At 36.4% G+C, this 138,251-nt stretch overlaps 4 protein-coding genes, 1 long non-coding RNA gene and 1 other non-coding gene across 14 annotated transcripts; 4 read left to right on the top strand and 2 right to left on the bottom strand.

Annotated features, from left to right (window-relative positions):
* Nucleotides 1-1,090: 1,090 nt before the first annotated feature.
* Nucleotides 1,091-8,056, bottom strand: LOC105436938 (R3H domain-containing protein 4-like). The gene is made up of 7 exons (XM_030988552.1): nt 7,873-8,056; nt 7,004-7,158; nt 6,171-6,292; nt 5,076-5,262; nt 4,402-4,487; nt 2,744-2,885; nt 1,091-1,970 (listed from the first exon to the last, which is right to left on the bottom strand). The coding sequence occupies exons 1-7, from the start codon at nt 7,923-7,925 to the stop codon at nt 1,867-1,869; spliced, it is 849 nt and encodes a 282-aa protein (XP_030844412.1). The 5' UTR covers nt 7,926-8,056; the 3' UTR covers nt 1,091-1,866.
* Nucleotides 8,057-11,801: 3,745 nt separating this feature from the next.
* TRNAA-CGC lies at nt 11,802-11,873 on the bottom strand. The gene has a single exon. It is a non-coding gene; the product is annotated as a tRNA-Ala (tRNA).
* A 547-nt stretch (nt 11,874-12,420) lies between these two features.
* On the top strand, nt 12,421-15,695 carry LOC115925166. The gene is made up of 2 exons (XR_004064573.1): nt 12,421-12,548; nt 15,118-15,695. It is a non-coding gene; the product is annotated as an uncharacterized LOC115925166 (long non-coding RNA).
* Nucleotides 15,696-36,452: 20,757 nt separating this feature from the next.
* On the top strand, nt 36,453-102,625 carry LOC115918733 (microtubule-associated serine/threonine-protein kinase 1-like). 9 transcript variants are annotated; one of them, XM_030988498.1, is made up of 19 exons: nt 36,453-36,639; nt 56,695-57,009; nt 60,459-60,484; nt 80,243-80,334; nt 81,819-81,967; nt 82,874-83,040; nt 89,447-89,558; nt 90,081-90,260; nt 92,119-92,217; nt 92,748-92,877; nt 95,003-95,085; nt 95,774-95,862; nt 96,788-96,962; nt 97,637-97,728; nt 99,085-99,165; nt 99,574-99,644; nt 100,402-100,629; nt 101,253-101,477; nt 102,289-102,625. In XM_030988498.1, exons 1-19 carry the CDS (start codon nt 36,553-36,555, stop codon nt 102,552-102,554), a joined length of 2,667 nt encoding a protein of 888 aa, XP_030844358.1. In that variant the 5' UTR covers nt 36,453-36,552; the 3' UTR covers nt 102,555-102,625. The 9 variants fall into 9 exon arrangements, with proteins under 9 accessions (XP_030844358.1, XP_030844351.1, XP_030844381.1 ...); XM_030988491.1 differs by having other exon boundaries at nt 80,240-80,334; XM_030988521.1 differs by having other exon boundaries at nt 60,456-60,484; nt 80,240-80,334; nt 95,024-95,085.
* Nucleotides 102,626-102,928: 303 nt separating this feature from the next.
* Nucleotides 102,929-114,432, top strand: LOC115925019 (microtubule-associated serine/threonine-protein kinase 2-like). The gene is made up of 5 exons (XM_030988155.1): nt 102,929-102,952; nt 103,389-103,597; nt 106,183-106,505; nt 107,329-107,543; nt 108,033-114,432. Exons 1-5 carry the CDS (start codon nt 102,929-102,931, stop codon nt 109,041-109,043), a joined length of 1,782 nt encoding a protein of 593 aa, XP_030844015.1. The 3' UTR covers nt 109,044-114,432.
* A 3,253-nt stretch (nt 114,433-117,685) lies between these two features.
* LOC574987 (WD repeat-containing protein 36) lies at nt 117,686-133,405 on the top strand. The gene is made up of 22 exons (XM_030988470.1): nt 117,686-117,919; nt 118,486-118,513; nt 119,430-119,530; nt 120,028-120,145; nt 120,615-120,747; nt 121,187-121,241; nt 121,709-121,841; nt 122,495-122,670; nt 123,631-123,751; nt 124,332-124,481; nt 124,994-125,148; nt 125,702-125,816; nt 126,549-126,714; nt 127,305-127,413; nt 127,883-127,962; nt 128,475-128,582; nt 129,043-129,140; nt 129,524-129,711; nt 130,129-130,245; nt 130,860-130,947; nt 131,833-132,020; nt 132,874-133,405. Exons 1-22 carry the CDS (start codon nt 117,767-117,769, stop codon nt 133,021-133,023), a joined length of 2,730 nt encoding a protein of 909 aa, XP_030844330.1. The 5' UTR covers nt 117,686-117,766; the 3' UTR covers nt 133,024-133,405.
* Nucleotides 133,406-138,251: the final 4,846 nt, after the last annotated feature.

Here is a 138,251-nt window from a genome sequence, read left to right as displayed (position 1 = left end):
AACCTAGCTATCTTTAAAGCACAATAAAACAGCTATACAACCGTGATGAAACATACAACATAGTCATGCTTTGAAAGAATAACATGTTGCAAGGTGCTTCTTTTATATATTTCCAATCTTCTTAGCAAAGATTGTTATTCATAAATTCCTACTTAGAACAGTAAAGACAGGTTTGCAGGTGATGTGAAGAGAATATTTGCCTAGCATGACTTAGCTACACCTAGATTTTGCTGTACATGATTGTGGTAATAAAGTTAACTATATGGCTTTGTGCATTATTATCAAGTATTTGGATAAACTGAATGGCAAAATAGGGCAGTATATTTCATAAAGGGGAATCTTTCTTATACCCCATTCACAGTGGTTTTGAAATTTGTAGCGGCGTTGTAGCGGAGCGGCGACACCGCCATAACACCGCTACAAATGCATTCACAGTAGAAAAGTTATCCCGCTGCAGCAGCGGGATAAATATCATGTACCCATTCACGCTGCAGCGGGTGATTTTTATTACCTCCGTAACAAACACGTGTATGCATGGCTCATGACCCGCGAGTGACCCCGATATGACCGGAAATACTTCAGCGATGAGGCAAGCTTGCAAAAGGTAAACATGTCAAGTTGCTTCGATCATATTACTTTTTAAAAAACTAGCATTTTTATTGCTTCCAGTCAGAATATTTTAATTTTTTGAAGTGTGAAATATTTTTATTTGGATAATTATAATATCTACATAATAATAAAATCAATTTGAATCCACTGGTTACTTTATTTCTATTTCACTTTATGTTCCCCATTGCTGGAGAAAAGAGGTCAGTGATAGGTAAGTAAACAAATCACACGTGTTTGTCGCGGTGTTATAGCGGAGAGCCTTCACACTGAGTAAACACCGCGACAGCAGCGGGACTGTCCCGCTGCTGTAGCTAGGCGAACCTAGCGATAGTTTGTCGCGGCGTTATCGCCAGGCGGTGTTATCCCGCGATAGTTTATAACGGGTCCGAGCCTTCACACTGAAGACAACACCGCGACAGCAGCGGGACAGTCCCGCTGCTGTCGCGGTGTTTGAGGCCACTGTGAATGGGGTATAAGACTTTTAAGGTCCCAACTGTATTGAGGTACTACCTAACTTATTGAGAGCTATGGTGAAATATATGTCCACAGTTTTTAGGACACACATTTCATTTATGTATCACAAACCCATGTGATGTGCTGTAAAGAAAAATGTTATGTATTGAATGTGTTACAACTAATGTTGTATTACAGCCCTAAAAGTCAAATAGCCCCTTTAAGGTACATGCAAGTAGTTTTATTAGCGATACATAGTGGCAATTAAAAGAAGCGTCCAGAACGCGAAATGGACAATTGAGAAAAATTCACAATTTCAACACGTAAAGGTAGTGCTGTATCACCAGGTTTTAGAACTGGCAAAATACCTTTACGACCATGATTAGGCTGTATAATCCCCAAATTAGCATTAAGATTTGTCTAATCACAACTTTTCTTGATTGATATCACCAAGCCCTTTGCATTCTTGATGCATCTTTTCATACCATGTTTCACTAAGCCAAATGGTTTACCCGGTACTAATTCCATTAGATGGTGTAATAATAGTTCAAGAAATTCAGAGTTTTGTGTGAGTTTGCTAAGCGAGTCAATGTTGAGGAAAGCGGTAACAAGGTTGACTTCTTCCCCTGGTAGTTCTGGGACCCGTTTCACAAAGCCTTTTCTTCAATGACAAATGAAAAAAATCAGTGACAAACCTGCTGATAACCAATCAGAAGCAAGGATTTCAGTAGCTTATAACAAAGATTGTCATTTGTCACTGATGACAATTTTTGTGAGACAGGTCCCAGCTTATGATGCTGTTAATTATCTCAGTGAGTCTAAGAAGGTAGAGAGGAGAATGGCGGGCGGATTGAACGATTCATTGTTGTTCTCAACACGAGTCTGACGTTTTCCACCGCAGTCAAAACCTACAAGGAAGACAAAAATAATATTAATTATAGACTGAAATATAGTCATGGATCATGAAATATAGTCATGGATCATGAATAGCCAAATTGAATTTTGTTCGTTTATACAACTTTTGTATCTCGGCTTTAGATTCCTTGCTTATCGCTGTTGAACAGAACAAGCTTTCATGTACGCTAAAAAAAAAAGGAGAAAATCTGACAAAAATAGAAAACTATAGAGATCCAGGGGCAAGTGCCCAGTAAGGTTCCTAGGTGGACACCCCCACAACCCCCCCCCCCCCTCATTTATTTATAATATAAAATGTACACATGTTCACCACTGATACTTTTCTTTCAACAACAAAAAATGACAGCTGCCTGAATAGTGCAGTATTGCGTTACTGAGCTATCTCCTACAATAAGCCACAGCTCATTAACTGTGAATGCACAGATTAGCATGTAAAGTCTAGAGAGGTGGAAAGAATTCACCATAGCATTGCATGTATTTTATGAGAATACCCATTAGGCCTTTAAAAAAAAAGATGTTGTATTGCCCTATGCGACAGGCCCAAAAATCTTGATATCTACGGTCTGCTTTTTTTTAAAGTTTTTTTTTTACCGTTTTAGAAAAAAGAAAAGAATTAAAGCATTCAAAACAGAGAAATATCAGCCCAAAGAGAGGGTAAAAAAAAGGAGAAGAAGATTTCTGACCGACCGACCCATGTTTTGGCACCTAAAGGGTAATACAACATTTGTTTTTTCAGGCCTTAATGTGAAAGCGAAGGGGGTCTTACTCTCTGAGCTGAGGCCTAGGTACTGACACACAGCATGGAGCAGGAGCCGATCAAAGCTGCTATGTAACGTTGAGATAAATACGGATCCAGGATCATCCGTGAACCACATCATTAGCTCCCCTTCATGCAGCTCAAGAGCTCCCTATGGAGAAAGAAATACGACAAGTATTACGATTATTATTTTCCTATTGATCTTTATATAACATACATTTTCAAAATCATCAATAGTGATCCGTCAGTTTATGACAAGTTCAGTGACCCAATCAGGATTCGATATCAAATGTCTCTCCAAGTATCTCGGTCTTGAGCCATCCGTTTCAGCATTTCAAAATACCTAACCCAATTCATTTAAGGGCTAGTTTTCAACAGATTAATATGGTTTCTCCTCTTAAAGCTACATATTCCTTTAATACTGGCAAGAATATACTGCTGTACCTGTAGGTACATATCACACTTTCATTCTTCCCAGTCAAATGTGCTATTACAAAACTTTCATTTTAAAAAAGAATAAAGATAGTAGACCAAGAAAAATTATTACAGTTCGCTTATGAAAGAACCATGATCTGTGGCCGATGCACTATTTTGTCACACTACCTAATTATTAAGTTTTCGTAACTATACTCTTTCATTTTGGTGGATGACTGTTTTGGCTTTGTTGGTCAAATAGGCTATGTCTTAGGAACAGAAGCGATTGATTCAAATCAATTGCAACTTGATGTCAATCTGAAATCTCAGCTAAAGAGAGAGAAGTTTGTAATTTTGCGATCAATAAGGATCACTACGGATCAATTGCAACTTCATGTCATTCTGAACTCTGAACTCTGAACTAAAAAGAGAAAAGTTTCTAAGTTTGAGATCAATTGCAACTTCATGTCATTCTGAACTCTGAACTAAAGAGAGAGAAGTTTGTAATTTTGCGATCAATTGGGATCATTACGGATCAATTGCAACTTGATGTCTATCTCAACTCTGAACTAAAGAGGGAGAAGTTTGTAGTTTTGCGATCAATTAGGATCATTACGGATCAATTGCAATTTGATGTCAATCTAAACTCTGATCTAAAGAGAGAGAAGTCTGTAATTTTGCGATCAATTGGTATCACTACAGATCAATTGCAATTTGATGTCAATCTAAACTCTGATCTAAAGAGAGAGAAGTTTGTAGTTTTGAGATCAATTGGGATCACTATGGACCTATTGTAACTTGATGTCAATCTAAACTCTAAACTAAAGAGGGAGAAGTTTGTAATTTTGCGATCAATTAGGATCACTATGGATCGATTGCAACATGATGTCAATCTGAACTATGAACTATTAAGAGACAGAAGTTTGTAATTTTGCGATCAATTGGGATTACTCCGATTCGATTGCAACTTTATGTCAATCTGAACTAAAGAGGGAGAAGTTTGTAATTTTGCAAACAATTGGGATCACCACGGATCAATTGTAACGTGATGTCCATCTGAACTCTGAACTAAAGAGAGAGAGAGAGAAGTTTGTAATTTTGCGCTCAATTAGGATCACCATGCATCCATTGCAACTTGATGTCAATCTGAATTTTAAACTAAAGAGGAGAAGTTTGTGATTTTGCGATCAATTGGGATCACTACGGATCAATTGCAACTTTGTTCAGTCAGGGCCTTGGTGACTGTCTATTACCTTAGGAAGATGTCTTCTTCGGAGCATAGTTTGGAGACGAGTACTGATCCTGTTGAAGCAGTCCTTAGGAGAGTGTGCTGGATGCTCTGAGAAAATTCAAGAATTACAATAACATCATAAAACTATGACCTACATTTACTTAGAAGCAGGACAAAAATCAGATAAATAATTATAAAAAAGACAAGACAACTAAAAATGTACAATTTTATGATTTTTTGAAAGACATGATTTTAATGTAACATATCATATTGGCAATAAGGATACTTGATGTTACCAAAGGACTAATGCAAAATAATGCTAGAGATAATTTTTCACGATGGAAAGACATATCATTTCACAATGTGTCCGTTTCTGTATTAGAAAATTCATGTTTAATCTGTTTAACCTACTGTATGAGTATTAATTTTGGTATGACACATTATAGCGACTACATTTAAAATTGCCTTTACCTTGTTTGTAAAATGGGGCATTACGCTCGTGCACCTTTTCTTTTGGTAAAATTTAAAGTACACCAATCAAGCAATTAAAATTTGGTATAGCACATATTTTCCTGGGGTTTAGCTTTGAGATTGGGGTGAATATCCAGATTTGTTTAAGATTAATTAACAAAATATGGTATTTCAACTCGTTCAAAAAGTGTTTTTAAAGATGGCTGCAAATGCTACCAATCTTACCACTTCTCTTGTCCTGGATATCCACAGGGGTCTCTTCTTTAGTAGGAATCTCTAGCTTGGTAAAAGCGTTTCCATTGTTATCTTGTTCCAGAGATGCTTTCTTGGCGACCTTGATCATGCCTTCCTCCACCTCCTGTAGGAATCGATCCTGCTCCTCTCCAGAACGGTTCATGAACTCGCTCCATATCTGAAACAAAACAAAGGCAAAAATAATAGCGTCATATTCATGATTATTATGAGCCGATTGCAAATTACCCAAAACGGTAATAGATCCCCCACCTTGCTCATCTGAGCCCTGTTTCACAGAACTTGTCATCAGTGACAAATGACAGGTTTTGTTATAAGCTCCTGAAATCCTTGCTTCTGCTTGGTTATCAGCAGATTTGTCACTGAGTTTTTTCATTTGTCATTAAAAAAAGGCTTTGTGAAACACCCTCCAGATCTCATCTGGCCCCCTGTATTAAAACCTGTGGGAATGAGAGAATTCAGTAGTCAACAGGGCAGCGTTTCTCGAAACCGTCATAACTACAAGTTCACCGAAATCCCATTGAAACGTGTGTTAAACTTAATACACGCGTGTCAATGGGATGTCGGTGATCTTGTACTTATGACGGTTTCGAGAAACGCTGGCCAGGTTAACAATATCAGAATGGGTTCCAGAGTTGTAAAATTTAAACCTATCCCATACTGAATTAAAAGCTTACAGTCCATGTGAATTTCAAAGCCTTCATATACCTCTAATTAGCATAAAAAACAACATACATTGTAGTTTTGAGAATACAATACATACCATCCAAAGTCTTTTAGGAATTGAAGGAAAAAAAATCACCTGAAGTATAAAATTTAGCATGACAGATGATAAAAAATGTTTGTGGGTCAAAAGGTTGACACCATATTGGTCTTAGCAACCCTTGGTCCTACATCAACACATACATGTAGTTGTAAAGGTTTAGGATCAGATTTAGAGTAGTATGCTACTTTCAGGGTCCTCCAGACAACGCATAACATGGAAAGGACTATGACAGTGTAGGATGAATGGTCCAAAAGACCATGAAGATGTAATCATCAGAGGTGATCATGAAGGAGTGAGCTTACCTCCATATTTTTCTCCTGCAGAAAAAGTTGTTCAAATGCACTTGAATGAGAGGAGATAAAATCACCGATATCCGGCTCTCCTGCCTGGAAGTCGTCATCAAGCAATGTCTTCAGAAAATTGTCTGAAAATAAAAAACAACCTTTCAGGTTAAAAGCAGGTTTTGACACAAGACCTGAGCAAAAGATCCTCTGAATTTTAGAACTTCAATTTGTCGAACTAAAGAATTTCTAAAGTTTATCCCAATTCTATAACTCTGTGGATTTCCCTGTAACGTTTGCACAAATCTCTAACAAAGTTACAGAATTTCAGACCACTGCTGTAATACAATCCCATTCAGAATTGCTTGGAGCATGGCCAATTTAAAATCTTCACATTCACTATAATCAATCTTTCATGGATATAACTTTAGTAATGAACCCCTATTTTGTTTCTAACATGATCCTTGAATTACACTTAATGAAGCTATGACTCATGGTACTAAAATTACAAGCAAAATCCAAATCCAAATAAGAAATTATTTTGTCTTTCGTTTTAGTAAATGGATTATAGTACAAAAGTAGAAAAGCCTACTTTAACCAACTTCAGGCACTATTGTACATCAAGTTTACAGGACTCTAATCTTTATTCCATATTCCATTTTGATTTTTGAATTCACTTGTACAAGCTGGAACATATCCCCCATTCCATATTTCCTAGTCCTTCACTATGTATCTTCATAGGATTTATTTGACACTTATCGTGCATTATACCAACTAACTATATACCTCCTCACACCTGGGTCTCATACACCGTTCCAAGAAAAACCACACAAAAAGCATAAATTTTGAATTACTATTATCAATCCTCCTTGCTTGTCTGATGCCCGTCTTCTTCTTGCGGCGAGGTGAATTGGAGAATGAAGTAGAGGGCAGAGTCTTCTTAGGGGAAAGTCCCTTGGGGTCTGTCTTCACGGCTGACGGCTCTAGGCTTGTCGGAGTCTCAATCAACCTGTAGGGGACGACAGATATTTATTAAGGCTTTAATAGAGAGGTTTATTTCTGGTGAAGATGATAATTTGCGAGCTTTTTTGTTCTGGGTCTCAATGTACATACGATGAAGCGCTATGCTGGGCATACATGCATTGGTTTTTCTTGGTCAGTTTGGAAGAATCTCCCCTGAAAAGGATTACGGAAAGATTTCCTTTTGCAACAGCCACCTAAAATTACACAGACATTACTGTACATGCGCCCACATCCTAACTGTTAGGGTTAGTGACAGAGTTATAATATAATAATGAAGGAATCTACTTTAACCCTATCACTATATAACCTTCAATTTGGGTAGATCTAGCTGTCGCATAAGCGAATCTTTCCAGGAATACTAATCAAATGCCCTGCTATTCGAAATCAGGTCTTTTTCATGTAGTCTAGACTCTAGATCTACACCACATAGGTTTTTGTTTCCGACGGAACCAACATTACACAAAAATAGCTGTTTTAAGCATTCCCAATTTGATGCAGGATAAAAACATTGATTATTTTGGTGTAGATCTACATCATACATAATGATATAGGCCTAAGCATAAGGCGCACAAACGGAATTCACGGAAGGCCGGTTGTTGCGCCACTGCATTGCAGTGATCAGTGACTGAGTGACGTGAGTGTGCAGGGCAGTGATTCCATTTTTCAGCATGTTCAACAGTTTTTTATATTAAAAACTTACCCTGCAGCATTTCTATTATCTTTCACATGTTCTTCATCTTTTAGTAGACCCATGATTCTTTTAGATCGTCTGTCCTGAGTTACTGTTTCGAGAATTTAAGATAACTGTGAATGAGCTGAAGCCAACACAAATCGCCAAGACGCCGGTTGTTTACGTTCGCAGTACACAATAGTACACAGGCTAAGCGGACGTATACACACAATAGCATTGGATGCAGCGGTTACGTATATGTGTATTATGGGCGCGCCTGGGGAAAAAATGGGCGCGCCTCAGGTCGCTCTGGCTGGCTGGGCATCGGGCAGGGGGCTAAATAATTGGTACCTAAATAATTGTTTACCCCATCATACCCCTACTAGCCATGATAGGTCTATGATGTTGTTGTTTAATTTAGGCAAGTAAATCATTTTTTGACCAGTGCTATTTTTGTTCTAATGTATTTTATTGAAACAATAAAAAAAAAAAAATCAAAATATTGACAAGTAGGTCTAGGCCTAAATATAAAAAGATTACTAAAAAGCAGTATAACGTAGATCAAAACCTCACGAAGAGTAAATTTCCCGCCCCCCCCCCCCCCCCCCCACTCCGAGAACGGACGGACCCCATGCGTGTTACCAAAATGTCCGGTAAAGGGGTACTTTTTGTGCGACAAAGTCCGACCCTGTAATTGTAAAAAAAAAAAAGGGGGGGGGGGTGTATAAACTTTTCACCCGGAGATTAATTTGAAAAGGGGGTGTTTTTTCTGTTTTTCTCTCATCTCTTTGGACTCCTGAGAAATGATTCCGAATTTAGGCCGGGGGTACATTGAGCATTTTTCATGATTTAGGGGGGTCTCCAAGGCAGGAAAAGCCTGCGAAAAGCCCGCAAAAGGGGGGTTCGGAAATGTGAGATGTGAGTCCTCAGATAGGGGGTGCTTTCAAAAAGAGGGAACAAGCAAATGCTTACCCTAAATAACACTGAGTGGGGGGGGGGGCGGGGTAAATTTATACCGGGAAATTTACACTAAGATGTAGGCAATTATACATGCACATAATTATGTACCTATACAACATTAGCAAAACAAAAGTGCAAGGACACTTTCTTTTTCTTTTTTGCAATTCAAGATCTTTATTATAGTCCACGTAAGTTCTGAAACCTTGAAAATATATTTACTTTGACATTTGCATAAAGCATATGAAGAAAAAATAGTCAAAAACAATTATTGCCGAATCATTATTTCTTCTACTTCTTACAAAGAAAAAATGGGGGGGGGGGTAATGATATCATGAGATTACCGATCTCTGTCTTTTTTGTTTTGCGCTATCCTTTACAAACCCACTCCGTTACAAAGTTTCTCGGGGGAAGAAAAAAAAATCCCAACGTCTCTCAAACGCGGACAGGAGGGGGGGGGGGGGGGGGGGGGGGGAGGGGGGAGGGGGGGGGCGCTCTTTGTGATATCCCAGTTCAGTGATCATACTTTGTAAGAGCTCACAGATTCGATATTCCATGGATTGCGCCCCAACATGCCCAATCCAGGGTGAAGTGCGTGAAGAAAACAATGTTTTAGGTAGAAAAAAAAAGCGAAACTTTTCTAAAGCTCAGGAGGTTTGCTCCCTCGAATATATTTTCTATAGGATCTGTAAGTTTGCACTCGTAAAAAACGGGATATCGTCAAGCGTATTTGAAGGGTCTAGATTGTGAGTTTTTCTCCATAGCTTCAATAGGCCCACATTAAGTTTCGCTCACGATCTTGTTAAAATGATGTGCCCCCAGAGTGAAAAAAAAAGAATAGGCCTACATAGGTTCAACATTCGAAGAAAAAAAATCGTAAACGTTCATGCGTAGCTATTAAATGATAGCGAAGTCTCTTGGATATAATTTAAAAGAAGACAAAAAGTATTTGATTTGTTTTAATAATTTGAGCGAAATTAACAATCGTTGAGCATATACTTTGAAAAGGTTTGTATGGTAGAATGCACACTAAACTCCTGTTTATGAAATAAAATATATATAAATCGCCCTCCTTTTAATTCAATAAAAAAAAAAAAAAAGCGAAACTTTTCTAAAGCTCAGGAGGTTTGCTCCCTCGAATATATTTTCTATAGGATCTGTAAGTTTGCACTCGTAAAAAACGGGATATCGTCAAGCGTATTTGAAGGGTCTAGATTGTGAGTTTTTCTCCATAGCTTCAATAGGCCCACATTAAGTTTCGCTCACGATCTTGTTAAAATGATGTGCCCCCAGAGTGAAAAAAAAAAGAATAGGCCTACACAGGTTCAACATTCGAAGAAAAAAAATCTTAAACGTTCATGCGTAGCTATTAAATGATAGCGAAGTCTCTTGGATATAATTTAAAAGAAGACAAAAAGTATTTGATGTGTTTTAATAATTTGAGCGAAATTAACAATCGTTGAGCATGAGCTACTTTGAAAAGGTTTGTATGGTAGAATGCACACTAAACTCCTGTTTATGAAATAAAATATATAAATTGCCCTCCTTTTAATTCAAAATAATTTTGGTAGTGGTGGTGGTGGTGGTGGGGGGGAATCTCTTCACTAAAACTTTCATGTCCTTTAGGCGTACATCAACTTGATGAAGAAAACAAAAATAGGGCCAGACGTTCAGTGTCTATGTTACTTTGACTGAAAATTTTAAAGAAATCTGAAGAAAAAAATACCCCGAACTAATGAAGCACCCCAATTTGTGATAATGTTCCTCTTGTAAATTGAGACACTAAATCGAGCATCATGGTATTTGATTTGATAGAAACCGTTAAGGATTGTCTCGGTGATCCAATACGTAAGTAAAAGCACAACATGATTAGAAATTTAAAATATTTGATTTGCAGAGATCTGGCACTGAATATGCATACGTAGTGAAGTTATCAAGTTTTTTCAGTAATTATTGTGCCACGCCTTTAGAAAACTATTACTCCTGTAATATTTCTTAGCCCCAGGGGACTCATGGGGCATCCTCTTATACTCGGGGCATTTCGGAGCGTCCATCATGCATGTCGGTGTGTCCAGTCTCGACGTCAGAAATAACTAGGGGCGGATCTAGTTTTTTGCCAATGGGGGGGGGGGGGGGGGGGGGGGTGACCCAGTGGCGGATCCAGAATTTTCCAAAAATCGTGCCGTTTCACTGTTTTACTTTTTTTCCTTCTTTTTTCTCCTACTTTTTTTCTTTCTTTCCCCCCTTTTTTTCTCACTTGGGGGGGGGGGGGGGTTAAACCGCCGAAGCCCCTAGATCCGCCCCTGATAACCATGGTAACAGTTCCGAATGGGATAGACTAAGTACCGTTTCACTATGAATTTGTAAGTAGATCAATTTCTTTGTTTTCTTTTTCAGTGACGCTCTTTGGGCGAAACTTTACAAAAGAAATATGGTTATTGGGGTGATGTCCCGTATTATGTAGAAATACTTTATCATACTCCCCAAATATAAAAGAAGGATCAGTAACTGACTCTTATGAGCTAAATTTTGCATGCCTGGTAAAAGAGGGGAAAGTAATGTAAACGAAGGTTTCAGGAAGCTCAGACAAAGAGCTAAACTAGTAAGAAAATGCTTAGAAAATGTGTTCACGGCCCAGGAGGAGTTAGAGAACAGACGTTTGAAGGGAACAAATACATGTAATAAGAGTTACTGCATGCTTTGATCGAATGGGTCAAGGGCGGCGAGAAAAACTTTATTTTTCTTTATGAAAATGCCCAATGACCGGGATAGAGAAGGAGGGGTCCACAAACAAGTATAAGTGGCAATGAATGGACCCCTCTTATTCTTGAATAGAATAGAATAGAAAGGAATTGAAGTGAGGCGGGGAAGGGTCTACATGTATGAATTTATCTTATCCTCTCTATATTTTTTTTGACATTGATTTCTTTCGTGTTATTAAAATCATTTATTATTTTTCGCAAAAATATAATAAATATAAGCAAAAATGATTGAAGAAGTTGTGGAGGTGCCGGGGATTGAACCCGGGGCCTCGCGCATGCGAAGCGCGCGCTCTACCACTGAGCTACACCCCCGATCACGACATTTATGGTGAAAAATTATTAAAATAAAAAGGATGTGCTTTTTTACCTTCGCAAAGTTGAATTATTTTTGTATTTAGCCAGTTTTAGGTCACAAACTCTATATAATTAAACATTTCATTCAATAAGTACGACAGAAGAGACTAAGAATAAGTTTAAACAGGCAATATTACTTTGTACAAATATCATTATTCCGGATACCACACTCGCTCAGGTACGGTATGCGGCATGCACAGAGAGCTAGCTAGCTCAGAGCAAGTGAATCCAACAGAGGGATCCGGGTTAACTCGGATGCTGAGGAACGTCCACTTTTTATAGGTATATATTTTTTTTTAATGGCTTGAAATAAAATAGTGAAATAAAAATTAAATATTCTAAATTGTCTATGATTAACTAATTTTGTAAATTTAATGTTTTAATGAAAATAGTAATAATATATTGAAAGCGGCAACAGTATTTGTATTTGCAGCAATTCAGTATCATCCCTATATTTGCGATGGGTCATCAAGTAAAAAAAGGTCCGGATAATATTGATCGCTTAATCTTTCAAATAATCCGAACCGTATCGAATCGACTCGTACTAGGTTCGAGAAAAGGTAGAGGGTCGGTGTGATGATGCTCATGATGTATTCAGGATGATGTAAAAATCATTTTTGTTGAAAGTTAGACGTAAGTAACTATTTGTTAGTTCCTATTCCTCTCTATTTATTTTACTAATTGAATTACGTTTGTTTTAGACTTACATATGAAATATATCGGCGTAAATGCAGGCGCGTGCCTTGCCAAAAATAGGCACAGCTGCGTGTCACAGACACAAGCACAGACAGCAGTGTAAGTTGCATAGAATAGTGCGCCACCAGTACTCTCGCTCTGGCGACAGCAACAACGTCGGGTTCGGCGCGGCGTGTGTGACCTCCATGCACTGCTCGGCAATGCTCGCTGCTAGCTACAGTTGTCTTTTCGAAAACAGTTAAAAGTTATGGGTATTCCATAACCTTATTGAATTGATGTCACCCAGTTCGCCTGCATTTGAGGTGCAATCTTAAGATCTCCTCAACTCAAGCCACAGCTACAGACACTTTTAAGCCTTAACTAAGACAGTAAGAAGATGGTTAAAGTTAGAGTGACAAGGTAAACGTGGTAAAGTTTGCGGACATATTTTTAGAACATAGATCTAGGTCTAGATCTAGAATGATAGATCTAGATCTAGTCTAGACTATTATTACAAAATTACAAAATGTGATAGGCCTATTTGATCTATGGTTTCTCATATTCAACACAAATTTATTTATTTTTTCAATTATTGTAATATTACCAAATGGACGGCAAAGTTTTTCTCTCGCCTGCATAGCAAAAAAGCGAGACATAGTCTAGGCGCCGCTTTTCCGGTGACGGCGGCGGCGTCAACATCAAAAACTTAACCTAAGGTTAAAGGGATCGTTTAACAATGTTAAATCTGAGATACACGGCCCTACGTGTTATCAGTGTCTGTGATATGGTGTAATAATATTGAAGCCCTAAAAAAATTGCGCTTCAAAATGATCAAGAAGTGCCTCAAAAAAGTAAAAATCTTTGAGTGACAGGTTTTACCATACTCGTTTTCCCCAATAGACTGTAGTGTTATGAAAACCGTCAGGCAAACGGTTTTTAAAATTTGTAATTCCAATCATAAATATCTTGATAATCAGACAGGCGATCGGCTTGTAAAAGTCGTGGGGTTCCTGACTGACCTAAAGGTTTATAATTATTGCATCATGAGCTAAATCCAGAATTTTATTTCAGAATCTGAGACAAAATTATCGGATCCCTTTAAGTTTTTGAATTTTTGATATAATTTTCAAAGTATAAGTTCTTAGTCAATGAAACTTGGACTATAGGGTTATCAAGTATCCCCAATCATGTGACTAGAATTCAGGTCACAAAGTCAAGGTCAAAGGTCAATCCAGGTCAACAGACTTGAACCATGTTGTGGCATCAACATCAAGATTTCGAATTTTTTAGCATATTTTCATTTTAGGTCAGTAGACTTGGATTTTGTTTTCACAACTTGATATGAGATATAATGAATCAATTTTTGTCATTTGTTCATATTTCATGAAAGTTATTAATCTTGGTAGAAATAATAGTAGATAATTTTTCGGATGATTCTTTGTAAATATTCACTTCAAAATGCTGATTAAGTACAGAGGATTTCAATTTTTGGGGCATGCTAATGAGCCACCATGCCTATAAATAATGTCCCATTCTCAATTTTTCATCATATCGAATTGTGTAATGTAGGCAAGACCGCCAAGAGCGTTTCCCTTGTTTTACTACAAATTGGTTCAACTAGAAAAATTATTGTCGAAGCATTTTGGAGATATCGCGATCTCCCTTTTGCAGCCAACATCAAATTCTATAGAACTTTGCAGGAATTATGAATATGTCATGTACATGTACATGTAATATGTCCTATCTGTGAAATTTAAACATTAGCAGTGTCCTAGTATTCAAATTATGCAAGAAACCCTGTTTACCTTCTAGACTTCACTGTCAGACACCAATGAGTGACTGATTGACATCTTTTTTTCTTTGGTTATAGTTGCATAACATGAGCTGAAACAGGTACATGAGCATTTGTCTACATCAATAACCCACTACTTGTAATGGCCAAAATTAAACTGATTGAATCTTTGTGCAGCACAAAACGTACGACCATTCGGTAAAAGGGTCTGAAAATCAGACTAGTATTACTTAGGTGATTGCAATCACTCGAGTCGATTTGACAACTAATGGTCGTTATTTTCCCACTAAAAGCCATTTTCAAGCACTTTCGTTCTGAGGAAAGTTCTAAATTAGTATTGTCTTTCATATGCTGTTGGAATTTAACCTTTTCATATTTTAGGCCTTCAAATGGTATATATCCGGTAGTACCTTTAAGGGAACTTCAGGCTAACTGACAATTATTAGATCTAGACGATTAGAGACCACTTTTTCTTGCCACTTCTAAAGTCGGGGTAATAATAAATGCGCCTCGGAATGGAATTTCTAGATGGACGCCGCTATAGAAATGCCTACCGGTATTATTATTATCAATATATAGGCCTACATATATATGGTCTATTGAAACTTGACAAAATGAGTTGAAAACGATCCCTTTCTTGGGGTCTTTCAAGAACATTTTCAACAATTTTAGGTTATATTATATTTGTTTACGGTAGTTGTATGAATTTTAATCCTTATCCTTTCATACACACAGGTTGGATGCTGACTGAAGTGACATTTGGTGAGATTACTTGAGAGCTGAGATCTGACTATCCCTGTGTTTCTAGACTTTGTGTAGTTTCATCATGTAGCAGTTATCTTGTTACTTTCTTCAAGAGTTGGCTCACAGTCTTCGTAGTCATACAACAGTGGGGAAAATCTCATGAAGAACAAATCCCCTTTGCCCTATTTGCACTGATATGATTGTCAAGATGGATTTTTTGATCTTGGTCTTGAAATGATGGATTTGAAGGAGGAGGAGGAGGTGGGGCTACCTGCAAGTTACCCCAGCCCTCTTACCAGCCCCACCCCTCCTAAACCTCTCGCCCCATTCCAGTTATTTTTTCACCACAATGGACTGGAGTCGTACCTCAAGTATTTCCCGAATGATTTCACCCTTGGTCATTTCCGTGCCCTGACGGAGGATGATTTGGAAGATGATTATGGAGTGCAGAAGCTGCCGGATAGGATCAAGTTGATGAGAGCTGTGCACAAGTCGAGAGAGGAGTATGATGATAGAGAGAGGGATCTGGATAGGCGGTCACATCATGGTGGAGGAGAGTCAGAAGGAGAGGTGCGTTTTTCTTCTTTTCTTATGTTTGATGTAGTATGTACATCTCAATGAAATGAATTGAAATAAAAAAATCAGTATAATAACAACATAATAATTTTCACTTTCTAATTGTAATGTGGAATTTTTAAAAATTATTCCCCCCCCCCCCATATACCTGTATTATCAAATCTGACCAACATTTGTGGTAGAGCGAAAGATAATGGTAAGTGAAATAGCTTTACCACATACACGTACATTTACAGTATGTGCAAAATTTAAAAATACAAAATACATGTACATGCATCTAGATATGAGAACATGTAATGGGCTTTTTGTAAGCTCTGTTCAATGAAAACCTGGTGACTTACAATTTCAAAACCTTTCTTGAGATTTATGTACGAGTACACTCTTACTTTGTAAACGTACACGTACACGTACATGTAGTAGCCAGTTAGCCATGTACATATGGCATAATTAATCTAAAAGGATCAGTGAGAATATTTGTATTGTTCATTAAAACTTCATTTTTTATTTATTATTCAAAGAAACAGCATACCAGCAATTTTTTTGTTCTTCATTAGAATACACTCAATACAGAAATCTTCTTTTGTTTAGTAAAGGCGTCTGTAATTTCAGCAAGTAGAGTTCTGTAAAGATAACTTCAGAAGCTTCTGACCCTACAGGGGGATGTTTCACAAAGACTAAGATCAACTTTAAGTTGGACTTAACTATGGCAGGCTGTTCATGCCACTGGTTACTTTCACAGTTGGTCTCTTAATTATGATCTTTAGATAATATTTTTTCCTTCAATAATGAACTATCAAAAAAGGTAAATTCTTTAGATTTGTGACCACGATTTGTACGTCCCTTGAGAGACAAATGCCAGTAAATATTGAGAGCAAACAGTGGCATGAACGGCCTGCCATAGTTAAGTCTAACTTAAAGTTGATCTAAGTATTTGTGAAACACTCCCCTGGAGTCATAACCTTCCCTTAACTCGTCGTCGTCATCTTGTGAACGCATCGTAAAAAACATTAGTCTGGCCATTAGCAGCATGGTTCAGTAATTGCTGTAGTTCCCTTCAGATGGCAATCGCCGATAATATGCCATTTAATGAGTATGCATATTCTGCAGATGTTATCTAATGAACCAAAGCCAGGGGTTTCACACACAATACCTCCATGCTTCAGCAAGTAAGAAAACAACAGCAGGATAAAAGTGATATTGGCATATATTGGTAGTTGGTACACGTAGCCCATTTTCAAGTGCGGAATGTTCGCTGTTGTTTCCCTCCCTTTTTAGTTTTACAGTATTATTTATAACAAATTAAAATTGTAAGGTTTATGCCTGAGGACCAAAATTTAATGTGAAAGTGTCAAAGCTGAAAAGAATCTCATACGATGTATAAACAAAGAGTAAAAGAGGGTTTTGTGCACATTCTCTTAAGTATTTTTTTTTTTTTTTTTTGCTTCATTCCAAAATCATGTGGAATCAGCGGATTTAAAAGAAAGAACAAAATTAAAACACTCGTGAAAACAAATATGTACATGTACAAGGCCGTATCCCCACATTTTTCATAACTCAAATACCGGCAGAAATGCTTGATTTAGAAAATGTTTGACTTTTGAATAAGTAATGACAGGTATTTATGTAGGTACCACAATACATGTATACATGTCCAGGAACACTGTTAAACTTGCATGTTACGTTAGGGTTTTTCTGAGTTTATGACTGACCACTGACCAGTGTGTTCATTGCAGGATACAGTATTATGATACAATGGATGTACATGTACAGTTTGTACGCACGTTGAAACTACTGATGAAGAGATTTTCTGAGTTATCGAAAATAAAACCCTCGGAGGGTACTCTGGCAGTGATGGCACCATTATTGTAAACGGCCATGGATACTCGATGGACCATACACACAGATGCATCTCGGCAACCCTGACAGTGCCACTGTTTGGCCATTAGGCCTAAAAAAAAAAAATGTTGTATTGCCCTTTGCGACCGCCCAACAATCTTGAAATCTACGGTCGGCTTTCAACATTTTTTTTTTTTTTAACGTTTTTTGAAGAGAAAAAAAATATTATAGCATTCAAAACTGAGAAATATCAGCCCAAAGAGGGAGAAAAAAGAAACAAAAAGAAGAAGATTTCTGACCGACTGGCCCATGTTTTGGCACCTAAAGGGCAATAGAATATCTTTTATTTTTAGGCATTACTGAATTGTAAATGGGTACCGTAGATTGCTGAACACATTGGCACACAGATACAGTCAAACCTGACTATAGTGACCCCTTAAGGGAAACACAAAAAATGGTCTTTGCATGTTTCAATGACAAACCATTTTCAAGGGAAACTAAAACTGTGGTCTTTTTAGGCAGGTGGTCACTAAAGCAGGTTTGACTGTATACACATTTTTATAGTACTTTCACTTGCTAAGCTGATTCTGCACATGGTGATGGGTGATGGTGTACTCTTATTACTGGCTACCGGTAATTGGAGTCGAGGGACATAATTTGTTTCTTTTTACTCACTACAAACAAAACTTGCTTTTTTTCTTCAAATAGATAAGATAAAACACAGTTGTATGCAGAATTTAATCATGATACGGTGAAGGAAGCATTTTTTGTGCTTTTTTTGTAAACTTTGTTTACTCGCTACAACTTCACAATCTAATATTTTCGCTGCAAAGAATCTTTTCTTTGTAGTATTTTAGATAAAATAAATGTGTATAATTTATACAACAGTCAAGATGGACAGATTTAATAATTTCTGGGTAGCAATGTGATTAATGTTCTTGTAGTTTTCTAAGAAATAACACAAACACGCACAAATAAAAAACATGCAAACAAATAACCAGTTTATAAGAGAAACAGAACTGACAAGATGTAAATTAAACATTCTGTTTTTGTTTGATCTGGTATAAATGATACGTTGGCTTACAATGCATGTACAGTATGATGATCAAAGTACATACATGTACGTGTACAATGTATGTAAATATTTATTTTCATATTTACATTGTGGACATGGCTGAATGGCTTCTTTTCTAAAGTAACACATACCTGTACAGTACATGTACATGCATGTTCATTCTTGTACATAGTCAACCTGCATAAATCCGTTGTGTAGGAGTAAATAAATAGAGGTTTGCAATTTTGCATTTATTTATCTTTAATTGTTTAGGAGATTTTTTTTCTCAAAAGAAGTAATGTTTTTAGTCATACATTTACATTCTCTAAAGTTTGAATTGTAATGAAAGCTGTTTTCACATACCGGTACCGTACAAATGTATGTCATAAACATGCAACTAGATATATGTTAGACTCAAATAAAAGCAGATTGTCTTCTATTTTCATGATAGTAGTGAAGAGTCACCTTCCTCTCAATTTGAAATGTGGGCCCATTTTGTTGTTTATGCTGTACAGTATATGATGCAAATCTGCCTTACAGGTGAAAATGGGTAGCACAGACCTCTCAGGCCTCACGGGAATGGATTGAAAAGGGTAGTATTTCATTTTTTATGTTCCTTTTCCATCATGGAAATTGAGCGGCTTGCCAGTACCGTGCCGATAAAAGTCTTTAGGGCCTAGTAGTGTTCCGGGATGGCTTTTAGATGTATGAAAGCTGATTACTTGTTCCAAATCATCTAAGGCGAAAAGTACATTATTTGTTGGTAAGGAAGACAACAGCTAAGTAAAGGGGGGGGGGGGTGACCTTACAGTTTAATTGGGGAGAGGGTAGGGTAGGGGGAGGGTTCGATTTGTAGGAAATGGGTTACGACTGCATAAATGTGCATTTATTTTTGTACATACATGTATAAACGAGTTACATACATGTACATGTACATACTTTGCTATTCCTAAGGTGAATAGAAGTGATAAAATCTTATTCTCTGTGATTTTTCATAAAAATTAAATTTTGTCTTTGAGGCCTCAAATACAATGTCATGAATGTACAAGTATTCATTATGCTGATCCTGTAACGGTGTAAACTTGGACAAATGAGCTCCTTAAAAAAAAAAACCTTTCATGACTTTCTTGTAAAGTCGAACAGGCCTACTGGCCAATCGCCTTTCCTGTCAGGTTTTATTTCATTGTTCTGCATGTTTTCTCCCTTTGTTCCCCCCATCCGGTGTCTATAAGAGGAAGAAAGCAAGGTGATGCAGGCTTTCTTTCTCTCAACTCTTATTGCATTTTAACGATCTTTCCCTGAGTCGTTCCCCTCTCAGGCCGTGATCGATTGAGTTGTTATGAACCCATACAAATTAGGTGTGATGTCTAGGAGGGAAAATTTATGCTGCTGCTCTTGTCCTTCAGTACAGTAGATACACTGTGGTTCTAAGGAGAGAGAGTGAGAGAAAGAGAGAGAGAGAGAGAGAGAGAGAGAGAGAGAAATTGAAAAAGAGAGAAAAAGAGAGAGAGAGAGAGAGAGAGAGAGAGAGAGAGAGAGAGAAGAGAGATTAAGAAATAAGAGTGACAAAGAAAGTGGGAGAGAGGGGAAAGTGTGGAAGGAGGAGAAAGGGGAGAGAGAGAGGAGAGAGGAAGAAAGAGAGGGAGGGGGAGATGGAAGATGAAGGGAGAGGAGGACGGAGGAGCAGGGAATGGAGCAGGGAGTGAAGAAAGAGATGATAGAGGGAAAGAGAATAAGGAGGGGGGGGGGGTATGCAAGGTTGTGGGGCAAGAGCGAATGGGGGAGGGAGAATGAGAGAGGGAGGTGGGACGATGAAAATGAGAACTAATCGGTTTATAGAACTCCTGCTTTATCATGAATTCAGTCGAGTTGTAAAATATTGGGCAAATTGAAATGATACATGCACATGTAGTACATGTACATGTATGTGGACATTAAATTTGTAGGTCTGTACAGCTGTATACTGGTATCTCTTTGATTGTACCTGTATATATTCAACTACAATACATGCCTTCAAGGAAGAGTTCACTACTTGACAATGCACACCTGCTTTCATCCTTGTTTTCTCTTCTCTCCTCTCACCTATCATTCCCACATTGAACAGTATATTTTTTCCCTTCTTAGGCCTGGCGTACACTGTATGATCTGACAGTGATCAGATTTGGAAGAAGGAAGAATTTACAGTAACATTTGATATGAACATTTTAAAATGTGAAATATCAATAGATGTATTTCAAATCGGCTCAGAATTGTAGTGATGTTAGGCTGGTCTAGTAGTGTGATTGTCTAAGAGTTGAAGACGATGTGGCTTTTATACACTAAATAAACTAAAATTCTGTAAGCATTTTTATCATTATTTAGACCTAAATCAGGAAAGGGATTTTTATTTAGATATCCATATAATACAATTGCCATCAAGTCACCGACGGGTCGTATAGTGTGCGTTTGGCCTTACATCGATGTCATGATCCTGTTACTTACATGTACATGTACCTGTAGGCCTGCATATGTACGTAAAGTTAAAAACTAAATTGTTCATGCCCTTTAACAACGTTTTGTATTTTGTTAAGAATGTGAAAAAATTATTTGTCCAAAATGTCAATTCTTAAGAATGTGACATAGAAGCTTACATGTACATCTAAAAGTATTCAATAGAGGCTGTAATTCAACTAGTCCACCTTTCAGCCAAGTATGAATAACACAAAAAACATGAATAATTTAATTGTTAACTGTTCATGTAACATGTAGAGCGTGACTGCATTTATTGCCTCTTCTTCAAAATGATTCTGTCAAAAAACATGGGCACCTCATATTAACATCATTGTATTTGATATGAATAGAAAATATTTATGTCTGAATGACATGTCAGGAACGTTTATCATATTCATTGGATTGATTTTTATTTTTGTTTATTAAGGCGCTATATAAATTCAATTATTATTTATTATTTATTATTATTATACTCCATGCATTTCTAGAACCCCCCCCCCCCTCCCTCCCCCAGGCGGAAGGGCCTGTAGACTTTAACTGTAGGTTATGAACACCCACTGTACATGTTTGTAAGGAAATCTATGAAACGATATTAGACCAAAATATCCATGAGGATTGTGGAATGTTCCCTGCTGTGTAGTACCGGTAGTCAAAATTACGATACTGGTTCCTGTAGATCTACACATGTACTACATGTACCACAATGTAAGTTTTATATTTATTTATGTTGTGTATTTACAGTACATGCATTTAAGCCTTTTTAAATCTCAGCTTTTGCCTCATTGGAGAAATACATTGTAGGCTATCCTTTTTATCTAGGGATTAACTATCATGAATATGACAATGGTCTGCTATCAAATAAAATAAAAGCAGATTTGGAAGTTGGGTTTGAAAGATGACTACTGTAGTCTTGAGTTTCAGACTCTATTCAGCATTTTTACAAGGGTTGCAGAGAAGAGACATTATCTCATCTTCAAGAACTGGCTCTAATTTGACACTTTACCAAATTCATTAAGTCTTGAGAAGAGCCTAGCTCTTTCAGTATCTGGCTGTGTCAGCTATAAACTGTACGATGTACGCTGTCAGCCTACATGTACATGTAGTCTCACAGTGCAGACACTGTTACGCACAGCGACCCAAAAGGGTTTGTTTCTGCTAAGTAATTATTACCTCCCAGACAAAATGAACCAACAGGGGCTGCTGGCTTGTCTCCAATTTGTAATTTACCAGGCTAAATTCATATTGATTGCATTCTGGCTACCCTCTGTAAGCTGTACAGCATTATATCGCACGTCTACACCCTACATGTACAGTACATGTATGATGTCTGCATTATACTAATGCATTGGCAAATTTTTTGCTTGACTTATAATTTCATGCAAATAGAATTATGCGATGTGAAATGAAGCATGCTAGTGCAATGTGTATATGCTTTATCGATCTATCCGTCGCTTTATGAATGAAAGTACCGTAGCAGTGGTAAAGTGCGTACCGGTATATATTTATTGGGGGGAGTATTAGAGGGAATTTTGAAATTATGTTCTAAACAGTCCTCCATTCAATAAGATCATAAATAGGGAATTTTTAAAAGTTATAAATGTGAAAAAAGGTAGATGACGTTTTACTGTCCTCTTTTTACTTTCTCTTTTTACTTTCTCGAAGAAAGCAATTATGTCGTGAATCCACTTTCATAAATGGTAAAAATATGAGATTTAATTCATATACATGTACATGACAATATTGCCAATGTATTTTTAAATGATTTTCTTTCGTTGAAGGAGAATCAAATTTATTTTGCATCTTAAAGACAGGGCTTCCCACTTTTTGCTGAAGGTCTATGCAGAAGAACTTTGTTGAAATCTTGAAAAGTTGGCTTTCCTGTGTCAGAATTGAGGTTGACTGGCAAAGGTTAAGAATTACATTTGTAGATAACTCTTGTAATTTTCCCACTTAAATTTGTCTATCAATTTATCTTTCTTTTAATATAAACAATTAGTAAGATCTCTGAGTGTGTACATACATGTACATGTATATGCACAGTATAGGAAAGCATCAAGTCATGATCCTATTAAAAAGCAATGGTATTATTTTCTTAAGTAATCTGATTAAGCATCATTTAAGAGGATTATTTGGAAGAGACTCTACTCAAAACATTGTCCTCTTAATACATGTAATGCTGTAAAACACCCAAACTGAAATACAATACTGTTGTACACGTACATGAACATTTAGTATGTGTACTTTTCATTTCTATATTTAATGCAACTGTTGGTTTCTAGATCTTTGTTGCACTCATCAATAATATTCATCTTTATATTCCATTCATTGACACATAAAACATTTGTTTGGCACTGCTGTCTCTTCTAATTATGATATTATTTTTCAATTTTTTGTAAAAGGCAGTATACCACATCATGTGCATGTTTACCTGATAAAATTTATATGTTTCATGTACAACATTGCAGAGGAAAGCTGATGCAAGTTTTATCATGTTGATGTAACATGCAGAGGAGCATTGATGGGCAAAAGCGATGAGTCATGTAATGCTCTTCATAAAATGTGAATGTAACTCTGGAACTACATAATGGACTGTCTGGGTGGAAAACTGCGCATGCATTATATATTATGCTTCTGAATTACTCTTTTATTGCATGGAGAGTATACCATACAGGGTACTTAGAATGTGCAACTCTGAATCGTTTAGAAACCTTTCGATAGCCAGCTGTACATGTATATGCGTACATGCAAATATTTACAATCTGTTGTATAAACCATTTTTGTTTCACTAGGTTGTTTTTTTCCTGAAGGTTGTTGATATATCAATAAGCTATTAACAATGCACTGCAAACATACATTATATTAAAAGCAGAGTGGAAAAATCATAAAAACATAACAACACCCCACCAACTGAACGTGGGTATACTTATAATACAGTAGTTGTTTACAGTGAATACACAGTCTACTTGTACTGCGGTGGCAATGAAGAGTAGAAATGATATCATTATCAAGTAATCCGAGAATGAATCAAAAGTGGTGCCACTCCCTTTTTTCTTCTCTTCTCTCTTTTCTTTTTGCAATGAAACCAAGGCAGATAAGAGGTAATACTGTAGCTCAATATTTCATGCATTATTTTACTTTTGCTAAAGCTAGTATGGGTACTTACCTCATATGTTTGTGTGTAAGGGATTCTTTATGATGAATCTGATTTAAGAATTAAAAAACAAGAATGATAATAAGCAGCCCCCCCCCAAAAAAAAGAGAAAAGATCAGAATTATTCATTTTTGCAGACATCTGGAAATGATCCAAACGAAATGCTTCCTGCAATTGAACGTGTTCATGCCTGCCATGCAAACATAATGTATACATGTACATGTATGATGTGAGTCAGATGTGATACAAGGTTAATATCTTCATTAGATCATAAGGGTATATATTGTCAAAATCCCCAAAAGGGAACTTTCTCTTCAACGACAAGCAGTCCAATCTGTAACTAATCCTTTTTGAAATTCTTATAATTTATTTTCAAAACATTAAAGCAATGAATATTTTTTTCCTTCCATTCAATTTGTGATTTGATATTTCTTTTTGCAGAACACTTACATAACTAGTAGGAGTAGAACTGAACAAGATAATAGATGAAACCTGACAAGAAAATTTGTATGAAGAAAACAACTTCTTTCCTTTCTCTTTGTCTCTTTTTGTCCTTGCTTAATAAATGAGGTTACAACTGAAAAGGAGACACATATTTTGAGACCAGGATGAAGATAGGTAGGCCCAAAGGGCCAAAGCGGAAGGGAAATTGAAATTAAAACAAAACACAAGACGCTGTCTGAATCAACATTTGCAAAGCTGAAAAATGAAGAAGAGTAAAAAATAAAATAACTGAAACAAGGTTGCCTTTTGTTATGTCTCCATCCTTATAAAAGAAGGGTGACAACATCTCGCTGCTTTCGGGCAATTCAGAGATGAAAGCGAGTAGGCTGAGTCTGTGGGGACCATGGTTTCCATGGTAGAGAGAATTCATTTGATATACATGCATGCCTGGGTAGGCATTGAGATTGGGAATTAGGAATTGTGAAGAAGGAGAGGAAAATAACTTTTGGGGCTAATCTGATGAAAGCTTTTCCTTAGGAGGTTTGGTTGGATGAGAGTAAATCCCCTTTCAGACTACCAAAATTTACTGTATGACACCTGTTTAATATATGATAAGTACTAACAAAAAATGTATAGTTTGAATGTTGTATTTAACATTATTTTATGCAGTGCAATGCATGTTTGAGATCATTTCATATAAAAACCCATGAAAAATCAGGCTTCCGTTCAAGTCTGCACTTCTAATAGCTAGACAGGGCTTATTGTGAGCCTGCACTAATAGTTAGCCAGCTTTCATGCAAATGACCTCATCAAAACCAGTTTCTTTATATGATGTACATGTACATGTACACTGTAGTTACCCAAAGGGTAATCTCCTTTCGCTATACGATGATTCTTTGTACAACGTTTCTTTATACAATTTTTTGTACATGAATGTCCTCTAGTCTGAATGGAACTATAAGCTGATTGGTGTCACTGATACAGCGCCAGTAGTCAGTATTATTATCTCTTCCGTTCTTTCTTAAACCATCTCTTAGTGTACATGTACATGTACATGTAGGCTACAGTTCATAGTAACAACAGGAGATGAGGTGCAGTGAATTTTTCATTTAAACTCATACAAAATCTGGAAATGAATCAAAGTGTTCCGTTATTTCTTTTCTTAACTACATTTATTCTATTTCATTTAATTTCAGGAACACACAAAAAAAAGGAAACTATCAAATAATGCCTTTGGATTACCAAAAGAAATCCAATTTCTTTTGAAGGAATAATACATACATGTAAATATACATAATTACATAAGATATACATAATTCTATATCAAGAAGAAAAGCAAAAGACAAATGAAGAGATCATTCATATAAAACAAGTATATGTTGGGCAGGTCATAAGAGAGTACCGTTTTTAAATAACAAAGAAGGGGGGGGGGGGGGTCTGAAATGAAATTACATCATATTAATCTATATTTGCAGGATAATTGTTTTGTTGACACATTCAAATAAATTTAACCTTCCAGCTGTTATATCATTAGTTATATTAAAGATAATGGCGCACAAGGAAGAAATAAAAAAAGAAGAACAAAATATTGATATATATACACTGTATATTGCAAATCAGTTACAATACATTGCATAAGGTATGTATGTTTGTATTGTCAGGCATAGATTTAGCTGTTCTTTAGCTTCAGATTATCATTTGCTTAGATCCAAAAGGGCATTAAGTAATATCGTTTTACATAGACTTAGAGCTCTTCTGCTGCTAAGCAAACGATGATGATGTATTAAGGCTGTCACTATCGCCATCAAGGCAGCAAAATTCTATGAATAAATTTCCAATCATTTCCGAATTGTTATTCCAATCATCTAATCAATCTTTCCTTAACTTGTCCGTTGTCGTTAAGCTTCTCCCTGGATATTATTTTCCTCTTCATCGTTTAATCTGTAATCCTTGCCCTGAATTTTGTTAAAGGTAAAACAGGAAACAAAAGAAGGCATAATAATGACTTCACCGATACCGATGTAGATAATGCATGGTGATAGATTCATTTTATTCACAGGAAGACTTGAGGATAAAGGCATATAAGTTTCAATGAAAAGAAAGAAACAAAAAACAAAAACAAGCAAACAAATAAACAAAAAGGTAATCCACAATCTTGGGATGAAATCTTATCCTGTTAAAGTAGACATGCAAGTAAGAAATCAAATGAAAATGTGTACATATATTTGTTGATTACCAATGTAAATTGCAGGGATAATGAATAAATTCATTTCTCACACTCTTTCATGTTTATTTCTAAGAAATACCAGTATCAGACTGAAGATACCTTTAATCAAATTAGGCCTTTTTGGTATTCTCAAAACTATGTTATCTACTGTAGATAAGCCATGAAAGATAAGGCTCAGAATCCCTGTTCACAGAAAAGATTAAGCATCACAAAAATATGGCTAGGAACAGTACTTAGCAATTTGTATTCTCTGTGAAATATGACTGTCATAGGTGCTGTGATTTATTAATGAAAACAATTGGAATGAAAAGGGGAAAACTAAAACCTTGCCGAGTGCTCACAGTCGATATGGCACTACAGTAGGCCTTGCTCCACTGACGTCAGTACCTCTCACAGGTGCTCACTGTGTATTGGTTAAAGCAACACATGCAAGCAGGTCTATCTATGCGCACGGAAAGGTTGTATGAGGTAAGCTGCTGCTAATTTAATTGAATTGATACAATGATATGGAAAGCCAGTGTCCAGCCCTTACCTATTTAGAGGTACTTCATTTGTTTTGATGTTGTATTAATATTATATATTTAAGTCTGCAAAAAGACTCTTTTAATTAGGAAAGTGCATAAAGTGGATATACTTCCAAAAACAAAATTATAAAATTGATATTTCATTTATTGACCAAATGTTGTTATTTTTGATAGGATGTACAATAATACTAAATTAAATTTATGATAGGATAACCTAAAATGCACAAGTATATGGACTTGCTGAGAAATCTTGGTGCTTTTTTAAACACCATATTGAAAACAAAACAAATAAACAAAAGATGAAAACAAACTCTAAGTACTTAGTTTTTATATAAGATACTTGTGACAATAGAATGATTTCAGTCCATATACACAATCTAGATATTTCCTTTAAAATACTTGGAACACACCTGTATACAGTCATTATCATAATATTTCTTGTTGAAACCCTATGGAGATAGTGAGAAGGCCTTCCTGTTAGCCCCTGGTCAAAGCAGCCATCCATCCATCTTGGATTGAGAGCAACATGTGCATATATGACAGCTAAAGGTCATTTGAATCATCGGCCAAACAATACAATACTAGCTGTAGAAACAACAACACCATCAAAAACATTGTCCTGGAGGCTCTCTGCTTAGTATTAATGGCGATATTATTATGTTTCGAACAGTTTAGTTTAGATTGTATGGACAGTTGTGGGTCAAAAGCGATGTATTTGCTAAAGCAGAGAAATTAAGTCATGTGTACTTGACCAGAACTTGTTTATCAATGCCATTTGCATTGAACCTTCATTTTGAGAATTTACTCTTATAATTCATTGTGAATTGAGCTACTCGTAAACATGTACATACATGTACAACTTTACAGTTGAAAACTAAATTATTCATACCCTTGTAAATTTGATGTTTTTGTGTTTTCGTAACTTTCAAGATCTTTGTTTTGCTTTAAAATAGCATCCAAACATGCAGTAGCATGATACATGTAGCAACATAACTACATTGTCTAAATACATAACAATAATAATCTTTGCCCTCATTTGATATAAATGTGCAATGTCACATCAAGATTGTACGGCACATTCTGATTGATGTCAGGTCTATGTAAATTGATTCAGATCTTGTGATAATAACCTAATTGGTATTTTTAAATTCTAAATGAGATTAACATTAAGATTATGATGAAGTGATACTTGGTATTTAAAAAATCTAAATGAGATTAACATTATTTTATTTACTCAGAGTTACTAATGATATTATGTTGTTAAAATTCTGGAGAGAGATTTGTGTGTTTTGTTTTGTAAAGCGCCTTGAGTAAGTTAATAGATAAGTGCGCTTTATAATATATTATTATTATTAAGATTATGATGAAGTGAAACTTTATTTGTATATACAATTCTATTTATCCTTTCATCATCTATTCATTTATCGGGGGGGGGGGGGGGGGGGGGGGGGGGGGGGGTGTCACTGTTGCCCTTTGTGTATTGTGTATTGTGAGGTATGCATGTAACTTTAGTAGTAAAAAGTTGAAATATCTTGGCCTCATACCTGAATCTAATCTGTCATTCTGAATGTTCTGTCTTGGGTTAGATTTCTGAAATATATATTTTTCATTGAGCCCGTCTTTAATATCCTCCACTGAATATCACTTTACATCAAGTACGTGATGAGAACCGAGCTAGAATGATGGATGCTGTCTCCTTCCTTTCCCATTTTCTCTTCAAAAGCATCTCTACATATTGACCCATAACCATGGCAACCCTGACAGGGACATCTCATTGGAATTCTCCCTCCCTCCTTACTTACTAACTTTGTAAGTTCTCCTTCGTGTGAATAAATCAGCAATATGTATGCAATGCGGTAGTAATCTAAGCGAGGGGATAGGATGTTCGGTGCAATTTGTAATGTAAGTGCCGTTTGACCGAGGTTGCGTAGGTAGGACAACGCAGATTACATGCTGAATCGCATCATGGGAAATGGTGTGATGGTTTGAGCGGGGTCTTTGTTTACGGAAGAAAGGTTTAGCTCAGTTATGCAAAACTGCATTGGCGTCTTTTTTTTCTTTCTTGGGTAATGGAACTTCTGGAAGTCTCTTGTTGTGTCAAATGCTATTAAGGGTATCATATCCAAGGTACACAGCAGAAATAAAGTGTATGTTTACATGTTGCTAACAAGTTTGATCAGGGGAAATTTCATTCCATTCTTTATTCAATCATTATTGTATTTAAGCTGATGTTCTTTCTTAGTTGGTCTTTTAAAGGAAATTTGAAGTAGATAAGTTGAGAATGCCATGTTAATAATAATGTTCATGTACATGTTTAATGTTTATGTACATGTACTGAACATGTACTTTGAACACAATTTAGATTCATTTTGGACTTTGATGTTAGAAAAAATGATGGAAGGGTTGAAGCTTTTTATTAAACCTAATGTGCAATATAAAATTTGAAGATAAGCACAACTATTTTTGTGTGTAAAAGATTCTTCTTGAAACTTTTGTTTTTGATACTAAAATATTGTCAAGATACATGTGGCAATTGCAAAATGAAAAAAGCAATAACAAAAATGAAATAATGGTACTAAAAAAAAACAATACAAATTAAAATTTAAAAGGACAGTACATGTACAGGTTTTATAGATCGACACATTCTTTTTCTATATTATATACTTTAGCACTAAATTAATGCCTTTCTGGATCTGAGTGGACAATGTAAAATCATTGTATGAAATGTATTGCTGTTGGTAAATAAATCAAATCAATTGCTATTGTGCACTGCATCATGGGGCACTGCAATTTCACAGAGGTTTGTACAAATCTATGCATGTACACAACTGTCTGTTAACTTAATACATGCCTGTTCCTCATAGCAATTTACAGAAGGATTTTAACTTGTTTCAAAGTGTTATGAGCAGGCCTGATAATAACTCAATTTAAACCACTTTTTTTATTTATTTATTTTCTCCAGATTTTTATATTTTTTCCTGATTTATTCCTGATTTATTCCAGATTTTGTTTTTGTGTGTCCCTATTTTACCCTGATTTTTCCCTTATCGTCTCTCTTTTTTTTTTTTTTTTTTAGTGCTCACTATCACCCCTGTATGAGATGAGTTATCATCCTTCTGGCTCCAAATAGAGGCTGTGATTTATATTTCAGGAAGGGATGAAACAATTTTAAAAAATTAAAAATTCCTTCATAAAATCTCCATATTTTTCAACTAAAACCTAAAATCAAAGAAATCAAATGAGTCTTGGGCTTTAAGAAATAACATATTTATGCTTTTAAAATACAAAGCTGTGGATTGTCATAAACTAGACTGATAAATAAAAAAGGAAAAGGGCAAAAATATGAATTGCACAATCTAAGAGAAAAAAGGGTAGATTCAATGTTGGAAACGATTATTAGAGTAATGATAATATATCAAATTTATTAGATGCTTAAAGGAGCATCGTCCCGCAGTGTAGTTGCGCTGCTCTGGTCATCGCCATCTTGGTTCCGAAGATCGACTTCTAATTTGCATACAGCTGTCAATCAAAGTACGCGCGGCTTGGCCTGCCTTCGCCAAGCCAGCTGATCGCTGACGATCGCGACGTCACGAAAGTGGGCGGAAACAGCAGCCGAATCTTAGAGCCGAACTGCGATTGGCATTACTTCGGCACATGTATGCGATAATCGGTATTGTCCGGGCATTCGGAACATGCCATCTGCGTAAGAGCCGTATTATGTTGGTGTCAATAGGCAGCTAGCACCGTCCGCCAGCGGGTACGTATTTTGAACGCCCTCTGGAATACGGGGAACATGCCTCTTTAATACAGGTGTTTCTAAGCGCACCATTGTCTGACTTAAAATTACCAACCAAAACTTATAATACACACACAAAATATATATCTGTTTTTTATTCAATGAATCATGCATATATAATAACAACAATAAAAATGAGATCAAACATAAGGTCAAACATAAGATCAAACAAACAAAGAATAAGATGGTGTGCACCTACAGTAGTATAATCTAAGAGAAGTGAAAATACACTTCCTGTTTTGTGTACATGTACATGTACTGTACATTAGATACTATCAAACACTATTACATTTTTTAAAAAACTTTATGGGAAATGATATGTCTTTATCATTCTGTTATTCACACTTATTAAAGCCTTATTACTTTGCTAGATTTGATCTAGATCTGATTTGTTCATATGTATTGTGTCTCTTTATGATTGTAGCATACTACAGTTTTCTGGTCGGTGATCGCTTAGAAGTGTGTACTTAAGGACATAAGGAGATGAGGACTCCTGAAACACTTGTCTTGATTCATTCACTGTATTTGCCTCTTCTCAAGGGAATATACGATATGATGAACTCTCTGTTTGTCTAGATTTCAATTGATATGCTGCCCTCTATCAATAAGAAAGAAACATTTACATAGTACTGCTCTGAACAACTGAAAATTAGCATACACCTGTATGTAGACGCTGCCTCAATCGAATCATGAAATATAAATGAAGACTGCCCTCATGTGGCAATAAGTGGAGAAGGTGAGTGTGAGTGATCGTACGATGATACAAGATGCTTGCCACTATTCTTGAACACTATTTTTGCCAAAGAATTTATGCAGAGTTTTGATCTTTTATAGTGGTTGGTTGTTGTTTGAAAGCTAGTCCAGTAAATATATTTTGGACACATTGTGATAAAATATATCCTTAGAAGAAAATTTTGTTTAAATTCTTATTCTTTGTGTACAAGAGGAATCGCAGGACTGACAACTTAATTATTGTATAACCTTCTTTTCCCTATATCATTGTTTGGTTGTTGTTTGAAAGCTAGTCCAGTAAATATATTTTGGACACATGTGTTATAAAATATATCCTTAGAAGAAAATGTTTGTTTAAATTCTTATTCTTTGTGTACAAGAGGAATTTCAGGACTGATAATTTAATATTTGTATAACCCTTTTTTCCCTATATCATATTTCTCACCACCTTTGATATATTTATCTCCTTTTAAAAACACAACTATATGTTCAATTGGTGGATGGGTTTCCCTTTATTTGAAGAGGAAGAGGAAGAGAGAAAGAGAGAGAAAGAGAGAGAAAGAGAAATGAAAGATAGAGAAAGAAAGAGAGAGAAAGAGAAATAGAAAGGGAAAAGAGAGAGAGAGAGAGAGAAATAAGAGAGAGAGAGAGAGAGAGAGAGAGAGAGGGAAAGAGAAAGAGAAAGAGAAAGAGAAAGAAAAAGAGAAAGAGAAAGAGAAAGAGAAAGAAAGGAAGAAACAGTGAGAGAGAAGGGGATGTGATAGTCCGGTCTTTGTTAAGGTGATAGACAGACTGCAGAAAATTATATCTGCATAATAAAGACATACGAAGGAGATGGAGGAAGTTATATATCCGGCTGTGCACGATCTGCAGTCAAAAGAAAAAGTAAGGCGGAAAGGGTTCTTAACCCATGAAAAGCCTTACAGCTGAAGCAGCAAGTACATCTTGTGAATAGGCTTACTGTACGAGTCCCTCTTTTATGTAATACTTCTCTTTATACGCAAAGCCTAGACTCCTGGAGTCAAGGCTAAATGTTTATTCATGTTCAGTTCTGCATTGATCCTGTGCACAAAGCGAATATTGATCTTTTCTTTCCACAAGAAATTAGAAATATGCCCCTTTTAGCCAGCCGGAAACCTTATATCCTTTAGCGAGGATTGTATTAGCAATGTTTAATGCTGTCTTCTATTGAAGTACATTTTTTATGTTCATCCATCTTGCCATATACTTCCGTCTTGATAATTATTTCTTACTTTCATCTTCATTTTCTTGTAAGTAGGAGATAAGTATCTTTCTATAATCCTCTCTATCATTTTCAAGTCCACATCAAGAAAAATATCCTGAAGATATTACATTTAAAAGGTTCACTTCAACTTTTAAATTAGTTTCTGAAAAGACCCTTGACAAATGAAATCTCATCTGTATTTATTACTATGTTTTGCCATGTTTAATAGATGTGTTATCCATGCATTCTCTTGTCTGAATTATGTTTTTTTGAAGACATGGTTGTGCTTCTTATCATAAAAATCATGCTTCCTGTTTAAAAAAAAATAAGATGTTGGTTTTCTCGAACAAGAAACACAAAAAAGGAAAAACAAGTGATGATGTAAGTCATGAACCATGCCCTACTTCTGATGAAAATCACCCCTTATGTCTAATACAAATAATGGTATTCTCAAAAATTAAAATTAATGAAACACACCCTGAGGTCATTAAAGTTGAGTTTCTGGTGATGAAAATCACCCTGTTCTGTGTAATGATAATAACTGTCCTTAGTGGAACAGAACAGAAACAGATCATGAGGTCATCATTGTCATTAGCAACCAGCTAACGCCACAAGTGCCACTGGTCAGTATTTTTCTGGACAATTAATTAGAGACAATTATCTAACAATACCGCGTTCACACAGTGACCCTGCTAGCTGGTCATACTGTTGAGCAGTGTTCAACACAGCAAAGTTTTTTACATTGGTTATCGTAATGTTGAGTATTGATTGTACACATACAATGGGTATAGTTTTCTAGCCACTGACGTTCAACGCAGCAATGTTTTTTTTACAACGGTTATCTCAATGTTGAATATTGATTGTACAGGTACAATGGGTGTGTAGTCTTCTAGCCTATTCATGCATCATGGATCTTCTGAAAATTGATCTTTATTCTGTTCTTAGCTTTATTGCGTTATTGTTCACACATCTGACGTACTATCATCTCCAAAAGAGTCCCTGTCTCAGAGCAAGAAGGGACTTAAGTCTGTTTCAATGTATGTGTCAATGCCCCTTTGACTCTGAAACTGATGATATTTTAGAAGGTGTATGAAGCATTAGTTCAGTAATTAGGCATATGTAATGAATTGGCATGGTTGTGTTGCAGTGGTGTTAATTTGTTATTCCTACGGGCTGATTTCTTCGTAATTGGTCGCTTGTTTTCGCAGGAAATGGGGGCATTGTGACTTTGAGTATGACCAGAGGCCATTGCACTGTTTCTCTGCTCTGCCAGGTTTTGGATGGACAGTGCATATGTACGAGGAGGCTATTGTGAATGTCAAGTATACCACCTGTCCCTGATAAAAGTGATTTGAATGAAATTATTCAAATTAAATTTGACAGTAAACTGATTTGCACTCTTGAAAATTAAGAAATAATTTGGTATCCTGAATGCTTATTAAAGAAAAAACTGAGAAAAAACAGTTTTGATGGGTTTAAATTTTGTTTGTTTTGTTGTGTTTTTCGTTTTTGTTATTATATTTTAATACATCAGTAAAGTTTCACCCCAAATTTATGAAGTGCTAGTAAGGCATCACAGATACCTGTACTTGTGTACATGTAAGGCGACTAGGGTCAGTCAAAGTGGGTCTATGCTTTTTGTGAGCATAATTTTTATGATTTAGTGCTTCAATTATTTGTGCAAGGTAGTAACAATAATTAAAGGCAGGAACAATAATTAAAGGCAGGAATCCATTGCTTAGTAAATTACCACGACCACAGCCAAATTCTTCCTATTTATGAAATCTTTAAATGTAAATGGTAAATGGGAGAGAAAACTAGGTCATGAATTTGGTTGAATGAAACCCAATTAGCACAAAACAGTGAGGGGTTTTAGCAGGGCTCAAAACAAGCTTGTCAGCACCGTGGCCATGAATTAAGTTGTATGTGTGATGTAATAGGGTAATCAGACCCATTATCTCATTACACATCAAGCCACAAAGCACACATTAGCAGAGAGATAGAAGGCTGATATGAGGAAACCCATTCTAAGGATGTGATTAGGAAAGAACCGGTGCATGTACATTAGCTTTAAAAGTTCACTTCCATTCTCTGCGATGCTGAGCAGTGAGTGAGGCAGTCTGCTGGTGTACGACGGTGGCAGTGCAGCGGCGGTGGTGTAGAGTGTCAGTTATCCTTATTATGTTCTGTGGAGGACTGGCATGAACACACAGTGGATTGAATGGGTGACTGACTGACTGATGTCAGTCAATCGGTTTACAGACTGCATGCATGTTGAGTGGGAGTAGGTTGTATAGGTTTTAGGTTACATCTATCAGCTGGTAGTTGCTAGCTAGCAGTGGGTTTTCATTCTGTCTGGGACCCTGGCCCTGCTGAGAACAGGATATTCGTTAACCTTGACTGCAGCCAGGTCTAGTGTTCCTGAGCTGAGATGACTTTGTTTTCATGTGTACTGGGAATGCATTAGAGGCTCACTAGCTGTTATGGTATCAGTGTGGTTTACTGTCCGTGGTTTTAGGTTACATCATGTTATTGCGACAAGATACGTTTGAATCAAAATTGAATTTTGAGGACAGTTTGCCAGTTCGCATTACACTTTTGGAGAGTGAAGTTTGAAAGTTTTGCCAGTCTCTGTTTTGATATTTAAAAAAATACAATTGTCATCGTCATTTTTGCAACGGAGTTAAACTGGTGGCTTAAATGCAAAATCTTCTCTAAGTTTGTCGTCTTGGGCGAAAGGCTTGCGTCATCCAAACTAATGAGTTCACCTCTGCTGCCTCCAAAACAAGATGGAACCCCACAAAGTGGGCACAGCTCCATCGTCTTGTGGTGACCTAGTGTCCATGAGGGGCATCCTTTGACAGTAATCAAAGAACACGTAGGCGTGGATCCTAGCTGGCTGTCTTCTTGTTTCTTCTATTCTTCATGTAAATGAGCAGCTGTAGGAGAAATATTCTTTTTATGTCTTTATGACGTCAGTCTGCTCTACTCTGCCAGAAGGTGGTTAGTCCATTGGGAAGGGACTCGACGCCCCTTCCATCAGCCTGCCTGCCAAGTGTCATCTCTGGAATAGGAGGAGAGGATATCTGCATGTGTGTGTGTGTGTATTGTGTGTGCATCATATTCTGAGGATCTCTGGTATTTCATGGACGTCGACGGTGAAGCTAGCTCGCATCGTACCATGTGTTTCATGCATTGCATCCTGCTGACTTTGAGACAGAAGGACAAAACATGTCATCTCTTGTGCATCTCTTAAATCCATCTCATTTGAGGGAAGGCCAGGAACACGCAATTTTATTGACTCGAAAAGAGAGACAGTGCTTCAGGGCTTTTTTATGTTTCGACTTCAGTACAATTGAATTTTGAACAAGATGATGTCCGATTTGGAATGTGATGTCGTCATGTCTTTGGTCCAGCGGCGACCGCGGGCTCGAGCCCCATGTCATATCAACATTGTGGTAAGTGACTCTTTTTACACATATAATGCCTCTTTGGGCAAACTTGGTTCAATTTCCACAAAAAAAATCCATTGACATTTTCAGATATTTGTGTATTGAAGATTCAGAATCCACATATTGTCTTTACAAAAAAAGTTTTTTTTCACAAGAAAATAGTAGTATAAGCTGTAGTATTATATTTGTTTTAGAACTTCAGAAATGCGTATTATACAGCCCTATACCGTGAAATGAATACCACAATATTATTATTACCATTAGCAGCAGACAATTTTCTTTCCTTATTGAAAGGCAATAGCAATTTGTATCTTTGTTGAGACCAAATTCAATTTACTTTGTTATCTCCCCTCCACCCAATGCTGTCTAATTAACCTCAGTATTAGGACTTTGACGTCATGCCTTTGGCATGGGAATCCTTTATTACTTTTATAATTCTCACCTAATTTGAACAAAGAATAACTTTGAATGCAGTAATAAGAAAATTGATGTGAATATAAGCCTAGCTTATGATTATTTTTTTGTTTAGGGGGGGGGGGGTCGGGTAGGCACCAATCCTTCAGATTAGACAGCTAAAGATAACAATGCCTACACTGTACATAACAGTTTGAAAGTGAACTATATTTCAATTGCACTGTCCATGAAAGCTGCACTAATGTATTATAATTACCTACCCAGGCATTGATAATGTGATAGGAATTGTGACTAATTGTAACATTTGTCACTCATTTGTGCTAGGCAACATGTACCTTGTATGATATGAACAGCAGTGCTTTTTAGTTTCATTTTCAAGTAAACAGACTTTCTACTCGGTTTGTATGATTGAAATAAAAATATATGGCTCATGTGAAATGTAAATACTGAATGCTAGACAAGGTCAAATAAATATTGTAATCCAAATAATGCTTGTAATGAAAACAGACTTCCAAACTTTGTACTTTGGTTTTAGGGTGTGAAGCCCAGTGTGAGGTATTGAATTGCCATAAAATTTGGCTCACACCTCCTGGATGTATGTATGACTTTGTGAATTATAACATTGAACTTTTCCCACGTTCTGTTATGCTCCAGAGTGAATGCAAAATTAATTAATTTATAAATATATTTAGTTTCCCACGGAAGGGCCATTTTAATCATTTATTGATCCTGATAATTTAGGTGATAATGCGTGTATCTGTGATACTTGGTGTACACTGTAAGTTGAGCATTTACATTTATGAAATTAAACATGCAAAGTAAAATTTGCACATGGCTTACATTTATGCACCATTTGAAGTCTTTCCTCATTTGAAAAATTCATGCTCTGGTAGCAACCCCCCCCCCCCCCCCCCCCCCCCCCGTACCTCGGGTGAAAATATTGTAATACACATACAACTTTTTCTAATGGTTCTTAATATTGAAGTACCTTTTAGAGGTATTGAGATCCAATGGTGCATAGTAATATCATCTCAAATGCACATTACTTTTGCATGGCAGGTGACCAGCATGAGTGCATTCTCATTCTCCACCGACTGCATATTTCCCTCTGATTTTCTCCTCAATTGATCGAGGAATGAGTCTGATAGCCATGACCTGCTTCTCTGCAGTGCTGCTCTTGTGGTGTAAATAAAGCTTTCTCTGCAACCACTCACCATCTTTTCCTTTGCATCGATCTTTTTGTCTTTTATTTTCTTCACATCCTGCTTCCTCACTTCCTCTTTCCTTCCATCCTTTTTCATCTTGCCCTCTTTTTGTTTTCCACCATCTCCCTCCATCTCATTCTCTCCCTCCTCGACATCTCTCTTGTTCTTTCCTTCTTCCTTCTATTTTATTCCATCCTTCAATATGATGTCTTATGTGCCCTCCACTTCTTTTCCTCCCTGTATCTCATCCCTCTCCCTTCTACCTCTTGGTTTCTGTCTTCCTACCTCATTTTCTCTCTTTTTGCATGTTATAGATACAATTTAGGTTTTAAGTCAAGAATACAAAGTGCCAGGCTTCATACTGCATTTATTCTTTATATGCCACACAAATAATCTCCCTGCCACACTTTTTCTGTAATAGGATGTACTGTACGCAAGCATCGTATACATTTATGTACATCTATAAAGAAATGTAATCTAGGGAGAGCATGGTTGTGTACAATACTTGTACGATACAACATTCAGACAGCGATTCAACCCTCTGAAATTTAAACTATACCTTGTCCTCTGTTTTTCTCATTCAATAATGCATCATGATAGGCATTAACACTGAACGGGAGATTAGTAAGAATTAACCGCAACCCCTAAAGAATAAAAAAGCACTATACCGGTAATATGATTGTTCAATGCTCCCACTATTTATAGGCCTACATAAAAATTGCAAACCAATTTTCCATTTACTTCAATTTGTCTATAGAAGAGCAATCAGATTTTAGGTTTTCTCAAATGAATGAAGATTGAAAGTTCTCTGAAATCCATGCCTATTCCCCCAGTCCCTCATAAAATGTTATTATAGCTAATTTTTAATGGAACAACACCAACTAAAAGTACATGTAGTGAGCGAGTGTAGATACAAAGGATGAGTATTTACTCTGCAAACACACATGTTTGGACATGTGTTCTGCAGTGTGATCCATCTAATCAAATCACTGCCTGTAAGCTCGCCAAACATTGAAGGAGACAAAAAAAAAACATCTACCCGATTTCAAAAGCAATCCATGAAGTGGTTTAAAGAGCATTGGCAGTTCTTACGAAGGATTAACTGGCGGTACTAAAATTATAAACTTTGATGCAAAGACCTTTGAATACCCAATGCTATGACATTTCGTCGCTGTTTTCACGAAGTGACAATAGTGAAAAAAAAATTGCATTAACTTTGCATGACGATTTTCCTCACTCCTGTCACTTCGTGAAAACGGACGATTTGATGACATTTAGTATAATCTTTTTCCCTCAGTCATGCACCCACAAATTAGAAATTTGTCAGAAATTTTGACAACTGTGGTTAAAAAAGAAAAAAAAAAGGGGGAAAAAAAATCTTAACACTTTGATTGCTTCCTTCGCCTCTGTGCACAGTTGCTTGGTTGTTTGCCAAATGTGCAATTTTGCACAAAAATAGACACCAATTGATGAAAGGATTGCTTTGTACTACACAATGGCTTTGCAAAATGACCCATTCCCATGCAGTCTTGATCAGCCCATGACAACCCTTTTCACAATAATATAAATTAATCTTTCACATGAAACAGATAAATAATCTTGATGCCCCATTTATCGTACACTCATCATCATACTATTCATTTAAATGCAAATCTTCTTCTTGTATACAAAGGAAAGCTGAATTTACAACACAGATGTTGCTGTTGAGAGAAGTTGTTTCATATTATCATCAAGCCTTTACCAGGATGGCACCTTAGCGAGCCCTTTGAGGCAAACAGCACGTAACTCAGTAATGTTCTGTAGCTATCGCTGACATACCCGTGGGTGGCGACCAATTTTTTCTGACACATCCAAAAACAATGAAAGAAAAGGAAAGCAGATCTTATGCAGATTTGCCTTAATAATGATGCGTTTCAGAGATTTGAAAGAATTGCATTTTCTTCAGGTGGTGTCGGTTGCATGCAAAGTGATGCTGTGGATTGGAAAGCGAAGGAGTATAGAAGGGTTGTAATGCTAGAGGCACAGTTAAGTCAAAGAGAATAGAGAATCGTCCAGTGGGAAAATATACAGCCTCACCAGAATTTGAACTCGCGATTGATTTCGTCTTCCATTTATAGCTTGGCGCAGACGGCACTTAAAGTGTTTGTAAATGTAGAACGTTGAACAAGTTTCCAAGAAGATCAACAGATATTATACAACATGCATTATTGAAATCCCTGAAAGGCTATTGTATAATTGGGTTTGACTGCATTTTTGTTTTTGCCTTACGTTTTGACCGTGGTTTACATGAACAATTATATCCTAAAAAGTTAATGAGTCATCCAATGGTAGAAACAAGTTTGTGTAAACATTTATGATTTGTAGGCATTTAAAAATATATAAATATGATTCTATTACCTTGTTGTTTAGATACCTGTGGTAATGTACATGTATCATACCAGACAAAGGAACAAACATTATCAATGACTAAAGACTCCCCTTCTATAAACACAGTGAAGTATTAAGACCAATCATGTCTAAACCACAGCCTGTTTGCATAGGATCATGAGTAGCATACCTGAAGTGTAATTCATATTTGTACTGATAGACAACATAATCATCAACTTAAAACATAGCTGCTGTCGATACCCTTTGCTTAGATGATAGATTGATTGTGAAAGTAGATTATAATTTTAAAGGTGATTTGATGTTGTATATTTCCTCCTGATCATTAATTATGCTTAAATCTTTCAAATATTTTGTATTTTATACAAGCAGGTTGCTATGGTAGGGCAAGGGGATCTTGTATAAATTGTTTGTCCAGTATTGTACCCATGATTATTCTAAAAACAATTTGTGTCGGCTGTGTCAAGACTAGCAAGTAGATGTTCAAGGTTTAATTAGAGGGTACTTATACGACTCAGTTGAAAGGCATGTTTTTAAGTTCATTTTTGTGGTTATACCTCTTTTTTTTTTTACACAAAAATCACAAAAATCCTACTAGGGAGTAGGGATTAGTCACTGGCACAATGCCATTCTCCCCTTGTGGACAGGTATCTAGGGTTGTGTGCTGTATAGGATAAGCGGTTACAGAGTCTCCCTCGTCGCATTTTGTTACGAATTACTCATAACAACCAGGGGACACTCTGTCACTTACACACTCAAATGAAAAGGGGAGAGAAAGAAAATAAAAGGCAGGAAAAAGATTTATAGAGGGAGAAAGAGTACCCCCTGTGATATGAAACCATCAGAAGGGCATTGCTATGGATTATTTAACCACACTCTGGCGTAAAAGTAGGAGTAGAAAGCTTGGATTCAAGGGGGTACTCCATAAGGTAAGAGATTTTTGTTGTATACATATAGTTGATTCTTTTATATTTTAACTTGGAAGCATGATGTAAGAGTTCATTACTATTTTAACTAGTAGCAGGTAAAGAGAAATCTCTAACATTTCTATTTCACATTTTTGGCATACATACCTGCACAGTTGTACCCTCACACAAAGAAAGTGCATGTAAACTGGTTTGTAGCTTTTAATTTAGACGATCCATCGATCCTCAGACTACTGTTCGTAAATCATGTTTAGTTCGGTTGATATAGCGAAAAGGATATTGGAATGAAACAAATGAAAATGCATATACAATATGTACTTAGGCTTTGATGTTGTTCTACTTGACATTTGAATGGCAAGAAACTCTCATGAATAGCAATTACGATTCAATTATTCCACAGCATGAGAGTCTCACGAATCTGGACCGTTCTCAAAGGTTGTGAACATTTCATGCATGCTGAAGTTTCTGGTTTTACAGTAATTGACATATTACTGATCCCTTTTCAGTTTTTAAAGAAATGTTTCATTAACTGTCTTGTAATATCGATATCTATCAATTGACTTTCCTGTCCCTGAATTAGAAAGTAGTAGCCGTAAAATGTGAATTTGGAGAGTGGTGCACAAAACAAAGACAAAACAAAAAGTGAAAAAGGAAGGGGGGAGGGGGGAGGGGGGGGGGGTATTTGATAATAAACAAGTTATTCATACAAATCATTTGTAATATGCCTGCAGAGGGGTATTTGCATTTAGAGAAATGTCTAAGAAGAATTATACAGCTAATGTATAATTCAAGCTCTTCTGACAGGGAAATAATTATGTAATCTTCACCAACTGATTAGTAAATGTAGCATGGAAGTTGCTGTGCTTCTGTAGAAATGCTTTGCTCTTACCTTCATTCATACACAGTATATTAATATTTCCCCCTTTTTTTGGAGAGTAATAATGAGTCAGCTAGTGTAGATTGATTAAGGGTCGATATTTAGTATCCAGTATCTCATGTCATAGTAACCTTATCCCTATTCCATCTCCGTGCTGATATAAGGGAGGATAGAATTTGATCTTTGTAACTCAACCAAGAAGATGGTGAATCAGGGTTTAAGTTTCAAACCCTTGAAGTCTTGATTGTTAATAAGATTGGAAAGGGTCTCTACTCATACTCTCAGTGATGCAGGCCTTTGTATCCTTTTGCTGGTTTTACCTCGACATCTGCAGATCAGGGGAGTGTTTTAAAAAGACTGGTGCGTTCAAGCAATTTTTTGAAGCTAGAATCACAAACATGAATCACAAATCAAAACCCTGTTACAAAACATGGTTAGTGCAGGAAATTGTTCAAGCGATTTTCCATCAACGCTGATTCTTGCTTATTTCAAGCCCATCTTGACCCTGGAAGTATAGGTCAACTTCGGTGCGTGCTTTCTGAATTTGTTTACGGTCGACTGTCGGTCAAAGCAGGACACGATAATTACGTCATAGAATCATGATTGAGATCTCTGTTCGTTCTAGCGACCATGATTCTGCAGAATCGCGTTACAAAACGCATCTTTTTCAGCGTTTCATGTTTGCATTTTAAAACAAGTCTATTTTTACGACCGACGTGAAATTGATTGAAAGTGCTCAAACGCAGTCGTGTTTTAAACTAAACGTCTTTGAAAACCTTGTTTCTAGGGTGAAAAAGTGTTGATTGAAAACACCCTAAGGTCGACTTAAGTTTCTGTTGTTCTTGAACTATGGCAGGCCGCTCGTGCCACTAGTTGCTCTCACCATTGGTCTCTCAAATGACGTCACAAATCTACAGTATTTACATTTTTTATAGTTCATTGTTTAAAAAAAGGTACTATGTCCCATTTGCAGGCCAAAAAAATGAAAAAGTTAAATTCCAACTGCATTTGAAAGATAATACTAATTTAGAACTTCCCTAAAAAAGGAGGGGCTTGAAAACGTCTTCAAGTGGGAAAATAACGACTATAAGTTGTCAAATCGACTTTAGAGCTATAGAGCCCAAAAGTAATAGTCTTGATTTTCAGACAATGTACCGAATGGTCATACGTTTTATGCTGTGCAAAGATTCAATCAGTTTAATCTTGGCCATCACAAGAAGTGGGTTATTGATGTAGAAAAATGCTCATGTATCCTTTACAACTCTTTTCATGTACCAAAGAAGGAAAAAAGCTAGTCAGTCGCTCCATAGTGTCTGACAGTGAAGTCTAGCAAGTAAACCGGTTTCCTTGCATAATTTGAATATGAGGACACTGCTAACGTTTAAATTTCACAGATAGGACATACATGACATATTCATAATTCCTGCAAAGTTCTACAGAATTTGAGGTTGGCTGCAAAAGGGACATAGTACCTTTAAGTGTGTGCATTTTTAGGGGCATCCATAAATGAGAAAACTCAGGAATTTTTTTCTTCACATGCCAAACTTTTACTATTGCTGTACTTTCCCAATAGCTCCTTTTGGAACATATGTTAGATATGTTTTTGTTGAATTATGGTGATTTTGATATTAAACTTATACAGTAATAAAAAGCTCTTATAATATTGGATGACAAATAGGCTGTATTCAATTACGAAAGGCAGAGCTCCTGTTGGTACTTCATCTTACTTAGATCTTTACTTGTATGTTAATGAGACGGGCCTCAGGTATCTAAATTGATATGTTGATGAGTTCTCTTCAGGAATAATGAATACTGATGGGTAGCAGTGTGATGCGAAGCTTTAGAACAGCTGTAGGGCACATCATCACAGTGATGCGCTGTCACCATTGTCCCAACTATGAACCCCCTGCCCTTGGCTGCATGGTAAGGCCAGTTGGAAAGGTATCTTGATGAGAAATTAATTTACGTTTAAAGGGAAATCCAACCTTGATAGCAAACTACTTTAGAGGAAAGCAGACAAAATAATCAGAGAAGTAGACTGGTAAGAGTTTGAATGAAATTACACAAACAAATGAGAAAGAGTAAGAGAAACATTATAGTTGTAATCACTACACGTATGGGCTCTTCAAATTGGCTGAATTGGTAATGTTTGTGAAAAAAATTGCCAAAGTAAAGGGAGAGCTACTGTTTGTTTGTGGCTGTCCGTACATTGGCAAAGTATTGCATGAATGTAATGAGAATTTAACCTCCTTTTTCTTGACCTCATCTAGTGGTTTGTTGGGAGTATCATTGGCTTAGTATCAGATTTTATTGTTGCTGTTGTTGTCTTTCTGGGGGGGGGGGGGTAGAGGCTGTGTCAATATGTGGAGGCACGGAGAAACGCTTTAGTTCTGAAAAGTTCACATAGTTTGTAATGGCTCTGGGGAAAATAAAGAAATGTAAAGTAATCCTAGGTGTACAGAAGTCTCATTTTCCTAGATAACGTAGAGAGTGCCCATGAACAAGAGCTGTAAGAAAATTGCATGGGGGCGGGGGTCAAAAACGGAAAAGAGGAATAGGTTAATATGGGAGGCAAGGGGGAAAGGAACAAATGTGGCAGGAGAAGGGGAAGGGGGTGTAAGAGAATGGGAAGGGAGAGGAGATTGAAGAATGGAAGGGGGATCAGAGGGAAGATGATCATTCGTTTTCAACTTTCAGCTGGAATAATGTTTGCGGTCTTCACTTTTCTAAGATGCGGAAGAAGGGGACCTGAAGCTATTAGCTGTATAGAGGGTGTGTATAGAATATTCAAGGGCATTGATTGTTCTGTTGAAGATTGATAGGAATAAAAGTTACATCACAGTCATGCAATGTGTATTACTCAGATTGTTGCGTTACCAATTAATCTAATCATATGACAGTCTCTATAGCTGTACGTCTATCACATTGCTGTCCATTATTACTGCTTTGTTTATATGCCTTGTTATGAATCCAACATACCAATCATACAAGCCACCTTTAAATTCTAATTAATTACATCATGCCCTTATGGAAATTGGTGCAAGCTTGCCGCGAGCTTGCAGTGCAAGCTTGCAGAAAGCTTGATCTGCGAGCTTGTTTCAAGCTTGCCGCGAGCTTGTTTCAAGCTCGTTACTAGCTTGCAGGGTTCCAAAAATGCAAATGAGTTATATCTGTCAGCCAATCAAAACAGAGGAAATATATTTTCAGGTCTAACAATCTGCAAGCTTGCAAGCTTGCTGCGAGCTTGCATGTAAGCTTGCAGCAAGCTTGTTGTGAGCTTGCAAGCTTGCAGATTGTTAGATCTGAAAATATATTTCCTCTGTTTTGATTGGCTGACAGATAAACTCATTTGCATTTTTGGAACCCTGCAAGCTAGTAACGAGCTTGAAACAAGCTCGCGGCAAGCTTGAAACAAGCTCACACAGCAAGCTTGCAGATATTGAATTATATTTGCAGGTCTAAGAATCTGCAAGCTTGCGCAAGCTCCCAAGCTTACCTGCGAGCTTGTTGCAAGCTTGCTGCGAGCTTGCATGTAAGCTTGCAGCAAGCTTGTTGCGAGCTTGCAAGCTTGCAGATTGTTAGATCTGAAAATATATTTCCTCTGTTTTGATTGGCTGACAGATAAACTCATTTGCATTTTTGGAACCCTGCAAGCTAGTAACGAGCTTGAAACAAGCTCGCGGCAAGCTTGAAACAAGCTCACACAGCAAGCTTGCAGATATTGAATTATATTTGCAGGTTTAAAAATCTGCAAGCTTGCGCAAGCTCCCAAGCTGGAAAAAAAAGAGAAGCGTGCAATCTTGCAGCGAGCTTGCATGCTTTTGCAAGCTTGCGTGGTGAAAAATCCAAATGGTACCCTCAGCCAATTACAAAATATGCAAGCTTGATGTTAGCTCGTCGCAAGCTTGCCGCAAGCTTGCTACAAATTAAATGGAATAATTGTAACAGTATGGACAATAACATTGACAGAGATCTACAAAAGATACATCATATATGTATCAACTGGTTTTAATGTTACCTGAGTTTGAAGTACATTTCAATGACATGTAGTGCTGCAGCTAGACTTCTGAATACTTGTACATGTAATAACGACTGTCTAAAAACATTGAAAAAATATAATTCACACTTTTGATATCTCTATAAAAAAAAATTCCCTCTCAAAAATGAAAAAAAATGAAAGGTATTGCCATGGCAAGTCTGGCACAAATTGAATACATAGAAGTGGAGAAAATTTGTTCCCGAAAGACCTGTGGGTGCCATCTTTTTTTGGGAAAAAACACATAGATCTAGGTCTAGTCTAGTCTAGTCTACATAGTATAAAACCTATAGATCTACCTTTTCACAATTGATGTAAAAACATACACGCACGCACGTCAACACAAACACACACACTCAGAGACACAAACGGGGTTGAACAAAATGCAGATAATGGATTTTGTTGAATCATTTTTTTCTCTCCCACTTTACCTTTGTTACCTGTTTACCGCACACACACACACACACCCTCACACACACACATACCCTTAGAATCAGGGTGAAAACTAAAACACACACACATATACAAAGAGGTAGAGAGATAGACTGAGAAATTGCGTCCAGAGCCGTTTCAGATTATACTAGATCTAGAATTGGAAGTTATGGGCCTATATCTAGTCTAGACCTAGTCCTGGTCTAGACCTAGACCAGCTTAAACCAGAGACTATCGCCCACACTGACCCTGTCAAATTCAAAATTGCCCTGACGTCCCCACATCTACAAACTAATACACCCTACCCGTTAAGTTAAAACTCAGACGAGTATCTTGGAGGACCAACCGACCAAGTACCAAGTAGGCTACCTACTAGTACTACCTAGTCTAGCTAGTTTAACTAACATTTTTTTGGTGATGTGGGACTGAGTCTGAGTTTTACATTAGGTCTATTTAATGAAAAATTATCAAATTATTACAATTTTCCTGTTTTATTTTCATTTTAATATGCTTTCCAGAGATTTATACGTTAAATGTTGTTGTGAATTATTATAATGTAAGTGCAATATCTCACAAGTACTTACCATTTTGAAGTTGATTCACACTTGACCAGTTCACAAAATGTTCAACAAAACTTTGAACCAACCACAAAAAATGAACTTGGAATGGCCAATAGAGGGCGCGTGACATTTTTCTGATTAGGATCTTGTTGGCACTGGGAGTGTTATCTTTGGAAGTCAATAACTTTTTAGTAACAGAAGTAATGAATATAAAATTTTCACAGTGTAATAAATGAATATAAATTCATTTTTTACAGTAATTCTTTAGGATTTTCATTGTTTCCTCTTTTTTTACAGATACGAACAAAAAGTGATAAATTATGATTTTAGTGAAAAAAGTCAAAAAATTACATTTTAAACCCTAAAAAAAGGTTCAAAATATCATCAAATATTATAAATATTCATATCATGTGATAGATAATTTCATTACTTTCATTAGACACAATATTCATTAAAATTGAGGCTCTTTTGAACAAATGACATGTAAAAAACAACTGTTAGGCGAAATCAGGGTCAAATAAAGGTCATTGACCTCTGAAATCAGGCTCCACCACCCACAACACACAAGACATCACTTTTCAGACATGTCTTAGGATGTTTTATCCAAAAATTAAAACAAAACACTTGGTCTTTTTTGTCAATTAAAGAAATTCAAGCAGACTATTGGACTATTAGTTTTGCTTTTGTTTAAGAATATAGTTTTTTAATCAAATCGTTTTCCGGCTAGATTTTAGCAAGGTTTGATTAAACGCTCATTTAAATTATATATTTTGTTTCAACCATTTTTGTTGACTCTTGCCTGGTCTCTCGTAAATCACAGTGAAAAAGGAAATCATTTTTAGAGTGTTGGATGGTGTACCTTTTTGTACAGTGAAAAGTGAGTCATGATGCGATATTTAATGTTTGTTTTATGATCATCCATCTTTAATCCTTTTTCAAAGGTATAATGCGCTATAAGAACTGTACTATTATTATTATATGTGTATAAAGATCCCCTATTTTATACCTCATTAGCAAAGAATCAAAGGTTTTGAGATAATTATTGAACAATTTAATTGTGCATATAAACTTTTGTGCTGTATGTTTACAGTGACAATAATTTGGTCATAGATGGGGTTTGTCCATAGCAGTCTGACATAAGTTTGCGGCAAGCTTGGCAGGGCTTTAGATTGCACCCCAGCAAGCTCCGCAAGCTTGCTGCAAGCTTGCAGGGCATACACTGTCGGCCTGCAAGATTGCCAGGGCTTTAGATTGCGCTCCTGCAAGCTTGCAGGGATATCCTCTTTGTCTGCAAGCTTGCAAGAGCTTTAGTTTGCGCCCCTGCAATGTCCGCAAGCTTGCTGCAAGCTTGCAGGGCATACACTGTCGGCCTGTAAGATTGCAAGGGCTTTAGATTGCGCTCCTGCAAGCTTGCAGGGATATCCTCTTTGTCTGCAAGCTTGCAAGAGCTTTAGTTTGCGCCCCTGCAATGTCCGCAAGCTTGCTGCAAGCTTGCAGGGCATACACTGTCGGCCTGTAAGATTGCCAGGGCTTTAGATTGCGCTCCTGCAAGCTTGCAGGGATATCTTCTTGGCCTGCAAGCTTGCAGCAAGCTTGCATGAATATCTCTCTTTGCCTGCAAGCTTGCAGCAAGATTGCTGTAAGATTGCGCACAAGTTTTGCAAGCTTAAATTTGTAATGCAATCTTATTAAGCTTGCCGCAAGCTTCTAACAAGCTTGTAACAAGCTTGCCGCAAGCTTAAGTTTCTGTAAGGGTGTCAGGGGGCCATGGGTAATGAAGTAATGTCGAAATATCAGGAAATGTTCTTGTGCTACTTATCTTTTGCCTAACACATTGTATCCGATGCAATATGCATTAGTTGATTGTATAGGCCTTATCATATATGACAGTTGCCTTCTGTCTGTCTGTCACATTTCCATTAGGTGCTGTTGTCTTGAGCAGAATCAACATACAATTCATGCCATGAGTTAGACTTTAATAATGCAATTACATGAGGTGGTGACACCCCCATAGGGTATTGAGCAATGTCGTTACAATTGTTTTAACCTCAAACACATTACTGCCAACACTTCTTCTCCGCACATGTAAACCTTTAAGAACATAATATACACCTTCTTTATACATTTTCCCCCTTCTGCAAATTCATGGTGCAAAATAGTAGTCCTACATAATCTGTTTACGAAGGCAATATTTACAAAATGTTAGTTGCATAAGTAGTTATAAGTAGATGCTTAATTTGAAGTTAGCATTCGACACAAGAAATTTCTCTTGTTTATTGGAGACCCACTTAGAGAAGTGTGTTTCAATCTTTAGCTTCCCACACACTTCTTGATGGTGTCTTTTGTTTTACCGAATAACGCCCTTGTATAATGGATTGTATTATGTTTGCTCTCAGCAACTTTTAACTTAAAAATGGAGTTCTTTTCATGACCTTTTTTATCAGGATTTGAAGGGTAACAAATTCAATCAAATTATTTTTGTGCTGAAGACGTGCTCAAGATATTGCAGATAACATTTATCTAGTTTTCCCTTTTCATGAAATAGTAATACTTCAATTTGTAATAAGACAAAATAAATATGAAAAATTAGGAAGTAGTAATGTATTTACTTCAAGTATTTGTATACCATTTTCATTTGGTAATAGTGATACTTAAATCTGTAAGACAGTACGATGAATATGAAATATAAGAAAACCGCAGTATGTATGTATACCGGTACTTGAAATAGATGTATTTGGTAAACATTCATGTAAACTTTGAAATATAAATCACCACAAATCTATGCCTTAATCTTCAAATGACTTCTGACTACAGACCTCTTCCTTATGACGATATGAATCAGCAATATTCTCTGGCAGCAATGTCCAATCGTAACCGTTTGGGGAATTACGAGGGGATCAATCGCAAATTCCAGCCCTGGGATAAGGGTTTATCCCCTTTAATTCACTGGCTTGCACTTTTTAGACGTAGTTCAGTCCTCTGATCCTTCAACAAGCCCCTGCAGATTGGATTCCTTTAGCTTGAAAACCACATGAATCATGGCATGTACCTGTACTGGCCTGACATTTCAGTCGAGGAATTCAGGCTGTTGAAAGCACTTAATTTGCCCATTTGGGGTTTAAATTGAAATCATGGAATACTCAATATCTTAGCATGATTTGAAGTACATGTACAGAGTTTAAATTTGTATATCATGCTTTTTTTTTCTCTACTCTCTCTCTATCTATCTATCTATCTCTCTTTTTAGAGGGGGGGGGGGGTGTTATCTAAATGTAGCATAGAGTTTATCATTCAATCTTGAAAGTGATATGTTGGTGACATCCATAATTGGAAGACACAAATTAATTTTGTTGTGACAAATATTGAATTGATTCTTTAAGTCTCAAATAATTTGAAACTACAAATTTGACATTTGTGTCTACCGTCTCGTATGAAATCTTAGCTTAGATCATGCTATAAAGATGGACTTCCTGTACTCTAGATATTGACTATTCCCTTTGAGTTGCCTGGAGCTGAACTCTTAAGGCTCTGTACTTCCATCTTTCGGCAGAATGGATTCCACTTAGCGGCATCCATCCATCCATCCGACATGCATTGAGTAGTTCATTTCTTCTACACCTGCCCTTGTCACCGTGCTCCATGTAAATGGAAGCTGGCTTATGCCTCGCCACATGATGAATGTACTCAATAGATGCATCCCCACGAAAGCCAGGTTCTCAAGAAATACGTTCTGAAATAAAAATCCTCAAATCCTCATCGTCTTTTGTCTGCGTGCTGCATGTAAATGGAAGTGGGCTTATGCCTGCACACATGATGAATATACTCGATAGATGCGTCCTCACGATAGCTACATGTAGGTTCTCGAGAAAGAAGTTCCAGAATATAAATCCTCATCTTTTTTTGTCATCGTGCTGCATGTAAATGAAAGTGGGCTTATGCCTCATGATAAATGTACTCAATATATTTGATTAGATGCATCCTCACGATGGCTAGGTTCTCGAGAAATAAGTTACAGAAATCTAAATTCTCGTTGTTTTGTGCTTCCTTCTATGAGCAGCGTTTTCTAGAGAATATCCAAGTGAAATGTTGACTGAAAATGTCTGCATGGGTGGTGTAAAATTTAAAGCTTTATGGAAAAGAAACGAGTAGTTCTTATTGGAAGAGTGTCAGAGAGATGTTGTTTCCTCGCTAGCATTTTCTACTGTCAGATAGTGAAAGGTCAGTTTCATTTGAAGTGAACAAGCCTGTCAACTTGTTGAATATCAAGCTTTTATGAAACCAAAAAGTCACAATAATTCTCCTAAAGATGCATACATCTGTAATATGAACACAGCTTATGAGTCATGTCACACAGCGTAACATGAGTTCAGCTCCCCCGTCTCTCCCGTCTCTCCATATTGTCCGCCTTCGATCTGTTCTCCTTTGTGCACGGAGCTGAGCTTGCAATGTGCCCTTAACCTAGATTCAAGGCAAACAATGTTCCTTTAATAATGCTATACATGTGTATGTGCTGGTACATGAACATCCTCTCTAGTCTCATTTTTTCTGCCATATTAGATCATGAACTAGATCAAGAAAAAAAAAATGTCGATCGTCCTTACCATTTATTTTTTATCAGAAATACAGGTACCGGTTAGGCATTACCGTACATTACCCTCTAAACACTATACATGTACATGAAAGATATGTGGTAATGTAGTAGTTTATTACTCTCTGTCAATAATACTGTGTGAGCTTTTCAGTGATTTGTAAATTCATTTGAATTAAAAAAAAATAAGAATGCAAATGGGGCGTTGATTTGGCGAATTTTAGCTTTTTATCAAAGTCATTGTGTGAATACTGGTAGGTAAAGTAAAAATGAAAACATGCATGACACAAATTTATAAATTGACTGATTACTGACGTACATATATCGAGTCAATGACGTTTAACTTGAACTCATTAAACCATTATTGGCGTTTGCATGTGGACAAGTAATACAATCATCTCGAAAATATGAGCTAAATTCCTAAAATTCGATCTAGAAATTCAGCCAGTCGCCTTTGACGTAAGAAAGATCTACCTGAGGAACTTAAGGAAAAGAATTTTTGTAAATGATCATAATTGGCAGAGGGCCTGAAGCCTGCAGAACAATAGTTATTGACTCATTTCCCTAGGCATATATTTCTATACCATCTTCCCCCTCTCTGCGTGTATGTAGCCCCATATATTGGATGCTGTGTTTGTCTTCATGTTACACATGCCCCATCCGTTCTGTCACTCTGTGATATCAGGTGTGGCATTGACAGGATTGATAACACTGTCTGGTAAACAACTTTGTCTTTCAAACAATAACCTATATCTAATTACATGCTCAAGGGGGAAAGAGAAGGGAACGTTTTTCACCAAATGGCTCCGAGGCGGATCCTCCGGGATAAGTAACTGTCTCGTCTATCTCTTTGGAATATGTGGTTTCAATTAATACACCCACATGCATCAGAGGGAATGGGATGCCATTTTAAAGCATTTGATATATCAAGTTTACCTATTCCATGAATCTAACCAATGCGCTTCCTAACTTATATCGTCTACCGTCCATCCTGCTACTAAATAAGTTAACAAAATATCTGGAAAATGAGATACAAGAAAGAGATGTAAATTGAACATAATACGATTATGTATTCTTTTTTTAAAGTGTAGAGAGAATTAGGATGACAAGAGGGAGGAAGAGGAGAGAAAAAAGAAATGAGATGGGGATGAAGAGAGATAGAATGAGAGAGAGAGAGAGAGAGAGAGAGAGAGAGATAGAATGGGAGAGGGGTGCTGGAAGGGAGATTGAGAGAAGGAGACAGATGCATGAATAGATCAAATAGATGTATCTAGATGATGATAAACACAGATAAAGATAATGGAAGATGGGACAGAGCATATGATAGGAAAGGCTAGTGAAGAGCCGGAAATGTATTGATGTATACCTTGATATTGCAATGTAATGGGTGCTCACGCATACATTATTTCCGGAAATTCGTACATCATGAAAATATGAAGACTAAAGTTTACAGAGAGGGAAAACTAAGTGCTTGATGAAGTTCAGCCAGCGGGTATGAACATAGTTTTGTATCATGGATATTGGGTAATAGTATTTTGATTTTATCATCGTCAAAGATGTGAAGGGGGGGGGGGGGGGTCGTCTTTGTCATCCTTGAGAACGGCATTTTTATTGTGTTTATTGATTGGTATTATTCTTTGATGGTTAATACCTTTACAGTGCATACTTGCATGTTAATTTGTATTCTGTGTACATGCACATGCCCCCTTCCTCAACCCTTAATTTAATTGAATCTAAATTAATGTCAAAGAGTCTGTCTCACCACTTAATCATCTATTAAAGCTTAAAGCCAATCATCCAAACATTAAGCTTGTTCTGTAGGTTAGCCCACTTCACATGGGCACATTCATCCTTTAATATGTGAGAACATTAATTGAATACAAAAAGGTCTTATGCTTTTCATTTGTTATCCAAAATAAGAGTACTTTATGCAAATTTCATAGATGTTTACTTTTATTTGATGGGAATGCTATTAAATGATCAAAATGCAGATATTCAGATTCAGTCATGACAACTGTCAGTGATTTGTGCACCTTTGTGCTTGTGAGGTATGGTGTTATATTCTGAATTTACATCTCATCTGGTTGGAGCCACAAGGACATTAACTCATTTTTTTTTTTAAATAGAGTTATAATGCCCTTCTTGTTCACAAATGAAATGCAAAATTGCAAAGATTGAGACATCATGACATAATTCTTTTTCATAGATACACTGAAATTGCAAAGATTGAGACATGACATAATTCTTTTTCACAGATACACTGAAATTGCAAAGATTGAGGCATCATGAAGTAATTCTTTTTCACAGATACACTGAAATTGCAAAGATTGAGACATCATGACGTAATTCTTGTTCACAGATACACTGAAATTGCAAAGATTGAGGCATCATGATGTAATTCCTTTTTATAGATACACTATGTAATATCCCCTTGCCTCATTTGACAACACCTGTATTTACATGTAGTTATCCTCCTAGAGCAAGAAGAGTGCTATCTCATATCCCTCAACATTGAGTTTATCACCTTTTTGCGCTCAACATGCAATGTGTGCCCAAGTGCATGTTGACATACTTTTTCTAATGAGGGCAAGAAAACATGTTTTCTACCATACATGTACGTGTTTCACATCCTCTCTGTGCATCTGTTCAAACTGTGTTCCTTCTGGTATTCTGTTTGCATCGATCTTTGTTCTTTGAACCGTAAATGTTATAAAGACCCTCCCCCTCCCTCCCATTAAAAATAATATAATGAGCATTTTTAGCATTTGTTTTCAGCAATCTACCTTTATAATGCGTGTCATCACAAACCCAGACAAAATTAATGGTCCTGTCTCATATTATAGTGGCCTTTACAATTTGAGCTTATAAATTTGCCGTAATTAGATATCGTATATATATGAATTTATTGCTATATAAACCCAGAGTATTATCATTATTATATCTGGATGTTTGGTATTTGATTGGTAGTTTCTACAATATCAGTAACACATGAAGTGAAATAAGGTCATAGTATAGCTAAAGCTAACAAATTAAATGCAATCTTTTAATGTATATAATCTTTGATGCAGGGAATCTGAAACCATGTTTATTCTTAACTTGCAGTATCTCCCTTCTATGTTTAATATTAGATTACAGCCATCAGAAAGACTCTTTCTACATTGGAGTTGATAAAGTCCGAACCCGTCCCACATCTTAACAGTGTTCTTATTTTCTTATGCGGTGTATAGTCCCGGGTCTTGAGAAATCACTTTCAATCTTATTAATTAATCACTGTCTGAGTTTCTCATGAACCAGGGATAATAAATGTCAAAGTGCTATTAGCGGTCATGCAGAGCGGTTTCGAGACAAGATTTATTGCTCATAATGAACTAGACATTTAAAGTGGTACATACCATCTGTAATGATGTGATAATCTTTTTCATTGTAATTTAGTTTAGTTTTATTGGTAATCAGAGGACAGTAGGAAATGGATACTTAAGAATGGATAGGGTATATTATTAGAATTACCAAATAATGAAATGGGAGATATCTGCTAATGATGGAAGGTGATAATTAATAGTTATCAGCTCCTGTCAGTAGCTATTATAAGACTGAGAACGGGAAGAAGGAATGTTCCCTAATTCCAAATCATTTCATTCAACCATCTTTGCAGTAGTGTAAATGAAAGGTTTATATATATATATATATATATGATTCCAAGAATACATTCATTGTGCACCAATATGGACCAAAGTTAATAGTATGTGCACAAATTCTCCTGACACACACACATAATGTACATGTAATAAATTGTATAAAGCAGACCAGTACACATGTACAGTATACATGTTAACATATTACTCCTACATAATCATGTCCTACTTAAATTGAAAGTTGTAATAGATGTACTATTAAAGGTACTCTATACCATAGTAGCCTACAGTGTTTTGAAAATTGATGTGTCGAGTGGAGGAAAATATCGTCGATTGATTTCAGCCTGATTTCAATGTGAACTGCAATACCATACAGCGGGAATTTATAATAGAGACATTGTAGCTATTACATTGTGACATTGATCTCTTATATTACAGGTAATATCTCTTACCAATTATTCCACATCTTCATCGGACAGCATTTTATACAAGACTCCCAGATTCTAGGATTGTTGGCTTGGGGGGGGGGGGGGAGGGAATGTATTATGAATATTCTTTTTTCTTTTTGTAGCAGTAGCTTTGTGTCACATGATGAATTAAGTCAACTTACATTTCATTAACTGAGAGCTAGAAGGACGTTGAGTTTTATCATTTTACACAGAGTTAATTCCCTTCTTGTTCTCAACTGACGATTAATTGTTTGGATTCAAGGATAACAATTGTTGGCAGTGTTAATGAGGTTTATGTATTATCTGAGATTACAGTGTGTACCTGCATAAATATTGAAGGTTAAAGTCAGAAGAAATGATATCGTTTGTGAGATATATATATTTCGAATTTCATGCTTAGGAAGTGCAGTATTGGATATCCCTTTGATGAGTTAACATCGGAAGGCTAAAGAATCATTCATAAAGGTCACAACCTTTTCTGCATTTCCAGGCAATTAAGCACCGATTCCGGGACAAATAATCATTATTTTACATCCTTTTTCCCCCTTTTTGTGCAGTCTGATGGTGAAGACTGCGGCAGACTGACCCTCGACTCACTGCATAGCCCCAAACCAAAGAGCGCTGGATTCGCCACATCCTTACCCCGCGGTTTCAAACTAGCCCGCCCCCTCTCCATCGATGAGAGTCGCTATGTCAGGCGCGGTAGTCTGGGAGCAGCAATGATGGGACCGTTCCACTTGAGCGTAGGGAGTTCCACCGGCTATCAGTCAAGTACAACCAATGCCTTGACCTTAGGAGGGGATTCTGGTAGCAATCTTACCAGGATGAGGCCTCTGCTAGGCCAGTCTGCACCTTCACTATCAGCTAGTTTGGTGAGTAGCAAGAAAATTGATCTCTTCACATTTGAATGTCCCATTTGCAGGAGACGCTCTACTGGTCCTAAGCAACTTTGATTCCACATTTGCACATAAGTATACACGTATGGTTGGGATTATTTCTAAGGTTGTAGTTGTAGTTAGGGTTAGGTTTAATGTTTGAATTAGCACTACCATACACTGTAAGCCTAACTTCTTATACTCCTAAAGGCTTGTTCACATATACTATGGTAACCCACCGCAGTATACTGTGCCGCATGTGAACAAGGCCAAATGGTGTAAACTACAGAAAGAATTGTGTTAGCAAGTAAGACCAATAGGGCATAGGACCAGTAGGTTGTAAACCATCCCTACATATTTTGTGCCACAATGTAATCTCTGGCATGCAACATCTACGTTTCTTACTTAAATCAAATTAACTACTTTTCGTGTGTGTATTAGCAAACCTACATGTACATGAATAAGTATTCTTTAATGCTTAAGTTGTAAAAGCATGTAAAAGTGATTTTTCTACCCTTTTAACAAAGCCAAATATCATCCAATTTTGAGAAACTGTAGTGTGGTTATGCTGATTTATTCTGTGGTTTTCAGATGCTTGATGTTGTCAGAAAAAGCATAATGGTATTGAAGGAAGAATAATTGCAAGGATCAAGCAGATGTTGCAACAATAATTCATTTTCATGGGACCATGACAATTTATGTTGTCTTCAAAAATGAATAAAAAAAGACAAATGTACTTTCAATTGCACCAATTTGCAGGAATTCCTACAGAATTTCATCCCTGTTATTGAAATTAAATCTGCTTAAATTAACTCTCTTCACTATTTACATGGTGACTTAGAGATTTATATATATAATATATAGTTTATTTTTGCTTGCAAGGTAAAGAAAAGATCTTCTTTTCCCCCTTCACATCTTCCTTTTGGGGTTAGTATGTATTCATTGTAGATGTATACATGTGCTGTAGGAACATGTTTTGAGTAACACCCATCATCTTCATTATTGTCATCTTCATCATCTTCATCATGATAAATGGCATCAGCTGATAATTTCTTTGACAAATAACAACCACATCTTTAATAACAAATTTCTTTTGTCGTCTGAGTTTTGAATTTTGTAAGATTAGAAAAAAGAATTATTTGACTAGTTAAACTTCCACTTACATGTATAACAACAAGAGAGATGCAATCAAACAAACAACATAACAAACAAGCATATGAATAGGACACTGATTGAGTACTTTTTATGGTACGTGTAAACTGATATACATGTACAGTGGCCAGGGAAAATATTAATATCTATTTTTTTTTGGGGGGGGGGGGCTACTTTTCAAGCTCCCTTGCATAAAAATAACACTCTAAAATTTGTTTTGCATTGAACTCTATGCAAATTTATGGGGGCTCTTTTCTGATTTTCGGAGGCTCTTTTGGGCATTTTGGGGGCTATTCGCCCCGAGCCCCGTGTATTTTTTCACTGACAGCGGCTGATACCTTACCCTAACTCAAATTACAGTAACATTTCATGAGATTTATCCTATAATTGTACATGAGAAATGTCTGCATAGATGTTAAATGTTGGTGATACGATGGGACAAGGAGCTCTAACCACGAGAACATAATCTTTTTCCCCTGAATGTTTTATTTCACCATAACCTATTTAGATTCTATGTTTATTGCAGCTGAGTATGTCTCAAGTTTAGGATGTCTTCTGTTTCAAATAGTTGTGTCGGGTTTTTAGGTGTACCGTCAGTATTTGAGGTCTGTTTTTAAAAGACTGGCTATGTCCTTCCCTGCATCTTCTATGTTATGCTTATCTCATCTCAATGACATTAATGTGAGGATTATAAATTACCAATCAGACATGACCATGTAGACCATACAGGAAGGAACATGATCAACATGGACACACACTCCTATCAATGTCATTGTAATGTAAACAGTCTATGATTGCCAACCTTTCCTGAAAAGTAATGGTCCTATAACACAACCTTGAGGTCATGCAAACTGTTAAATACAAATGCTCAGGTACAGATATTTACCATACATGTTCATATCATCCTACAGAATTTGTGACAAATTCTTTTTCCATATGATTAACTACATTTCATCTGTGCAGAGCCACAAGGTGCTATGTGATACAGCATTTGAATCAATGCCCTTCTTGCTCAGAACAGATGATTAACATGTATTTTTTCTGTTGAGAGCTATAAAAAAAAGTGTTTACTATTGACTCTCACATAGTATTCTTATAAGTCCATAAATTATCTTTACCTTCTGTCTGTCCTTCTGTGACCATCCTATCTGTGGATTATCTTGAAGGGATCTGTTTAATAGCTGTTTAATGTTTCATGTCTCCATCTATCCATCCTTTAACCTTACCTAATGTTGATTTTCATTTATCTGTCCTTCTATCTGTATGTAATTATTTGTCCGTCTGGCTGTCCTGTTATCAATATTTGTTTTTCCTTTTCGCAATTTTGCAATTCAAGCATCAACATGTATTGTACATTGACTTCAGTGTGTCTGTGGCTGTACATCATGTCCCAGTAATGATATTTTTTCTTCATCAATCTCATATTAGCTCATTTATGAAAATGAAACATTGTATTGTGAAATCTATTGGGAAAAAATGAACATGACAAAACATCAATGAAATTCCATCACGATAGAAGTAGTTCTGATTGTTATTACTGGTCATTGCAACACTTCCTATCCCTATCACAAATGGGAAATCCTCAGGATATGGTTTTTCCCTCCATCTGATAATGGTCTTATCTGTTGAGAGCCAGAAGGGTGTTCACTGTAGTACTCTCCATAGACGGAACTCCCTTCTGTCTCTCAGTAAATGATAATGACATTATATAGTTTCCTTCAGTGTGGAAAGTTATCTCCATATTTTTTCCTCCGATTCCATTCACCTTACTTTCAACCTTGGTTTCCTGTGGGAATATTACAGGCTAATGTGCAATGCGTGTGAAAGACCATTTAGTGTTATTCTTTACATTTATTTTGAGCTATGACATAAGAAAATGAATCGAACCATTAGGAGTGGTATGTTTCAAACAAATAAAGGAAAATATGGAGTGCAGTATTGGTAAATAGAAGGAGAAATGAAAAATAAATACATCTTCTTAATGTGATTTGTAATCCACTAAGAAGTCAAACATATCCCAAATAAATAATTTTTTTAAAACAAAACTTTGTGATCTCCATTTCGTTTTCATGGAGAATTCTAAATTTTACCAGAATTCAAGGCTGTAGAAATATTGACTAACATCCTAACTTTGAATTTAAGTTAAAATGCTAAAAGAGTTGATTGATTTCTTTAAATCATATTGATCTACATGTATAATCCATGTGTGTGGATGACTACAGTGGCTACATGACAAGATATTTTAGTTGCAAATCAAGTAATCACTTTTTCCGCTTTTGTTTGATTTTCAGAAGGAGTTGTCACTAGTACGGAGAGGGAGGTAAGTTCTGTTTGACTTTTTTCAGGTTTTTCTTTTATTATTTCTATTAGCTGGGGGAAAATAAATGTAATTTATTGAGGAAAATAGTTTGCATTTAAACTGATTTTTATAAGAATAATGGTAAATTTCTGCATCTTCTGTTGACAATATGTGTTGGCATTAGAGTGAGAAAGAGAGAGAGAGAGTGGGAGAGGGGTGGATAGAGAGAAAAAGAGTGAGAGAGAAAGAGAGAGAGAGCGTGAGAGAGAGGGAGAGCGAGCAAGAACAGGGGAGAGAATGGATAGCGTGTGGAAGAGAAAAGAGAGAGTGGGATTCTGCCCAAAGGACACAAAGCTATTCCTCGAAAGTCAGAGCAAAAAAATTAAACCTATTCCCACTTTACTCTTAAAAGTTGAGTTTGAATTCTGACGCAAATTCATAAATCTGCCTTACGTTTCATTGGGAATTTAAAAAAAACAAGAAATATAGAAAACTCTTGTTTGTTGATTCATTAGTGGACTTCCTTTCTGCCTCAGCATATCTAGAAATCTGGCGGCATGATTACAGTTAAGACCAAACCCATGCTCATTTACAAGACTCTTCAGAATCAAGTCGAATGAGTCCCTTGAAATTTGGAAACTCTCCTTTTTCTCTCTCGCTGCTGACGTCACAAAAAGCTGTAAATGTCATACTTATCGTGAAAAGCTGAGAAGAAAAATCAACAGAAATGACCAGGGACAGCTACGCTATAGATTTTTTTCTTCCCATGAATGACAAAAGTGGGAGAAAAAAGGCGAGAGATATGTAAAAATGAAAGAAAAGAGGTCAAGAGAGAAAGAGAAAAGATATGTGTGAAGACGAGAAACGAGCTGCATTTATTGTGAGAAATGGAAGTAACTCTATGTTTTTGTTGCCTTCGATGCATTGTCTCTTTACATGTCAGGCATTGAATGTACTTCATTGTGCGCTTTTGCGATGCTAAGAAATTGTATAAGCAGAGTTGTTTTCATCCATTAGTGCACAAAAAGGCTTGGAATAATTTGCCTGTCTTGGTCATGTTGGAGACCATTCTGTGACTTCTGAAAATCTCACATTGCTGCGGGTTCTCTTACATGGAACTAAAATCTATATCAAAATCTCTCAGAAACGTGCAAGTTCATCCTAAGACCAGAAAAGGAGCAATTTATTATTTGTGTCGGTTGACCAACTTGACCTACATGCTTGATGATTTCATTGTGTAGGGCTCTATTTGCATGAACTAGGGACACCCCCTTCACAGAATCTTCAACGGTTAAAAATTGATTCAGGAAGCGATACCGTGGATATTTCCTACCTTTTTCTCTGATGGATCAAAAGTGATGAAATGCCTATTGACGTTGGTTAGTTTTGACTTCAATAACATATCAATGAAATGATGTAGCTCTTGATTACAAAAAAAATGATGATCATCTGTATTCAAGGGATGAAATCTACTTCGGAAGATGGAACGTTCATATTCTTGAGTATCCATGGTGATGAGGCGATGTCATCTTTGAACACAGCTGCTAGCTGATTTGAATGAATCTCTTGAAAGAAGTGAAAATGATTAGCTGTTCTTTGTGCAGTCAATACAATGAAAACAATTGAAGGAAGTGTTTCCAAAGAGCTGGCATTATTTATAAGATTTCCTTACAAATAATGAGCTTGAAGGTGCTCTTTATTAATCTCATGAATGTGAAAAAAAATTCTGCATAGAGTGAACACACATTCAAGTCCAGTTTTAATGATTTTATACAGTTATTAACAGACTCTAGAACACCATGAAATTTCCACTGCGAAATTTTTCAAAAGAATTATCTGCTGATTCCACAGGAGCAATGTATAACGAGTCTAAAGAAAATGATGTTTTCATTGCTGAAAGTATGGAAGAAACTCTTCATTGTATTGAAATGTTTTCATCATCAATCCAACACCTTATGACTTGACTTGAAGTACATGTCCATATCTGAAAGCCAGAGGCCTAATTATTCAAAGAAACAGTCAAGAGGCTCTCATTATCATATCAACCGTCATGGTTTTCTTGGAACAATTAATGTCTCAATGGGAAACAAAATACTGAAAAAGAAAAAAACTGAAGGCTGAAGACTTTTTTGTGGTGATGAAAAGAGAGAAGATGTTTTAATGATATCTCAGGAGGGCGACACCTAGAGGACGAGATATCTTTGTTTTTTAACCTCAAGGTGTTTCCTTACGTTACCAAGATGGATGTGACCATGCTCTTCCGTTTCATGTACGTATTCTCTTTCAAAAACATCTTCCATCTTGCTGCATATCCTCATGAATATTCATGAACCCAAGTTTATGTTTTTATCTACGTGCAGTTTATTGGTTGCACCTATCAAAAAAAGTACTAAATAACAAAGATAGAAGAGATTTAAGGATTATGCATGAAAATGCATGTTTCAGTTCAGATTAAATGGATATCATTGGATTCAATCATTGACATTCTTTGAAATTTAGATGATGGAAATATCTAGAACAAGTTCACCATTAAAATATTGAAGCATGCGCACTAAGGCCTACATGTATATGTGGTCTGTCACGTCATGGAATACCTGTAGTTTGTGTTGCATTTTCCCCAAATTTGAGTCTAAACACACAATTGTACGGGAGGTATACAGCCTTTTGAATATGGCTCTGAATTTATAATTATTATTGAAGTGAAACTGAAACCTATATCAGGGTGGCTTTATGGCTATTTTAGATGTGAATAAAAGGATAGGATATAGTATAAAAAGGGGAAGGGGCCGTATGGAGGAAGGGAGAGGGAAGGGAAAGAAAGGGGGAAAGGGAGGGCTTGCCAAATATGGTTCAAATCGTTGTAGGATGACCTTACCTTCTAAAGTGAAACAGAGAAAATGATTACAGAGAAATTTGGATTGTGTGTCTTTTCCTTTTGGCATTCTGTCCATTTTCACTGGCCTCATTTTTTTAGGGTCACTGATGATATTTGAAATGTAAAGCTTTGCAAAGTCCAAGAACACAGCTTCCAATATTAAAACACTTTGATGGGGTTGCATTTATGGTGAATGCCAATGGGAAGCAAAGAGCTATAGAGTATCTGTATTTTTATTCCTGTATTCAGGTAGAGTTGGTGGTCTGTGATAATGGTGCTCAGAGCAGACCAGTCACACAACATTTAACTTTAGAATGAGAATTAAACGCATGTCAGCTATTGTTATAATACACACGGCAGAGATAAACGCTTCCATGTGAAGACTTAATGGTTGTTTGTTTTAAGTTTGTTTAGTTATGGAGTTGGTTGAAAGAATAGAGTCGAGCTTTTTTTACATCCATTAACCATTGTAAGTCAACAATCTTTGTCAGTCAAAGCTGAGAAGACAGCTTACAGTATCATAGTTTTTTTTTCTTCAAGTGCTTTCTCTACTTTGAACCAAACTTATTGTAAGTACCTGACAGGAAGCATAAATTAAGGCAAAGGAAGTAGGCCAAAAGAAAGCAAACAGAAGATCAAAGAATAACAAACCAAGATCATTGACAATGGCAAGTTTCCAAAAAGACACTTAGTGGGACATCTTACTAATATGACTTGTGCAGGTCACTTTTTCCAGATCAGTTGAGTCAGGAATTGTAGAGGTCAACTCAATCTTATGCACAAAATGAATTGCTTGTAAACTTCCATTGCAGGACAAATTCTGTTTAATTCCCATTCATATGCACAATTCACATGGGTAGGTTTGAAATACATGACAAATGTTTAAAAAGTATAATGAACAAAATAAAGGAATTAACAATTTAAAAGGGTTGGGAACAACTTTCCAAAGATTACATATCTTAGCTCCTTCTTTATAGCAGCAGTGTATACAAAATTGTTTTCATGATACCTGTGTTATGTAAGTCCTTTGAACCCCTGATCTGGACTCCTTTCCGATTTAATAATTTCACATGTTTGGGAGCCAAATTTGGAGGTTGTTAAATTCTCTGTATAATAATTCCAACTCCACCATTTCTGAATACACTGCATGAGCCTTATGAAAGCCAAATTTGGTAGTCCCGCTTCAGCTCAACATTGGATGTAAACTTCATGAGATGTATGTCCTTCCTCTCATCTCTCTCTCTCTTAAAGGACATTTAATATTGACTGTCTACTTTGGCCTTGAACTTGCCCTTTCATGGATGGGCCAATACGTCACCCAATTTCATGCCGGCACTCTGATGAGAAATGCCCAATTTGTAGAGAGATGTGCACTGTATACTGCTATCTTATTAGAAGGATCCCATGCAGTAAATGACAAACAGTTTCTGAGCACTATCAGACTTTGGGACATTCAAGTAGCATAATAGCTCTCTATATCATTGCATATGTCTACTAAAGTGTCATCTCGGATGGATATGATTTCCGCCAGCTGGTCTCACATTTCATGATTTTATAGCTCGCTTCAAGACCTTGTCACGCATGAAAATTCTGCAAAATTTGTGCTGGTAGAGCTCTATCCTTGGTTTTAAAAAAAAATTAATGGTGACATATCAAATATTGACAAATTTATTTTTAGTTATTATTTTTTATTTTATTGTTGAACATGCTATCTACATTTTTTGTTTACCCTCTCTCTCTCTCTCTCTCATTTGATTTTGGGGGGTGTGCTTCATTCTCAGAATTTGATTAATCTTGAAGAGAACAAGTTTTATATTTGGAGCTATATTAAAAGGCATTAACTCATATTTTATTCAGAGTTAAGACCCTTTGGGGCTTTAAACAAATGAAGCAATGAAATCTTGAAGTTCCAATCTACAAATTATTAAATGAAGAACCTTTTTTTCTTGCAATTACAGAGCCCTTCTCTATTTTTTTAAGTGAGGTATACGGTTGAATTACACAATAATAATAGACTTGAAAAAGACCAGTTGAAAAAAGGGAAAAGGCTGTCTTTATTATTGTCATGTTATAGCAATCGTAAAGCTAAAGAGAAATCATTATTTTAGCCTTATCATGTTTATGTTGTTGTGATGGAAGGGGTATTAATTAGCCGGATATCAATGCGGTAGTTGTATATCCACCTGGATCTACTAAACAACAGCTGTTCATCCTCAATTGGCAGTAGTATTATCATCTGGCATTGATACAGTTACATGTATCAAAGGGATGTACAAATAAATCTGATAGGACTGCAGTTTGTACACATATCCTGTATCAATTTGATGTGGTCCTTTCGACCTGTTTCCTTTAGAAATAAGCAGATTAGATGAAAATCTATAAGCCTTTACTGGTATCAGCCATTTATCATTGAAATTCTCACTGCCCCCCCCCCTCCATCTTTCATTTGCTTGTTTTCCTAATCTTTGTTATACCCATTTTTGTCATACGTTATATGACGTCAAAGTAGAAATATTGTGAAGCACCTCAGATATGTGAGCTAGAAGGATAGTAACAAAAACTAACAATGGATTAAAGAATAGGAGTTAATGTCTTTTTGGCTTTCAGCAGAAGATATATGAACTTATGAAGATGATGTAAGTAGCACTTTCATCAGCCAAATGACAGCGACATTTTTTGTGGTTCTGATCAAGAGTGCATGATATGATCTCCATTTAAGTAATGTGTCCTGGCACTCAGTAGAATGTGAATGTCATTCACGTTTCTGATCAGGGAACTAAAGAGAAAGAGGCGCGAAGCTCTGAGACATTTAATCCTGAGGTAGCTTCTTATTATTATTTTCGCTGGCTGTTATTTTACTTAAAGTTAAGAGCATCTATAATAATTCATACAAATGAATGGAATTGAATGAAATGAATAAAGTTGTTAGGAGTTATAATGATTATAAAAATCAATTCCAGATGATACTAGAGTTGGTCAAGATGGCTGGTGGATCTTCTTTAGATGTGAAACTGTTTTCCGCAGACCAATTCACTTTCTCCTTAATTAGCCGGCTATCACCTACCACAACCTGATACTGATCAGTAACCAAAGGATGACTTCAATTATTATCTCTGTCTATCAGAAATAATGTGCATGTATCAGAGAGGGTTGTGCAATGTAATGGAAACTTGGTTGAGATAAACCAATTGATAGGAAAGCCAACTCGCAGCCATTTCTGCTAATTAGACTTGGTGGGGCCCCTAGGGGTTAGGGAGAAGGTTGTTTACTTCTTACAGGGTCTGGAAAGCATGCTTGCTTGCCTGGAGGACTCCTGGTTACCTCTTTCACACTTCAGCTTGAACTGGTGCACAGCCGAATCATATATGTAGATTAAAGTTAGTCTTCTTATACTCACAATACTAGATATTATATTAGACTGTCTGGAAAGCATGCTTGCTTCCCTGGAGGACTCCCAGTTACCTCTTTCACACTTCAGCTAGAACTGCATGGTGCAGCCAAATCATAAGTGCAGATTAAAGTTAAGTTAGTCTTCATATGACCACAATGCTATATATCACATACTCATTTATAATGTTAATCGTATCAGAGACTACTTAGATTGAAATACATGACACAATTATAATTATTTTTAAGCTTGGCTATAGTCAGGCTGGACTATTGTGGATGTTGACTCTGGTGGATGCTTGCTTGGGGGTATCAGCAAGCAGGATTTGGGCAGACTTCAACTTCTCCAGAAAAGTGTATTCTACTTATTAAATCTGGAAAAACTGAAACGGTCCCATGCTATCCCATTATTAAATTATACACTGGCCTCCAGTTACTGACAGAATTCAATACCAGATACTTGTTCAAACTTTAAAAGCCATGTCAACCACTCTTCCTCATCATAACTCCTCACTCTTTCAGCACCCAAGAACATCATATTCTCTACGAACTACACCAGCTTCTGTACACCAGAATTAATACCTCATATTCTATGCATATTTAGCCAGTGTGTACGCAAAATTATACTCAAGTAATTACATATATCTCTGAATTTTTATTTGAAGAAGAAAACAATTCACTTGACATTTGTTTTCACAACTGTTTTTCCTGTCTAACTGTTGCATCGTTATTAACTGTCTTTCATTTCAAAATGCGAGATAATTGCAGCATCCCATTAATTTTGACCCTCTCCCTCCATCTAGCTGTCCCATTCCTTCGCCTGATCAGACGAGTGTCTCCAGAATGTCCGACATAGAGCGCGTTTATCTAGGCTTGCCACTAGATATGTACATATCGTACCCCACTATCGAACCCCACTATCATACCCCACTATACGATCGTGATTTGCGGGATGTCGCGTTTATCTACTCTTCACGATTCAAAATAAAGGCCTTGTGTCTGCCCAGCTGTTTTGACCCGGGAAGCAGACAGTTTCTAGGAGGTCAAATTCACACACATGCTTGTACACAACACCTGTGTGGTCCTATTTGTATGTGACGTTCAAAACAGCTTTGCGTTTATCGACCTCTCAGAAACGTGATTCTGGCTGTATGTCACATACAAAACGCACCTTTTTGCGTCTTTTGATATGCCCATATCTAAAGACGTTTGAAAAAGGCTTTGCGTTTATCTACTTCTAAATTTGCCTGAAAGACGTTTGAGAAACCTGATTCTAGCCAAAAATTTCCTAGATAAACGCAACCATAGGCCTCTGAGCTTAGTGTTTTGATTGGCAACAACAAAATATGATTAGTAATGGCCAGGATTTGGATGGCTGATTGCCATCATCGGGCATAAATTTTAAGATAATCAAACATGCTCTTGTAGCACTGTCACTGCTATGTGGAAAATTACTTACTACAAGATATGCATCATATAAGGCTTGTTCAGATATGGCATGGTATACCGCCAAAAGCTGCCACGCATTTTGAACATGTAAATTAATGGCAACTGCGCGCAAAAAGGTACTCGCGCATACTCACTGAGCTCTACATTATAAGATACAGAAACGTGAAGGGTATTACAATTTGCATCATCACTTTAAAACACCACTGCGATTTTGCCTAACAAGCCTTTAGAAAATAGACGTTGGTTTTAGTATGCTTCATGTGGATAATGGGGAAATAGAACTTTTGTTAATTCAGGTAGGAGGTAGATGAATAAATAATTATATTGGTGACTAAAGAGGCTTGGAGAGAGAGAGAGCGAGACCTCTGTCACTGAAAGCTATGTCATGTGACCCAGTGGCACAGAATCATTAGTAAGTTGCCAATTTTGTTTAGGTGTCTTTGTCTGTTTTTCATTACTTATTGTTACTATGTATTTTCAGGGGAGTCATGCTATCAAGCTCTGTTTATTTTGTCAGCACGCCTGTTTGGTGTAATAATTATATTTGCCTTAGCAGCCAACCCATTCTTTTGTTGTAAATTTTGTGATGATTCATCGTCAAATAATTTGTAAACATAAAAAAGGAAAAATAGGTAGTCCAGCAAAAATGAATAAAGAGGATCAAAATTGAATCAAAAGGCTTCTTTTAAATAAAAGGTGTTAGAGATTGCTCTTAATTAGTTTAACAAGGTGCATGTAATTAAGTGAGTGCTAAGAATCTCTTGTTTCAGAAGAAACACAATACTACCAACAACAATAAACAAACAAAATCTGGCCAATTATTAGTGGTTTTTACCCTAAATGTTATGTCACATTTGATACAAAAAATGATTGTCTGAAGTCTTTGATTATGCCTGAAAAGAGGGTGCACTGAATAAGTCTGAAATAAAACCAAGTATTAACGTCCAACTACAGTTTAACACAATACAGTGCAACTGAATGATATTCAATTTGAAGTATACCTTTAATGTCCCAATGCCTTGGGCTAGATATTTTCATATCATATTTATACTCTCGGTGTGTGTTTAGATTGACAATAGCATAGCAATAATATCACTAGGTCAGTCAGGGAGGTTCTGTCGGGAGGCCACACAGCTACTGTGCATACTCCAATTTCTTTACTCTCTTATATTTCTCTCACTTCTTTGCTCACACGATATAAACTTGTGAAACCACGCACCCATGATATTCAATATTGATACCATTTTTTTTTTTTTATCCTTTGAGGTCATTTGAGCTCTTAATCATTTACAGTGCAGTATTTCAGTGTTTTGAATTTGATTATTCATTCATAACACTTAGGTTTTTAATAGTGCTGTAAATGTAATTTTTAACTATTTTTTGCACCAACCAAATTTCTGACATCTTTATTCCAACGTAGAACAAACCTTTGATACCTCTATAGGAACATGATAATTCACAAAGTACATAATCACTATAATACACCAATTCCCCATGGACATTATAATTTACCATTGGGACCCATTAGATTAGGATGCAGGTATACTAGTAATGGAGGGAACAAACGTGTTTGAAATTGCTCATATTTTGGGAGGCTTTACGGCTTATTACATACTGCCAATCATCATAATGAGATAAATTTCCTGTTATGTTTTAGAGAATGGGAATAAGAGATTGTACTGTTAAAGCTGCTAGTACTGATACTGTGGCAAATGTTTAGTTTTTTTGCACAGATAATTCAAATATTAATGAAAATGACTTCAAATGCTTAACAAAAAATAACAACAACAAGGATCTCAATAAAGTTCTAAATTTTGGGGTGTAACTAGAAAATGGATGTTTACATACAAGCTATTTTTGTAGTTAGTGCTTGTTTATTACATGAGGCAAAGCAGTGATACAAACTATTCTCAAAGGGCTTTATGTTTCGGACTGTAACTAGACAATGGATGAACATATAAGTTACTGTTTGTAAGTAGTGCCTGTTCATTACATAAGGCCAAGCAAACAGTGGCACCAATGATTCATCTCCCTTTGTGTTATCCATATCTACTAAAGAATAATTCTTAATCCAACATCAATTTCACAGTAGCAGAAGTTTATGCATCTGTCCTTTCTTGAGCTAAAGCGATCTTATGAGTAAGGAATGGACCCCAGATGGTTCATTTACCAAGAAGAAGAGAACTTTAATGACAAGGCCGCTTTGTCTTGAGTTTGTCTTGAGACAGCCTTGTTCCTTTAACCTTAAAGCAGTGAGTAAGAGGAAATGAGAGGGACATTCTCCAAAGTGTAAATTTCAACAAGTGATCTCCCTTTTGGTCCTGATGTAACCCTGTTTGTGGTCTCTAGATTCTCTCTTGAGGTATTAGTGTTTTGAGCACATTCAGCTTCCATGAGTCATCCTCTTCAAAGACATGTGGGTGATGACAAAGGGATAGATAGAGGGAATGAAAGAAAGAAAGAGATTTATATAAACAAACAGAAAGACAAAGAAAGAGGGGGCGGTAGGCTTAGAAATTGCAGGAAAAAATTAGTTGAATGATATTAAGAAGCTTTATAGGAGTGGAGGTTAGAAGGAGAGGTTAATGCCTATGGACATTCAGAAGAACAAAAATCATACTTGCTTCAGATTAAGAGCTCCATAGTATGTATATCAATTAGTCATTGTACTTCTTGATCAGTCTTCTGATGATTTTGATCCTGTCTTTATTTTGATAACTATTTAATCTTGTTATTCACAGGTGGAATATAAAACAGGAATAAAGTACATCAGCATTAGGCTACATGTATCCATGGCTGTCCATCTATCACCTTCTTCTTCTTCTTCACCACCCCCCCCCCCCCCCCCCCGCCCCACTCTCTTCCCCTCTCTCACTCTCTATCTCTCTCTCTTGTTCATTCATTCTATCTATCTCTCTTTTTAGTTGAGCATTACACCACATTTTGGGTGTAAACCTCCCATCACACTGACACGTTTGTTAATGTGCGGATGACACACTGATGTTGATTGCAAAGATTATTGGATGAGTTCGATCATTTTGGCTGAATCATTCCAATGTTGTGCTCCATTACCTGAGATGATTATGTGTTTGAAGCACATTCCTCTGGAGGGCACAGGGGACATGTGCCCCCTCCCCATCCTTCCCATGCAGCCCCCTGCCCCCCCCCCCCCCCCCCCCAGAAAAAAATGTTGTACCTTTTATACAAAGGATTGACATTTCACACTCTCTGATCATGATGAATTGAGATAGCCTTGAATTATGTGGAGAGCTAACTTAATGAAAGCATCAAATATCAAAAGGTTTAGCACATGATTTTGGATGAACCTTGTCTGTTGGGCTATTATTCACCTGTTCTGTTATATAGTAAAATCTCAATTGGAATGCTTGTGCATGTTCTTGTTATTCAGTACTTTTTGGTAAGTCCATCCTCTCAGACATTCTGTCTATAGCAAAGAGGCTTTTGACATTGATGAGTCACTAAGTAGTGTGTATTTACAATTCAAATTTCTGTTCTGGTGCTGCAAGTGATCATGCCTATCAGATGATGTATACTTGTAGGATGAACCAGTTTAATTTCTTATATACATACATTTTGAATACAAAATTGTGCTTATATACTTTAGACAAAATTTGGGTAGAGGCTAAGCTTGCCTAGCATTGCAACTGCTAGCATGTGTAAGGTGAATTCCATCCATGGCGATACTATCATACAAAATATAGATAAATAGTTTTAACTCTGTGATGATGTATGTATATCAAATATCCTCCTCTGATATATTTACGTTTTGAATCATGATACCGAAACTGAACAGTCCTTGAATGTCTGAAAGCATAACTGTTCATGTTTTAAAATCGTGATTCTGATAACATGAACATGCTTATGAAGGTAACCCAGCAGACTGATGCACAGAAAAGCCACCCTTGGTGTGTTCACATCATGACATTGACCACAAATGAACATGCCCTTTATGATTTGTCTACACTGATACGAGGGAAGCCCTAGAAGAATGAGTCACCTGCTATTCATCCAAGAAAGGATCTTAGCAATGTGATCACTTGTGAGGTTGTTGACAGGTATGGTTCAAAAGAATTCAAACTACAGTAATGGCAGGGAGTGGTAACATTAAAGAAAGTTGCCCATATTTTGTGGTTTGGCTTCAATACAGTCTTCAAACAATGCATGAGTAGAAAGAACAAACATTTCCATTCGCTGTGTTCATTTCTTAAAGAATATTCATTGTTATGTTTTCTACTTTTTGGAGGGTGTTGCCATATTGCATGAACAAAAAATGGCATCTCAAAACTAAAACCAAGTGCTAGAGAAGGTGCATCATCTATTAATCTTTTCCCATCCTTGCACATTTTGTTTGAAACCAGGAACTTGTTTCACAAAGCTTTTTTTCAATGTTAAATGACAAAAATCAATGACAAATTTGCTGATAACCAATCAGAAGCAAGGATTTCAGTAGCTTATAACAAAGACTGTCATTTGTCACTGATGACAAGTTTTGTGAAACGGGTCCCAGGGTAAAGTAGAGCCTGCTCTCAACCTGTTTCTGCGTATACATTTCTATTGTGTCCATTCTTATAGATTTATAGGAAAGTCCACCATAATTGCCTCTTGCTCTAGTTTCAATGCCTCTGGGTCCCCAATTTCCGTCTGGAAGTGAAACACATTGTCTGGAGAAAATTGGAAACGGATTCCTAACAAGGTGAAGATGATGTATCCTCACCTGGATTTAGCAGAAAACCTTGATTCTTTCCTCTGTTTTAGAGGAGATAGTATATTACTCATGATTTAGCAAAGGTTTTTGTCCCAAAGATGGAAGCATTGATTCCTAAACAAAATTCTCTTCTTTCAACTATTTCCCAGAATTTGAGAATATGAGAAAATGTTATATCTGATATTTTGGGTCACTGAAATATTTTTTTACAAAACAAATGTAATTATTAAAAAAAGAAAAAAGAAATACTTGCAATAAAGTTTGCGTGCAGGGAAACGTGATTTTTAGCAGTTTGGTTACAAATTTGTATTGATTTCTTTGTGCCCGGCAGGAAAACTTCATTAAGGAAAACAACCAGAAAGTTGTCATTCTTTTTTAGCTGCGAGCGTGCTTGTGGTATTTCTCTTCCAAGTTTTGAGCCTAAATCCAGATGACCGCCGCCTCAGAGAATTTGTCCGCAGAGCATTCGTCCATTTCCTGTTGGTAACACGAAACCTGAAAGCGGAGAAAACAATCAAATCAGATTGTTAGTTTGCAAGTGAGAAGTCTTCACAAATCTTCAGACTATTCAGAGAAAAACTTCATGAAAGTGTGTGGAACATGCCATGGGGACATGCCTATCAAATGATTATCTCCGTACAAAAGATCCTTTTCAAGAAGCTCTTAAATTGCCCACTTTGAGCAAGAAGGGCTTTAGTCTCATTTTACATCTATACATAATGCCATTCTGCCCCTCGGCAGATGAAAATGCAGTAGGTATCTCAAGTTCTATCTTGCGGAGAGATGTCAAGAGACATTATACCCGTTCTTTAATTGTTGTCATGCTTACATCATACGTAGGAGAATGGCAATGTATAATCTTCTAGCAGTCCTTGAGAGACCTTGTCTTATAGCAAACTAATCCGCCAGAAATGTCATGGGATTAAGAACTCTTCATGTAGAATATGTCTAATTATGTCTCACTGCTGGTGTACTTGGAATACGTTCATCTCTCTATAGGTCTTATGATGAATACAATGCTGGAGGGTTAGTACTAAAGCCTTGCTATCAGGCTCATGAGACAATCTAAAGCTTTGTGGCATATCCTTCCTTTTTTCTGTAAACCTATCCATTTTCTTCTTAAAAGTAGTTTGATACTCTGGTTTTTTATTAGTTCATTTCTTTTTTCGGGTATTACATCATACACCAGATATGAGTATTCATAAGAATTGATTTTTTGTTTTGTTTTGGTAGTATGTTTATGGGGTTGGGGGAGGAGGGGGGGGGGCGGCAGTACTGTGCCCTCACCTGGTTCTAAACATTGTGGTATTCTCAAAGGCATTTGAATGTACTATAAGGCTGACTTTCGGAACACATTTGCAATAACCTAGCCATTAAAGTAGGTCACATGTACCTAGAGAACAACCTTCAGATAACATCAGCTACGATGCATTGGAGTTTGAAATTGACCCTGCTCTCAGACTACCCCCATTTAGACTTCCCCCCATTCATCGTATAGCTGTACAAGTCTTTGTATACAGTTAAATAATTAAATTTTGCTAGTCTGAATGTCATATACAGAAATACCGTATAATGAAACGTTGTATAGTGAAACACCTGTTTGAGCATAGTTTCAAACGTCAACTCGATGAAGAATCAGGGTCCGCTCTATAGTCTGAACCTCATATTGTACAAAAATCGCATCACTCGGCAGGGCTTCTCGTAAGGATGCACAAATGATTGACCAGGGCCCCATTTTATGAAACTTGTCATCAGTGACAAATGACAGTTTTTGTCATAAGCTATTGAAATCCTTGCTTCTGATTGGTTAACAGCAAATTTGTCATTGATTTTTGTCATTTGTCATTGACAAAGGGCTTTGTGAAACGGGTCCAAGGTGTCACGTCAACTGGCCTCGTCAAAATGAGTTTCCTTATACAATGTTGTTTTCCAGTCTGTATGCTCCTTTTGCTATACGTTTCTTTAAACGAGCTTAGTATTAATTACCCATCTGAACAGGCTATGAGAGCTTGTTTACTAGCTCGTATTCATCTGTTTTTCTGCCATTGTGAAGTCACGTTGAAGGTATTGAGTTTTCATTAAAGGGGAACCAGAATCCAAATTGCTGGAGTAATTCATGTAATTCTACAGCACATGAGCATCGATGTACGTATACAAATACTAATGCATGGCTCGGTACGCCTAGAAATGCATGCATTATACAGTAAATAGGCATTAGGTACTCAACCAAGCTTTTTCTTGTAGAAAAATAAAACAATAGGAACGGGTTCTTGTATATCTGCCAAATGTTTGAAGGGATATGTTATGTAAGGTCTGCAAAGAGGGAGTGAAGTTAGAGGTGTTTTTTATTGGTTGAAAATCTAAATATATAAGACAATATATTACAAACTTGAGCTTTACGGGTACAATAATTTGTTAATGTCATTTTTATGAATTGAGATTTCCATTGGTATTTTCTTCTGTAGTTATTAAAGACACTACTGCTGCCTCTCCTCAAACTACTTCTCTTCCTCGTAATCATGATGCCACTGCTATGACTGCGGACACAACTATTACTTCTACAACTACTACAACTACTTCTACTACTCCTGCTAGCTACTTTTACTTCAACTACTACTATTTATACTACTGCTCCCTAATATTTCTATTAATACTTCTAATAATAATAATACTACAACTAATAATTCTATTACTACTGCTACTATTTGTACTACTACTGCTACTATTTGTACTACTACTGCTACTACTTCTACTACTACTGCTGCTGCTACTTCTATTTGTACTCCTCCTCCTCCTCCTCCTCCTCTTCCTCCTCCCCTCTTTCTACTAATACTAGTTTTGTTTTACGCTCTGGCGCTATTGGTACCATGAAGATGGCCTTAGTGCTCAAGGGAATGTACGAAGACCTTCACCGCCTACCAAGTGACTTCGTTAAATATTCCATCTGAATTACTTGAGGCGGGGTGGTTAGAATTTCAGATGCTTGTTGCATGTGCATGGGGCATGTCTCCGCAAAGTGACTGCTCAATTTATCGTGACCTATCTTAAGTTTTACGGAGCATCCAAGGTAGAGCTTGGGATGGTGAGAAACTTGCAAGATGAAGAATAGATGAGAGATAGCAAAATCAGACACAATATATGTTTCCCGTCAAAAATGCATATGTATGTCATGAAAAATAGGTCAATAAATTCATTAATCTGGAATTGTATCTTTTTCTTTCACTTTTACTTTTTATGAACTCCATGGTAGTAGGCCCTTTCACACATAAGAAAAAGTGAGCTTCAAGCAAGTAATACGTATCTCACCCTTTTAGCCCCTGTTTATACATATGATACATAACCTGAATAATCTTCTATCATTTCTATTGACACTCATTGTACCACAGAGCAAATGGTAAATGATTAAGGTTATGCCCAAAATATTAAAAAACTAGCAAAGATCAAACAAATAACTGACAAAAACACCATTGTGCAATGTGATTCGTTTGATTCACACATAAAATAAAAGATTATGACACTTCAAAAATATATATTTTTGAAATCTCGCTTATTGTTCTCTGTGTGAACTGCCCCGGTGTGTCTTCTTGTTTACCATCTCTCCATCTTTCTGGCTGAAGCTGAAGCTGCATCAGATTGTGACCTCAAATCTAGCTAATCAAAATCCACTTGTCTGGAGCAGATCCTTCTTTCCTGCGCACCACTAATCAGTCCCCATCTACTCTGTCCAGTGTGATTAACATGCATGTATACTCTCTCTCTCTCTGCGTTGAACTGCCCCTTCTGATTTATATCCCTCTATGAATTCTCATTATCCATCCATTCCTATCTTTCTTATATCTCCTCTTTTCCTTCATTCCTTGTATGCCATTGTTCTTTCAAACATTTCTTCTGTTTTTATTTGTGTCCTTTTTCTACCAAACACATTTCAAGATGGAAATTTGTGGCTTATTTTGTGCATGTTGAACTTGATGTTTACATGCCAAGTGCTGCTACAGAATAGATTTCACGCTTTGTTGTAAGTTAGAGAGCTACCAAACTCGACTGTATTCATGCTTTTTGACTAAATTGCATTTGTAATATATATTAGGTCTTTAAGAGAGAAAAAAGGATACATGGTCTTGGTCAGCTAGTTTTGAAAGAAGTAATACTATTGAGAGGCGGTGTGCTGATTTAATAGGATGTTTTGTCTTTTTAAAGCTGCTCGTCTAGCTGATCTAGGTGATTTCTACCTGACCGGGACTGATTAGCGTTAGGAATTATTTTTCACATCTTACACTCTACTTTCTCTTTAAAAAACGCATTTGGCATCCCATCCGTCTCCCCTCTGTCTCCCCTCTCATCAATTTCCTTCATGTTTGCCTACCTTTGAGGCTGTTTACCTGATACATGAATGTCGGATAGTGTCCTCGATCCCCTCAATCCAATTTTGTTTGTCTGAAGATTTCTGTCTTGGCCTGTCATGTGGTCTCTTCTCCTTGCCTCTGGCTCCCTCTCTTCTCTCTCTCCCTCCCTCTCTGCTTTCTCTCTCTCCATCTCCCTCTCTCTCTCCCTCTCTTCTTTCTCTCCCTCCCTCTCTTCTTTCTCTCCCTCCCTCTCTTCTTTCTCTCCCTCCCTCTCTTCTTTCTCTCCCTCCCTCTCTTCTTTCCCTCCCTCCCTTCTTTCTCTCCCTCCCTCCCTCTGTCTCCTTCTCTTCCATTTCATTTTTCATCTCTTTCTCTCATCCCTATCTTTTCCCCTTCTCCCTCCTTCTTCCCTCCATCTTCCGTCCCTCTTTCCCACTCTCTCTTACTCATCTCTCTACCTCAATTGACTTCCTTCTCATTCCCTTCTGTAACACATTTAAGGTAAACGAAGTACCGTAATTTGTTTAAATAAAGACATTTGCTTTCATGTTGGGGAGGATGGCCAAGTTTTCAGTACATTCTATCTCATTTATAATCATGCAGGTAAAAATTATAGCGAGCAGTCCTTCAACTCTACAGCCAGCTAATTGTGCATGCGTATCTTTACCTCCAACTCTGTAAGGAGGGCATCTGCAATGCGTCATCCTTTACAAGCCGCAAATGTCAAGTTGCTATGACAACCGTACCTTTTTACTAGTCCCAATATTATTCTAAATTAATTAGTCTTGTCCGTAGCTGGAGGTGAATATTTTCTGTGAGAGGAGTCAGCGCTTGGTTGCCTAATTTGCCTGAGATCAAGGAACCACATTGTTGGAACAAATAAGGTGTTCATTTTCCTGGTTGTTTGTAGGGTTTGTAATGGGAAGACTTAACAGTTGTTATTAAATTTATGTTTGTTCTTTGAAACCTATTGCCTGTAGGATGTTGATAGTCCCTTTATAAAGCCTATGGGAAGTAGAGAATGCAGTATTCCAAAGGTTAAGATACCAGTCGAGCTAAGGAAGAATACAAAGGAGTGAAATCAGCAAACTACCTTCTGATAACGAGACTTTGTTACATAACAGTGTTCCTATTAAACGAGGTTTCTTTTTATGTCACACCTGCAAGTTGCTGATGAAGGCAGGGGCGTAGCAAGAAGAGTTGAAAATTCAACCTTCTCCTCCCCCCCCCCCTGAAAAATCATAGCATTGCCTTTGCTGTAAGGTATTGTAAAGATCACTATTGTGGTGAAGCAGACAGTAAATTGGCAACACAGCCCCTAGCAGCTCTCATCCTTTTCTTGATTTATGGGGTTCCGGCTGCTAGTTTTCATCTCTCGTTTATCTTTACTCTAATATTCGTGGGTCTGACTGATGACAGGTTGAGCCGTGGGGCAGAGTTCTTTATTATTTCATCCAGTTTTTGCCCTCTCTGAAGTCTACCAGCCCCCAACCATACACCTCATCTTTCGTCATAGTCCCACTTGAGTGTCTGGGTGTGGGAGGGCTGGAGTAGGTTGTTTACCGTCCTTTCGGAATTAATCAAGGATGCCAAATAGGATCTATTTTCTAGCGGTTATCCATTGCTCTTACAACTAAACAGAAACATATTTCTCTATCAGGGAAAGATTTTTTGTAAAGGATATCCAAATTATGTATTTTGGATTGTACTGTCTGTGTTTTTCCATAATTAACAGAGGTAAACTGATGGGATAGAGTGAATTGCAAAAAAAAAATTAAAAAATTGTCAAGTAGACAGTACTGTATCATTTTTCCATAAAAATCCATAAAATTGCAGAATTTTGGGCTGTTATTTGGTTGAAATTGATTGCCAGACTCTTTCAGAAGTTGCTTGTTCTGAGAGAATGTGTCATTATCTTAATGTTCTGAGTGGAATTATCCATACATGTAGCATGATCTAAACATGGTGTAGATTGAGGGATAGAGACAGAGGGAAGGGATAGAGACAGAGGGAAGGGATAGAGAGAGAGGGGAGGGGGAGAGGGGGAGGGAAGTGAGAGAGAAAGAGACAGAAATATGAAAAAAGGGGAAGAAATGTGCTTGGAAAAAATATATTGCCCTTGAAGAGCTATTCAAATAAAGGAAACTAAATATGAAAATACATCTTGAACAGAACAGTTTTCATCTAAAAAAAATCTTTTAACCATTCATCATTTGGAATGTCTTTCAAATGGATTTTTGCAATAACATGTTCCCATCTAAAGTAGATAGCTCATTAAGCATTGTATTTCATATTCATTGCCAATTTTTACAGTTGAAAGGAACATGTGAATTTAGCACCCTTGACTGAAGAAAAAAAAGGATTTACATTGGTGTATACATCATCGTTAACACCTAAGACAAAACAAATAGATACGTACACGTAACATCAGGATTGCTTCATTTGATTGACATGTTCTGTAATTACCGTTGAACCTAACCACAATGATCATATTGTATCTTCTGTGCTGTACACAAACACATACTGTACACTTCACTGTGTTGTATGTGTGATAGAAGTCATTCCTGCACACGTGAAGAGAGAGAGGCTAGCTTAGGTTTCATGCCTTGCGTCTTTTGATCCATTGACGTAATACTGTGGTGAATATTTCACCCACTTCTAAAATCAACCTTTACGGAGGCGATACACTAGCTTTACTTCTCAAATACTCAAATACATTTAACTAGACTGTGTAATGGCATGGAGAATTGTTTACACAAACCAAAATGATTAAAATTCATGCCCTTTTCTTTGTGGTTTTGATAAATATCATTTAAAAAGCATATTTAGGACCATTCTTTGCATATTTTTTTTTTTAAAGGAAGTAATCATGTTTCTGGGAATGATACCCCTTCTAATAAGACTATTTTTCTCAAATAAAATACATTCGTTTTGTTCTTATCATATTAGTATTATATTTTCTATTGGTTCAATCTATTTTTTGTTTGTCTTTCAAGCAGTTATGGACGAACCAGGAAAGGAAAAAACAGTTCCCCGGTGATGAAACGTTCAAATTCTCCTGGTTCTCATGGCGATGGTATGTATCTACCTGGTATGTCACTCTGTTTGTAATATGTATTTGATATGAGGCATGAGAATTATAAACAAAAACATAACAACATCATTTATACTAACATACCAAAGGAAAACATTTTGTTTGAGAAAAAAATATATCAAAAGCAATAACAATATTTTAATAATTAAACAATGATTACTTTACAAAGATCTACATGGAGAATTGAAATAAAGTAATTTGACAATTGGATGGCATAATTGCAAATATTCCAAGTCATGATAATGCAAGAAAATCTGGGGGTTTTTTTTCTTGAAATATATACTTTAGCTGTCTCTATTTAGATCCGTCTTATATCTTACTAGATAATATGATTTTGCAACTGCTGAAATTTAATTGATTTTATGGCCTGTGGAGAATAAACAAAAGTAAAATAAAATGATTTGTGGAAATATCTGAATTTATCTTATGTTCATACATACATGTAGTTTATGATATAACAATCTTTTTATAACCCTGAGGGTGTGATTTGATAAATGATTCTTATGAGGTTGCTCGGCTTTTGATGCATTTTGTGATACCCTCCGGCTTTTTCTCACCCCAGAGATAAAACTGACTGAATGTATGACTAATAATCAATAAAAGCCGACACATGAAGGCATATAATCAATCACATGAATAAACTACCAACACGGAAGCCTTTATTGATCAATAATATCACTGGATATGATGACACATCTCCATTGAGAGGTAAAGATCATGAAACAGACGCCATGTGTGTTCTTACAGTCATTTAGGTGCTGGTCCCTGTTTCATAGAATGTGTTATCAATAACAAGTTACAATAACTGTTACAAGCTACTGAAATTGTGGCATTTGATTGGCTTAGAGCAAATTTGTGATAGAATTCAGCATTTGTTATTGATAATGAGTTTTATGAAACAGGGCCCATCTGCTGAGAGTGAGAGCTAAAATGGCATTCTAGTATCCTTTAATCCTTTACCCGCTTTGATAGACATATAGAACAAAAACAGTGGACTGTCAACTTTTGTCACATGTACAGTATACATGAACCATGATGTTCCAAATAATGCGGCAGTCCTGGGTGAACTTTGAGCTACCACTTTTTTGACTCTCAACAGACAAGAACTGTTTCTACAAAATAAATTAAGATGCAGACGTTGGACACAGTGTTGATTCTGGGTTATTATTAATTTTACCTGTAGGATTTGTTACTTTGTCATGGGATGAAAGTACTGACAAACGAGGGCAATTTACTAAAAAAAAGCGTTAAATGATTTATGTGATTATTCATTCTGCATTGGCTGATGTTGATGTATTTGTGATGGACAAAAGATAATATCCTTTGAAGGTGAAAAAGTTAAGCTCAAGATGAATCTTCTCATGTTTAACTTGAATACTGAACCTGCATTAAATTAACCCAAGGTAGAGTCTACAGAAAATGTGTTATACCCTGATCAAATCATATGGAACGTACGTGTGAACATTCTTTCTTCTGTTCAGGGAGTCCTTTGGAGAGTCCTCGAGTGCCGATCCACCCTCATGCCCACTTTGCCTTTAACTCTGTACGTCAGGCTGACGGTAGAAGATGGTCTCTGGCATCCCTGCCATCATCGGGGTACGGGACGAACACACCCAGTTCAGCTGTATCGGTAAGTTATCACTTTCACATGTTATCCTTTTACAAAACATCTACCCACCCTCGTGCCCACTTTGCCTTTTAACTCTACATCAGGCAGAAGATGGTTTCCTTGCACATGTTATTGCTCCACCAACCCTCTCAACTTTTTAATCTAATTCATAGCTGTTTTCTTAGCTTAGTAATGACTGTCACCATTTAGATGCATGTAACATTTTGACAAACTTTTGTTCATGCATGGCTGATTGTCAACGAAACAGAGTTAAGTCTTTTGTCAAATCTGCTTCTTGCTACAGCAGGCACCCAGTGAAAACGAATTCGTTTGTTAAAATTATGAAAATGTAAGGGCTACTTTAAACAAACAGAACTTTGTTATTCCTCGCTCATTTTTCCTGATTGAGGTGTCATATGAAAGGGCAGAAACTCATCTTTCTAGAAATGTGAATTTTTCTTTGAAATTCAGAAACCGCCCGCCAAATGTCTTTTTGGTTTCCTTCCTTCAAATTGCGTGAAATATGCATCATCTGAGTAGCATCAACTGAAAGAGGAGACTCTAAGCTTTCCAAATATGTATCATTCATTAATTATGGTTGTGATTAAGTTATGATAAAACATCGATACTTCTCGGTTTCGTTTTTCTGGGACGCACTGTATATTGTCTTCTCCCGGTTAGGAGGTTGATTGCAACATCTATCCATTTCACTCTATCTTCTGCCATTCTGGTGCACTCTTGCAGTTTTAGTCCACTCCAGTTCTTGACATTCTTTTCCCAGTTGATTCTGGGTCTCCATCTTGGTCCAGTTCCTTCACTCTCCCCTCCAATACATCCTTTAAGAAGCTGTGGTGCCTTTTAAAAGTAATTTAAGAGTAATATAGAGTTAATTCAATGACCAATCTTTGTCTGTAATTCTTCTTTCAGTCGTCCTGTTCAAGTCAGGAGCGTCTTCATCAGCTACCCTACCAACCCACCCCTGAGGATCTTCAGCTCCTCTCACAGCATTTCAGTAGCAGTGAGAGTAATGTAGGAGGGGACCAGGAAGATGGCAGGAGATCTCCTTCATGTAGACCTCGATCTAGGAGTCTTAGGTAAGTCTGTGGGTTGTGAGTCAAACATCTCTGTGATTGTCTCTTCGTCTCCCTACAATACTTGTTCTTTGTCTTTATCTGCTGCTTCTACATATGTTACTGCTGCTTAAGTCTTCTTTTTCATTTTCTACTGCCATTATTTTTTTCAAATCTCTATACCCAATCTTCTTTAATATGTTCTCTTCCATATCTTTTCTGTTTTTACTTCCCTCTTTGATTATCTACTATCCTTCCTACATCTTCAGCATCATAAGAGGGAGGGGGGAGAGGGAGAGAGAGAGAGAGAACAAAAATACTCTATAAGAGGGATGTACATGTACTCCAATGGAAGAAGAAGAAGGAGGAAGATGAGAGAAAGAGGGAGGGGAGGAGAGACAGAGACAGAGACAGACAGAAAGAGAGATGGTTCTTGTGATTTATTCCTGACCATGAATACAAACATACAGAGTAAAGTTCCTGTTACACAGTGGCCAAATCAAACTTCCCCCTCTCTCGTTACTGGGACACTTCCGTATACAGCTCGACCATCATGTACCCTATTCCCTATGCTATCCCCAACCCAGCCCTCTCTCTCTCTCTCTCTCTCTCTCTCTCTCTACCTCGTGTTTGTATTGACTCTGAATTCTTACCTGCAGTGAGACGTGCTTGCAATCCAGTCTCCGAGCACGTTAAAAGATGCCTGCCTCCAGGCTAGCATTGAAACACATGTTAAATGTATGCTAACATAATCCATCAGCTGAGAGCCAGAAGGGTGTTTGGTTGTATCCATTAATATCAAGTTAATGCCCTTCTGGCCTTCCAGACGATGATTTATGTTACAGATAAACATCTTCAAAATCATGCTTGATATCAAATCACCTGAAAACTCACATCTTTTTTGCTTCTAGTAAACTATAATTTTTATGTAGAATAAGATAATTATATAAATCATTAAATATAATAGTTCATCCTAAATTTGAATGACTTTTGCAAGCAGATTCTACCAAAAAAATGTTGGCATGAACAAAATGGACACTCAATATTAATGTGATTTTCTCTAGTAAAAATCAATGTAGCTTATAAGATGATGGTCCAGTGTTGGGCCTATCATCTGGTATGCTTCTTTCAAAATGAAAAGCAGTACTTCTGAAGATAGGCTCACATTTTACAACTCGATTCTTTCTCACCCTACCAAAGCTTTACAGTCAACTATGTAGTAAACTGTATGATGTGTTTGTACCAATTAAGAATTCTATCCTTTCAGTGTTCACATACAATCTCCAATGTTCATTTTGAATTCTTTTTCTTACCCCTTCCTACCTAATTGTATTTCATTCTTTATTCCCACCTTCTCATTGTTTGCTTGTCTGACAATCTTTTTGCTAATGGCAGCCTCTCTTGGCTATCCCTGCCCGATCGACCGATCATCTCGTTCACATCCCAGTTTGCGTAAGCCTCGATATCATATAAGAATCACCTCTCCTTTTGATATTTACTCTGCCTTCCATATAGCAAGCTGGTCTACCTACCTACCTCCCTCTTCCTTTGTTCTTGGATGATTCCTTGCGATGTGTCTTATACGATATGTCTTTTTTCCCCATTATCTGCACTAAAAAATAAATAAAATAAAATAAATATCTTGATATGATAATTTAATAATGCTCTTGATACCAGAAAAAAAATATAAGTTAGTGAAAAATAAATGGAGAAATGTCAGATATCGTATAGGACATGTTGCATTGAATCCCTTTGATCAGAACTTCAGCAGTTTTCTCCCATTTTTGTAAGGTTTATATCGAATGCATGTTGGTACTGTCAGTATTATACTAACTCCACCAAGGTCTACTGTTTCTTTGGAAATGTTATTGAAGATGTTTGTAAAAGTTACGTTTGAATTTGTTTTTAGATAGGGTTATTATTTGGTGTCCATATGAGATAAGACATGATTTTATACTGTAATACTATAAAATTTTGAGTACATGAAACTTTTTCAAATTTTTGTTTTGTTGGGTTAGATTCGCAAAAGTTTGATTATAAATGGATTCTGGTTTTACAGTAGCTTGGTATCTTAAAGCTACATAATCACAGATGTTTTCCTTTATACAAAACATTGTGTGGTGAAAGCATTGGAGAAAAATAAAACATGATTTTTTTTTATTAGACAGGAAAAACTTCCTTTCCGATTTCCTCACAAATTGTTTTAACTCACTCAGGAATCAGTCTGCATAATCTATAAAATTATTCTTATTGATGAAATATGGCTATATTATCAGACCATATGTTGAAAGCCAATATGGTACTAAGTATTTGTTAGATGATTTAATGCAACACTGGCTTTAAGCAGATGTAACTATTTGATTTGTCTTTAAAGATAAACTCCAGTACTGGTAAAAAAAAAAATTAATTCTCACAGAATCAAACGAAACTTACACTGAATGTTCAAGATTACAAATAAATGACATGTGCCAAACAATTTTGGAAGAAAATGTATACTGGCTGAGTAATGAGCATAGAAAGACAAGGAAATCAAGGTAGTACTAGCCCCGACACCATGTGTGTTGTCCCATATATAGCTTTCTATGTGAGTGCTTGTTACTTTACCAAGACTCGGTCAAATTTATTATGATTTTGATGACTCCAGAACCTTGCAGTGCACACCAATACTTACATGCTACATGATCAACTATTTCTGATCCTTTCACACCTTTTCTTTCACAATGCAATCGCATTACCAGTACTAAAGTTAATTCTTTAATATACTACTTTGATTACCTTAATTGTATATCAATATCAAAAAATATTGTGAAATATTCCATTTTAGCACCTGAGGTTGTAAGCTGTTTAAACTAACATTTTTAGATTGGAGACGTAATATTCATGCATGACCATTAGTATTTTGGGAAGGTACAGATATTTTTTTTTTTAATTTAGCCAATGGGAAACATGGGTCTTTGAGTTATCTTCCATCATGCTTTGTGAGGTGGGAGGCGTAATATATTTTCAATTACAAATCTGCACTACCCATATCATAACGGTAATATGCAGAATATTGAACACAAAATTAAATCATCAATTTTACTTTGCTTATGTTGAGATGCATAGTAAATTCAAATCGAAATGTTATTTCATTGTGCTGGTATAATTTGGTTCAGGAATAAATGATGAAATTCAGAGAATTTCTGAAGTATCTTCTACTTTTTCAGTGTCATTTCTTTCACTTTTAGATCATCGGCTCAATGTTTATAACAAGGAAATGATATGTGTTATGTAGGGTTTCTATTAGATGGAACGGATTAGTAACAATGCAGTTTTTTAATGAGTTTCAAACGTGAATTTCATGATCATCTAATGCAACTTCAAAAGATTATGACCTATGAGTTACTTTTGCTTTTAGTATAAGGTGGTAATTTGTGAAAACGCGTTTTGGTAATATCTGAACTTGATTTTGATGGGATTGGTAGAGAGTTAAGAATTATTAAAGAATTGAGCCAAGAAATAGATTTTTTTTATTTGGTAAATCATCCCTTTGTTTTTGCATGTACAATATTTATAGGATATACATTGTCTAAAATATCATTATTTTCTCTCTTGAATGAGGAATACAATATTACATGTACCTGTACATGTACGTGTTCAGAAAAGTTATAGAATCAAATATCCAAGTCGACTTACGAAGATGAATAGCTTTGTGACATGAGAACTGATAATAAAGTTATAGAGCCAATTCTTTTCAAGTTAATTGTTTTAATGTATATAGAAATCATGTGATTAGCAACTCCATTGTTTGTGCACATTTAGTACGTTTGATTGATACACCAGATATAAAGTAATATATTAAACAGGTTACGCTTACATGTGTTTAGGTTGTCTTGTATTTTCAAGATGTACACTTAACTACTAATGCAGTCACACATTTAAACTTTAAGTGCAGTACAGGAGATAAGTTTCTAATCAGGTATTAACTGAATAACACCAGTATTATGTGGTATGATACATCTAGTACAGATGTTTAGTTGTGTTTTCAAAAGTTATTTAGTACTTGCTTTCCATGATACAAGTAATTGTACTGTATATACCTTGTTGCTGTATATATCAGAATATTTATATTTATATTTTGTTCCCTCTTCCCATGTCAAGTTCAAAGGAAATAAGTTTTTTTTTTGTAATGTTTTTATGTTTTTTTTTATCTCAATGTGCCTGTTGTTATGTTTAACAAAATAATACAGTCATGTTAAAATTTCTTGCGATAGAGACTCCACCCCCCCCCCCAAAAAAAAAAAAATAATAATAATAAAATAAATAAAAATAAAAAATAAAAAATAAATAAATAAATAAATAAATAAAAAATAAAAAATAAAATAAATAAATAAATAAAAAAATAGATTAAAAAATCAGAAAAGAAATATGTTTAATGGGCATTATCTGTGTGCATTTAAGTTTCAGTCATATCGTTGCAGAGCTAACTCCAAGAGTAATTCCAAGCAAGACTTCCATTTACTGTTCATGATAACCTGTTGAATATATTTTTTGTACAAAATAAAGATAAAAGAGGACCCTTATAAATATGTGTAGCTGATTAACTGAGACAGTAGGTTACATTTCAATGAACTAATTTGTTTAAATAATATAGAAGAATGCACCTTTTTGTACACGAGAACTTAATATGTCATCATTTAGAATGTTGAAAAATTATGTGTAAATAGGTAACAATTTATGTTCATGATTATACACACAACTGCATACATACACTACGCAGTACAATGCATGGCTGAAAGTGGTGGATAGGATACTAAAGATATATATATATATTTTATATATATATATATATATATATATACACAAAACATCATACCAGTGCACTGCTAGCTCATAGCAATATATATATATATATGGATTACATCTTATCTTGAAACAAATCATGCTTTTAAAATGATATTTGCACTTTACAGGCCTGATAAAAACCCGATTTAAATCGGTTTCCCGATTTTTTTGATTTTTCCCGATTTTTTCCCGATTTTTTTTTTCTTCCCGATTTAAAAAAAAAAAAAAGTTTTTTTTTTTTTTTTTTTTTTTTTTTTTTTTTTTTTTTTTTACCAGATTTTTTTTTTTTTCTTCCCTTTTTTATCCTGATTTTCCTGATTCTTATTTTCTATATTCTTCCCTATTTTGCCCTATTTTTTTCTCCCAATTTTCTTACTCGAAAGGGGGGAATGTTGTTAGATGCCGTTTTTTTCCCCGCGAATCGCCTTTTTTTTTTTTTTACTCAAGGGGGGCGTGGTTGAGGGGAAAACAAAAAACCTATTTTTTTTTTAGTGCTCACTATCACCCCTGACTTTAAAGGACAAACCCCATCCTTATTTACAATTTTACATGCAATCTTTGTACTAGTGAAGATAATCAGAGTTTTTCCATTCATACATGAATGCATGAGACCAGGCCTCTCGCCAAGAACTTAAAAACGCGTGGCGCGACCCGAGGGAAAATTTGACCCCCCCCCCCCCCAAAAAAAAAGGTAAAAATTTGATTTTTTTTTTTTTTTTTTTTTTTTTTTAAATTTAAATTTAAATTTAAATTTATTTTTTACAAGTATTACAAGTAATTTGATGAAGATGAATTTTTAATACCATACCTGCCAACCCTTACGAATAATTCGGAATATTATGTTTTTGGGGGATTTCTAGGACCAGAAAATCCGGAATTTTCTGATTTTTCAACAACAAAAAAACAAAAACAAAAATTGATTTTTTTTTTTTTTTTTTTTTTTTTTTTTTTTTTTTTAAAGAACGCGTGGCGCTAGGTCGGGCCCATCAGGAACGCGTGGCGCACGCGCCACGCGTTATCTGTGTACGCGAGGGCCATGCGACAGTTATGATTTTACTTAACTCTGACTCAATACATTGTAACTGCAGATTTGTCATGACTTGCATTAATCATTTTTTTTTTAATTTTAGAGGTAATGGTTAAATTCTCCAGCTGCTTAACATGCACATGGTCAAATGAAAACATTGGCAAATTAACAAACCAAGCAATAAATGGTGAAATTTACCTGAACATGACATACTTTAATGAAGCTACAGTATCAATGGAACTGCTGTTCTCAATCCTAGACTGGCAACATTTATATTCAGATATTCTCATTCTCAAAACAGGGATGAATATAATGTACTTTTTTCTTTGCTGACTATTTGATGTTTACAAAGAATATGAATCACTCTTTCAAATATATCTGCACTAGTCTACAATTAACCTTATTCTTCCTATACGTTGATTATGATATTATTGTAGATGGAGCAATTGTAACTCTTGTTTGATAACAATGTGCAATATGGGAGTTTTTGAATAAAAAAAGTATAAAATTGACATTGTACAAATCAAGATATTGACTCATATGTTGAATTTGTTTTCCTTTGTTTCCATGGTACTGTAGTGGTGCAAGCAGTCCGTTGGTGGGTAGTACCGATCATGAGATGCTACACATGAACAGCCTCTACAAGGAGAGATTCCCCAAGGCTAAACAACAGATGGAAACCAAACTCACTGTAAGTATAGATCCAGCCTCTCCCCATCGTTTCTCTATTGTCTCTTTCAAAATTAGGGTCTTAAGACAACAGAGTTGTAAATTGTTACCACTTTTTAGGAAAATGGATGGGGAAGAGAATTTAAATTTAAAGGACAAATGACAAAAATCAGTGAAAAATCTGCTAATAACCAATCAGAAGCAAGGATTTCACTAGCTTATAACAAAAACTGTCATTTGTCACTGATGACAAGTTTTGTGAAATGCCCCCCAGAGTGTTGAATGATACAGGATACCCAAGGACTGACTATATGGAAGGTGGCATCCTATAGGTCATACACACTATTAATGCAAAGAGTTTATGGTTAGGGTTACATGTAGGTCTAGTGCTCAGGTGAGGGTTAGCCTAAGCCTTCTCTCATAACCCTAAACAATGCATTATATAAATGAGTATGTTAGCATAGGACCATAAGGTTGCAACCATCTACCAAGAATGAAGATTTATCTAAATGCAAATATTATCGTATTTCATCTCTTATTCCAGGACTTTATCAACAAGTATTCAATGGATATGAGCCAGGAAGGGCACGATGCAATCTATGCTTTCCTGGTCCATCAGACGGTAGAACTAGCCCGGGACTGCTTAGAGAAATCACAAGAGGACCAGGTCTCCCATATCTACTTCACCGAGGTCTCCCACAAGGTCCAAATGCTGGCAGAAGATGTAAGTCATTCAACTTTTACAGTCAAATCTGTATTCGGGACCCATTTCACAAAGCCTTTTTTCAATGACAAAAATCAGTGACAAATTTGCTGATAACCAATCAGAAGCAAAGATTTCACTAGCTTATAACAAAAACTGTAATTTGTCACTTATTATAAGTTTTGTGAAACGGGGCCCTAGTCAGGTGAATCAAGAAGAAATTTTAGTCTTTGTAGACAGGTAGTTATTACGTACAGGTTATACTGAATACAATGAGAAACACTGAGGGGGGGGGGGGATTATCTTCACAAATGCATTTTCAGGCAGAAGGACAAGAACATGAATGTTGGTCAATTTTATTTTTCAGTTTTTGAGTTGTGTGATGAAAGGATAAAAAGATATTGTTTATAAATAATAAAGAGCATGAATTACCTATTACCTTTAACAATGCAGACAATGTACAGACTGAAATATTTTGTATGGAAGTAGTCTTAGAAAAGTCCAAACTTTTCCAAATATGTCCCCCATCCCCCTTCCCCCATTTAATAAAAAAATAAAAACATCTGCTGTACTTGCCTCTGTCTGCACCTTTTTGCCCTGGCCCCTTTTTTGTACTATGAACTAAAGATGACGAGAGAGGTTGAAGAGGAAATAAATATTAGAAATAAAGGAGGAAAACTAATGGTGGGAGAAGAGGAGAGAAAACTTGAGGCAAACAAATGCAACATAACAGAAGTAATGAGTATTAAGAAAGGAGACAGATGTATTATTACAAAGAATGAGACATAAATATTACACAATATGAATCAGCGTTTTCCTTTAAAACAAGCAAATAAAACTCCATGAATCATGGCAAGGGCAAATATAGAGACAACTGATCATCTCAAGATGTTCCTGTCCGAAATGAAGAAAATGAGAGTTGATTGTTTTCTTCCATACAAACCACTTCTAAAGGCTCCCACGTCACTCCTTAGAGTCATAGGTTAACCTGGCATCGAAAACCTGTCAAATAGGGATTCTTAGCTTACGCCAAAACTGTCAAGTATGAGTCTCCAGAGGGCAGTGCTTCTTTTTAAATCACCCACGTGGAATGTGATGTGAATTGTAAATCAATGTGGTTCCCTCGATTTATAATGTGGTGTACCAGATGCCAGCCTCTTCTTATTATTCAATGCTCTTTCAACTTGTTTTTCTCTCTTTTCCAAAGAAATCGCTCCTCAGTTTTACTCTGTGGATTTGGAACGATGACAGTATTACAGATCTTTTGAATACTCTTATGATTCTTTGCTTAAATTCTGAAAACAGTCAGAAAAGGTGCATAAAATGATACAACAAGAATGAAGAAAAGGGGAGGTACATAGTGAAGGCTCAATATGACTGAGTGTCATAACTTAGCATTTTGTAGATTGGATCAATAATTATGTATTGCAATTAATCTTAAAGTTATAATTGAAAATAACATACTGGGATGAAAGTTGATTATACATAATACCAGTTTGCTAATGTATTAAAGTGATATAAAGTTTTGAAACAAAATTGATTTAATACTCTGATAGATTTACTGAAATTTTCAGAAGCTTTATCTGGTATAGCAGCAGCCAATATTTGCAGGGTTAATTCTATTCATGAAGATAATTTCATACTTTCTGATAAAGTATTTAAATTTGTTTAATCTATAAAAATAGTTTCATACAAGTGAATTGAAAATTTACAAGTACAGGTTCATAGGGAAAACATCAGTACTAGGAGCAAAACGATGCATGCTATTAAATGCAAATGCATTCGAACATATGATGGAGATAGCTAGCATTCGGACGATGACTAATCATTAACTAGACCCTTCCGTTTTGTCTTTTTACCTTTGTGCTTTTATTGACAGGCTGAGAACCGATCTCAAGTCTCTGCCAAGTCATTTACGAGGGTAGTGAGAGACCTACTGATGATACTAGCCAGGCCAGCTAGACTTCTTGAATGCCTGGTGAGTACACATTAATCATCATACAAAACCCATAGGACAGACACGCTTGCACCGTAGTCATCACTTTTATGTCCCCCCTTAAAATTTGTAGCTTAGGGGTGAAGTGTATCAGGAAATGTTTTCATGCCATTTCAGTCTGTAAAGGAGAATTTGTTGATTATTATATAACCCTCAATAAATCAAGTCATTTTTGTATGTAAGATGATAGTCAATAAGTCAATAAGGTTAAAGGCATCAATCTTTAATGTAGCAAAATGGGTTGCCTTCTCTTTAAAAAAAAAATTCTTTTAATTGCTTCTGGTAGTGTAATACAGTAAAAAAAAAAAAACCTGTCTATAGCGACCGCCCAAAGGAAAGACAAAAAGTGGTCTTTGTAGCCAGGTTTCTTTAGTACATGTTTCAATGAGAAACCATTTTCAAGGGAAACAAAGAATTGGTCTTTGTAGACAGGTAGTCACTAAAGCAGGTTTGACTGTACCAAGTATATCCGTGAATATTCGAAATGTAAATGTCCCTTTCTATTTGAATAGGAATTCGACCCTGAGGAGTTTTTCCAGCTGTTGGAATCTTTTGAGGACCAGGCCAAAGTTGGATCCACTATTTCAGAAGACTTACCAAAGTACATCATCCACCAGCTAGGACTAACCAAAGATCCCTTGGGTAAGAGACATTGTCATCTCGTCCGTTCCCCTCTGACTCTCTAGATGGATTTATAAATATACTGTAAAGCATTTGGAAAGCATCTCTCTTTCTTGGATTTTTTGAGGCATGCTCCTGAACCAATAGCTACATCAACAATTTCTTACTCGAGTTGAATTCCAAACTTTAAAACTGGATCTAAACTTGGGTCTACGACTTTAATGTAGTCGTAGCTATGATTTTAACCAAGCCGTAGACCTTAACTCCGTTCTTAACCCTGACCCCATGTCTGTGACAAAATAAAAGCCTGAAGCAAATGTTTTGTGAGTGAATGCTGCATACACCTTCCTAAAGGAAGCTACTTTTTTCTTTCATTTCCATTGCTCAGCTAATAGCCCCCTCCCCCCCCCCCCCCCCCCCTCCTCCCCTGATATTGAAATTGAAGTAGTATTCTGTTCTATATCTGTACATTGTTGGAGTGATATTCGTAGTGTTCACATCGTTGGTGTGTATGCATGTCATTGTTTCTGGTGTAATATATATTAAGAGTATCATATTTATGTTCAAATATATATTTATTTATTTTTCTTTTCATTCTTTACACTGAGTAGTATATTTTTGTGTAAATGTATATATGTATCTGTAGTTTTTCTTCAAACACAAAGATAATTTCTTCAACAAATTATATAGTGTTAGTGTGCTTATTGACAATGTGTGAAAGCTTTTAACATCCACATTTTTCAACTTAACAAGAATTGCAAAGTATAGAGCAATATGTTTGTTGTGAATTTTCGTTACTGTTATTTCTTGATATGCACTGCAAAGTATTCAACCTTGTTGAAAGTTCACTATTGTACTGTATGAAGTGAAAGTGTAGATTGTTTGTAAGTGGTTAATTTCTATATTTTCTTTTTCTTTTCTTCCAATTTACACCCTTCTCCCCTGCTTTTCTTGTTTTCTATTTTAACACCACATCAAATAACTGTTTCATCTCTTTCCTCATATTAATCCTAATGCTGACTAAACATTACTATTTTTCTGCTTGAATCTGTTTGATTCTATTTCGTATTGGTATTTTTTTTCCTTTTTTTTCTGTTGTCAACAACATCAACATCATCACCATCAATATTATTGTCAATGTCATCATCGTCATCATCGTCATCATCATCATCACTATCATCATCACCATTATCATCACCATCAATTTTATTGGCAACATGGTCATCATCATCATCATCACCACCATCACTATCATAATTGTCATCATTCCTGTCTTGGTTATCTTTACTTTTTTCTGCTTATCTATGTATTTATCTCTCCATCATCCCTCTATCTTCCAAACCTCACCAACATATCATCCTCCATCACATTTGTCTGCTTGCATTCATCCATCAAAAACAATTCTTCTCTTCTCTTTCCTTCTTCCTGCATCACTTGCATGCTCACATCTGCCTCTCTTAATCTCTTCTCTTCTCACCTATCACCAATCGATGTTCAACGTCACCTGACAACCACCTCTGTGGTCTGCCGATCCATTCCTGTGCTGTCTCCATACTCTGGACCTGATGCTATCCCGTTACCATGGAAATCAACATCTTATTGGCTATGGCATTCCTCCCTTGTGTGACCTCCCATGTGCTCCGATATCCTCAACACACCAACCTTCAACTGTCATTTGTGGGCATCCGATGAAAACTCATGGTCCATACTACTTCTTCACGCTATTTTACAAACTAAAAATGGGTTTGGTTCCATTTATCCTTTTAACCTTGTGTGCAACTCCTTGTTGAAATAAAAAAAATTGGTGTTTCATAATGGCATGCTTGTGATGTTTGCTGTGAAAATTTACAATGATTTTTTTGTATAATTCCTTCAAACCAAAATTCCTTTTTTCATTTCATTGGTGTTAACTTTAACTCAATGGCATATCCATATGTTTCTTATTTACACATTTTTCAAAATTTATCAATTTGAATGCAATATATAATGGGAATGTCGTGATTCATTCCATGTATGTCTTCATGATTTTGAAACATTCAAATGCACATTGAAATCATGTTGATGACCCACATGGTCCACCCTTTGCTCTTCCTGTCATGTTATGTGATGGGTTTCTACTCACTCGCCTATGGTTGACCTCATATAGCATATTTTGATCACTTTCCAGACGTGGGCGACCTGTGTGGGGATTCCCCCTCACCGCCACGCCAGGATTCAGGAGAGGATGAAAGGTAAGGAGCATGGTAACGGTGGGGTTGGTGTTAATGTTTGTCATCATAGGCGGTTGAGATATAGTTGCATCAACAGAAGTTGCTTCTGATTGGCTAGTCATTTCATGGTGTGTCAACCACAAATGTGGGCATTGGATGAGAGGGTTGAAGATCTTATGTTACAGCTTGCATTCAAACTGGTCATGTTGGAGGAATATGTTAGCATGGGCAGAAAACTGTAGAGAGAGAGAGAAGAGATTGAGGCAGAGAGCAAGAAAAAAAAGAGAGATTGAACAAAAAAGGGGGAATGGGAGATGGTGCATAGTTAGGAAAGGGGTTGTTACAGATAATTAACTTGTGATATGAAAATACTTGTATGTGAGGTAATAATAATAATGTCAACTTATAAAGCGCAAATATCCATTCTAAAAGACTGCTCAAGGGGCTCTGTACAATATCAAAATAATTATACAGTATTAAAACTAAGACATTAATAAATGGTGCTTAAGTTTCTTCTTAAATATTTCGATTAATGACGATTGTCTTATTTGTAATGGTAAAGTGTTCCATAATTGTGTTCTATAAAACTGTTCCATAAAAGTGTTCCATAAGGCAATGATGTGATATGAAAATATTTTCAAGTAATATATAGTTAGGAATTAAAATATAGAGGTAATACTGTCATTGTCATTTCATTTTTATTTATCAAGAGTAATGTTGATGGTAGAGACTGCTTTAAGGAACCAAGAGAAGAAGATTTTGAGAACATCAAGATCATCAGCAATGGAGCATATGGGTAAGTGTCTGATATAGCACAGAATACATCTAACTTTATTAATTATAAACAAACTGGATACAAGTCAAATCAATTTTTTGTTGTCTTCCTCCCAACTGGCACACTGCGCTATTTCAAAAGTGTAGCCCTGAATAACAAATTATAACCTTTCATACATTTGTTCACATTGTAAGTTATGGCGCTGGAGTCTAATCATGTTCATTTTATGCAGTACCTAAAAGAGAAGGTTGAGTTTTGGGGAGAGGTGAACAAATAATTTGTGAGCATTATCATTGTTAATATGCGAGTGTTGAAGAACATCAGAGATAAAAATATTCCCTGAAAAGCATGGCTCTTCAAATCCTTCATATTCTAATTATGACAAGTAACGGCTTACAAATGAGGCCCAATTTTTATGCCACATGTATGTGTAGTCCAATCTTCACATCTTCCTGTGTACAGAGCTCATTCGCTTACCAATACAGGGCCAACTTTGTTATAATTTTGATGACTCCAGAACCTTGCAGTACACACTAATACTTGCTACATGATCAACTTTTTCTGATCGATTCCATACCATTTCTTTCACAATGCAATCGCTTGACCAGAACTCAACTTTATCTTTTAATGTGGCAAGCTCTTAAAATCTTTGAAGAGGTGTCGTGGTCTAGTGAATACATCAGTGGACTATGATTGACACAGTTCATGGTTTGAATCCCATCACATTAGCCTGCAATTCCCACTCTCCTCCCAGGAGAAGTGAATGGGTTCTCAGTAGACAGAAATTCTATGAATGCTTGAGCATCTCATAATGGTAGCTCGGCTAAAGGTAGGGTAATAATATGATTGCAGGGCCCTCAGGGAGAACAGTATTAATACTAATTAGGCTACCCTGGGTAAACAAGATAATTGTTATAATTATAATTATTATAATCTCTTTCCACAGTGCTGTATACTTGGTGCGACACAAGGCATCTCTGCAGAGGTTTGCCATGAAGAAGATATGTAAGCAGAACATTGCCCTTCGGAACCAGAGGGAGCAGGTCTTTGCTGAACGTGACATCCTCACGTTTGCGGAGAACCCTTTCGTTGTGGCTCTCTACTGCAGCTTTGAAACAAAGGTAAGATGACGTACAGGCAATCCTTGGATTTTACAAGGTCCATGTGATCATTAAATGTGTTATGTTCAACTTTAAAACACCCACAGTGACACTTGCTTTAGCTACCACACGTATAGAAAGACCCATCAGTCAATAATGACCACATTTTTCATTTCCCTTGAAATGTGTTTCTTGTTCAAACATGTTCTTAATAACCATGTTCTAAATGAACCTGTACATATGGACCACCTGTCTATATGGACTACCCTTCTTGTCTCCCTTGAGTGGTATCAATATTCAGGTACACTGTATCACTCAATAAAAAGATTGTAAGGATCATTATCTTTGCAAAAACTGTGATTTTATCTGTTATGCCAGTAGCCAACCTTTGCAACGTTCTATGAAAGATTGATCAGCCCAACTATACATGAGAAATCAAGTGAATCCTTCATATTCATAAAAGATTTGATTTGAAAACTATATGTTTGTCATGGATTTTCTGTTTTCATATTTCTCTAATAAAAGGAGGGCAATTGAAAGAAACATTCAGCCAAAATAGTAATTACGTAATAGTTGTGTAATGTATTTATATTTGATTTTGTTTGATTTGGTATGGTTTGATTTGATTTGACAACTACATGTATCATAAATTATATTTTTCATTTTTTCCTTCTCTATTTCTTTCTCTTCATCAGAAATATTTGTGCATGGTGATGGAATATGTAGAAGGAGGAGACGTAGCTACTTTGATCAAACATATAGGACCACTTCCTCTGGAAACAGCCAGGTAAGACTATATACCAGCTATCACATCACTTTAATCACCAATAATCAATCTTTTGCCAGTTGAAGCATATACAATTTAAAAAACAGGTAATGTTTGGTTCTCTCTTTAACATAAAGCTATCTCGAAAAATTCACACTGAACTAAATGAAAATTATGTTCAAGATGACAATTAGATAGCATCTTCCACATAATGTTGGTAGAAAACCAATATAGTAGCTGAATAATGAGCATAGAGATATATGATCTATTTTTTAATTCAGCTTGTCGTCCTACCTCACATGGGAAGCATGTGGCCTAGTATGAGTTATACTTTTTTTAGTTAATGTGATTACAAGCAAGTTTTTGTTGTTTGTTTCTATTTTACTTGTACAAATGATGCATCTATTGTATGATGGGATGAACAATTCATCAGATTCTTTCAAAAGGCTATTCCATTATCAAAACTGAAGAGACAACCCCTAAAACAAATAAGCAAAAAATGAAGACCCAACAATTGTGTCATTGTTATGGATTATTGTGCTTTATAACTTTTATATTATAAAGCAAATGCAAGTTGCAATAATTTCTCAGCAATCAAAAGATATTCGCGACAAGTGTGTTACATAGTTTGAAGTAAATGCCCAGATCAAAAGAAAGAAATTGAATGGAATCGAATCAACTGCTAGAAAATTTACAGAAAACTATGGAGACATTTCAAACTTTCTCTTATCCTGGGTTTTAAAAGTGGAGAGTGATAAATGGCCATCATAAAAGTCATACTTTGCAGTTCGTTTGTCAAGTCTTGTTTTCAATAACAGGATGTAGTTACTAATAAGGTTGGGTTCAATCCATCCATAAAACCCCATGACTTTATCATCATCATCTGCATTGTGACGATGGAATAATGAATTCTAGTGAACTTTTTTGTCCCTAATGAGGGGTAACATATGTTGGAAGGTCAGATTTCAAAAGCGCAGCAGATTTTAAGGATGACCAGATACAAGTAGAAGAGATCATTAGTAGTATTACATAAAGTAATTAATGGTACTCTTTTCTTATGACATGGTTTGATACATGTCTATATCTGCTTTGTTTTTCATGTGATGGTTTCAAAATGTCACTCTGTGGCTTTCTGTCAGAAACGAATATGAATGCTTTCTCTTCCCCTCCCTATCTCTCTCTCTCTCTCTCTCTCTCTCTCTCTTTCTCTCTCTCTACTATTATGCCTTGTTCTCCCCCATAACCCATTCTCTGTCTCCTATTAGTATCCTTCCCCCTCTTCCTTAAGTAATCCCCATTCTGTGACGCTGCAAGAAATTCCTGCTATTCATTTTCTCCAGATTTGATATATATTTATTGTTTAATTTTATCTTTCAGATTATATTTTGCTGAAGCAGTACTAGCCATAGAGTATCTACACAGTTATGGAATCGTACACAGGGACATCAAACCAGATAAGTAAGTCAGCCCTCTTCTATTTTTTTGTAAAGTAGAGCTTTTGACATAATTCATATCAATCCTGACTCACTGTTCCGATCCCCTCAGGTCACACACAAATTTAATTTCCTTTCATTTTGTTATTGATAGGATATAATGTATTATTTCAATTTATATTTTATGACAGCGTATAGATAACAAAAAATTGGATCTACCAGCAGGTTTTATCCCTAGGGCTGTCAGGACTCTATCCAATTAAATGTCTTGTTGCACAGTAGTTATCTTGTTGTTCTGATCATAATGAGGTATTACCCTGGACACTAGTGAGCGTCATCATGTCTGCATTGCAAACTGCATGTGTAATATTAATTGTAAGTAGGAATTGTTCATGTTGTTTCATTTAATGTTTGTTTATGTTTTTTCTCACAGCATGTTAATTACATCGACAGGACACATCAAGCTGACTGACTTTGGTCTGTCCAAGATTGGTATCATGAGCTGTGAGTATCTCATTTAATAAGACTGTAACCCACTGACTTCCAAGTTCATTGACTCTCCTGGGCTTAATACAGTACCCACCCAGTTCCAATAGGCAATGTGTTAAAGTTTTTAGGCTCATCTAGGTAAAATATCATAGCAAGGGTTTGTATCAGAGTGGATGCAGAAAATTTGTGCCAAATTGCAGATCCCTAAATCTGTCTAAAAGGGGGATGGGTAGTTGTTACATATTCTCCAATCCTATTCCGTAACATAAGATACATTTTTCAGGGTTGGGGTTGGGGGCAGTAGCTGAAAAGTTTTTTGATGATTTCTTTCATCTGCAAATTCAGCTTGTCATCACAAAAGTTGGAAAGACGGTATACTTTTTCTTGATATCGATTTATATTCATTCTCTCAGCAAACTAACCTTTCAATCAAAATAGAACTATTAAAAACGGGATTTAGGGTAGATTTTTTCATAAGCATTAGGTAACATGTCTTCTTTCATCACTATGGCATAGGCTCATACTCATTGTATGTATTATTTAAGCCCCACTGCACTACTTATAGCTACTTGCGCCCTCTATATAAGAAACAATGAATAATCAGTGACCATTGGTCCCCCATGATCCTCTTTTTCTTATGTTAATTGAGAGCTGATTTGATGAGATAACCACCTGTCAAGTGACCTTGTAGGGTGGTCTAAATCCCTCCTTTACACTAGTCCAGAGGGGCATAAACCTCATTTTCTGTTCATTTCCATGTTTGCATTGACAGTAACAACAAACCTGTATGAAGGCAACATCGACCGGGACACCAAACAGTTCCAGGACCAGCAGGTATGCGGCACACCCCAGTACATCGCTCCTGAGGTGATCCTCAGGCAGGGGTACGGCAAACCGGTAGACTGGTGGTCTATGGGCGTGGTCCTCTATGAGATCCTGGTAGGATGCCCCCCTTTCTTTGGTGAGACTCCGGAAGAACTCTTCGCACAGACGATCAATGGTGAGTAGAGATATACAACAAGTATAGTACCCCTAACCAAGAATCATTTGATGGAGTTGCAGGTTGTGAAAACTGAAGGATTAATTCTGTGGCACTAAAGAATTAGGCATTCTGTTTGTTTTAATACTGTGAAACAAGATTTTTTTCTGAATCAATATATGATGCCTTTTTCCCGCCTACTGCAAATTAAATAAACTGAAATTGTGTCTTATTAGGGGATATGATGTGGGATGAAATGATCGAATTACGTATTGATGTCACGTAGGGGTTGGATCCTTCCCGCTGTCCTCCACACTTTACGTTATAACCAATAGTGTTCCGGGATTGATCGATAGATCCAGTTGTTATTTAACCTCAATGCTGCAAAGAAAGCATGTACAAAGGCAAGTACATCAATTGTCAACTACTTGTCGATAAGCAACAAGAGGACCTATGGCTTCAAGTCTTATCCAAGGGGTAATGAAGGATAAATGCTCTTCTCACTTGCACTTGTACATCAATTTACTTTCAAACCTGGAATCTCCTGGTCATAAGACATCTGCTCTACTACTTAGACATCTCAATACTAGAAACCCTGTATTGACCTATGTTCTACCGTGTTTTGACCTATATTCTACCCACAGTTATGATTGAATGGCCCGACGGTGATGATGCCCTATCGGACGAGGCCATGGAACTGATCAACGGTTTCCTACAGCAGGACCCTCTCTTCAGACTGGGTACAGGGGGCAGTGAAGACGTCAAGGGACATAGATTCTTTCAAGGGGTTGACTGGAATGGTCTGCTGAGGCAGAAGGCTGACTTCATTCCGCAGCTGGAAGGAGAAGACGATACAAGCTATTTTGATGGTGAGTTATCCAGAGGGGCATTTCACAAAACTTGTCATCAGTGACAAATCACAATTTTTGTTATAGCTACTGAAATCCTTGCTTGTGGTTAGTTATTAACAGATTTGTCACTGATTTTTGTCATTTGTCATTGAAAAAGGGCTTTGTGAAATGGGTACCTGGGGGGCATTTCACACAACTTGTCATCAGTGACAAATGACAGTTTATGTTAAAGGCTACTGAAATCCTTGCTTGTGATTGGTTATCAACATATTTTTCACTGATTTTTGTCATTTGTCATCGAAAAAAGGCTTTGTGAAACGGGTCCCTGCTGTCTTTGTTTATAATATGCATTCTTGGAGAAAAAAACCTCTAGACTGTTGCTAGATGTGGGAAGTCAGACGGTCCCTAGTAGTTTCTTTTTAAAAGCTACAGTTGTCTCCATGGGATTGTATATGTATGTATTTTTGTAGGAAAATCAACCAAAAGACAAACCCCTGTCTTTTGCAACAATGATCATGAGAGATAGAATAGCACTTTTTTTAAATAGTTTGTAGGCTCCAAGTGTGACATAGCAATTAAGTCTTGCTGTCTATTATGGACATATTCATACCATTTTGGGGGGTAGGAAATACATATATACTGAGAAGAGATTGCTCCAAACAAATACAAGGAGTTATGTAATGCATTGTCTTGATGCTCAATCACATTACATTACAAATTCTATCAAGTATCTACTTCAAATGTGTTTCCCCAAAATTACGTGACTTGTGTGGCATTTCATGGATTGTTTACAAAGTAGTTATTATTTCTTAATCTTTTGTTATTTCAGCGCGCTCGGAGAGATACAACCATGAGCTGGACTCGGATGATGACGAGGACATTCCTGAAATTGGCAACTTCTCCACGTTCTCTCCGCGGTTCAGTCGATCGTGCAGCAGTGTATCGCAGTCATCCGATGACACAGAGAGAAGAGAGAGGTCTCATAGTGCTTCGCTACCCCTAGGGGATCTATCCCATCATTCCTTGCCTGCCAGGAACTCTCCGCAGCTCCTGACGGTGGACGTTGATAGGGCTAGTAGCCTTCCAGACAGGTAAGTGTCGATCATTATCCGATCCAAGCTACTTCAGAAATACAGCTCTTTTACAGCATATACCATAGCAATAGTTATCTGAACCAATAGTTACCTCACCCTTTTGTTCTTACCATTTCTGTAAAGTCACATGGATTGGAACAGAAGACCTTCGGGTTATAGTTATTAAGTTAATCTTTTTCTTTTCCCTGCATCCATGTGACTCTCTTCCAAATGTACACTTGTTTGTATTCACTGATTTTTCTTTGTCTTTGCCGAATAAATGATGATAATAATAATAATGATGATAACCTGTCCATGGGTTAGGCATGGTCTAAGCAAAAGAGAAGAGAAAATATCACACATAACCAGTGACAAGAAAAAAGGGTCCTTTTAAAGATGTATTTAAAGCACATGACAATGGTAATGCAGAGACAATAGTTTCCAATTCTCTCTTTATGTCTTCTGCTCAGATACTACAATTATAATCTCATAATCTTAAGGTCTATTTTATTTGTGCACAAGATGCACCCTGCCATCACCCTTGCAATGCAGTGTCCAAATTTCTATAGCACTAGAGATGTTTACAAAACCTTAAACTTAATCAGATTTTATATTTCTACCTTGTGTAATAAATTTGACATAAATATTAATTTGCTCTTTAAGCTCCTTCAATCTTCATTTAAAGTTTGTTAATCTTTTGAATTTTGGACAATTTATTCTTTTCCTAAATAATACTAAATTTTTTGTAAGGTTTGATAATTTTAAGCTCTTTCAAAGACAATGCTGGGTTTTTTCTTCATCAGTTTTGGCTTTGATGATCAGTGCATAATGTAAATATTTCAAATACTCGAGATAGGAACTGCCAAAGGGCAACAGCTCCACAATAATTCCAGCTATCATAAAGATATTCTTGGGAATAGTAGGTAATTTTCTACCATACTTGTTCTTTATCCACCGACCATGGAATCGTAGGGATATCGCTCGGCTATCGAGACGTTTCTCAGCCAGCTTTGCCACCGATGATCACGGCTCTTTATCCATTTATCGAAATATTTTGAGAGACAGGTAACGGTTGCCTGTGACAGTTTAATGTCCAGTCAGTACAAAGTCTGTCTTCTGCAATCTCGCACACTGCTTCTGCAATATATATTTACTCAATATCTTTTTTGTCAGCACTTTCTGCAAAAACACAATGTGCAAAATGTTGTGGACACAAGGCCTTGTGACATAAGCATTTACAATCAATTGTTAGCCCAAAGAAATAATCATCTTTTAAGTTGATGGTCATTATTTCTTAGGTCTTTTTCATATTTGACGTTTGATTGTCATGTTTATGTCACAGGCCCACATTTTTGCTGTGTTGTGATTGTGTAACAAGTGATCGAATGTTTTATTTTATATATATATCTTGTCGCTTTTATTGTCTTCACTCTCATCATCAAGAGAATTTGGGATCTGTCAGCTTAATATGAATATTCATTATTTGCTGCAAGTTTGATCGGTGTGCTAATTTTCTTACCATACTGATGCTTTCATCCAAAGCTTAGAGATTACATGTCTGATCTGCTCATGAATTATTTTAAGTGTCCGGAAATATGAAAATGTGTTAAGAATAAGAGATTTGACAAGTGGGATTTTGCCAAATCTATCATTTGCATTTCTGATATTCAAACTGTAATTTATTGGAGTACAACCTTTTTTTGTTGCTCTTACATAAACACCTCAAAAAAGGTTTGGAAACTCAAGTTTGATCAATTGTTTCTGTACTGTCATGAGATCATTTGCACTTTGTTTTATAGTATCATGAGGAGGTATGTTTATTTAGTTTGGCCAGGGGGATTAGACCTCCCTGCAAGGTCACTGACAGGTGGTTGTCTCATCAAATCAGCTTTCAATTAACATAAGATAAAGGGGATCATGGGGGACCAACGGTCACTGCTTAAGCATTGTTTGCTATATAGAGGGCGCAAGTACATGTAGCTATAAGTAGTGCAGTGGGGCTTTAAGATAATACCATATTTGTTATGACTTTCAGCCATGGAATGAGCAGTACATCAGAATAAGAGGCAGGGTCAAAAGTGAAATGTTGTCAAATTGTTGCACTGGTATTGTTATAATACCAAGGACTACAAGGCAGCCCTACACTCTTCAAAGAGAGAAGAATGCACAGCTGAACAAGAGCAGTGCATTGTGCAACTTTTCCCTTTTGACCTTGCACGTTATTTTGATGTAATGCACATTCCATGACTAAAACAATCATACCAAATGGGGTATAGTTTTAAAGAGGTATAGATTTAAAGAGGAATAGACACACTTTCTAATGATACTAAACATAGCAATGAAATGACGAGAGAAATATAATCAATCAAATGTGAGTTTCCAAAGTTTTTTTTGTGGGGTTAATACTTGTTTTAAACTGCATATGTCTCTTCCTGTTTTATTAATCACTCAGACAGTTGTTATCAGTTATGGCTAAGAAGTCAATTCAGATTTAGTATTTGAAATATACCTTTTAATATAATGGTTATACTTCAATGAGATCAAGCTAATAAAATCTTTTTCAAATGGTTGATTAACAATTTAAAGTATCAGTAGCGCACAATCATTCACAGATATTTATTTGTAGAGATACGATGTAGTTATCTCTCGATGAGTACCGATATCTACATGTTTGTGAAGCACTGTGAGATTAACTACACCATGAATAGGATTACCATTGCCGTTCCTAGATGTTCAAGAACTAAAGACCTCACTACTGTGACTCTGTGACTCTGTCTGCACTACTGCATACTTCTGTTGAATGTGGACTGCAGTTTGATATCACTACTGTTCCTTCAAGTCATTGAAAATTAAATTTCTCCATGTTTTTTTTAGTTAAAAACAAATCTTTTATGACACTAAATTAAGAGAATTTAATTGAAAGTTGATTAATTTTGTGTGTTTGTTAAATTATGGGACAGAAAATGAGGCAGAATGTTGTGTTTGGGGGACAGGGTATTGTATTTTTTTTGGTAACTTTTTGTGGCAATGAAAAATAATCAATGTTGATTTGCTATTCATTTCTTGTACATAAGTTTCACATAATTCTATCTCTTATAAAACGTTCCATTTGATCCTTACAAAATGTCTTAAATTTATTTGGGTGCATTCATTTTTCTTATTATTACTATTTCTTTGGCCATTCATGAAGTATTCCAAAACATTAGGCATGTGAGCCCTCTTTCCATGGCAAGAAGTATGACATTTAACCTACATATCAGGGTATCCTTGATATTATTATCTTCATTGCAGGGGGAAAAAATTAAAAATGTGCCTAATATTTCACCTTCTTGATTGATCTGCTTTTTCTGGCAAAATCTCCTGGGATAAATATCACTCATAGCAAATCTGTACCTGTGTTTGTTTTGTTTATAATGGATGATCAGGAGCAACCCTAAGTACAGAAGCTTAAGTGCTTTTAAATGGTGCCTTCCTAGAAAGATTAATCTATTTTTCTTTTTTTATATATATATAAATATATTCATAAATTTCTAACATTTGATCAAATGCTGTATATTTATTGTATGACCATTATTTGACTATAGATGAAAGTCATACTTTAAAGTTAGAAGTATGAAATCAATATCTTCCCTCTTTGCCTTCTTGCTCAGGACTGCCAATGCCAAGGCCGCTGAGCATTCTGACGCCTCCTCCACCTCCCCCTGTACCCCGCCCCACGACTCCTCCCCTCGGTCCCGCCGTCGGACCGGCATCGCCCACAAGCCGCCCCTCCGGGAGGTCCTCCCTCGCTTCTCCATCTCGTTTGACGAGGACAGCCCGTTGGCATCGTCACTGGAGTCTCAGGGTTCTCTAGGGTCGTCAGGGTTCCTAGGTGCAGGAGACGGGAAGCACATAGGCTCCTCCTCTGAGAGACAGAGTAGAACGGTTGTCAAGTCGGCATCATCTAGTATGCTGTCTCTTATCATACCATCAGGTAAGTACTCATTCTATATTGTTTATACCCCCATATAAGTAAAGCTTCAAGAAGGAGGGATCTTGCCCACAATTTGTCAGTCCGTCGGTAGGGTTTAAGTCCATGCTATGAATGCTACATCTTGTCTTTCTCAGCCAGAGAATGATTTTTATTCCAATTGAATCCAATGACCGGGGTAATAGTATATATTTGTAAAGCGCTTAGAGACATTTGTATTAAGCGCTATATAAAAATTAAATATTATTATTATTATTATTATTATCTTTATTTTTGTGCATGACCAATGAAATTGAATTGAATTGGATCTTTGATTACAGTATATTACAGATATATGTACATGTAGTATGTTAGGGATAATAACTGGTACATATATTCTCCCCTCTCCACCTGTAAGACCACATAAATACCACTGTCATTTGGGGATTAATTCCTGTTAGTGTGATCAGGTTAGAATGAAGCCTTGTCTTACAAAACGGTACGATTGCAATCACTTAACTGTGTACCTAGTCTTCCTGATTTCAAGACGATTGCCCTAACCATTGAGACTTTAACTCACATGACCTCCACGCAGGCAAGGGGCCTTGTGATGGCTTCTGTATGGTGATGGTATGCCAGGTATTTCTGTCTGCAGCCAGTCTTGATGCATCTGTCAGCCTTGTTATGGATCTTGCTTTGCAGTCCTCTGAGATGCTGTCAAGCCATCTTTCGGGTGGACGGCCTGTGGGTCATTTTCCTGTGACGTTTTCAGCAGCAACCATTGAGACACTGTGTATTAATCAAGCTAAATACTTTACCGGTAACCCTTTACCCCTGTTTGTTTCAGATGAGCTTCATGTGCCATCACCCATCAACTCCCCAGGAGGAGAATCAAGCAGCTCCAGAGACGATTCTCCGTCTAGGGATCCATCCATGAGTAGCATGAAGTCACCCATCGTCATCAAGAAGCCTCCGCGAAGGAAGACCATGGGATTCCATATGCAGGCTATCAAGGTCTACCTAGGAGAGTCCAACATATACACACTGCATCATCTAGTTAGGGTAAGTATCTAGCATATCATATGCTCAGAGCCAAAAGGGCTTTATTGTGTTAGAACATATTATTTAATGCCCTTCTGGCTCCAAACAGATGCTATACACCCTTCATCATCTTGTTAGGGTAAATGATCCCATTGTCCTTGCCTACTTTTAATAGAAATGGTCAAGAGTAAAAAGAAATTCATGAAAAATCATAGTTTCAGTAATCAGTACATTATTGTCCCCTTAAAGTTCTCAGGAGTTTTCTGTTGTATGCAGAGAGATGACTTTTGTTAATATTTTGATAAACATGGTTATGGCCCTTTTCTCTTCTAAATATAGGCAGATCTTTTGTTTTCAGTATATAAACTCTGATGACATCAACCTGATTTACAATGATGTATTAAACTGTTGACTACTGAATTCTCTCATTCCTGTAAGCTTAACGCGGGGACCATCTGGTTCATGAAGGCAACGAGTTAACATAAATTCTGTCTTATATCATATCTATAGCATGTTGAGGAAGGAAGTCCCGCGTACGAAGCCGGCTTGCGACCCGGGGACCTCGTCACTCACATCAACAACGCTCCAGTAGAAGGCTTGATCCATCGTGAGATAGTAGAACTTATCATGAGTGACACACAGGTTGTGATCCATGCCGTACCCATGGTCAAGACAACCATTCAGACATGTGGACGAAGGAATACAACGTCCAGTAAGATGGCCAGGAGAAAGAAGCCCAAGCGTAAAAGGGACTCCGTAGAGCGAAGGCGGCGCAGTGCAGTATTCAGAAGGTCGAGTTTGAAACGGGCATCGACAGATGGAAGCAGGGCTAGCTTAGCAGCATTAGGCAGGCAGGGAGGGACGGATACATCTCCTCGGTCGCCGACATCGCGGTCACCACGTTCCCCTCCCATGTTTCACATACCTAGTGAACATTCAAGCAGCACACCGTTGACATCGTCACCCAACAGTTCTCCATCATCGAGCTGCCCTAACTCACCCGCTGGACACTACACATCATCCAGACCCAGCACACTGCAAGGTCTGGCTCATAAACTACCCTTCTCATTCAGACCTGGAGGGAACCGTAGGAAGTCAGTCGGTCACATCCCACTGTCCCCTCTAGCCAGGACCCCCAACCAGTCACCAGCCCCTAAATCCCCTGTTCGTAGCCCCAGCCCTCTGGCTGTGGTGACCAGTCTTGGGCATTCTCCTGGAAGCTCCAACACCACCCAGTCTTACCCCGCCCACATGCTGAGCAGCCCCACCCTGGCTGCCCCTATGAAGGTCAAGACCAAGAAGTACATGCGCTCTAGGAACCTTGAGACTCCGCCGTCACCGCTCCTCAGAAGGGCTCTCTCACCAGACCATGAAAAGACCATGGACATGTTTGATGTTCAGCTCAGACCTCGAGCGGACTCAGCTTGTGATGCTCTCTCAAGGGAAGAGAGAAGTCTCAAGAGATTAGGCATCTTCGGCAAAGAGAGGGTCGCTGAGAGAAAATCTACAGGGTCCACTTGAGATCAATCTTGATCATGTGTGTAGAAATGCAAAGTATTCAGTCTGCTATATATGTATATTTGACAGTTTTTGGATATGATGGTCTTTGGTTTCACAGTGTCTGAACGGAAGACTCTCAAGCACATGCCATGCTGTGTTATGTGAGACAGCTTTAAGATACAACCATGGATGGTTTCGTCTTGGTAATCAAGACCAGATTTATTTTGCTGAAACAAATTGATAAACATAAGAGCATTGCAATTTACCAAAAGTTGATTAGAAAGTACTTTGAGTCATCATTAATTCTTTATTCTTTGCTATTGTGCCTGTATGTTTTGCCAAAGATGCTGAAATAAGAAATAGATAATGATGCTGACATAGCTGGAGTGATAGCATTCATCAACAACCTCACTAGCTCTTTTTTGGTCCACTTTAGTCCATACTGTAGACTGCCATTTCAGCATATGGTACGCACACACTGTATGTGTGTCAAAAGTTGACTGTGGCAATTTGAATAGTCGACCAAAGCAAGGAAGGGTTACAGTCTGTGGAATTAACATGACAGTAAACAGATAGTCGGTCTAAATAGAGATACAAGATGCACCATGTACATGAATGCATAGACAAGTTGGATACATACATGTTAGGATTATAATATGAGGATAAAATGGTTGCAAAATGAAGTAGTGATTTTGACATAGAAATTTGAACGAATCATTTACAATAAGAACAAATGCCACATACGCATCAAAGACAAAAGACACACAAAGGAGGGAGCATTGGCATTTTAAATTCCTGCTACCTGTATTATTTCTTTATGAAGGACTTTAAATTTTAAAGTAACAGCATTATAGTATACTTGGAGTGTAATTTTGGGGTGAAAAGTTGTAAGTTGAACAATTTTCATCATTAGATTTCATTTTGGCAAGATGTGAGGATTTTAGAAGTCTTGTGATGAAAAATGTGAGATGTCAAACCGCAATGCACTACACTTTTTGTCAGCATTAATTTAATTCTAATTCAACATTTAATTTTTTTTTTCATTAATGTTCTCTATTGCCTTTGATGAAGAAAAAATAAGTTTAAAACAACATTTGTGCTATTGACAGTATTATTGATTTAACAAATTTTATTTTTCATTTGAATGATATACAAAGAAAAAGTCTGGCCTTGCATGTTGATGAATTATCAAAACAGAGTGGTGCATTTAAAGCTAACATTTCCTGATTAGTTACAATTAGAATTATTAATACCTGCACAATCTTGCACAATTAACAAGTAGTAAAGTGAAGACGATACTGTCATTTGCAAGAAAAATACCTTGATGTTGCATATTAGTAACATGATTTTATGATCATGAGTAACAAGGTACATGTAAATGGAATTATCGGACAAAGCAGGTGTGCAGGTATTATGATTTCTAGTTTGTTGAATAAATTTGAGAGTTAATTTATCTTATTTCATGTCCAATGAAATGATTTTGCAATGCTCATAATTTCCTTCCACTAAGGACTGGAATAACTAATTTCATTCAAATGCTAAACTGCCTTGTGAAGAAACAAATTGTTTGTTTTTTCGTAATTCTGTAGCGCAAATGGTTTAAGTTGCACGGAAAGCTACTGTGAAGTGAAATTGATTTGGTAAAAAGAAAAGAAAAAAATTGGTTCGTTGCTTTTCATTAATTTGAAAATGAAATTTAAATATAGAAATTTATTGAGATATGAATAAGTTTGCATTCATTCACTGAAATGAAATACATTATACATAAATCTCTTGATATTGTTAGTGTCCAATTAATTGTCAATCCAATTTACTGACTTGGGTAAACACGCACTATTAATTTCCTTTTTGTAAGCCATCTGTTTTGTCTTTCAAAGTGTGTTTAATATACAGACAATGTTAGCACAGTATTTTGACATGCTTTGTTGCTGTAGAAATAATTCTGTACAAAACTACAAATACATTCCTGAGGTATATAGACAGAGCAGATTGATTTTGTGAGAGGGAGATAACTTCTTGAATTTGTTACTTCAAAGTAAGCCTTCAATTTGGTACACAACGTTGTGAAAGAAAAACATTTCAATAACTCTCCAGCCGAAGCTCCAGGCAGGCGTAAGGGACAGCTATCGCTGCGCTGAGTAAAGATTTAAACCCGAATATGGGAAACATTTAGGTCTTCTAAAAGGGCCCAGGTGTTTGAACATTTTCACATCATTTTGTTGGTGTAGATTGTATTTCATGTAGGATGATTTCTTGCAGATTATATTTTCAGACTACACATCATTGTGTATCTATCTTCTACTTTAAAAAAAAGATGAAGTTTTCTGTGTATTTCAGACTTCTTGCATCAAAAATAGATTCATCAGACGTTATCTCCTTCTAACACTGCACTCAATACGACGCTCTTTATTTTATGTTAAGAACAAATATATCATAATGTACAGCTGATATCACATGTATAACATGCCACAGTCTGTGTTTATTTCTCCAAGTGCACTCTGTAAATAATTGGCTTGAGAAAGAGAGAGAGAAAGAGCGAGTGCACCTGCTTGCGTGTACAATCTCTATCAGATTCTATTCTATCTTCGAAAAGATAGATTTTTAAATTTGTACTATTTCTTCTATCAAAGCTTTTCTATCAAAATCTAAATATATTCCTATATAAAAGTGTCTTGAAACAGTGTCAGAGTTTATTCATATCAGCATATTACATTGTTGTGGTAGTTGTAGTAGTGTTTGTGTGAAATATGAACTTGAGTTAATGGGAGGGGTACAGTGGGTGGGAGGGGGCAGGAGGGGGCAGAACGATGAGGTGCTAAAAAAACCTTGAGATTCAATAACAAAACTAAAAGTTCTTTAATTTTCCCAAACCATGTCACTGTAACTTAATGATGTGATCATTATCAGTTGCACAATGTAGTCACTGGTCCGCTCTTTCCTTTTCGTTTGAAGTCTACGATGTATATCAACAGAGAATTTAGAACATGGACAGTGCTCATTCCTTGTGGTATTGAAGTATCAGGTCTTTATTCCTGTAAACAAAACAAAATCTGAGTAATGCACATTTAATTTTTCACCAAAGATATCACACGATTCGGTCACATAAAAGATTTTCCTCCTACCCTGTTTATCTGTTGTCTCTATCCCAGTGAGGTTAATGTTTATTGGGTTAAACAACAATTCTGTAATACTTGTATCATCACCTAAAGGCACAATCATAGACTTCAAATGAAAACGAAAGCATTGTGACATATAAAAGTGGACAACTTCCAACTCTTGTATTGTCTGGAAAAAAGAGCCATATAATCCAATAATTAGTATTTATAGTTATTCTACACCTTTTTTTATTCTGTTAAATACCTGGTGTGAGATGTACTTCATTAGTATCATTTCACCATCATGAATCTAAGATGGGGGAAAACAAAGAAGGTTCTTTACCACTTGACGTCTTCATGGGCTATCTGTAGGAATACATCTACATTCATTGTGTAAATACATGATTGATCGCAAGAATGATGATAATATAAAATAGTGTGCTTTTAGTGGTGTGTGAGTAGCTGATGCTCTGCTGATGTTGCTATACTGTGTGGTCTTGCTGTTAAAAACAAATATATATATTTTGTCATACTGATTTAAATTCTCTTGCTAGATATTTGATGAGAATTTGAGAGTGAAGTTAATTCTTTCCTCTATCCACCTGCTACTGTAATTATTTAAAAAACCATGGCTTGATTGAATCATGTCAGTATCTTGAACCTGTGATGTAAATGATCTTTAATGTTCAGAAAGAAACACAAATTTGTAAATTTTGCACTGTATTCTAAGAGTTACAATTGATCTGGATGAATTACAAATCTACAATGATGGATGATCCTTGTCATTCGAAATATTTGATTTTACTTTTGATTCCTTCAAGCAAATCTAGTTGCTTTTTTTTCTTTTGAATCCTTTCCTTTGAGCATCTTACAGAATGAAAGTGCCACAAGCCGATGGCCGAATGATGGCATTTAATGCATTGAATTACGCTATGATTCCAGTCAGATTAGTCACATACCAGGCCTGATAATTTCCTGATTAAAATCGGGTTTCCCATATATTTTTTTCCACCCGTTTTTTCCTCTTTTTTTTTTTCTTTCTTTTTTTTTTTCTTCAAAAAAGACCTTTTGCATCAAAATTTAAGATAATCTTTTTATTTGCAATGTATAGCACCTGGAATGTTTAATGTGTATTGTATATATTTTCCGTGTATATGATGCACATACTAACTTTTTGCTCTAATGTATAGTGTATTGGTAACGGTCACATTAAGACATGTCTATTTCTCTACACGATGCATATGTGAACAGCACTCTCATTTTACCGAAGCCTGGCTCAAAATCATTAGAAAATGCACATTTCATGCAAATTTGATATCTTCTGTGAGGTAAGGCATAACTAGTGTTAAAGTAATGTTATGATATGAAAGGCTGAACCTAGTTTGTGTATATTGAAGAGCAAATGACATTCTGACTGTACAATATGCATACAACCTGTCAATATCCTACTAAATTCCCAAATTACATTGGATTTTTTTTTTAAAGTTAACATTATTTGAATCTCCACTTATCCATGTTGTTGATGGGTGTTATTTTATGAGGAACTATTCACTTAATTAATGAATGTTTTACTTATCTTATATTTCTCATCCCTTTGTTACTTGTCTAATCTTATACCCTCATCCTAATTCATTTCTTCCTCTCATACTCTTCCTTTTTCCTTTGTCATCCAACAAAGAAGTTTATTTTATGTTGCTTATAATGAGAGTGACTTGTGGTTCATAATAATGATATAATTTGACAATTCTGGATTTACTATATTTTCTGTGATGAGGGCTATTATGAGTGCAGGTCAGTACATCGTGTATTGTATTCTAATGCAGAGCAGTAGAATTGAAGGAAAATTATATTTTGATCAAGTTTGTTTGGATAATGGTTTAATACCATTATGTATGTACCTTCATTTCCTGAAAAATAACTTAAGATTAGATAAAGGAAGGATAATGATTGTGTGAACCTGTTCAGTGTCAGATATGAACGAAAAAGGCCTTTTAAATGTGGAGAAAAAATATGAATGAATTTGTTCTTTGATAGATAGCCTAAATGGAATCAACTTAAGTGTGTGTATATATATGTAAACAAGAGCAAAGAAAATTGTACAGATCTATTATGAGCTACCTGTCTGTGTAGATAAAAAAAGTACTATTTGTCGCGTTGTGATGCCTGTGTTTTTATTTTTTGAAGTTATACCTCGATGTACAAAATTTATTAAAGAAACTTTGTGAATGTACGCTGCTATTGGGAGAAAAAAAATGTGAGAAAAGAAATATCAGAAAACATAAATAAAGCATGTCTATGAGCTATTACCGAGATAAAGGACTTGTTGTGTTTAATGTTTGTATTGTTATTTAGATTAGTGTTGAGAGGAAGTGCTAAGATGTATTTGATGAAGGGAGGATGGAGGGAGAGAGAGAAAGAGAGAGGGTGGGAGGGAAAGACAAATATATTGAAAGAGAGAGAGAGAGAGAGAGGGAGAGAAGGTGGAGGGGAGATAAAGAGAAATCAAAAGAGATATTTGTGTACACTTATATCATAGATCAAATAGATCAACATTAAGAGGAGAGAGACATACAAACAGAGAAAGAAAGAGAGAGAGGGGGTAAATAGTGGAGTTGTGAAAAAGAGAGTATTGAAAAAGAAAAAGAATGAACAGTGAACAAGGAGAAGAGATGGGAAAGGGGGTGAATCACAGAGAGGGATGGAAGCAAATTTGTAGGTAATCTGGAATAGGAGAAAGAATGCGGTGAATGAGAGGGTAAGGGTAAGTTCATTTATTCAAAACCACACAAAACGTGATATAAACTTTTACATTAAAAAAAGAGACTGGTAATACATAGTACATTAATCAACATATATTAACTTGATTACATCATTAAATGAATGGTTTTAGGACCCCTGTAGAAATTAAAGCTTACAATAATAATAGTTGGGATGAACTTGAAAGAGGAGAAGGGAGTAGGAACATAAGAGAAGTCAGTGGCGGATCCAGGGGGGGGGGGCCCGGCCCCCCCCCCCCCCCCTTGAGAAAAAAAATCATGTAAAATCACGTGATTTTTACCTTTTTGGGGGGTTGGACCCCCCCCCCCTGGCGCTCAAGGGGGGGGGGGGGGGGGGGTGCAAATTGAAATTTTTTTGAGGATCAAAAAAAAAAAAAATGTGCTCACTACCCCCCCCCCCCCCCCCCCCCCCCCCCCCCCCCCCCCCCCCCCCCCCCCCCCCCTCACTGAGCGACTTTTCGGTCGGCGCGATTTTCAAATTTTCGGGAGCAAAAAAAAAAAAAAGTTGGGCCCCCTCCCCTAAGGAATCCTGGATCCGCGCCTGAGAGAAGTCAAAAGTGAGAAGGAAACGATGGTGTGGGTGGATGTAATAGGAAGGTAATGAATACATTTGTGTACTAAACGACACCATACAATCTTGGTTATGAAAGTAAGTAGATACATTCAACAAGCAACACGTGTATGACGGGCGGATCGCGCCATAAAGATGACAACTATACAACTATACATCCATCGAATGGATGTAGGGTTTTAACCAATCAGAACGCAGGAAACTGTACAACTATACAACTATACAACTATACGACTATGCAACCATACAGCTATAGAACGTATGTAAGGTTGTTACGTTTGCGGGCCGAAATGCCATAATTGCAAACAACCATACATCCATTCAGCTTTATGGTTGTACGGTTTCAACCAATCACAATGCAGGAAACTATACAGCCATGGCGGCGAGAATGTCTGTATAGTTTTATGCCTGTACGGTTTTAACCAATCATAATGCAGGAAACTATACAGCCATGGCGGCAAGAATGTCTGTATAGTTTTATGCCTGTACGGTTTTAACCAATCATAATGCAGGAAACTATACAGCCATGGCGGCGAGAATGTCTGTATAGTTTTATGGCTGTACGGTTTTATCCCATCACAATGCAGGAAACTATACAGCCATGGCGGCGAGAATGTCTGTATAGTTTTATGGCTATACGGTTTTGATCACAATGCAGGAAATTATATAGACTAGCCATGCATCGCTAAACTTATGCAATTAAGGCAAAGAATTTGTTGTTTAACCGAACGATATTCTAAAAAAAACATACAAATATTACTCCCCAACTTGGAAAAAGATGGGCGAATTGCACCAGTTCATGCATTTCAGTCCCATTCATATAAATTCATCCAGGTCCAACTGCAAATGTCCACCAAAGTTTAATGTTCGGTTAGGAAAGGTACAAATTAATTAATTTAATTTATTCGTGCAGTTGATAACAATGTAGGTCCTCCACGTCATTAGGAATAATCATGTTGTAGTCTATATATACATTTGCCGATTGGTCTGTTGCTTAGAGAGAGATCTAGACCCTATATACCCTAGACTAGATCTAAATAGACCTAGGTCTAGATCTACAGTTGCCGATTTAGGAAATTAGATCTAGATCTAGACCTAGTCTAGTATTAGTAGATCTAAATAGGAGTAAATATAGGCCTATAGTCTACTAATATTTCTATAATAGACCTAGATCTAGTCTACTAGAGTAGATCTAGGTCTAGTCTAATAATAGTCTAGATCTACTATTTACTAGTAGGTCTAGGTCTATGTATAGTAATAGTCCACTAAATTAAATAGAATAGTACTAGGCTAGACCTAGTAGTAGCAGTACTAATTAAGCACTAGATCTAGGCCTAGTACTAGTACTAGTACTAGACCTAGCTATCACCTAGTCTAGATCTAGGTCTGGTCGACTACTAGTAAATCTACCACTAGATCCAATATTATTTAGTACTAGTAGGCCTATAAGATCAATTTTTATTTTTATTTATTCCATCATTGCTTTGCTATGTTCAGCATTCAATGGCTTTAGAGGCATAAGTGTCGGCTAAATTCAGACATTCTCACCGCCATGGCTGTATAGTTTCCTGCATTATGATTGGTTAAAACCGTACAGCCATAAAACTATACAGACATTTCCGCCGCCATGGCTGTATAGTTTCCTGCATTGTGATTGGATAAAACCGTACAGGCATAAAACTATACAGACATTCTCGCCGCCATGGCTGTATAGTTTCCTGCATTGTGATTGGATAAAACCGTACAGGCATAAAACTATACAGACATTCTCGCCGCCATGGCTGTATAGTTTCCTGCATTGTGATTGGATAAAACCGTACAGGCATAAAACTATACAGACATTCTCGCCGCCATAGCTGTATAGTTTCCTGCATTATGATTGGTTAAAACCATACAGGCATAAAACTTTACAGACATTCTCGCCGCCATGGCTGTATAGTTTCCTGCATTGTGATTGGTTGAAACCGTACAACCATAAAGCTGAATGGATGTATGGTTGTTTGCAATTATGGCATTTCGGCCCGCAAACGTAACAACCTTACATACGTTCTATAGCTGTATGGTTGCATAGTCGTATAGTTGTATAGTTGTATAGTTGTACAGTTTCCTGCGTTCTGATTGGTTAAAACCTTACATCCATTCGATGGATGTATAGTTGTATAGTTGTCATCTTTATGGCGCAATCCGCCCGTCATACACGTGCGTTTACTATACACATCATAAATATAGCTAGCTGTCTGCTATGTTTCATGCCTGCAACGTGCGTGAACGTGTCTGTATTTCGATAAATGCGACAGAGTCATGTCGAAATACAACCGAGGAAGTAACATTTTTGCTGGGTTCAGATCCTTAGGATTTGTCTGCAACAATGTGCCACATGGAATGCGCTACCATGCCAGATCAAAAGACCATTATGTGATCACCGCCATCGGAAAAGCCTTCCACACATACCGGGTCAGTATTTTTTTTTGTTACTGTAGTCCCACGTGTTTATTTTTGAGATGTGTATGTGGACCTTCGTGAGCCAATATAATTTGAAAGAGGACCATTGACAATGACATATAGACAAGTCTCATAAGCTTATCATATTATGAAACGCCTTGGATGGTATCGTAATTTCTGTCAATTCAGCAACAAAGTTGTAGCTAGGCCTAAATCTAATTTAAACTAAGCAAGCAAGCAAAACAAATCAAATAAAAAAACGACCTCGCTTTTCACAAGCCAAGAATCAAGATCTTTTTAAGTTTTTTTATTTTTTGGTCTGTGGTGAACACTGTTGATTATCATCAGGTCTTAGTGGGAAATATGTTACAAAAACATTGAGATTATGAAAAGCGAGTAGACTCTAGGCCTAGAGTCTAATTTGAAAATGGTGACGTGCCATCGGCATCGATAATTAAATCGTAAATCCACAAGTCAAGAAATGTTTTAATTTCAGGAAAAGTAAGGACTGTGTTTTTTTTCTGTTTTTACAATGCAATTAAAGATCTAATGATCTTTATCTCATATTCTGTCTTCAGGTATCCAAGTTGGCAATCGTCGCAGTGAGTAAGTATTACAAAATTCGGAATTGGAAGGCAGAGAGAAAGTAATGCCCAGCTTCTTTTTGTAGACCATCCTATTTCTTTTAGCTTTTCAGAAATATCTTAAATATGTAAGAGACCTGTTTCATTTTTCACAAAGAAAGCTTGACAAGAATCACATCATTTGATTATCTGTTTGTGGCCTTATTGATGTGTACTTTTTCAAAGATAATAACTTTGATTATCAAAAAAATATTAGTTGTTTGCCTGACCCAACCACTTTTTAATATAAATTTGTATGAAGGTGAGTCACATTTTATAATTATATCTAGCCACTGTATTATTAGAAATAAAAAGCATACATGTATGACAATGCCTTTCTGTCTCTAGTTATTGACATTGCATGATTGCGCTTCCTCAGAATTGTGTATAGTTGATTGTTTCACATCCTAAATCAAGACAACACTTACAGTTGATGATGTTTCCATTTTACCTGACTGCTAAGGAAGCAAGTACATGTATGTTCTTGAAGTTAGGCAGCAAGTGGACTTATGACTGGAAGCCTTATTTGAGGGACTTGGGAAATGAGGATTAAAACCTTACCCATGGGCATTTTAATTACGCATTTACTTCTGTGTTACAAGACTACTGCTTTTTCACTTCACTGTCATATCTATTTTCAAGAGGTTTTTTACTAACTCATGGTCATGAAAGTGTTAAAAGTTAAATACACCAGACAATATTTTATCACTGCAATAACTTAACAAATATGGGCTCAAGTATATTTATGAATCAGCAGGAACAGATTGAATTCAGAGTTTGGATTCATGGGGTGGATGCTTAAGGTTACAGGATCATTATGCAATGAACGTACATATACCTGTGGAGGCATATTCAAGACTGGTAGTCTCATTCATCTTGTTTTGCCTAATACTTGTCAGGTGACACCCATCCAGAAGACATCACCTGTCTGGTTGCTGATGCCTTCCTAGCTTACACTGCTTGCAAGAATGTAGTACGAGCATTCACACTTGGACAGAAGGTGGGTACTTCTATCAGGGGAGGTGTGCTAGTATTTTATTCCAGACAACTGTGTATCCTGGCCAAATGTGAAGAAATTATTGAATTTCTAATGATTAGTCCCTCTGAAACTAGTATAAGCAAATTGTGTAAGTAGCAATAAAATAAGCATACTCAACTCGTCCACATAGAGCTAAAGAATGTAGCATTTGAGGACTTAAGATGTGTGGTCGTATCAGATAGAAAGGTAGAGAAGGATTGTGGAGTCAAATGTGTGATTGTAATTCTTGAAAAATCCTAAAGACTTGGTAAAGCCAAATGAGATTTGTATTGTTAAAATATATAACTTGTGTAAAATTTATGTAGACTTAAAACCAACCAGTGTATCTACAAGACTGACATATACTATAGAATTGAAATTTAACCGTCCATCGCATCAGCTTCAAGACTGACCCGGGTCAAACCATTAGTGTGAATGCTGTCCCATTTTCATATGGTATCTTTCCATTTTTTATTTAGGTTGTTCATACGTACAATGGTCACACCTCTGATGTCCATCTTTTGCTGCCGTTTGGTGACCATCTCGTTAGCATTGATGCAGACAGTAATCTCAAGATATGGGATATCCAGTCAGAAGGTATGCCATCACAAGTACAAGTTTTTTGTCAAGAAATCTACATTTAATAGTGACGTAGAGAGTATTTTATTATTGAAAAAACAGTATCCTTCACTTTGATTCAGTTTACTTTGTATATCCTTGCAAAGAAACTTTGTCTACGCTTAATATTAAGGTGTATGCCAAAATTAGTATGTCGTTACTAAAAATAGAAACGAACACTTAATTGAACAATTTTTGTATATGGATTGACATGAGTAGCTCTTCATATTAAGGGTGAAGGAAAGTCAGAGTGCATTATTTGAATGTAGTAAAATATAGTTTTTGTTTATCTTTGTTAAAACTGGCCTGGTAGGAGCTCATACCCTGCTTCTGTTGATACACCCTGTATAGCTAGAACACACGTGGAGGGTCAAATAAATTTGTTTACAATATACATCGGAAATCAAATTACCTCTTGCTATATAAAACTTTCATTTCTTACCCCTAGAGCTGTATTTAGATCTACCGTTCGACAACAACATATTCCGAATATCAGCTCTGATGCACCCAGCTACATACCTCAATAAGATATTATTAGGAAGTCATCAGGGTGGCATGCAACTATGGAATATCAAATCAAAGTAAGTGTTGTTTCTTGTGTAATTGAATTCAGTTTACTTTTAGGGAATGATTCAGGTAGTACATGGTCATGGAATAGGAAGAATTAAATATCCCAAGTTGAAGTAAATAAAATTAGAAATGATTTGGGTCCTTCTTGATTATGTCTTGTAAGTTGTATGAAAATTCACATTTCCTACTTGTGACATTGTTCTTTTCTTTTTCCTCGTGAGCTCAATCCGGAACAAACAAATTAATTATATAAGGGGTACAGCATTTTCTATTCATAAATATAAATGAAAAATCCACTTAACATATAGCGTTGACCAAAGATTATTTGTCCGAACTGCAATCTGGCTCTGCAAATATTCTAGATGTGTTTTCATGCTCTTAAATATCACTTGTTTGTATGAAAGTCCTTTGAAATATATTGACATCAATTTTGCATATCATCTTTTGTAGTAAGTTGCTGTATACTTTCCAGAACTTGGATTCTCCAATAACAGTCATCAAGCAGGTAAATGCTAAAATTCTATTTGAAGTAAAAGACAATTTCCTGTTTTGTTTTCAAGTTTGTGGCGGCACTTTTTTTAAAGAAAATCCTTTCCATATTCCAGGTTAAGTATACCAGAGAAGAATACATGTTTTGGTACGAAAATTGTTAGATAAATAACACTTTGCTCATTATATGACTATATATTATCAGGGACTTGTCAGAAATAATTTAGAGATGCCTATCTGTTAAAAAAATTACCCATTGCATCACCTATTCAAATAGGTACATTTTATTATTGCACCTTATCTTTATCTTCTTACTTGAATAGGTGGAGGGGGTGGCATGTTGAAAGTCAACGTCGTAATCTTCAAATCATTATTTGATACCTTATCATAAATGGCAAAGCATTTCGGCTATATTTAGTTTGAACAGTCTTGAGCATTTTTATGACTTATTTGTTTTTGGTTGTTCCATTTTCATACATTCAGTCTCCAGCAGTTGATGTAGTAGCTGTAGGTCTCGCCAATGGAAAGATCATTCTGCTCAACATCAAGTATGATGAGACGATTGTAACTTTCACCCAAGACTGGGGACCTGTCACAGATATCGCATTCCGCACAGGTACTTTTTTTCTCTCTTCTTTCCCTCTCCTTACCCTGACATACATACATACAGTATTAAGATAGTTTCCATCTGTGGGCAATAGACACTAATTTTGTGGCATGCATTGTTCCTTATTATATTCTGCCTTTTTTGTTTATTCCTCATTTCTCTTCTCTTTCTCATTCTTTTTTTCTCTTGTGACTGAGAGAAGATTCTTATTCTGAATATTGTATGACGATTGAATTTCATTATGTATGCTATTATTTCAAGGTTATGGTCAGTAACTTCCTTGCCATAGTTCCCCCATCTGTCCTTCATTGTCAGTGCTGTTAATTCCAAACTGCCATGGAATATTGAATTTACCAATTCATTACCTTCCTAAACACTATTTAGTTGTGTCCAAGTGATTTGCACTCCCCCCCCCCCCATATTAAGTGCCACTGACCTAAGCCTGTTCACTTCTAAAACATTTACATCATTTTTAGATAACTCATCATAAAACTATAAATTCACCTTTTGAGCAACCAAATTTATTTTGAGCATCAAGCATTCATGTAAAAAAAGGTCTCTTTTAGTTCTTACTTGTCCAATGTTTGTGCTGCTCACCCAAGAGCAGCAATATCTCATTTTTTTACATTAATGATAACTTCTTCTTCCCTTTCTCTGTCAAGATGGTAACCCTATCATGGTGACTGGTAGCACAGCAGGACATCTTGCCATCTGGAACCTTGAAGAGCGCCGCCTACAGGCCCAGATGAGAGATGTTCATGCCGGAGCCGTTGCTGCTGTGTCGTTCCTCACCTCCGAGCCGATTCTTGTGACCAATGGTGGTGATAATACTCTCAAGGTAAGTCTCTAAAGGGATCGTTTAACAATGTTAAATCTCGCGGTAGAGGTTTACGGTACACCATGTGTAAAGTCCTAGAAGGACTAAGGAAAGTGGATAGAAAATAGAAGTGAAATAGAAAGGCGAGAAAGTGGAGGTTGGAAGGAAGAGTATCTTTCGGAAGTGAGTATAGTCCTATAATGTTAAATCTGAGATACACGGCCCTACGTGTTATCAGTGTCTGTAATATGACCTAATATTGAAGCCCTAAAAAAAATTGCGCTTCAAAATGATCAAGAGGTGCCTCAAAAAAGTTTTTTTAAATGAGTGACCCGTTTTACCATACTCGTTTTCCCCAATAGACTGTAATGTTATGAAAACCGTTTGGCAAACGGTTTTCAAAATTTGTAATTCCAATCATAAATATCTTGAAAATCAGACAGGCCATCGCTTGTAAAATTCATTGGGTTCCTGACTGACCTAAAGGTATGTAATTATCATTGCAGCATGAGCTAAATCCAGAATTTTTATTTCAGAATCTGAGACAAAGTTACCGGATCCCTTTAAGCTCCTGACGAACTGTGATATTGGAAAGAACTGTCTTATTATCTTATTCTTCATCTAATATCAACTTTAGCTAGACCACTAATAAGGGTCACTTCCTTTCTGGCTGCAACCTACCAAGCAACCTTTTATATTTATTTGCTGTACCAAAGTTTATACATTTCTTCTTTTCTTTTTATATAACGATGTATGGTTCTATGTATGTATGTTACTTTTGAATCGCTTTTGTTGAATAGAATTGAATTGAACATAATGATCTTCGAGTGTGTAGGGTGAAATAATATTAAGCATTTTGATGAACATTCAACATGTATTTGATAAGAGTTATAGAGTATGAGAGTTTATGGTGTTCTTTTAGGATACTAGGATTGTACATACATTCAACTTGTTCCTATTTTCTGTCTCCCTATAATGAAGGTATGGATATTTGACCAACCTGATGGAAGTGGACGAATCCTGAGACTGAGGAAAGGCCACAGTGCTCCACCAACCAGCATCAAGTATTATGGCAAGATGGGCAAAAACATTCTAAGTGCAGGTTGGTTCAGAATGTGTTTTTGTCACTAAAATGCTATGCTGATGGTGAGGATGATGATGATGATGATTTGGGTAACTTTGGAGGTGCATAGAGATGTTATTTCATGACGTATTATGCGCTATACAAGAACTGACCTATTATTATTATTATTATTATTATTATTATACCATTCTATATTTGTAACAGTCAACAGAAATGCAGTAATATTCTTTTTACCTTACAAATTCATAGTGATACTGAAGATTTTCAATTCCCAATTTTGAAAGCTTCCACTATCCTTTATGAAAAGGTCATTGATGTGTTGCTGTTTAAAAAGAATCTTCTTCTGGAGCATGAGGGAAGAGTGATGGAAAAGAAGAAAGTTGATGATGATGAAGAAATTTGAATTCATTGATAAGGTCAAAATGGCACACTAAAATCATTCTCCACGGTCCATTACATGCACAACAAAGACCTTGGTGTGGCAGCCTATGACAAGGCTCTCGGGAAGAAGGAAGATATACAACTAAGGAAAGAGAAATACAAAAATGCTGATAAAATGAATTGAAATTAATTATTTTGCATTTTGTTGATTGATCAGGTCAGGATGGTACTCTGAAGTCTTTCTCCATGGTCCACGACAAGCACAACAAAGATCTGGGTGTAGCAGCCTATGACAAGGCACCAGGGAAGAAGAAGGACAGCAAGAAAGGATGGAAACACATGAGGCCTATCACATGCTTTGCTGCAGGTGAGGTCAAAGGTCAATCCATGATATGATGGGCACTCCTAATTTTTCACGAGGAAGTCAAGTTTGTTGGTTATTTATAAGATATTGGCAAAGTTTTTCATCATTTGTATTGCAAGTGGTGCTTTACATTTTATGAATATGTACACGGTAATTATGATATGATTTCATGAGATTTCTTGTTTTCATCATAGTCATTCTGAATATTCTTCATTACTGCATATGCTAATGTAATATTTTTGTGTATGACAGTGACACAAAATGTTTGTGAGTTGTAGTTTTCACAGTAATCTACCCCAACTACTTACAATGATGTTCATCTGTGCATTGCCAGCTCATCTTCAGGACTTTCAAGATTTGAGATATCACAACAAACCTTTGAATTTGGAAAAAATAAAAAACCCTTGCAAAAATGACCGCTTGTACAGGTTTTTTTAAACTGCAAGATTATTTTGGAGGACTATTTGTGAAAAGTATATCAAAATTGAAGAAAACTGCTTTTGTTGCCTCTATAGAAACAAGTCGTGAGAGTGACTGGGATGGTATCGCAGCCTGCCATCAGGGTACATCCATGGTGACGACATGGAACTACCAGAAGAGCAACATGGGCAAACATAAAATCAAACATGATCGCTTCAAAGGAGTACCCGGTGTCCAGGCAACGGTAAGGGCTCTTGGTCATTTACAGAGAGGATCTAGAATTTATTGGCTACAGATTCAGTACCTTGACTGTCGTATTGTTTTGGAGAATATATTATATGTACCGGTATGTCTTACCTGTGACAAAACTTGACTGTGGCAGTCCATTTTACCAAAGCAGTCAAGGAGTTCAGCCTCATGCTGACGAAAAGCTCAAATTGTCATTCGCTTTTATATACATGTTACTTTTTACTGTGGTGTTGAAATGAAAATTGGTTGAGACTCATGGAAGTTCATTCAAAGGATAAGCAGTCATAAGGGAGACATTGTCAAGCTTTCTTCTAAATGACATTTCAACTTGCAGAGGAATTGGATGTGGGGGAATAAAGCAGTTGAATAAGAATAGAGTTATTTGGAGCTAACATTTAACAATTTTGAGTTTAAACTTTTGAATGCGTATTAATGATATGAATCATGTAGATGAGTTGCAATAGTCATGCTTAAATATATTTGATGCAAATACAAATGATTGATAGTCTTTTTTGAGTAAGGTAAAAAAATTGCATTATTCCTTTGTTGTATAGGCTGTGGACATATCATCATGTGGTAACTTTCTAGCGGTAGGCTGGAGTACTGGAGATGCAGACCAATACAACATTCAATCAGGGATTCACAGAGGGACCTATGGTGACCCCAAAGGTAAGGATGCCCCCTCTTGCTCCTTGTTTCAGCCCTGGTGGGACTTCTAGTAATCTTATCTCTGTCACTAGTTTGTCAATATTTAATTTATTATAGTATCAGAGCTGCCAACCATTACGTTTTTCCCAGGAATGTTCTGTTTTTTTATCCAAATTATGGTAGTACGTTGTTGTTGTTGTTGTTGTTTGTTTTTTTGAAAGGCATAAATATTCTCAAAAAGAATGAAACGCTGATAATACCAACAAACAAACAAAAATACCTACTTGTAAATAAACTTTAGTTCCTATTATGGAAATAGCAGCATGAGGAATTGACATTTCTGCATTGGAAGTGTGTAGCGCGTGGTTGTAAGTTTTGTTTTAATGACTTCCTTTTTTTTGCCATCATGGTTCCTTTTTTTTGGTTCCACAAGGTTGTAGTATCATCATCATCACATTTCCACCGTCACCACCACCTTCATTACAATCTACATCATCACCATTTTTTGTAATCAATATCATCTTCGTCATCAGTATCACCGTCATCATCATCATTAACCATCATCCCCACTATCTTTACAATGTTGATCCTTTCCATCCTCTTGGGTGTCATCATAGCTTAGTCACCAAAATCACTACACTAACAAGCTGTATCAACTTTTTTTCTGATCGCAACAGTATCGTACCTCTTGCACGGAAGTTAAGACAATTTATATCTCTTTTCTTTTCTTCTTGCATCTTCTTCTAAATGCAGCCCATAATGGTGCGATCCGTGGTCTAGCCATCAACGGTCTCAACCAGGTTGTTATCACCGGGTCAGCAGATTGTCAGCTGAAGTTCTGGCATTTCAAGAAGAAGAATCTCCTTCAAAGTTTAGAGTTCAGTCTTCCCATCAGTCAGCTCCTCCTGCATAGAGAAAGGTACGCCATCAAATCTGTTTGGATCTAATCTTTTATCAAATTAGTGTGCAGAATAAAGAAGAATACTACGGACAACTGTCTCTGTTTTTACAGTCTATCACTGACCTTTGTTATCAAGTTATTGCTTTTGTATGGCAATATTAAAAAACAACTTTAGTATAGTAAATTAACAAACTAAGTAACTTTAAACTTTTCTTTTTCAACCTATCTTTATGGATGCAAAAATTGAACCTGACAATGATTTGAAAGCTTATTTACCCAACATGCATTGTACACAAATTTTCAAGCAGCTAATGAGAAATGATTGTGACACTCTTGAGAGCTTCAGCTGAGAACCAATAGCACAGATGGGGTCATCCACCATTGTCCTTTTGGGGCCATGAGATTTCAAAGTAGACTAGCCCATTGGGGTTTCACTTTAAAACTATATTGGATGTGGTTTATTCATCACTGTAAAGGAGGGGGGGTGCCAAAATATACCCTTAGATTTATTTTCTATAAGTAATGTTTTGATGTTTCTTGAAAGCGAAGTATGGCCTGTGAACGTAGTATTGACCTTTTACATATTCCATTCTTGACTTCCTCCATAGTTCCATGTTAGCTGTTGTGACAGACGACTTCACCATCCATGTAGTTGATGCAGATCTCAAGAGGGTTGTGAGAAGGTTCTCTGGACATCATAACAGAGTCACAGACCTGGTAAGTAAAGCTCAATAGATACCCTTGAACAATCTTGTGTGAGTAATGATGTATGTAAGTGTCATTTCTCTAAGTACCACTCATAGGACATTTGGTATCTGAAGGTTAAGCTGCCCCTTTTTGCTTCGTCTCTCATCAGTTCGAAATAGAAATAGGAATGTACAATACAAATTTAATGTGGTATTAGATAGGTACTGATAGAAAGGAATTCCTTGAATGCTGTGAGCGCCTGAGTTGGTAGCATAGCAGGGCCAGGATAATATTGGCGAGCCTTGAGCACCATGCATGTTGAATATGTGTGCTATAAAAATATCCAATATTATTATTATTATTTGTCAAAATCTACCATATGGACAGACTCATGATTAACTGGACACCCACAAATCTTTGATAGTTGAGATGAGCTTTAATACCTGTGGATCTGGATTGATGAAATAATACATTTTGTTTTCTTTCTTTCTATCATCAGGCATTTAGTCAAGATGCACGATGGCTCATCACATCATCCATGGACTGTACAGTAAGGACATGGGATCTTCCTACTGCAAAGTAAGTCATCCAAAGCAGTGCTACACATTCAATACACTATACTGATATCCAATAAAAAGCAAAGGTACCACTCAAGTAACCTTGTTAGTTTTGCACTGATGATTATCATTTGATTATTACATTAATCAACCAGTCCTGATATCTATTTGAAGATTTTTTTTTTGAGCAGAAGGCAGTCATTTAGATTAAGAATGCTATAAAATATAATTGTCTTGAAGTAGTTCATTGATTAGCAACATTACAATTGATTGGAAGTATATGATAGCCTATAGATGTAAAGAATTAGGTATTTTATGAATAAATTTAATAATATTCTTTTATCTTAGGTTTTCAGAATATTCATAGTGAGCATTATGATAATAATAATAAAATTAGATCGATTTACATAGTCCAGCTTATATATAAATATACTTCACTGCGCTGATGTACATGTATGTAAAAATCTTCAAATGATGAAATTTATCTTTATTCTTCTCTTTTGCCCTCATTTTCTGTTTATTTTCATTTTTTAGGTTAATAGACTGTTTCCTTGTGGATGAAGCTGTTACGAGCGTCACACTCTCACCAACCAATGACTTTCTAGCTACCTCACATGTTGACGATCTAGGCATCTATTTATGGTAAGAAATATCACAACCTTGCATTCTATGCTTGTATTACAACCATATCTATCTCAGCTCAAAAGCACCAATAAGTCATTGTAATGCTTTTCTTTTTGTTGCGCTTTTTTTTTAACCTAGAGATTCTAGCTTTCCAATAATATGTATAGTTTACTCCAATAGAAGCCATTTAGATAAAAACAAATGATATATATTCAGAGAAGTTTACAGATGACTATGGTAAGTCCATGCTGAATTGTTGATGTACATAAGTTATTTGAATATTTTTAATGTTTCCATTTCAATAGCATGTGCAAGGTGACTGGCTAGAATGCTGGGATGGAGGGTGTGTGGGGGGACATGGGTAATAATCGTATGTCAAACAGTTAGAAACATCTGTATGGATCATTAGACAAATGCAACTATTATCATTATTGGGGTGTTTTAGTGATGATTTAATTCTTATTTTCCTCAATGTCAGGTCCAACAAGACCCTGTATAGCCATGTGAGCATAAGACCTCTACCTGATGACTATGTGCCTACTCTCATCAGCTTACCTGGGACGAGTGCTGAGAAAGGTTAGTTAAACCACCTTCTTTATTACTTATTTTTTCCTAAGATTGACTGATTTTAAAGAATAAATAGGAGTCATAGCTTGACAAGAGCAAATCTTACTCATAAAGAGTCATTCAAATAAATTTTACTCACTGAATCATTTTTGTTTGATTTTGTTTCACAACTTATTTACTTCCTCCAAATTTTCAGAATGCACAATTATCCTTGTTGAGATCACAATAGACAATTCAGATTAACTTTTAGACATCATGATTAGTATTCAGAATCACCTTTTACCCTTGACCAATATCAACTTTAATCTAAGTCTATGGAAAGCGGGTTATACCAATATTAAACTACATTCATTAGTTCAGTTCATATTTGTTTTCATTCTAACCCACTAAAGGTCAAGCTACTGGAGTGGATGTTGAAGGCGGAGATGAGAAGATGGAGGAGGATGATGAGGAAGAAGAGAAGGAGGAGGAGGAGTTGATGGAGTTCAAATCACCGGATCAGATAGGAGAAGAATTGATAACCCTCTCATTGCTTCCTAACTCAAGATGGCAGAGTCTTACTCACTTAGATCTTATTAAGGTCAGTATGGGGAAAGAGTTACGACAGCAAATGCTAGAGGGTGGAATGGGGTAGAGAGAAGGGAAGTAATGTAACCCTTCTTTCATATTTTACTACATGTATGTTTCTCAAAAGTATTTTTTATTTTTTCTTGAGACTCTCAAATGGAGATCGTGGAGGGCGTATAATTCGAAACCCCAAATAACATCAAAAGTTAAATCTAAAGAAGTATGCTAAAACCAAGATAGACTCCAAAGTGTGAACATTAATTGCCCTCTTTGAAGTGATCTTTATGAGATGTTTTCTTACAAATGTAATGTATTCATGTATTTTTTTATGCTGTTGTCCTAGCTTTATACTAGTTGTCTTGACGATAACTTTGGCTAAATGTTTCACAGTCCTTGTTATTTTTTATTCTTAATTGTTATTTGTAAACAGAAAAGGAACAAGCCAAAACAACCACCCAAGGCACCCAAGGCAGCTCCATTCTTCCTACCGACAGTAGCAGGTCTTACACCCAAGTTTATAGCCAGCTCTGATGAACAGACAGATAAGGTAAGAACAGGTGCTTCTTGACTTATAATTACGGAGTCACAGCTTCATGAATGGAAGTGTAATTTGACTGAGAGGGTGCATGCTTCTACATGTATGGTTGTAAAGATAATAGAATCAATGTTAATAACAAGGTGGAACATGTTTAGTCTCTGTTAGCATACCAATATTTCATTAACGGTGTGTAACGGTGCGTTTGTCAGCGACTATGATATGATATGTCATAGGAACTATTTTTTTTTTTTTTTTTATTTGACATGTTAGGGTTATTTGCCAAAAACAAGAAATACAAGTGTATTACAGTATACCTTTAGTATATGAAAAATTATTGTGTTACTCTTGTGCATAATGTTGATTTTTTTTTTTTTTGTGTGTGTGTCCAATCCTTTTTAGTTAGTTAGTAACTATGAATTTAAGCTGTCTGCATCAGACATTCACTAATATAGATAGCTATATACATTGTACTTCAACATTCCACCTTTGGTCAAATAAAATGTGTATTTTGTCATATGTTCATAACATATGGTTATCATGACTCTGTAACTCAAATTTGGCAGCTGATGTGTATGTTGCTTGATTTTTCAATGTTTTTATTTTATTTTCCATTCTGCATTTAGCCATCATCTCACGTCCTGAACCTGTCCAACATGGAGATGAAATCTGACCTGTGTGTCCTTCTTGAGAAAGGGGCTTCCCCTGAACATTGTGAGTACATCATTCATGAGGCTTAGTGGAGCATGTGACTTAGATGAGTGGAGAGAGAGATATGAATGGTGGTGGTTATTTTACCTGGCTGCTAAGAAAGCATAAATGCTTGTAAGTAAGCAACCAGAAGGCCGACAGCTTTAGGTCCTCTCCGAGGGACCTGGTAATGAGGATTAATGTCTTACCAAAGGGCACTAGCGCATCGCCTTGGTTTCGAACCCAGGTCATCGGATTACTAGACCACTGCTCTACCGACTGAGCTATCACGCCTCAGAGTGTAATGTAGATGCAGAATCACATTGGAGTAAGAATGCACTGGAGTTCTTTTATCATCAATCTTAACTTGAAAGTTGCTGTTTATAAAACAGCTGTGATCATTATTATTGTTGTTAATCTTTCATATTGAAATTAAGATATCTCTCTTAATCGATTAAGAGCAATTATGGGGAAATGTTTTCTTTTTATTGAAAACCGTTCTTTGTGTAACTGTACTCCTATTCTCTCTATTATCTAAAGGGTATATTTTAAAAGGTATGTAGAAGTATGAATGGTAGGTGTTGTATGTTCTTTTATATATGTTTCTTGTGGAGCAACATAGGGAATAGACAATGTTGTCATGACTCCTTAATACAGCTTTCCCCCTCTCTTTTCGCATATAACTATTTATTCATACTTTGAGAAATGCTCCTCTCTTGAATGCTCCTCAGGAAGTGGAAAATGTGCATACATTGTGTGCACTGTGCAGGCAAGCCTGAATCCAATGACCAAGGTTATTGTGTGTCTGTAAAGCGCTTAGAGATATCAGGGATACATTAAGCTCTACATAAATCTCGAATGTTATGATATATTTCTCATTGTTGGATTTGCCTTGTTGGTATTTTTCAGATGATGCGGTGCTGAAGTTCCTGAAGACCATGTCTCCATCTCGTATTGACATGGAGTTTAGATCATTGGATCCCGTAGGAGGTGGTTCTGTGCTGGCTATGAGGCAGTTCATCTCATTCCTTCACCACTCCTTGACTACAGGCAGGGACTATGAACTCATACAGGCATATCTAGCCCTCTTTCTCAAGGTAATACTTAAAGCCTGTCTGCACTAGTTTAGCCAGGGGGTATTGGACCTCCTTGTATGGTCACTGACAGGTGGTTATCTCATCAAATAAGCTCTCAATTAACATTTTAAAAAAGGGGACCATGGGAGACCAAAGGTTACTGATTAGGCATTGTTTGTTATATAGAGGGTGCAAGTAGCTACAAGTAGTGCAGTGGGGCTTTAATAGATACCCTCATCTCTGGCAGTCTTAGGACGTATTTAAGCATGCACTAATCTTGCTCTGTTTCTGAAGATTTGGCATGTATTGGAAGTCATCAAATGTTGATTGCATGGAATAATATACATATTTGTGGACCATTTTTTCTTTAATAATATGAAATGACAGATACCATCAATGATCTGCATGGCATTGCAACACATTTCCTGTGGTGCAACCACATTTCTCGCGCTCTCACATTGTTATTGTGTCAACATCCAAACCAGTCTACCAATATTATTGTGAGATCTTGTATGAGGTCATTTAGGGATACTCCATGTTGATTCTGTCATTTGCAGATATTTGGCTGTGATCAAAGTTACTTTCATCCGGTACAAAATATTACAATTGGCTGCAAGAAATTTCACTTACAAGTCATAGTTTGTGAACTCTTTTTTTTCTTTTCAGAGCATGCACCTGACTACCATGTTTTTATACATTATGTTTTAGGTTTTTGGGGCCTTTGCTTTATGAATGATAGTTTGTTTATAAAATGTGAGGAAATTTACCAATATACACAAATAATTTGAACCTCATATATCGTTCAGTCTTAGATTGCAACCTCCTTACATCCCCTCTCTCACTCTGTATTCCAAATTTATTTTATCCCTCTCAGCTTCATGGTGCTATGATTGCAAGAGAATCAGACTTAGCAGAAGAGCTCTCCTCGCTAGCACAGATACAGGAGTCGTCATGGTTACGCATCCAGAGACATTTCGACCAGAGCCTGTGCCTTGTCAAATACCTCAAGAGTGCCAAAATATAATATAATATAGTGGACAATAGAAGAATTCATGATAAACTTTGGACCCCAATAAACGATAGTTCCATATGTGCTTCTTATTAATAATATACAGTATGCTGAGAGCCAGAAGGGTGTTAATGCTATTTATTTTTGTGGTCTATTGCCTAACGCCCTTTTTGTTCCGCAGGGTACAATGTGGTAATCATAATAATACCAGTCTCTTGACCTCTGATAACCTCAATTTATTATGTTCATTGTATTTGCATCATCAATTTACAAAAGAATTGCTTCTTTTTTTTTAAATCAGAAATAACTGGCAATCTTGAGATTACAAACCGCCATTAACAAATAAGTTTATATAATGGTTATCTGTTTGCTTCACAGCTAAACGTGTGATGAATGCAATATTTAAATAACAAATGGTAATGAGAATTATGAGTTATGTATTCCCTGAAAGAAAAAGAAAAATCTTTCTGTGCAGGGTAGAGAAGAGACAAGATTAGCACATTGATTATGAATATTCACAAATTTCAGATTTTAGTACTGTTGTAAAATCATATTTATTGTGCTTATGAAAGACGTGGAAGCATGAGGATACATAAGTTCTAAACTATCAAATGTGTTACTTATAGTATTCCATCCCTACAGATCTACGCTGTTTAATAGCCCTATTTGTTTGACATTATCTAATAATTTTGACTTGAATTCAGTGAGATACGTAGGTACATCACCCCCTTATCAATGAAAACAAAGTACTTTCACTGGAAATTGAATGAATTATAAATCATGTTATGCAGTATATTTGATTATTTCATATCTTGAATCAATTATGGATAAAACATTAGAACCTTGTTTTAATAATGTTCTCAAAACACAGTTTTGCTGGTCCAAATACTTTTTATGCCTCCGCCACCGAAGGTGGTGCCGGAGGCATCATGTTTTCGGGTTGTCCGTCCGTACGTCCGTCCGTACGTCCGTCCGTACGTCCGTCCGTCCGTCCCGTTTGACCGTTATCACAATATCTCAAGAACCATTTAAGATTTAAACTTAAGACTCGGGAATAGTATTTATCACCATAGGAAGACGATCTGATTAGATTTTGGAGTACGTAGGTCAAAGGTCACAGGTCACAGAGGTCAACTTATGAAATTCCTTGTATTGAGTTTGTTAGCGCGATATCTCAAGAACCATTTGAGATTTAAACTTAAAAATAAAGGATAGTATGTATCACCATAGGAAGACGATCTGATTAGATTTTGGAGCACGTATGTCAAAGGTCAAGGGTCACAGAGGTCAACTTATGAAATTCCATACATTGAGATTGTTATCATGATATCTCAAGAACCACTGGAGATTTAAACTTCAAACTTAGTGATAGTGTGTATCACTATAGGAAAACAATCTGATTACATTTTGGAGCACGTAGGTCAAAGGTCAAAGGTCACAGGGCTCATTATGTATGCAAAAACAGCTTGTGATCGCGTTATCTGAACAACCGATTGATGGATTCCTGCCAAACTTTGGTCATGTATGTATCTTGCAGAGCTGATGAACTGATTAGATTTTGGGGTCACGAGGTCAAAGGTCAAAGGTCACAGGGCTTATTATGTATGCAAAAACAGCTTGTGATCGCGTTATCTGAAGAACCGATTGATGGATTCCTGCCAAACTTTGGTCATGTATGTATCTTGCAAAGCCAATGAACTGATTAGATTTTGGGGTCACGAGGTCAAAGGTCACAGCGCACATTATGTATGCAAAAACAGCTCGTGATCGCGTTATCTGAACAACCGATTGATGGATTCCTGCCAAACTTTGGTCATGTATGTTACTTGCAGAGCTGATGAACTGATTAGATTTTGGGGTCATGAGGTAAAGGTCAAGGTCATGCGGCTCATTATGTATGCAAAAATAGCTTGTGATCGTATTATCATTAGAACAGATTGATGGATTCCTGCCAAACTTAGATCATTTATGTATCTTGCAGAGCCAATGAATGGTTCATAAGATCAAAGGTCATGGGCTCATTATGTATGCAAAAATAGCTTGTGGACGCATTCTCATTAGAACTGACAGATGGATTACTATTTAACTCAGGAAATCTTGCAGAGCCAATGAACTGAGTAGATTTTAGGGTCATGAGGTCAAAGATCAAAGGGTCATATATGTTTATGAGAAATTGCTTGTAATCACGATATTCTGAGAACATGTTAATGGATTACAATTGAACTTGAATTTGAAAAATTTCTTCCGTTTCGGTTTGTAAAATTACTCTATGACGGAGGCATCATTTTCGACTGCGCGCAGTCGAATTCCATCTAGTTTCTCCCTATTTTTAGCCATGATCTGCTGTAAAACCAGAAAATTAATTGACCTGGAATTTATCGGATTGTCCATAGTTCATGTTTTTTTAGGCAAGATATTTTCTTAGACTTGCTAAAATACAATGTTGAAATTTAGAGGCATAAAACGTTCATGAATTTGGACCACTTGAAAAGGTCATGATAGTTTCTGGCGTAACAGTAACAAGATTTCTCAAATGTATCGAAAGGAATTGGTAGGAAAGGGAACCCAGTTTTGAAATCCACACTCTCCTTTTAGTTAGTGGCTGCTATAATATCAGAGGTCAAATCCTGTATGTAATCGACCTATTATGAAATTCAGCAACCATCCATTCCATTTCACTTGGAATCAAAGATGCATTTTAACTATGTACATGTATTTCTTATTAAAGTAAACTGTTAAGGAACAGTTTTTACATCTAACTCTCAAGTTTAATAATTGTTATTTCATGTGTTTTAATCATAATTATAATGAGCTGAGTAACCATAAAAATGCACATACACAAACTCAATTTAGCCTGTCTGATGTCCTGAGATAAAGGAGATCCTTCCTCTACTATTTACTGTTTTTGAGTGAAAGACAATATCAGAGGGATGGACGAGTGAGAATGTGGACAAATGATTAGGAAAGTTTCATTCTTGAATCTCAATCTCTAATTGTAAAGACAGTACATATATTTCCATACACACATGTTTTAATGGCATGGCATGATGTGGTATCCATAGTACTGTTTAAAAAGAGAGGGGGTGACTAGGAACATAATTTTAAGAAGAGTTTTGGCATTTTCCTCCCATTTTTTCTTACTACATGCACATTACATGAACCACTGAATCACCTCTTAAAGTCTTAAAGGTAAAGACCAGTTATGGTCATGCGATTGCATTGTGAAAGAAACGTTGTGGAATCGATCAGAAAAGGTTGATCATCTAGCATCTAGCATCTGCAAGGTTCTGGAATCATCAAAATGATAAGAAATTTGGCCCATTCTTCGTAAAGTTACAAGCACTATACACAGAAAGATGTATATGGAACTACCCTTTATCTCTCACAGACCATGAGAGAAACAAATTTACCAAATATATGAATTAGTAAGCGGTTTCCCAGCAAATTTTTTATCATCATGTATTAGTCAAAACATATTCTTTCACATGATTGGTAATGAGAGCTTCCATTTCATTTTTTGAAATTGGGGCATTTCCAATACTGGTCTTTACCTTTAAAGCAATTTCCTCGTAAAAATGAATCAAGCCCTCTTGGCATTTGGCATTAAAAAATGATAATGTCAAATTAAAAAGAATACATTTATAACGAAATCTTTTTTTATTCGCGCACGAAGTTAGTCAGTTCTCGAAGCTTGGCTAGACAATTAACTGTCATGAAATATTAGATGACCAGGGTATCATTGTAAACCCGAATAAGCTTCATGTATCCCGGGTTTCCTTCCAGGTTTATTTGTTATCTTACTCATTTCCACTTTAAAACCGTGATCTGGGAAAGGATCAAAGTACGGAGGATAAACACGACTAAAATTGACATCTGATTCAAATGAAAAGTAGTTTTTCAATTATAAAGTTCCGGGTCAACGATTCCGAAGCACATCTCGATTTTCCTCCTTTCCTTTATTACCGACTGTTTTTGACACCACTCGTTCATTTTTTCTCGTATTTCGCACAATAATAAGGTACTCAGTATGTCCAGGAAAGCCTCTTTATGTAAATTCATGGCATCAAACGAAAGTGCTAGATTAGAATTTAAAGACGAGAGAGAAACATTTTATGGCGCGGGAGATGTCTCCGGGGGAGGAGGGGCACTAGAAGAAAAAAGGAGAGGCAAATGAGAGGAGGGGTGCGAGAAAATAAGGGAAAGGGGAAGGGAGAGAAAGAGATGGAAAATTAGTTATAATAAGGGGGAGAGAGAGAGAGAGTGAGTGGAATAGAAAAGAAGTGGGAGAGAGAGTTTGTTGCCTCTTATTTCTTATGTACATATTACTGTTTATATCAATCGCAAATAAGTTGCGATTACTAACTATTTATAAGACGGGCCCAGGTATCAAAATATGACTTATTCCTCCATTATAGGCTGTAACCTGCAGGGGCGGATCCAGGATTTCCTAGAAAGGGGAGGACACATTTCCGAAAAAGAAAAAGAAAAACTTAATGGTATGCCAATCGAGTTAAAAGGGGGGCTCGCGTCGGGCGAATCCCATGTAAATCCACCAATGATTGCATGTACAATATTTAAGACATAAACACGATCCATAATAAAAAGATATCCTTGTAAACATTTCGTCATTGTCCTCAACTTTATACGGAACTCTAGACGGAAATACTAACCTTGGAGAGGAGATTACGGTCATTTCAAAACACCTAGCCTAATCCCCCTCGAAGAAATGAATTTTTATGTTTTTACAATGTGTTGAGACTGAATTCGATGTGGAAAATTACTGTAAAATGATGAATATCAGCAGTAGAAATGCATTATAAGTGGGTAGTAAGCGATGGCAAACTAAACGGACTATACATATTGTGCAAATTGCAAATAATGAGGACTCCGACAGTATAAGCTCAAGAGCAAATAGAGAAAACAATTTATTAATTCTTTACTTCATTTGTTTTGATTATGATATACATGTTTGACTCCCCGCATAATTTAAACGAGGTAATTCTTGAAAGAGTTTTGTATAAAGAATTACAATAGAAACGTATCTGAAAATAGGATCACCCCCCCCCCCCCGCCCCCTACATTTTGTGTACATTAGATATTTTTTTAAACAAATTTTGATGATCTTGATCTTTCTAACGATTCAATTCTTTACTAGCTATGATTATTTATAACATGAATACTGGGATATAGGCGTAGGCCTATATACGACCCTTATAATAATAATAATGATAATGATACATTTA

Source organism: Strongylocentrotus purpuratus, unplaced genomic scaffold (assembly GCF_000002235.5).
Source record: "Strongylocentrotus purpuratus isolate Spur 01 unplaced genomic scaffold, Spur_5.0 spur5_contig_840, whole genome shotgun sequence".
Lineage (NCBI taxonomy): Eukaryota > Metazoa > Echinodermata > Echinoidea > Camarodonta > Strongylocentrotidae > Strongylocentrotus > Strongylocentrotus purpuratus.
This window is presented reverse-complemented; position numbering and strand designations above follow the sequence as displayed.

Coding starts and splice junctions, on each gene's coding strand:
- LOC105436938 (XM_030988552.1), bottom strand. CDS start 7,925: ATGGGTCTACTAAAAGATGAAGAACATGTGAAAGATAATAGAAATGCT. Junction 7,159..7,872: donor GATAATAGAAATGCTGCAGG/GTAAGTTTTTAA, acceptor CGTCCCCTACAG/GTTGATTGAGACTCCGACAA. Junction 6,293..7,003: donor AGCAAGGAGGATTGATAATA/GTAATTCAAAAT, acceptor TTTTATTTTCAG/ACAATTTTCTGAAGACATTG.
- LOC115918733 (XM_030988478.1), top strand. CDS start 36,553: ATGATGTCCGATTTGGAATGTGATGTCGTCATGTCTTTGGTCCAGCGG. Junction 60,485..80,239: donor TCACTAGTACGGAGAGGGAG/GTAAGTTCTGTT, acceptor TTGTCTTTCAAG/CAGTTATGGACGAACCAGGA. Junction 100,630..101,252: donor CTTCGCACAGACGATCAATG/GTGAGTAGAGAT, acceptor TTCTACCCACAG/TTATGATTGAATGGCCCGAC.
- LOC115925019 (XM_030988155.1), top strand. CDS start 102,929: ATGTATTTAAAGCACATGACAATG. Junction 102,953..103,388: donor ATTTAAAGCACATGACAATG/GTAATGCAGAGA, acceptor TACTCGAGATAG/GAACTGCCAAAGGGCAACAG. Junction 103,598..106,182: donor CGAAATATTTTGAGAGACAG/GTAACGGTTGCC, acceptor CTTCTTGCTCAG/GACTGCCAATGCCAAGGCCG.
- LOC574987 (XM_030988470.1), top strand. CDS start 117,767: ATGTCGAAATACAACCGAGGAAGTAACATTTTTGCTGGGTTCAGATCC. Junction 127,963..128,474: donor TGGGATCTTCCTACTGCAAA/GTAAGTCATCCA, acceptor TTCATTTTTTAG/GTTAATAGACTGTTTCCTTG. Junction 128,583..129,042: donor GATCTAGGCATCTATTTATG/GTAAGAAATATC, acceptor CCTCAATGTCAG/GTCCAACAAGACCCTGTATA.